The sequence below is a fragment of the Micromys minutus genome (genome assembly GCF_963924665.1).
Source record: "Micromys minutus genome assembly, chromosome: 25".
Taxonomy (NCBI): Eukaryota; Metazoa; Chordata; class Mammalia; order Rodentia; family Muridae; genus Micromys; species Micromys minutus.
The window spans coordinates 23402486-23546664 of record NC_137960.1 but is presented as its reverse complement, the minus strand read 5'-3'; the positions used below and the strand labels follow the sequence as shown (position 1 = coordinate 23546664).

General features: G+C 47.3%; 2 protein-coding genes across 4 annotated transcripts; one reads left to right on the top strand and one right to left on the bottom strand.

The window, feature by feature from the left end:
• Positions 1–72021: 72021 nt before the first annotated feature.
• Positions 72022–76611, top strand: PCBD1 (pterin-4 alpha-carbinolamine dehydratase 1). Of its 2 annotated transcripts, XM_080938247.1 has the most exons (4): positions 72022–72075; positions 74307–74438; positions 74743–74823; positions 76114–76611. In XM_080938247.1, the coding sequence occupies exons 1-4, from the start codon at positions 72073–72075 to the stop codon at positions 76210–76212; spliced, it is 315 nt and encodes a 104-aa protein (XP_080794373.1). In that variant the 5' UTR covers positions 72022–72072; the 3' UTR covers positions 76213–76611. The 2 variants fall into 2 exon arrangements, with proteins under 2 accessions (XP_080794373.1, XP_080794374.1); XM_080938248.1 differs by lacking the exon at positions 74307–74438 and having other exon boundaries at positions 72057–72075.
• A 2864-nt stretch (positions 76612–79475) lies between these two features.
• SGPL1 (sphingosine-1-phosphate lyase 1) lies at positions 79476–122162 on the bottom strand. 2 transcript variants are annotated; one of them, XM_080937521.1, is made up of 15 exons: positions 122044–122162; positions 121053–121114; positions 104303–104468; positions 98994–99061; positions 95769–95916; positions 93700–93776; positions 92272–92400; positions 88083–88171; positions 86714–86819; positions 86016–86114; positions 85110–85259; positions 83856–84094; positions 83277–83423; positions 82322–82442; positions 79476–81880 (listed from the first exon to the last, which is right to left on the bottom strand). In XM_080937521.1, the coding sequence occupies exons 2-15, from the start codon at positions 121077–121079 to the stop codon at positions 81740–81742; spliced, it is 1707 nt and encodes a 568-aa protein (XP_080793647.1). In that variant the 5' UTR covers positions 121080–121114; positions 122044–122162; the 3' UTR covers positions 79476–81739. The 2 variants fall into 2 exon arrangements, with proteins under 2 accessions (XP_080793647.1, XP_080793648.1); XM_080937522.1 differs by lacking the exon at positions 122044–122162 and having other exon boundaries at positions 121053–121128.
• Between the last annotated feature and the right edge of the window lie 22017 nt (positions 122163–144179).

The window sequence follows — 144179 nt, the reverse complement described above, 5'->3', positions numbered from 1 at the left end:
TGTGTGTGTGTGGGTGGGTGGGTGGGTGGGTGAGTGGGTGGGTGGGTGTGTGTGCGTGTGTAGAGGACAAAGCACAACGCAAAAGAGTCAGTTCCCTTCCTGTGCCATGTTAGGTTCTGGAGATACAGCTTAGGTCATAGAGCAAGCACCCTTAGGCACTGAGCCATCTCAAGAGTCCTGGTATTATTTTAGCTTTGCCACTGTGAAACTAACATCTGTAGTCACCACATGCTGTCTTGACTCTGAGAGAGATGTGTCACACTGTCAACTGCTACTTCTCACGGCATGCAGAATAGACGTCATAGTGACACTTGAACTAACGGGAAACTGAGGCACAGAGAAGCGAGCTAATTTGGGTAGAGCTCCAGAACCAGGAGACTGTAAGGCTGCCCCACTTCCGGCTCCAGGGAGAACCTGCTAGCAACCAACAACCTCATCCTATCTAGCTGTTCACAGGAACCTGGGAGAGACAGTGTCAGGTCACTGTGCCTTCTGACAGATGGGGACACTGAGGCACCATACCCAAAGTCCCTCAGCAAGCCCAGAACAGAATCACTGAAGCTTTCTGGATCCTTGGAGTGACTTCTGTGGCCAAACTCTGATGAATGGTAGAAGCTATGTTGTTTCCATGGAAACCTAACTGTAATGAAAAAGCAACCAGCACAGACAGCATCAGATGTGGCTTCCGGCGTCGCTCAAGTGGGACCCACCTCTCACAGGGAGCATGACACTCTGGAGCAGTGGTCCTCAACCTTCCTAGTGCTGTGACCCTTTAATACAGTTCCTCATGGTGTGGTGACCCCTGGCCATAAAATTATGTCCATTGCTACTACTTAACTATAATTTTGCTACTGTTATGAGTCATATAAAATCTGAAACGTGACCCCGTGGAAGGGTCATCCAACCTCCTGAAGATTGAGAACCACTGCTCTAGAGTTTGTACACTCTTTCTTGTAGGCTGGGCTTGCTCCAGGGACAAGCTGAGCAGGCATTACACTACCTGGTTTACAGACGAAGAACCTGACATTCCAAATGGTGACAAGTGCCCCACGGATCATGGAGCACCTCATGGATGCCCTAGGCAGAAATATAAGGTTACCCAAGTGGCCAGAGGTGACCACCGCAGGGGAAGGGAAGAGCGTGAGCTCAGCTGGGCCCTTGGAGCCAGGAGCTAGTGCTAAGGACCCAATGAGACAGGGGTTGATCTGGGCCAAAGGAGCCCCAGTGTCTTCCCAAATAGCAGTGGTATCTGAACCCAAAGAGAGGCCAGCAGCCTTTTTCTGACCTTCTCCGCTTTGACACTGAGCTCAGGGCAGGCCTGAGATGCACTTCCCTGGGAGACCTGGGATCTGAGCTCACTAAACATTTGCTGAGGCCGGCTCAGGTCAACAGCGTAGAACACAGACCCCTGTGGACTCCCTCTGAGCCCAGTGCTCTGAGGCCTCTTGTGGGGTTCACAAGCATCAAATGCACATCTGCCACACTGACCAGGCAGATCCAAATAACAGCTGGAAACACAACCAAGACCAGCTGGTGGGTGTGGCTGTCCCACCTGCACAGTCCACTCCCATCTGGTAGAAAGACTGAGAGTCTGAGACGCCATGACTGGCCCAGGTGCTCAGCTGGCCAGATGCGGTCCACCAACCCAGAGCAGAATGGACTTGCGTTTGCTCCTGGACCCCCTGCTTAGTGTCTCTCCATGATGAAATGCTTTCCCCAGACTTTTCCCCAGTGCTGAGAACTTTACATTTATATTCCTTAGGTTCCTAGAATCATCCGTGAAAACCGGACTATAGTAGAGAGATTAGAGGTGAGAAAAAGGCATAGAAAACCTAAGCGGCTTGCTGAAGGTCATACAAACAGAAAAGCTTGACAGTCCAGGGGGCAGAGGCCTGAAGTCAGACTCAGGCCAGCTGGGGAGAGTAGAAGCCATGAGACATGAATGGTTGAAACACTAATCCTGGAAGGCTTTCTGGAGGAAGCAGCCAGTGTGTAACACAGGGGCCACAGCACACTCTCTGCACTTGGTTTCCTCGACTCCATTACTCCCGGGCCTCTGGAAACTTAAAGGAGAATGCGTGTTTCTGGTTGAGCATACAAACGTGGCAGGTCAAGCTCCTGTGTTTCCATGGCAACCGTATCCTAACAGCATCCAATAAAGGACATTGTTTGGCTGCTGGTAAGCACACAGGATCTTTTGATTTTTTGCTGAAGGTATTGAGAGTCACCCTCCCTAAGCCCTCTACAGGAGCCTCTCTTTCTCCTTGGAAAAATAGATACTGCCCCACCAAAAAGCAGAGGACACAAGGGAGGAAAACGTTCACATAAAAGAGGGAGAAATAGGGGGTACCCATAGTAGCATGAACAGAGGGGCCCAGTCAGTGCTTAGATAACAGGAATATCTTCATGTCCCAGACCCCAAAAAAAAATTGCTCACTAATGGTGTAATTCAGAAATTAATTTATACCACCATCTCTAATATGCCATCATTAATCAGCTTGCTGTGGGTGGTGAGAGGTATCCACTGGGGTCTGCTGTGCTCAGAGTTTGACCTGTGTTTGATGGACAGCTCCATTCTGTGACCATGCCACTGAGAGTTGGGTGACTGTAAGTCACAGCTTGTCTGAGTGCTGACCGGGGCTTATCTTGCGCAGAGCTCTCCCAGCATGCCTTGTCCATCCTGTCTGTGCCCAATGCTGCTATGTGCAAGATCCTGCCTGCAGCAGGTGTGGCAGCCCCAAGCCACCCAGTTCTGCCCACTGTCCCCAGGTATGGCCTCTGGGGATCCACAGAGCACTTGGTTTTCCGAAGCACGGACTGGCCTTCGGAAAGAACTCCATGGTCCTGGCCCTGCTAAACACCAATCCAGACATTGTTTGGCTTCCACATGGAGTCTTAGGCCTGGACAGGGGGGACGTCAGAAGGTACACAAGGGAAGGGAACTGTATTGGCTGGTTTTGTGTCAACTTGTCACAAGCTGGAGCTATCACAGAGAAAGGAGCTTCAGTTGAGGAAATGCCTCCATGAGATCCAACTGTAAGGCATTTTCTCAGTTAGTGATCAAGGGGGGAGGGCCCAGCCCATTGTGGGTGGTGCCATCCCTGGGCTGCTAGACCTGGGTTCTATAAGAAAACAAGCTGAGCAAGCCAGGGGAAGCAAGCCAGTAAGCAACATCCCTCCGTGGCCTCTGCATCAACTTCTGCTTCCTGGCCTGCTTGAGTTCCAGTCCTGACTTCCTTTGGGGATGAGCAGCAGTGTAAAAGTGTAAGCTGAATAAACCCTTTCCTTCTCAACTTGCTTCTTGGTCATAATGATTTGGTGTTGGGCTACTAGAATTCAGAGGATCAACAATGTAGGAGGTTTCCCATGGTACCAGCCCCAGAGCCTGAATGGGTTTGACCTGTAGGGAACAGCAGGTAGAGGGGAAAGGGGCCAAAGGCCAGACGAGGGTCTGAGTGAAGACATACCCTAGGCCACCAGGTACGGTGCAAGAAAGCACAAGGGGTCACTTCAGTGGGGCCCATCCTGCTTTGTATGTCTCACATCCTGACTGTGCCGGCTGGTTTCGAGTGTCAACTTGACACAAGCTAGGGTCCTCAGAGAGAAAGGAGCCTCAGTTGAGGAAATGCTTCCATGAGATTCAACTGTAAGATATTTTCTCAAGTAGTGGTCAGTGGTGGGGGCAGGATAGCCTGGTGAAGGTGGAGCCATCCCTGGGTAGGTAGTCCCAGGTTCTATAAGAAAGAAGGCTGAGCAAGCCACGAGGAGCGAGCCAGTCAGCAACATCTTTCCGTTGGCTTTAGTGTTAGTTCCTGCCTCCAGGTTCCTGCCCTGCTTGAGTTCCTGTCCTGACTCCTGATGATGAACAGCAATGTGGAAGTGTAAGCTGAATAAACCCTTTCCTCTCCCACTTGCTTCTTGGTCATGCCATCTCTTCGTGGCAATAGAAACCCTAAGAGACTGACCATCTCAGAGACTCCTCCCCATAATCCATGACGTCAGCTAGAGTTGATACTAGTCACTTTCTTCTAGCTCTGACCAAATACCTGGGGGAAATTATTTAATGGGAAGATGAGAGGTTATCTAAGATTTGATTTGTGTATGTGTGTGTGTGTGCTTTGTGTGCGTGTGCATGCTTGCATATATGAGTACATACATGCCTACAAAAGCCAGAAGGGGATATCCAATCCCCTGGAGCTGGAGTTACAGGCAGCTGTGAGCTCAGTGTAGGTTCTACAAACCCAAATCAGGTTCTCTGCAAGAACTGTGAGCGTCCTTAACCACTGAGCCATTGCTCCAGCCCCAGGAGTTCTTTAGCTCATGGTTTCAGGGAAAAACATGGGAAGGTATGGGCAATGTGGAGCCCCCAAGGAAACACACTCCCAGTAACCCACTTTTCTCGGACAGAGTCCCATAGCCTCCCTCTCATGCCCTCCCAGTATCCCCTGACATCCTAACTCCAGAACCTCTAGAGGGCTGTCTCTGGGGATGTCTTCAAAGATACCCCAAGCGTGTGTTCCATGATCTAGGCATCTCTAGGTCCATTCAGGCTGCTGAAAATTAAATTTTTTTAAAAAAATCAACATCACACTATTGTTCCCATTTCACAGGTCAGAGTTGGCAAAGAAGAAGCCTGGCTACAAGAGCCAGCTGTGAACTCCAGCTGTGAACCAAGCTCCAACATGTCCACCCACCCTCCCCAGCATCCGGTGACCTGTGAGCGGCCTGCTCTTTCTCTACAGTGTGCTAATTCTGACCCCACGCCCAATCTAGTCCTGAGAGGCAAGTAGAGCCACCTGGCACTTCTTCACAGACCAGGCAGGAAGGTTGTGAGGCCCCTGGCTCAGCTCAGGCCTTTGTCGGGCAGTGGGTTGGCCCAGTGCTGGCAGGAAAGGAGACCCAAGGATTCCGGAGAGTATGACAACGTGGCCAGTCAGTAGTATTTCAAGAAAACTACTGGACACATGAGATCTGAGGGTGCCAGAGAGTAACTTGCCCATTTTACAGATGGGAACATGAGTCACCTGATGGGCACGGGGTAACTAATTTCACTCAGCCAAGGAAGCCACATTTCCTAGTGGGAAGCCCTTGGGCGAGCATGTCCAGCAAGATTTCATACCCTGTGGGCCAGTACCTGGCTGTATCTGGTGGGACAGGATGCCTCCTCCTCAGCCTCCCATGAGGTCTGAGGATACCCCAGCTCTGGAAGCAGAAACAGAGAGAGCCAGGAAATAGCAGGGCCTGAGATATGACTCGTGGGCCCAAGGAGAAGCCAAGAGAAAGGAACATGGCAGAAACAGTGCTTCCCAGCCAGAGCTCTCCCGGTACTAGAGAAGAGCAGCAGAGGAGAGATGGAGCATTCGGTATGGTTTCCCTGACAACGCCAACTGCCCACAGCCATCCACGCCCATGACAAATAATAATTATAATCCTTGATGCCAATGGACAGTCACAATGGTTCTCGATACCCAGGGCAGGGGGAGGTAGAGGGCAGGCAGAGTCATGCAGGTTTTCAAGCCTAGGAAGCCATGTCCACATTCCAGCTCTACCCTACCCCATCCCCTCAGCAGAAAAAAAGAAAAGTGAGTCAGGCTTCGTGGAAATATTCCTGCTAGAGGAAGCAGGTGACCGTGTCCATTGCTCCAGGCTGGCGACCCTCTTCGTTTTCCAGCCTCCACTGCTCCCAGAATTCCAGGTGTCTCCTACCACCCTGACCTCCAGTGAGCATGGAGTCTTGGCACAGGCCTACTAAATGACAGATTTATCACCTGCTCAGAGCCACAGATGAAGCCAGTTCAGAATGGCCACCTCGGGCTATAGCTGCCTTCCTCAGCAGCTGCTCTGGCTGTACCTACCACTATGTTCAGCATAGCCTCATGGACACAGCTACCTAACTCAAAGACATACCTACCTGTTCACAGAGGTATGGCTACCCACACCCATGAAAAAATCACCTGTTGGTGCTTCTCCTAATAAAGCTCAACTCTGGGGGAAGGGAGAACGTTGGTGAAAAGAAGTGGTGAATTTCATCTAGGCTGAACCTCAGCATCACCGGTCCAGGCACCCTTTCACACTCTGCAGCTCCTCTATCCTTCCGTCTTCCCCAGAGGTGCTCCTTCAACAATCAGATTTGGCAGGACAGGATGTTGGGCATCACAGGAACCCACAGCCACCAGGGTCAGGGCACACTAGCATTGAAGAGGAGTCGGCGAGTGTATTGGGATAGAGCTTACACACTGTAGTCTGGGAGATTTGGTTTCTCTAGTCTGGTGTGCTGGTCCTACTGAGAGTCCCATGTCTTCCTCATGAAGAAGCCACCACTACAGAACATGAAGCTCTCACCTCAGAGTCTGAGTTTTCTGCAGCAGGGGGATGACTCTGAGTAGTTGAGAAGCTTTTGGTCTCCATCAAGCACAAAGCTAAAGAAACTGCTCGCTTCCTCTGGGTCAAGGCCAGCTCCAACTTGGGGGGGAGGGGTGGGATGTGTCACCAACCCCTGTGCAATTGTGAGTGGTTGCCCTGGAGACACTGTCCTCCTCCGTGCCATGCGTGGAAGAGGAAGGAAGGACAGTAGGTGATCTTTGTGAGTCCTGCTTCAGAGCTCAACCACACTTGGTGACCACAGAACGAAGGAAGGATTGCCATATGCATTATCCTGCCTCTGAGGTCTGGAGCTATAATTTCACAGCAAGGCTGCTGATTTTCCTCCAACCATTGACGTCCCTCAGAAGCCAGCCTCATTCTGAAAACAAGTGGGAACCACTGGGGACCCAGAGCAATCTCAGGCATAGTCTCCCCCGACCCCCAACTCTGGAGGAGAATAAAACCTCCAAGAGACAGGAAGAGTGATGGTCGGTGTTGGGTTTGGTTTGACTTATTATTCAATTTGCATAAAGCATCCCTGCTGCTTCCTGGTAATGCTGGGAGTTTCTGAGCCTACAGGGCTGGAGGGAATTGATGAGGGAAGCCCTTTCTCTGTCCCCTGAAGCAGGTGAGGAGGTCCTGGGGTAGAGGTGAGAACAGGGAGCTGAGAGAACATCCCACAAGGTCATAAGAACTGTGATGACAGCAGTCCCAGGTAGGTCCCAAATTAGTCTCTCTTCTCTGGCCACACTGAGAGGGACATGTCAAGTCATGGACCACCTGAAACCTCCAAGGACCCTCAAAGACTCCTCTCAGAACACCATTCCTCTGGGTGTCCAGCATCCAGGGTATTGGTGATGAGAACAGAGAAATTCCTGAAACCCTGAGTGAGCGGAAATCCCCCTCCCTTTCTCTGCGACCCCTCTATCTCCCTTGCCCTGATCCAAGAAGGCTCAGAAGCAAGAAGGAAATAAATGCACAAGGCAAGCAAAGCAGACTGACCCTCCACCTGTGGGTCAGACCCACAATGCATCAGGAGTGGTAGGGAAAAATGACTTTAAAAGTGACCTTAAAAGTGAAGCCCAAGACTAAATTCAACAAACAGATCAGAAACTGATACAGCTGGTCCAGGGGGTCAAGAGACAGGGGGCCCGAGAGAATCACATTGGAAGACAATGGTGGAACCCTGTCCCATGGGCATCCCACCAGCTCCAAGCTCTCTTTATGTTAGAGAATTCCCCTGGGTGCTTGAGCAAACAGCACCAAGGAAGTCAGTGGTTTTATGCAGCTAAAGTTTACTTCTCAAGCCAACTAATGTAGTACATACCTGAAATAGGCTGGGGAGGGATGAGGCAGGAGGATTATGAGGTCAAGTCTCTCTTGGGTCCTAAGACAATACTCTGTCTCAACAAAACCAAACCAAAATGTATCTCCCCCTTGTGTAAGATCTGAGCACGCCAGGCAGTTTTCTGGGCTGGCTCTCCTCTAAGCAGTGACTTGGGCATCCAGGTTCCTTCCATGGATTTAAAACTTCAAGGTGATGCCAGCATCAGACAGGTTGTCAATCTGGGAAAACCTAACCAAGACTCACACACATACCTCCTGCTTGCATTCTTTTGGCTGGAAAGAGTCACAGGACCAAGTTATGACTTAAGTTTGGCTGGGAATGGTCTCAAGTACAGTGGCCTTACACTATCAAGCTTATTAGAGGCTGCCTGCGAGCTAGGGGCTGCACAGGCCCTGAGAAGACCACAAGAAATGGAGACCCAGGGCTTGCCCCTAGAGGAGCCATGTTTGCAAACAAGCCAAGATGGCAATGATGTCAGCAAGTGTAGAGAAGTGTGTGTGAGAGAGAGAGACAAACAAACAGACAGACAGACAGAGACAGAGACAGACTCCAGAGCTCTGGTGAGAGGAAAAAGAACCTTTCTCCTAGGCATGCAGGACAAACGAAACACTCAGGAGCCCTTGGCTCTTCTGGATGCTCTTTCTCCCAACCAACCCAGACAGGGCCTGCCCGTGGAAGTCCCCCTTCGATCCTCCCACTCTTCAGGCCCAGCAGGTTAAGAGAGATGACCTCTGCTCTCTATGACTTTGGACAAGCAAGTAAAAATCACCCTCCCCAGGCCTTGGCTTCCTACTGCTTGAATACAACAATCAAAAAGTTCTAGAAAGCACTGTAACTCAAGACCGTGGCTTTGATCAACCAGAAGATCCTCTTTGGGGAAAGGTAAAGCAAGGCAAGCTGGTTGAAGGAAAGGAATGGGAAGCTGGGCTGTGGCTTCTAGAGAAGGCAGGAACAGCTGGAGAGGCACTCTATACCCCATCTCTCAACTGAAGCTTGTCACTAATAAAGCCTGTTGTGGAGTAATTAGTCCCAATCATTGTTCACATTAGGCAGACACAGCCTCAGTACACTGGTGGCAGGCAGGTCCAGGGATGTGGGGCCCATGGCTTTGAACACTGCATTATGGCAGGAATACATCCTAATGTAGTTTAATTACCCCCAGACAGCCTCAGATGTAATTGAGCCTAAATGCACTGGCGGGAGGGGAGGTTGATGCCTGGGTAATGATGGTGCTTTTGCAAGACAAAGCTGGCTCTAGTGGGCAGTGGCAGGAGTGGGAAGCAGAAAGCTGAGGTACCATTCAGGCCAGAGCCCCTATCTTGACCCTAGGTTGACCAGATGTCCTCATGTATCTACCAGCATCAGCAGGAAATTGAGAGGCAATCCTTTGACTTGGACCTCTCATCTGTACAGAGAGCAGATGGTTCATGCCTGGTGTCTGGAGAGCAGAGAGGGTCCTTCTGTGTGCTTCTGTTTGGTTCTCTGAAAATGACAAAGAACAGGGGATGATGATCAGTGGGTAGAAAACTATGCATGGTCATCCTTCCAGAAATTCTAGCTCTTGGGTTGTGGAGACAAGAGAATCGAGAGTTCAAGGTCAGTATCAGATACATACAGAATTCAAAGCCAGCTTGGTCCACATGAGGTTATATCAGAAAAAAAGAAAAAATAAATCTGCTTTAACAGGGAATGATCTGCCGGTGGAAGCTGGAGAAGGGAAAACTGAAGAGTCAATAGTCATTCATTCAAAGGGTAGAGAGGTGAGCAGTCCTCAGGGATGCTTTTTGACAGAGGAGAAAGTACTGTCTGCTATGAATCTGAACCCTGAGCCTCAAGAATAGAAGTTCCAGGTGGCTGATGCTATACAGCACCCTCTGGAGCCAGAGAGTTTGCAATACAGCAAGCTGGGGCCCACGAAAGGTTCTTCAGAGAGGGAGCACATTGGCCTCATTTGGATGGTCCCAGCTCCTGGCATAGAGACTCATCAGATATTCTGAGGATGAATATATGACTGAATACCATTTACTCACCTGTCACTTCAATGTGTCGCCCTCTGGACCCGAGTGTCCTCCTAGGAACATGGAGTCTTTGAAGTGCAGCTCATCGTCCAGGGTAGAAATAGCAGTGGCAAGTGAGCCAAGGGCCAAAAGAGCCTTTGGAATGACTGAGAGCCCCAGTTAAAAGTGTGGGGAGCAACTGCATATGGGCCCTGTCATGGCTGAATATTGAATATTCTTGACCCAGAAGGTGGCACTATTTGAAGGTGTAGCCTTGTTGGAGTGGGTGTGTCACTGTGGTGTAGGCTGTAAAACCCTCACTCTAGCTCACTGGAAGTCAGTCTTTTAGCAGCCTTCAGATGAAGTTGTAGAACTCTCAGCTCCTCCTACACCATGTCTGCCTGGACACTGCCATGTTCCTGCCTTGGTGATAATGGACTGAACCTCTGAACCCATAAGCCAGTTCCAATTAAATGCTGTCCTTTATAAGACTTGCATTGATCATGGTGTCTTCTCACAGCAGTAAAACCATAACTAAGACAGGGCTTCTTGCCTCTTGAGTACAGACAGTCTCACAGACTACTGTGACCCAAGCTGACCACCAGGACCATGAGAAACATAGCTTTTCCTTCAACCATCTCAAGTAGAAACTTCTAGTTCTTTGGAAATTTATGTCAAATGATGTTTCACTGGACACACAGGTGAAAGGTTGTCTTGATAAAGCAAACACGTGAAAGACTGTTTTCCTGAAGCAGACACAGGTGAAAGGATGTTTGGATTCAGTGGACACGTGAAAGGAGGCTTGATGAAGGAGTATAAATATGACCTCAGACAGCGGGAGACGAGCACTGAGCGTTGGTTTGGTTTGCTCCGCCTCCCTACTGTTCACTAAAGATGCTCACATATTGGTTAGCCTTACATAGCATTGTTGAGCTCAATGTGTGGCAATGCTGCCATTGAGAGAAACTCGCCCAAGAATTGCTCGTGAGGTTCCTGGAGCAGCTTACCACTTCTGCAGCCTCGCCTCAAGCCAGTTGTGAAGCCCGGCAGTTTCTTCAGGGTTGAACTACAGCTGCTGGTTCGTGCCTGGTGTCTGTCTGCCTAGAGGCCTGGTCTGCAACTGCTTAGTTGTATTTGGTGCTTGCTGTGGGATTGAATTCCTGCCAAAGGAGATCCAGTTCACCCACAAAAAACAATTGCTGAACAACCCCCCCCATTCTAATAAGTTTTCTCTTCCGTTACCTCTGCTGGGTGGTAGACTAGAGAAGAAATTAAACCCTTATTAAAAGTAGGTTGCAAAGAATTTATGACTATACCTGTTCCCTTCTTAGACTTGCCATGGCTTCTATGTGAGCACTAATGTCTCTAGATACAGTGCTCTGATGTCAGGGATGGCCACTGTGGAAGGGCAAATTGTTTGAGGTGCCTGAACAGCCATGGGAGTGGGGATACCACTGTATATGGTGATGGGCAGTACACTACCAAGGACCTGGTCCACAATGAATCCAGAAGGCCAAGAAGTATGCACTACTGCAAAAGACCTTCATGGATTTGCAACCAACCTGTTAGCAAATGAGAAGGAGGGGCTTGGAGGACAAGCCATCTTCTCGGGGCATGTGCTCACAAATAGGAGAGATAGACAGAAGACAAGACAGAGCAGACGGGGCCACCTCTAATGGTAGTCCAGAAGTGGGAATGCTACCACCCCTTCTGCTATACCTAACCACAGCAATGTAGTGAGCATCCATGAGCACAGCTGTCCCTTCTTCCTGACTGCATAGGATCTTCCCAGAAACCTCTGCCCATGACTTGCTGCACAACTTTGATTGACTCACTAAACTCCCTTTTGACCTGTGTGTCCGCAATTGGACAAGTCAACTGAGCCAGGAGGTTATAATATAGGTCTAACTTGAACATCTGGTCTTCTTGTCCCACAAATGGGACAGTAGAAGATGCTTGCTGTCTTGGAGATCTTTGCTCCTCCACCCCGGAGCTCACACACTCCCTCCCTAAGGGCTCAGCAATGACTGGGATCCACGGTGACATTGAGGAACATGCAGCTCTCTCCTCCTGCCCAATGGGCCATGTGCCAAACCTGCCTCTTCTTTCCCAGAGCTATCTCTCACTGTCTCGGCATGTTGGTAGGGAGATGGCTTCATTAGCTCCCCCTGAGCCATCCATCCTCAGGCGCAGAGACAAATGAAGGAAGCCCTTGCACCTCTATTGATACAGTGAGTTCGGAATTCTCAGAGCTTGGGGCATCTCTGCTCTCTGTGCAATTCCCCCACCCAAGGTCACAGGCAGGAGGAATCCCTCACCCCTATCACCAAGCCCAAAGCACCCATTATGAGAGGGGCCACTGAGTTACTTCAGTCTTCAGGTAGCTATTAAATAAAATGTGCACAGCTCTGACAGGAGAAAGAATTGCAGAGGAGCTTGGGACCAGAAGACAAGGTGGTCCTGTGTCTGCCCTAAAAACTGGGTGACTACCCAACTTCATATTGGAGTCTTAGCTTCCACACTTTTAAAAGAATGAATTTATCTAGAATTTTAAAAAAGAAAAGAAAAAGGAAAACCTGATAAAGTCTGATCATGACTAGAAGCTTCTTTTTTTAAGACAAGGTTTTCCTGTGTGTCCCTAACTGGCTTGGAACAAGGATGGCTGGCTTTGAACGTCCAGAGATCTGCCTTCCTCTGCTTCCCCACTTCTGAGATTAAAGGTCTATATCACCATGCCTGGCCTCCTGGGGAGCTGTAGAAGACACAAGGCCAGATCTCAAGGTCCTAGCATAAGAAGCTAGAAGCACACTTACAGTGAAGCCTCTGTTGTCTGATGAGAAGCCCAGGTGGTCCGTTCAATCAGAGATCAGAAGTGGAGAATTACAGAAGGAAGAAGATGGTGAGGGGGACGGAGGAGCGCATCTGAGATCAGGAGGAAGGCTCTCTTGGCTGAAATGAGAGCAGCATAAGGGGCCGGGAGTGGCCAGAGAGAACAGCCGGAACCTGGTTACAGAATCCATACCTTGGTCTTCTAAGCAGAGAAAAACTGCTAAGAGCTTTGTGGAGCAGAGCAGACATGAGCCTGAGGGCCCCTGAGAGACTGGCCTAATCCCATCCTTCACATCACAGGTGGGAACCCGAGGCCCAGCAGGGGGACAGCACGGACTGTAAGAGCCATCGTCAGACATGGTGAGCTTAAGCCAGTATCAGAAGTAATTATGTTCTGAGGGGAGAAAGTGTGCCCAACTACTCCAGCCCGGGGACAGTCGATCCTTTAGTGAGCAGCTCTGCTTGGAGCTACAGAAGCAATGGGGAGGTTACGGGTGGGGAGGTCAGCACCGAAGCTAGTGGACAGCTCCAGGCCCGCAGCATGGCTTGGGGCAAGAATTTTACATCTTCCGCAGGTGCACATTAACTATGGACACCTACTTCCCTAGTTTGAGCCCTAGAAGAGGAGCAGCCAGGAGAGGGGTGGTGTGTTGAGGTCTGTCATCAGTGGGCCCAGATGTAAAATGAATGCCTGCGTTATGTATCCGTCACTAATAATAAGTGGCCTGATTTGTCAAGCAGGAGCAAAGAATGTCAATTAAGAAGAGATAAAAAAAATGAAAGAGCCCAGCTGTATTTCTGCTTTGCAGATGCTTGCTGGAGAAACGAGCTACAGAACTTGAGACTGCCACACCCTCACCCCTCCCATTACCTTCCTCCCCCTTACTACCCCTGCCCCCTCTTTTGTACCTCTCTCTCTCTCTCTCTCTCTCTCTCTCTCTCTTTCTCTCTCCCCCTCTCTCTCCCTCCTTCCCTCCCCCCTCCCTCCATGTCTGATCCCCGTATCTCATGATATTTTTTTGTCTCCTTTCTCTTTGTCTCATTCTCTCCTCTGTTTCTCTTCTCCCTCTCACCTACTCCCCTGAATTGCCTATGTGTCTCATTCCGGATGACCCCCCCCCAATTCCCTCTTCTCCCTCCTCTGGTTCTCCAATTCTCAATTGATGGCTGCTCTGGACATTGTCATTCCCGACCGGTCACTTCCCACAGCCTCAGGACATGAAGTACATATCCAGAGTTTTGCATGAACGTGAGCCATGGAAGGAAAACCCAGGAAACCACAAACTTGGGTGTTTGACTTAAGTCACAAGCCAAGCCAACCTCTGAGGGATTTCAGTTTGAAGACAATAAAATAATGGTCCTAGAAAATCCCCTGCACCTAATTCTAAGCAAGAGCCCCTCAGCTCAGTACTTTCTTTCCCTGGCTCCACACTCATCACGTCTGGGGCCTCGAGTGCTGGTCTCTTCCTCACAGCCGAAGGTTCTGAATAGCACAAAGGCTTCTTACTCTGCCTCTGGGGTTATTTCCACTGAGGAATCACAGAGAGAAAGACTCCTGGGATGGTAAACCCAGAAGCCATTGCACTGTGAGTGCTGTCCCAGAAGTGGGTAAGGGATAAAGGAGCACTACCCAAAGTGCTCCATCCACTATCATCCTGGGAAACTGTCAGCCTGTCCAAGAAAACATCCACCCCTAGACATCCCAAGAGTTCTGAGCATGCACTCTTTCCTATCTCTACCCCCACCAAAGCCATAATTTTCTCTCTCTGGTTAATAGTGAAAATGGCTCATGGGTTATGAGACTCAGGATCCAGGGCTACCAGTGAGTGTGTCAGCCCTGGGCCCACAATCTCACCAGCCAATCATGATTTCACTCTGTGTAACACTGACTGGCTGTAGACGTGCACATCCTGAGACGTTCCCACGTCAATAAGGAAGTGAATACATTGTTCCCACTGGTTTTTACAATAAGGACACCTATTCCCTGAAGCCTCCCCTTTCTCCATCTCCCCGTCCCTGGGACGCCCCTTGTTCATGTATAAACTTTAGAGCCTGCTCCCCATGTTACCCTTCCTTCTGATGCTCAGCCTGAGCTGTCCTTGGTGAGGCACAGTGCCACATGGCTTCTCCAGAGGACAGGCCACCTGGACCCTTGGAAGACTCTCAAGTATAGCAGACATTGTCTGACTCTAGTCCCAAGCCTGTCACTTGTGAAGACTTCAGGTGCTGAGCTACAATTCTCAACGTAATTCCCCATCAATTCTATGACCCTGGGAAGAGATGACCTAACACTGTTCTATCTCAAATTCCAAACAAGAAACATAGCTCCCTTTAGAGTCTGAAATGGAATCCAGACCTCATGTCTTGAAATCCTCTTGGTTCTTTGTTCTCAGAGCCTGTTTTGAGGATAACCTGGGAATCACTCGATGCTGAACAGGAGATGCCTGAAGTTTTTAAGTTTCTACACTACATCTGTGCTATCTGGGTGGGGGGGGGCTTTGGAAGGTCATAGAATACCTGAGGTCATTAAGAGTGGAACCCTACGTGTCAGCAGTAGTGTGTGGGGTGAGAAGAGCAGCCCTGGATGACGTCTGGGCTCTGTCTCGGCATTCAATGCCCTTGGCATATTATCGTGCATCGTGTCACCAGGGTTTTGTGACATGCTTTTTAGATCTCCTAACTTCCAGAACCATGACCCCAACAAACCTCTAGTCTAGGAATAATCCAGTCTGCTACAGCATCAGAAAATAGAGGAAACCAGAGGCAGGTGTCACAGAAAGAAATGGTTGTCACAGTCTACGCCACTGCCCACGGGTCTGTAAAGATACTCACCAGTCTCCGAGTCCAGAAATGCTGCAGGAATCTGTGAGTTAACACAGACGTGAGCTGTGGCGAATGGCTCTGGGCTGGTAATCTAGTGGCACTTTCTCCAAACCTGTATCTTGTTCCTTTTTACACTGAAAACTTCTCGTGAGTATGCATGTGCACCCATGTAGGCATGCCCGTGCCACGGGGTGTGCCTGTGGAAGCCAGGGGACAGTTGGCAAGAGTCGCCTTTGTTCCCCTACCAGGTGGGTTCTAGAGATTGAACCCAGGTCCCCAAGCCTGGCAGCAAGCCCCTCTACCTCAACCCCCTACAAGGAAGGTCGATCCCAGCCACTCCAGGAAACAGAACTCTCTTCCCTGGAAAAGCTCCCAGCTGATCTGAGCCAGCCTCTGTCAGTCTGTCCGTCAGTCTCTGAGATCCACCGGAGGGCTCCTCTCTCCGTCTGGCAGCTCCCTGTGACTGCTTCCCCTTTGGGTGTCTGAGGAGAGAGTATGTGCACATTGTGCACGTTGTGAGGGGGTTACACACGAGTAGATGTGAAGACCTGAAGTATTGTATGTGAGTCATCCACCATTTTTTTTTTTTTTTTGGTTTGGTTGGTTGGTTTTGGTTTTTCGTTTGTGTTTTTGAGACACAGTCTCTCACTGGGACCTGAGACTTGCCGGTTGGCCATTTGCTGTCTGACCACTGAGCTCTCCTGATCCAACCGACTCTGCTTCCCCAGTGCTGGGTTTCCATGTGCACGTGCCACACCTGGCCCTTTTATATCCAACTCAGCCACCTTGCCAGCCCAGGCTTTGTCTTTGAGTGGTCATAACAACTCCCTAAAAGCTGAACCTTGTCTTTGTCTAAGCTGAGGGCAGGCAGTGTGCACTGGAGGTGGCAGCTAGGGGCTCGCACAGCATGCTGGGCTCTGTTCTGGTCTGGGTATGTATCTCTATTTCCTGCTCCAGCTGCCGAGTCCATCAAGTTCAGTAGCTTTGTTCTTTCTTCTTTTCAGCCCAAACCAGAGTCTCCTGGGAACCCTCTTTGTCCCATGTGACTTAGCAGAGACACCAGCCTGGGTTTAAGCACAAATGGCTGTGGTCCCTTGAGGCCTTGGTAACATGGCCAGGGACAAGTGCGTGTCCGGCAAGACTTCCTCCAGGGCTCCACAGTCTGTGTACCAAAACTCGGAGAACCACAGGCCTGGCAGTGAACCCAGATCATCCCTGCTCCCTCCCCCCAGCCTCTCCCGCCCCTCCCCACCCCCCAGAAGGGTTCTATTAATAACTTGTGATACCATTAGCTTTTGCTGTCACCAGCACTGACAACTCAGAGCTGTCTGCAAAGACACAATGAATGAGAACTCTTAATTAACACCTCCCTTAACGAAATAAATTTAATTTTATGCAGTCATGATGTCAGCGATGTGACTTGCAAAGATGGCTGAGGCGACGTGGACCCACCTGGCAGGGCCACAGGGCGCATCTGGCTGGCTAGGCACCAGGCATGAGTGTGGCTGCTCAGGCCAGCCTGGTGACTTAGAAGTGACTTGGAGCCAAGGGGGTTTCTCCCAGCTCTGCCTCTGGCTCCTGAGCCACCATGAGCAGCTCTTTTCCGTGCCCCTGTATCCCCTCAGTAAGGCCATATTATCTCCTGCCGTATTATTTCTCCAAATTGTGAAGATTGAAAAGGAGTGAGATAGGAAGGGTTTAATACACTGTAGAGTGCTGTGCACAGGTGACATGCAGTTTAATACACTGTAGAGTGCTGTGCACAGGTGACATGCAGTTTAATACACTGTAGAGTGCTGTGCACAGGTGACATGCAGTTTAATACACTGTAGAGTGCTGTGCACAGGTGACATGCAGTTTAATACACTGTAGAGTGCTGTGCACGGGTGACATGCAGTATGAGACAGTCCCTGGAAGCCCTGGAATTTTCCAAGAACACCCTGAAGACAAAGGGGACATATCTGTGACCTTGGCCCTCAGAAAGGCTCTCCGCTGACAGGTGCTTACTACAGATGGAGTACTCTCAGAGATATCTTCCAAAACCCTCCCTTCGAAGGGTACATCTATCCTTGTCGCAGGCTGAATCGCGCTAAGCTGAAAGAGCCTCCGTGCAGCCCAGTCCTACCCAAGTTCAAGACCAATCCCACCCCCACCAACTTTACTCCTTAACCTCTACCCAGCAGAGGCTGGCCACCCCTTCTTTCCCAGGTCAGCCAATTGGCTAGGCTCACCCTAGGAAAGGTAGAGGCCCTGCTTCCCCAGGGCTTCATGCTAAACTGCTACAAAAGGGGGGTACCCTCCTTCTCAGTATCCTCTCAACACTTGGCTGTGACCAACCATCCTTCCCAATTAGCACCATTCCCAGGCATCTGTGCCCAGAGATTCAGCCATGCCCCCTGAGCCAGAGAGCATAGCTGTAACCAAGAAATGTCTGCGATAGCTAAGCAGGGACCCTCTGGTCACCCCTAGGGCTGGAAGGAGTACTGTCCTTGGGTCCTAACTTTCCTGGCCTAGGGGTGCATCTGTGACTAATTCATTCTCTCAGCCAGTCATCCTGACATTCACGCCTGCCAAGCACAGGGATCAGTGATGAACAAAGCAGGCATGCCGCCGGCTCTCCTGTGCACATAGGCTGGGCAGAGAGAGAAACTGTTTCCTGGTAACTGCAATAAACATTCCGCAGTAGCTGCCTCCATCCCCCCTGACATGCACACAAGCTCCAGGCTGGCAAAGTGAGGGCATGCCCTGGAAGGAGCTATAATGGGCCCAGCGGGAAGGAACGGGTTCACTCTGTCCGTCTGCACTGCTGCCAGCAAAGAGGCATCGTTGGTGGCCGTGGGAACACTAAGTGCTACATTAATAACCTAGTCCACATGGGCAGGGGAAAACAATAGTCGTCCCATCTCCAAGCCCACGGTGACCTCACCTAGAACCCAGTATCTCTGTAACCACAATGGAATGGCTAGAGACAAAAGCCAGATGGGGGCAGCCGCCCCTAGCCTTTCCCACTTATGAGCCAGAGCCCAGTGCCCAGAGCCTAGAGCTTGTGATGTCAGCAGATGCCAGAACCTTCCTTGGCCCCTTGGAATAATGGAACATGACCTCATCTTCCCTTTGCAAAGTACCTGCCGAGTTCAGCTTGCTGATCTCCCAGAGGCCTCCTCGAGCCCTCAAACTGAAGTCACCCAAAATTGTCAGACCCTTGTTGTTTTCTATTTCCACATGACCAAGTGCCTGCCCTCAGCAACTCACGGCACCATGTCACAGGGCTGTAGCACCCTTAGCCATTCCTGGAATGGGGACAGCGTGGCTCCTGCATTGGAAGTCCAAGGTACACAGTCACTTCTACAGTTTCCTTGCCCAAATCCCCCTACACACACACACACACACACACACACACACACACACACACACACACACACAGCTCTTTGCCTCCACTAAGGTGAAACACCTCTCCCCTCAATGCAGGTTGCACAGGCCAGTTCTGTGCCGTCTTGGAGCAGCTTCATTTCCTGAGGAACCTGCATCCTTCCTGGCCCTGCTGACCCCTACACCGTGGCCATCACCCAAGGCCTGTGCTAAGCATCACATTCTCTGGGCTTTGTTTTTTAAAGATTTATTTATTTATTATATATGAGTACACTGTAGCCATCTTCAGACACACCAGAAGAGGGCATCAGATCTCATTACAGATGGTTGTGAGCCACCATGTGGTTGCTGGGATTTGAACTCAGGACATTGGGAAGATCGCACAGTACTCTTAAACGCTGAGCCATCTCTCCAGCCCTTTCTAGGTTTTTAATTGGGGTGCCTAGGCAAAAGGAAACCTGAGGACCAGGTGGACACAAGGTGTTCCTTCCCTACCTTCTGCTGCCTTTCCACCCCTTCCCTTTTATATGAGCTCTCCAAACATCCGGGACCTCTGTGCTTCACTCACAAGATCTAAAAGACATCACAGCCCCAAGGAGCATTCTATCACCTGAGACCTCTGCAGTTTGAAAGCTGCAACTATTGACCTGGATTTCTCCAAAAAATGACTTCCTATGGTTAGAATTGCAGACATCAAGGTGTTTCAGAGACATCTTTTAGGCACGCGCGCACACACACGCGCACACACACACACACACACACACACACACCAGGGGGCCATACTACATTTGGAGTGAGAATGCTTTACTTACTTAGACAAAATATGGATGCTCTGGGGATCTCATTGCTCTTGGATGGGACACTGTGGCTTTAAGAAGCTCTGTGTTAAAGAGTGAGTTGGAGAGCATTGATGTGGGGGGCCCTTCAGGAGTTTGGGGTTCGGATCAATGTGGCAATTGCCTGGCAAGGTGAGACATGGCTGCTGAGCTACAAGCTCATCTGTACCCCAAGCTGCTCTTGACTTTCCTTGAAGATTTCTTGTGCTCTGCTGCCTTAGGGGACCCATCCTGTGCCCTGGGCCTCTTGTGACAGGCTGTTGAGAAGTCCAGGGCCTTGTCACCGAGGCAAAGCTGTGAACTAGGTTTAGTTTAGTGGCATATTAGGGCCAATTGTCTGGGCCCATGGAGCCAATGGGTTTTGAGGAGCCCAGAGGGAGCCCCTTGAGACTCTCAGTGGCAAAGTGAGATGCTGTTGGTCGTGGTCTGCTTCTGTCCACTGCCCATGCTGTTGCATTAGCCACTAGAACAGGTCAGCTCAGCACTCCTCAGCAGAGCCCCAAGCCTCCACACAGACTTAAGGAGGACAGTGACTCTTGAGCAATGTTTCTCAACCTGTGGGTGGCAACCCCTTTGGGAAGGGGGGTTTCAAATGACCCTTTGACAGAGGTCACATAGCAGTTATCCTGTATATCAGATAGTTACATTGCGATTCATAACAGTAGCAAAATTGCAGTTATAAAGTAGCAATGAAAATAACTTTATGGTTGTGGGGGGGGGGTTGTCGCCATCACATGAGAAACTGTATAAAAGGGTCGCAGCATCAGGAAAGTTGAGAACCACTATTCTAGAAGAACCTGGGGATATTGGGGTGTCTCCACAGAACCCTGGAACTGACTTGAAGAGGCTTCAGAGAGGCCTGTCTTGTCTTTTCTGTTCTCCTGTGCTGTGTGACATTGGATGAATCCTCTCCCCTCTCTGGACCTATAGGAGGCAAGCCTGGAGGATAAGAATCTCCAAGTAAGGTCAGGAAGGGTGACTTTCAGATCCTAGGCGTACTGGCTGGTTTTGTGTCAACTTAATACAAGCTGGAGTTATCACAGAGAAAGAAGCCTCCCTTGAGGAAATGCCTTCATGAGATCCAGCTGTAAGGCATTTTCTCAACTAGTGATCAAGGGGGGGAGGGCCCAGCCCATTGTGGGTGGTGCCATCTCTGGGCTGGTAGACCTGGGCTTTATAAGAAAGCAGGCTGAACAAGCCCCAAGGGGAGCAAGCCAGTAAGCAGCACCCCTCCATGGCCTCTGCATCATTTCCTGTTTCCAAGTTCCAGTCCTGACTTCATTTGGTGATGAACAGCAATGTGGGAGTGTAAGCCAAATAAACCCTTTCCTCCCCAACTTGCTTCTTGATCCTGATGTTTTGTTCAGGAATAGAAACCCTGACTAAGACACTAGGATGTGCTACCATATGGGCTTTTCCAAACACAATACCCTGCATTCCAGGAGACATAGGCCTAATGGCAGAGACGGGGTCATCTCCAGCCAAGTCCCCAGGAAGTAACAGCCCTCTGAAGCCTCAACCCCAAGCTCATTGGCTCGAACTCTGTCCCCTCACACCTGGACTTGGTTCTGCCCTTCATGCCTTTGAGCCCAGACCATAATGACTAAGGATTCCTCGACTTCCTAAGACTTTCACAGGCTGCTTCTGACACACAGCAGAAGGTGCGAGCCCGGTCTGAGGACATTGTTAGGGGTGAGCATTGCTGATGCTGTTAAGGATGCGAATTTAATAAGGCAAACACTGTACTACATCTGCAACACCAGCATTGGGAGGCAGAATAGGGTGACTGGGAATTTGTTGTTATTCTTGACTACACAGACATTTGAGGTCAGTCTAGGCTACAAGAGATACTGTTTCAGGGCAGTGATGGCCCACACCTTTAATCCCAGCACTTGGGAAGCAGAGGCAGATGGATCTTTGTGAGTTCAAGGACAGCCTGATCTGCATAATGATTTCCGGGACAGCCTGGGCTACACAGAGAAACCCTGTCTCACAAAGCAATAACACAGAGAGAGACAGAGAGGCACAGAGGGAGACTGTCTAAAACAAAACAAAACAAAAACAAAAACAAACAACAGAAACTTGTTAATTTACTGAGTATTTTTATATGTTCTTTTTTTCCTTGTCAAGATAGTATCTTTGGAGCTTTGTTTTGTTGTTGGATAGGGTCTCCCTATATAGCCTTGGCTCATCTAGACCTCATTAACTAGACCAGGCTGGCCTGTGACTCCCACGTGCTGGGATTAGAGGTGTGTGCCATCATGCATCCCTGACATAGTATTTTCTGCATCTCACACAGTCAGTGAACTCGCTGGAGAGCTTAAGATGACCTTGGTCCTGGTTCTCCTACCCCTTATTTCAAACACTGGAGTTATGGGGTGCATCCCCTTCTTTTTTCAGCACTACCAGTCAAACCAGCATTTTTCTGGGCAAGCACTCTATCAACAAAGCTACATCTCTGGGCTCCACTTTTAAAACTGCTTTTTTTTTCCCCTTTTTTCCTGAGATGTGTCTCATGTAGCCCAGGCTAGCTTCAAACTTGTCATATAGCCAAGGATAACATTGAAGTCCTAGATCCTCCAGCCTCTGCCTCCTGTTAGGATTAAAGATGAACTACAGTCCCAGGTGTTTTAAACAGGCAAAAGCTACCAGGAGTCAGCCAGCTGGCTCACTATAACATAACTCTCCATTTTCTCCCAGGCTCGTTGATCAGGAGTCTGTCAACCAGGCAGCTTCAACATTGTTAGTCAGCCTGTCACAGCAGGAATTCAGCTTCAGTGGTCACTCTATGCTCACCCAGAGGAGCCTCTGCTTCCTAATGACAAGAGCCCAGATACCGCTATATAAAGTCCCCACTAGAGTGAGTCATGACTGCTCCCTGTTCGCCCTGCTGCTGTGCTCACCGAGGGGAGGGGAGCCTTTTAGTGAGCCAACCAAAACTCTGTGCTTGGTGATCATGTGGGGCTCAGATCGGTGGCCCTCGAAGCCGGGGGTGCGCACACAAACAGGGCTCTGATTGGTGAGATCACACTCCATGGACAAGCATGAGACCTCCCTTCTTCATACATATATATGCCATTTTCCATAGCTATGGGGTTAACCTGGGAGGTTTCTGTCTTATATGGTCCTCCAGTTCCAATGTTGCAAACTCTAGGCCCAGGAAAGGGTTTTTGATGTTTGCTCCTAGTCTTAGTTAGGGTTCTACTGCTGTGAGCAGACACCATGACCAAGGCAACTCTTATAAAGGACAACATTGAATTGGGGCTGGCTTACAGGTTCAGAGGTTCAGTCCAGTATCGTCAAGGTGGGAGCATGGCAGCATCTAGGTAGGCATGGTGCAGGGGGATCTGAGAGTTCTACATCTTCATCTGAAGAAAGCCAAGAACAGACTGGGCATCCTCAGACAGCTAGGAGGAGGGTTTCCAAGCCCAGCCCCACAGTGACACACTTCCTCCAACAAGGCCACACCTACTAATAGTGCCACTCCCTGGACCAAGCACATGCAAACCATCATGCTGGTGTTTTTGATGTCTTGTGACCTTTGTCAAGGGTAGAACAGGCTGCGCTGGTTCAGAAAGAGAAGACAAAACCTAGACCTTCCTGATGCTGCAGTTCTTTAAGCCGTCATGGTGTGGTGACTCCTCCCCCCCCACCCCAACCATAAAATTATTTTTTTGTTGCTGCTTTGTAACTGAAAGTTTGCAACTGTTACGAACAACAGTGTAAATATCTGATATGTGACCCCTGTGAAAGGGTCGTTCCAGCCCACAATGGGTTCATGACCCACAGGTTGAGAACCTCTCATGCAGAGTGTTTTTAATCAACAGGAACAGCAGAACAAAAACAGCTGTGGAGTAAAAGAGTGGTCAGGGCCAGAAACTCCAGATGGTGGAGACTGAGGAACATTGAGTCGATGCAAAGTGCTAAGATGGAGTTCTGGCCCCCAAAGAGCTGTGAAGAGCCAAGCATCAAGGGACCCAATAGCCTAAGAGCTTAAGGGCTGAGGGCACAAGCTTCAAGTTCAGGCAATAAACCTCTGGCCTGAGCACAGAGAACACTAAGTCTCTGGGTAAAACCCAGAGCTGTGATTCCTAGTTGTGGTGATGTAGAGTGACAGATCGAGGGGTTTACATAAACAGTCCAAATGCCACTGGCAGTCCAACGCTGCAGCCGCTGAAAGGCTGGCCCCTGTGAGCTATCTCTACCTGAATAAAGCAAGAGGCCCTCAGTCAGCGATCGGTGACCCTCTCTCTGAGCAAACGTTGGTAAACAAGTACTTTAGCCACAATCAGATGAGCAGGACCCCAGAGTTCAAGGGCAGGTCCATCCATCCCTACCTCCTTGAATCCAAGATGGACCCATTGAGTTGCCTCCCAAGCACAAGATCTGGGGGAGTCTCTGGCACCAGCCAAGTGGTTTCTTCTTGAGTGGGAGAAAGAGGCAGGAAAAAGCCCTTCTGTGGCAGGGAACTGGAAGTGGTGGCTCCGTCTGAGCAGGAAGCACATACCTCTCCCTCCACTGCCCACATCCTCTTCCTCTCCATCCAATGAAGGATAGAACCAGGGCTGGGGTGAATGTCTCGGCTCCAGCTGTGATACAGTGACATGCAGGGAAGTGGCTTACAATGCAGATATCTATCCACCATGCATATACTCTAACTACAGCAACCTGTTCTCAACCTGTGGATCGTGACATTCTCTGGGGGGTCAAATGACCCTTTCACAGGGGGTCACCTATGACCACTGGAAAACACAGGTGTTTATATTACGATTCATAACGGTGGCAAATTTAGTTAGGATGTGGTAACAAAAAGTAATTTTATGGTGGGGGGGTCACAACATGAGGGGATTGTATTACAGGGTCACAGTATTAGGAAGGCTGAGAGCCACTGGGCTTCAGTATCAGACCATGGTCTGGGGCAGACCAGAAAAGAATACTAGAGAACCCCTGAGTCCACAGAGACCCAAACTATAGCAAGGACAATATGAACAGGGCTACCTGCCCTGGGACAAAGAAGGGTAGACAGGGCCCCAAGAACCTAAGGCCTCTGCTCTCCCTAAAGAGACAAGAATGGGTCCTACTAGTCACCCAGGAAGTAGTGCAGGCTGCCCTTTCTCTGCCATTCTAACATAAAGTGGCCAGGCAGAAGGACCCTTAAGTTCCTCTAGGACTCTCGAGAGCATGTGCCCATGGTAGGAGCCCAGTGGGTAACATGGCCACTGAATGCTCGGGGCAGGAACAGCCAGGCAAAGCCTGAGCCTGCCAGTGAAGACTTACAGAGAGACGAGGGCTCAGCTAAGACTTTGGTATGGAAACAGAGAGGGGGAAGCCAAGTGAAGAAACTAAGAAGCACAGGGGTAAAGCTGACAATAAGACAAGACAGGCCAGAGATGGAGAGATGGCTCAGTGGTTAAGAGCACTGACTGCTCTTCCAGAGGTCCTGAGTTCAATTCCCAGCAACCACATGGTGGCTCACAACCATCTATAATAGGATCAAATGTCCTCTTCTGGTGTGTCTTTATATATATATATATATATATATCTTTAAAAAAAATTTAAAAGACAAGATAGGCCATTATGCTTGGCAGGCAGAATAGCTAAGCCAGTGGCTCTCAACCTGTGAGTTGCAACCCTTTGGGTCTGAGTATTAGATATTTACATAATGATACATGACAGTAGCAACAGTGTCATCACCACACGAGGGACTGTACTGAAGGGCCACAGCCTTAGGAAGGTTGAGAGCCACCGGGCTAAACACAGGCTGGAGGATGGGCAGCCTTTGAGGTGTGGGCAGGAGTTTGCCCTAGTTATTGCCCCGTCCCGGGCATCATGTCCATCCAGATCTGTCTGCCCTGCCTGACAATCAGGGGTCACCCTAGACCCACTGATCTGTGTCCCCACCCTTATTCTACAGGAGGCTGGTTAGAGAGCTACTTTCCTGGCCTTCATTATCTCCGATGTTCACATTTCTTTCCCTCAATTTTTTCTTGCTAAGAGATAGTTTTAAAAAAAAAAAAAGGAGTCCCTGAGCTCAGCCCTTTCCAGCCTCGTTAATTTCGTGCCCTACCTCATTTGTTCCGAGGACCTACTTTCTCCTCCCAGCTGCCACCCTCCTCCCGCCAGCTATATTCGGGTTTCTTCTCCGTCCTTGGTAACCTTGTGCGTCACTTAGAGTACTGCGTGTGTTTTTCTCTGCCAAGGAACTCTGGATACAAAGGAACCGCAGAGGTCAGGCAACTGCTCACATCCAAACCCCCTTCCTCACACCTGAAATCAAGAGCCCTTTTCCTGTGTGCCAAACCCAAGGTGATCCAGTCTCAACTACAAGGGCAGGATGCTGGCTGCCCGCACAGCCTACATGGTAGCTTTCACTGTGCCCAGCTTCTTTCAGAAAGGCAGAGGCTGCAGGAGACTCACCGTGCTCCCTTGACATGGACTCCCTCAGAGCGCTCTCTGTCTGAACCTAGTCTGCAAGAAGACTCACATCTTCCTTGGGCCTCTTTTGAATCTGATGTTCTTGGGATGCGCAGGGCAGAGGACCAAGCATCATCCTTGACTTGCATTCCTACTGGTACCAAGATGCTCATCCCTAATCCTTCTGCAGCCACTGTGCTGGGGGACAGTAGAAATCTAGAAGCATCTTCCCTATTTGCGCTAGATACTGCTACTGAGTTCTCCTTGCTCCGAAGTCACGCAGCCTTCAGGAAGCATGGAGAAAAATAATAAGACAGATCTGCAGGACACTTGACACCTGATTCTGCACCCTGAGCACTCCCTCTCCAGAAGGCAGTTTGTCCCCTATCCAAGGGTGGTTGGGGGTAGGGGAGGCTGGTGGGTTGTGGTGAGAGAACTTAGGACAGCTGCTACATGCTTAGATGCAAAAGCAGCTTGGTGGCCAGGCTCTGGCTGGGAGTCACCAGCCGTCCTGCCCCAGCATGCATTTTTGTATAAACGTCTCTCGGGCTACTGTTTGAGTGACGGCTCTCAGGCCCCGAAGGTGAGTTTTACGTAGCTGAACATTGAGTCCTGTGTCTATATCTGCCCAGGTGTCTCCGCGGTGGAAAGTCTTTAGGAACCTATGGGGGTTTCTCTTGGGAGGGTTGCCCCTTATGGGCTAATGATGTTAAAATTCCTTCTTGGGAGAGAGAGATAAAGTGGCTGCCCCTTTCTCTAGAGTCCATTCAAATCAAGGCGCGATTTCATTACGGTTCACTCTGAAGAAGCAATGAGTATATTTGGCCTATATACAGAGCAGCTGGTGAGGGGTTACAGACGGGAACCCAGATGACCTTAAAGGACCCATACTGGACAGACTTCACCCATTGTAGCTGCCTCCACCCATGGCTGTGCAGATGGGAGGCTGCTCCCCTTCTCCCTCCGCACCTGTACACTCCAGCTAGCACGTCCCTGAGGCAGTGTGCAGTCTGGACAGAAGCTCACGGGACTGGTTGGAAGGAATGGCTGGGTGAAGACCCCTGACCCACCCTCCCCTCCTTCTATATAAAGGGATATCAACAGTCAGTGATGATATTTTTCAAGAGACCCAGAAGACCTGAAGATGGTGGCGACTTGGCTCAGAGAATAGTCCTGAACAACACTCAGACTCTTTTGCCCCCAGCTCTTGCCTTCTTTCTAACCTCCTCTCTGCAAGGGTCCGTGGTCCTTGGAGGGAGTGATAAAGATGTCTGACTGCTCTCCAACTCCAGCAAAGTATGGAACCCTGGAGCCCTCTCCACATCGGCAAGTCTCAGGATATTTCTTCCATTAAAAAAAGAGCAAAAAACAAAAACAAAACCACGAATATGGGAAACAGGAAAATATCCAAATACACTGACTTCGTTAATGACAATAGCATCTTAGTTAGCCACCACATCATTTAATACAGCTGTGGCACTTGCTTACCCATAGACTGGAGCCTATGACTTCCCCTTGTCACAGGGTTTTGTCTAAGGTCCCAGTGGCTCTCCCTCAATGGACCCTAAGTCCACTCAGAAAGTTTCTTCTATCTATAAAGTATAACACACACACACGCACACACGAACACACACACACACACACACACACACACACACACACACATCACCGTTACACAAGCTGGTGCATCTTTCCTGGTGCTTCCATCACGAAGCCTGGCAGATCCAGCAACCTTAGGAGCAACTTCTGACAGGCACCCCAGGAGCTATCTTGAAGGGGGTGGGGACACTTTTAGCCCAGCCTGAGCCTTATTTCTCCAACTTCTGCAAACCACACATGTGGTGTCTTCAGCAATAGTGCCTCAGCACCTGGTTCTGGAGAGGAAGTGACAACAGCCTGTATTGACCCTCCTCTAACAGTGGGATTCTCTGCAGACTTCTGGGATTGCTTATTTCCGTGCACACAAAACACCCTTGTTTATTCTTTAGCATTTACGGGGCCCAGCTGGTGCAGAATTCTTCCAGTTGGCACCTGTGTCTAACCCAACCACAAAATTCCCAGGACTACTGCAGCTCCCCCTGGCCTTGCACAGCCGTAAACTTATTCCCTATACTCGCTCCTTCACACGCACTCCTGTCTTTCAAATGGGCTCTCGGCGCTCAAAGGTTAGCATTAGGCCACTTATAACAAGCCCTCTTTCCAGAGGATGGGCAGGATAACTCGGTGTCCTGAGCCTGCCATCCCATAACAAACAGTGGGGGTTACAAAGATAACCTTGGGGAAAGCACTCTGAAAGCTTGTTGTCACGTTCTGTGCATGTGCCAAGTGATTATTGAAGTTCAAAATTAAGATGCTCCACTAAGGCCAAAGCTAAGGCTTAACACGGCACCAAAAGACTCATCCGTTTCTACCAACTGTTTCCTCAACCAATCGATGGTGGGGAGGGCGGCTCGGATGGGACGCACTAACCAGTGATGCCCTCTGAGCCTCTTCACTTCCAGGTTTCAGAGAACCCTAGGTTTCTCCACCAGAGGAACCCGGCAAGGCTTGCTCAGCAGCTTTAACCTACAAGGACCAGGTAATGAGGCTCCATTGCGCTGCTGGTTACCTGGGTCCCGAGAGGCCCTGGGCTGGCTGGCACTGGGGTTGTAGATGCAACTGTGGCCTTCCCACCCACCCCGCCTGCCTGCCAGGGAGACCCAAGCCTAGCACAACCTTCTGCAGGAGGTACATGTAGCCCGGTGTGGAGATGATAATTGCTCACCCCCAGGACAGGCTTAACCATTTTCTGCTGCATTCTTTTATCCTGGCTGCCTTCTGTGAACCGCTCCTCCAGCTTCAAAGCCTTCCAAAGCTCCTTAAAAACAATCTGGCTTTCTAATTTCTTTTTCCTTGGGAACTTGGGTTCAACGCAAATCCTGCCGTTTGCCTTGGACTAGCCACGGCAGACCCCTTTCTCTGCTCTGCCTCTCTTATCCCCAGACTGCTCCCATTTTACAATGTTCTCTCCACGGTGGGTCAAGCCACTTCAAGCCTCCAAAGCCTTCCCTGCTTGATTAAGATCTGGGCCCACAGAAGGACTCAGCAAAGCTGTTAAAGCCCCACGCCAACCTAGCAGTCCTTCCTGAGTCAGTTCCTCACACTGTGATGAACACACATTGGACTTTACACATTGTGCCCCTTATATCTAGCTCCCTTGGCGGTGCCTGTCCCTCTACTGTCCTACAGCCATTGCTGTTTATGGGGAAGTGTCTCTGATGGTTCCTGTGGGCCAGTCCATCGGGGACAGGTTCCTCTCGCCCTGCCTCGGGTTATGCAGTTCATGTGTCAAGGGCAGATGTGTGGTTATTCACTCTGTCGCCCTGCTTCTGAAGGACTCGGCTCCCATCTGCCCCCAGACCCCACAGCCTCACAAGCCGTGCTGTGAGCGATCCTTTATTGCTTGTTTGAAGCTTTTCCTTAATTCCAGCAATTTTCGAAATTTTAGAATATCTCCTGATTACCAGAGTGTCTCACATCGACTGTTGCTAAGATCCCTGTGCGGGGTCTCTCCCGCCGTTGCTAAGGCCCCTGTGTCTCCATGCCGGGTCATATTTTCTCCGAATCAAACCCTGAACTCCAGGGTTGTCTTCTGCATCTTTTTTACTTCTTCCTCTTTGATACCTGATTCAAGGTCTGGGGGTTCTAGGAAGAACTCATTAAGGCAGAGATGACTGGGGTTCTTTCCTCTTTGTCCTCCCAGCTATGAGAAGGGCCAAACTGGTACCTCCATCTTTTCCCTCTTTTATCCAACCGTCCCATAAATTAGAAGGCAACCCAGAGGATGCCAGTTGCTTACCTCTCTCATTGCAAGTCCCGTCCACCCCCCACCCCCACCCCTTCATCTCAGATTCATCATTACCCAAAGCCATGACCAGGCCACCTCTGCAGCTGCTTGCTGGTATTGTACCCGTTGCCACATGACTCCCAGGGCTAGCAATGTGTGGTCTAGACTTTCATCTGTTCTCAGAATATGGCTATACACCTGACATAGACCCCACCCACCAAGCAGGCATACTGTTCCATACCTAGAAGACGGACATCCAACGATTCTCCCAAGACAGCACCTACTTAGGTGGCCTCACCCTAGTGAAGTATCTTACCACCTTCTACTTTTACAGGACCGCTACTCCCCAAAAGCCACATTTGCCACCTGCCCCAGCGGGACAAGGAGCCATGGCAAATTTTCCTGAGCAAACACCCCACCTTTAGGCAGCATAGCCTCGGATCTTCCCAAATTCATCTTGATTTTGTTGCATCCCCCCTAACCCACCAGCTATTGAGATTCCTTCTTTGGGGGAGATGTGAAAAGCATGTACCCCTCCTCCAACCTTCCCAATGACAAGCCAAGGTTCGATTCTGCCAAAAGGTTCCCCAACGGTCACCTGGGAACCAATGAGTTTACTAGGCTTGCACACAGAGCAGTGGGAGAGGGATTATGGGCAGGAGTACAAGTGACCTTTAAAGCAACCACATTGGAAGGTTCGAACCCAACATGGATGATAAAACCCTCTCCGGGAATCCTTCAAAGTCTAAATCTTCTAGTCCCTTCCTGAGACCATGTGCAGTTAGGAAAGAATTACACATAACTAGTTAGAACAGCGAGGTACTCAGGTGAAGATCCTTCTATGAAGCAATATCATCGGTCAATAAACCCAGCTGTGATGATCTTTTATGAGAAGGCACAGATGATCTGATGAAGTTGCTGATGGTTTAGGTTAGAGATTAGTCTTGTAAGACCCAGTGACAATCCCAGGCATGGTCATCTGAGAGGAGCTGGATAAAGGCACTGACTGCTAAGTCTGAGTCTAATCCCCGAAACCCATGTGGTGTAAAGAGAGAACCAACTTCTTCAAGTTGTCTTCTGACTTCCAGCTGTGAGTGTGTATGAGCATGTGCACACACTAAATAAATGTAATAAAGTGGGGGCTGGAGAGATTGCTCAGTGGTTAAGAACACTGGCTGTTCTTCCAGAGGTCCTCAGTTCAATTCCCAGCACTTGCATGGTGGCTCACAACCATCTGTAATGGGATCTGATGCCCTCTTCTGGCCTGCAGGTGTACATGTAGATAGAGCACTCATACATAAAATAAATCTTTCAAAGAAGGAGAAGGCGAGGAAGAGGAGGAGGAGAAGAAGGAAAAGAAGAAGAAGAAGGAAAAGAAGAAGAAGGAGGAGGAGGAAGAGGAGGAGGAGGAGGAGGAGGAGGAGGAGGAGGAGGAGAAGAAGAAGAAGAAGAAGAAGAAGAAGAAGAAGAAGAAGAAGACAAAAAAGAAAGTGTTCTTCTGAAATCCTGCTGACAAATCAAAACATCATCCCCATACCCCACACTGTACCCTGCACTTACCCAGAAGCTGCATTCCAGAGAAGGAGAAAGCCCAAACAGGGACCATGAACCCCAGCACTACAGAGCAGTGAGCCGCAGCCTCCAAGCCTGACCCATCCATGTCCACCCTTAGACTCCCAGGCAGGTTCCAGAAGCCCAGAGGGAAGAGCTTGGACCATGAGCAACTTAAGAGTGCAGACAACCATGGAGGACCAAGGATGGAGGGTCCACTATTCCAGGCCCGGGAATCTCAAACCCAGAAATGAACATCAGATGTTGGGCAGAAGTTGACTCATGCTCCTTCTGGTGAAGACTCGGTGTGTGTCACCACTCCCAAACATGGGGTGTGTACAGCAGGTGGCCATGCCTAGTGACAGACCTGAGAAAGGGCAGGGGCCAGGAGTCCAACAAAAGGACTACCTCTTACCAGACTTCACATGTGAGCCCCGGGGGAGGGCCTACCCTACTGCTGCATGCCCCTTTGTGGGACATACCCCAGAACACTGGCAGCCTAACACCATCAGACAGAGAAGAGCCTGTGAGGGCCAGGCAGCATCAGGACCTTCCCAGGGTCACATTGGGGCTCCATCAGGACCTTGGCTGAGAATTCCTTTCTTCACACTCTGACACAGGAGTCCGGGCTAGTCGCGGCCCTACTGGAGCTGAATGTAAAGATGGAAATCTCTCAGGAGTGTGGGTCAGCAGAAAAACAGCTAAGAAGGGTTGTCTGGCTGGACTCCATCACTGAGAAAGAAGAAAACTGAGGCCCAGGGAGTGTGGCCAAAACTGAGGGTGGTTGGAGGTCAGGTAGGGTCAGCACACACCACTTCTGATGTCAGCTAATGTGTCCTGCAGCCTCTCTGGGGAGACTGGTTTCCTTCCTTGGTTTCCAGGTGACCTTGGGCCAGGCATCTTGATCCCTCTGGCATCTTCAAGAGGCCTGCCACTGAGTCGGGATGTAGGCTTGTGAGGGAAGAGCTGCCTAGAGCCAGATGATGGGGAGAGCGTGGAGCAAGCAGCTCTTGTATTCTGCTGGACCGGTCAGCAGGAAACCAGGACCCGATGCAGGACCAGAGCCTCCAGCTCAGAACTCCTCACTCGGACGGTAAGGGTACCACCTGTTCCCCTGACGACCCCATCCCCTGTAACCACCACCTTTGCTTGCCCTCTTTGGTAGTCCTAGGGATAAAGGTATATGTGTGTGCGTTCCCGTGAGCATGCATGTGCACACATGTGAACATGTGTGGGTGTATGCGTGCCATCCAAGCCCAACAGCATATGTGTGTGAGTATGTCAGTGGTCAGGGGGTATCCTGTATTTCTGATGTGGATATAAAGGTGGAGGGCGTCTGGTAGTAGGCATAGGTATTTAAAGCTATGTGTAGGTGTGTGTAAATACTTGTATGCATGTATGCATGTTTTATGCCTCAACTTACCCATTACTGAAAAGAGACAGAGTGGGGAGTCTGGGCAAACAGGGTGCATAGGGAGAGAGAGCCACAGTGTCTGACAGCAGGGGTGTGGCAGGGATAAAGAAGATTGATGCTGACCTATTACCACAGGGGTGAGGAGATTGGACTTGTGTCCCTGCATTTCCTATGCCTGGTGATCCAGGTGACTCTGCTCTCAGCAAATGGGACTCAGGCAGAGAGGTATGGGACACAACGACCTCCTGAGCCATTTTGCAGCTGGGGGTGTCCTGTCCCCACAGGAGTATTTCTGTGCCTATGCTGCCCACCTGAGTCAGAGAGGGACCCACAGAGGGACCACATCTCTGCCAACAGGGCTAGAACAAAGATCTTCAAGGCTCCCTGATTTATGAACTCTAATGTTCAGTACAGGTAAGAATTATTGGCCTAGAAATGGAGAAACTGAGTCCCAGATAAAGGAAACAGAACCCTGGGTCATACTGTCAGAGGAGCAGTCGAAATGCAGGACTACAGAATTGCTGGCCCTGACCTAGAAATGCCCTCTGAGGTCCTGGGAGGGGTGGAGCCTGGGGAGGGGCGGGGCCTTGAAAAAGGGGTGGAGCCCTGGGGAGGGGAGGGACCTTGAGGAAAAGGTAGTGCCCTGAGGAGAGGAGGGGCCTTGAGGAAGGGGTAGGGTCCTAGGGGAGGGGAGGGGCCTTGCGGAAGGGGTGGGGTCCTAGGGGAGGGGAGGGGCCTTGAGGAAGGGGTAGGGTCCTAGGGGAGGGGAGGGGCATTGAAGGGGTGGGGTCCTAGGGGATGGGAGGGACCTTGAGGAAGGGGTAGGGTCCTAGGGGAGGGGAGGGGCCTTGAGGAAGGGGTGAGGTTCTAGGAGATGGGAAGGGCCTTGAGGAAGGGGTGGGGTCCTAGGGGATGGTAGGGGCCTCGAGGGAGGGGTGGGGTCCTAGGGGATGGGAAGGGCCACCTCCTGTATGTATCCCTGCTTCTGTCTTCCTCTTGCCTGAACCCCAGACTGAGGCAGCAGCTCTCCCCCTCCCTGTGTCCCCAGGCTCCTCTGTGCAGTAAACCTGTCTTATAAAAACCCATGAAAGGCCTGGCTGTCAGCCACAAAAGCCTTCTTGGTCCTGTACTCTGGCCGCATGTGGCTCTTAGCAAAAGCAGGAGTCAGTGAGATGCAGGCACTCAGAGGCTCTGTAAATCTATCCAAGATATTGTTTATCACTTCCCAACATGCCTCTGTAAAAGCCACTCCGCTGAGTTTACAAATTATGGAATTCATTTGATGTTGGGGACCTGGCTTCTAGCCTGGGGGAATCCAGCAGGGTAAGGCGGGGGTTGGGGGGTGGAAACGACTCAACTCCTGTCTATCTGGGCAACCAAGTCACAATAAATATTTCTTCCTCTGCCTCTCCGTCTGTGGAATGGGGGTGCAGGCAGCTGGACTAATGAGGTCTTGGATGTGCAGGCCCACCTAGAGGCTTGGTAGAGATGAAATGCATAGTACTGGAAGGTGATGGGTAAGAGTCGGGATGGCTAACACGTATACAGCTAGAGGCCTGGGGCTCCTGGCTTCCTCTGGCAGAGTTCTGTGGCAGAGCCCCCTCTGGAGAAGAGAGTCTGGAATTAAGGCCAATCCCGTAAAGATTTCATGCAGAGCATCTCCCCGCTCTGTCCACAGACTGAGCAATAGATAACCTCTCCATGGGAGCACGGCTGCACCTTGCCTCTTCCAAACTATTTTAATGCTGAGAAAGTCAAGCCATCCATGAGCTGGTCCGTTAAGGCTTCCTGGCTCTCTTACGTCACAAAGGATTCCGAGGCTACTCCCAGGTGAGTCTGGCCTTAGAGAGTAAGGGGCCTCAAGTATGGTTCCCACACTCTGCCATCTTTGGGGAAGGGCACATGCCAGACTAAGAACTAACTCTACATTCCCTATGGACCATAGAGGCCAGTGGCAAAGCACACCAGATGCTGGGGCCTCTGTGGGTTCCGATTGTTTGAAGGGGGTTCTGAGATCCAGGGGCCATTGTACTGGATCCAGAGACTTGCACAGCAAAGAGCAACCCCTCGGAGGCCCGTTCATAATGGAAGTCAAGAGTACTCAGCTGAGCGATGGTGGCTCACGCCTTTAGTTCCAGCACTCAGGAGGCAGAGGCAGGCAGATCTCTGAGTTTGAGGCCAGCCTGGGCTAAAGAGCAAGTTCCTGGACACTCACGGGTGCACAGAGAAACCCTATCTCGAACACCACCACCCTCTTCCAAAAATGCTTGCATGCAGAACTGTCTGGCTACCACCTGCGAGGCAAGCAAAACACTTGTGGGTGGGGCTAGAGCCCCAGGGCCCTCCAACTGAGCAGTCCCAGGCCCACAGCCTCCAGCTACGGGGGTTGAGGGGTGTCCTAGGAAAACAAGCAGCCTATTAGCCTGCCCCAGTCTATAAAGGAAAAAATGATGAGGGGAGACATCTCACACCCCTCCCCTAATGCCTGGATAGGCACATGCTAGCTTAAGCCTCTCTTAAGTAGAACCCAGCAGTCCCCTTTTTTGGCTCGCATCTACAAAGAAGAGTAGCTCCCACATGCCCCCTCCTCCTCCCAGGCATCCTCTACACCATCTACTGTGTGCCCAAACCAAAAGGGGGAAGGGTTATTCTCGTGATGCCACCAACCTCCACCACCAGTCTCGCAAAGGTGGGAGCCCCTCAGCATAGACTGAAGCTCAGAGCAATTGTGGATTCAACACCAAGACTGTAAATTTAAAACCTGCTTTTGCAGTCTCCTGCCTCCAGGGGGAGCTCCCAGCCCCCTGTATCCAGCCAAGGACTCACACATGCTATGCCTAACTATTGACGTGGTAATGCCCTCCATCTCCTTCACGGAAGTGGAAGGGGCAATGGGAACACCTCTCTCCAAAGAGGCAGAGGGAAGTGGGATGGTGACCCAAGTTCCTGGGGTCACTGTTTGATCACCCTGCGCCCTGTTCGAGCTATGTCAACAGGATGCACGTTGCTGCAGTCTGAAGCGCTTCGACATACTGTATCCAAGGCAGGGGTGGAGGAGACTGGGCTGCCCTAGTGAGGATTCGAGGTTGAGGGTCCAAGGGAAGCAGAGAGAGGAAGAAAGGCTAAGGCTTTTGTTTTCACACAGGATTTTGAGTGAGCAGACCCAGTGAGGTGCTTGTCTAAGGTGCTAAGGCTAGATTCCAAAGGCCAGGCCCAAGGGAGGCTCTGCATCTGAGACCAGGTCCAGCTTGGCCACTCAGAACTCAGGTCACATCTCTTGAACAGATATCTCCTTGAATGTGTTTTTTATTATTTATTTATTTGTTTATTTATTTATTTATTTATCTATTTGAAAATAGGGTCCTGCTGAGTAGCTTGGGCTGGCCTTGATCTCACATTCACAATCCCCCTGCCTCGGTCTCTAATGCTGCGATCACAGGTGCATACCATTATATATGCCTTCCTTAGGTTTGGGGTTTTGGAGGAGACAGAGTTCCAAGATAAGGTTTCTCTATGTACCCCTGGCTGTCCTGGAACTCACTCTATTGACAAGGTTGGCTTCAGACTCAGAGAGCCTGCCTCTGCCTCCCAAGTGCTGGAATTAAAGGTGTGCACAACATCACCACCAGGTGCTAGGGTTCTTGATCTTGTTAGTCTCTGGGCGTCTAGCGAGTTTAAGGGGCTACATCTAAGCAGCAGTCCTGTGGGGAGAGGTGAGCCTGCAGCAGGCCAGGAGAGCTTCAGCCAAGCTCCCGGGCACAGGAGATTGACAGGGAAGAGGCTGAGGAAGGAAGGGCTGGGTGAGCGAGTGCTCGGATGCCCCGGCGTCTCATCCCCTCCTCTGTGGACTGGGACAGTGGCCACTAGAAGACAAGATTGTCATGAATAACACTGTCATCACCAAGCCCGCTGCGCACAGTGGGCACCGGAGCAGTAGTAAGTATTTCAGAGGCGAAAGCCTTTGCCCTTCGGGGATCGTGAGCTAATTGCCTCTCCATGGTCGGCTGTCACTCCGAACTCCTGCAGAAACCACAGACCACCCTCTAGTTTCTGAAGCTCAATCACTGTCTAATAACGTCCCAGGGCCTTGCGAGCATGAGCACATGCCCATGCACAAAGCACACACACACACACACACACACACACAGACACACACACACACATATTCAGAGCAGGTGGTATAGAAAGTCAGGCTGCCCCGGATTTGAAAGCTTCTGCAGATGTTTCTGGATTTCATCTTAGAAAACAAAGTTATTGATAACCGTCCACCGCTCCCCGGGCACTTTGGGGAGATCACAGCTTGTGTTCACTCAACCGCAGCCCCACCCTACCCCAGGAAGATGAGAGAACTCCCATGTCTCCTCTCGGCTAGGTTGACAGGTTGATTTCTTTCCAGCAACCTGACCTGTTACCACCAGTTTTGAGGGTCATGAACCCACAATGCCCAGGCCAAAGCAAGCCAGGGGATGAGTCTTGTTTCTAGGCTGTGAAATGCAGGGTCACCAGGGACTTAAACATCCCTCTTAGGACCTCCTTGTCTCCAATGTTCCTCTCAGAGCCCAGGCCCCTCCCCAGCCTAATTCCTTCAGTAAATTTTCACTGAAAGTCTGCTCTTTGCTTGGTGGAAAGAGGTCCAGTTGTCACCACCTTACCCCAGAGGAGCCTACCCCAGCCAGTCACCATGAAATGAGTTCTGTAGGGGACCTAGGGTGAGTGAGCCCAGCTAGAAGCCTGTGACCACAGAAGCCCAACTCTGATGAGCCAGGGTAGGATGACTGTACAAATGTGTGGTGTGGGGTCCAGGAAGGCGTAGGAACAGAATGTACAAAAACCTAGAGGTCAGAAAGGACAAGGAATGGAGTATTAGGTGCAGAGTCAGACACATCTCCTGAGCTCGGAACAAGGGGTTCACACTGTACCCAGTTCCTAGATCCCTCAACTCAGCTCTGTATACGCACACAGGACATCCCAGGGCTGTCTGTGACTCCTGTCAAGGTACATAGGGATCTGAATCATATCCCTGTTCATACTCACCTGGGACCTTTCTCTGAGATGTGCCCAAGCTCTGTCCAATACCCAACCTCCACATAAAGGCACATCATGGCCACTGGAAACACCTGCTACCAACCAAGACTGACAAAGGACACCTGCCAGGTGATTAGGAATTTGGCAAGGATCACAGGCCTCCTTTGGAATGAAAGGGTCTGATAAGGATCAAGCCCCTCCCCCACCTCCTTATTTCCCCCAGAGAGACAAGGCAGAACTTGAGGTCTGGTGCTAAGGATCCACTTTGCCCCGTTTCTGGAGCCAGACACAAGCTTCTCGGGCCTTGACCCAAGTTCTCATCATCACCTCTTCTGGGAAGTCTGCCTTCTCTCTCCATAACTTTGGCTTCCTTGGTCACCGTTAGAGCTCAAACTCAAGGCTTAATTCCTTGCCAAGGGTCCTGGGGTTCAAAGAGAAGAGTCACAATTGAAGGTGGGCTTGGGGCTGCTACCATCAGAAAGTAACCTTGCTTCTCTGACTTCAGACAAAGAAACAAGGAAGAAAAGGAGGTGATGTCCCCAGTCACCCGTCTTTGCTCCCAAAGGCATCTCATTTGTCTTGCTCTGCTAAGCCCAGAAGAGGGAAAGGCCAGAGAAAGGTGACATATGAGAGGTAAAGAAAGACAATTCATAAAGCAAGGGGTCTCTCTCTTATCCACTCCTACCCACACTAGCCAGCCCAGCACCCACGCTCTACCAATCCTCGGTGCAGCTGGAAGCCCCACCCCAGGACAGCAACCAGAGCCCAGGCCCTTGGGTGGCTTCGTGACACCCGTGGGCAGAGAAAACAAAGCGTCCATGAGGACATGCATGACTTATGGCTTTAATCTCCCTGATAGGCGGCCTTTAAAGATTATTTCGGGGATGAAAAATAATAATCCTGGGTAATGAATCAAGGCCTTAAGAAACTGATAAGCAGCCAGGAAGCCGGCGGGGGCCGAGTTCCTGATTTAATTAAAGTCTCTCAGATACTCCCTGAGACAAAAACCCATGGAGGCCATCGAGGTGATAAAAAGACTGTGGGTCCCTTTAAACCAACTCACCTGCCTCGTGAATCTTCTCTTGAGTAGAGAGGGTGGACAAGGCTACATCGCCAAGGACCCAGGGAGGGATCACTGCAGATGGCCTGGTTTGGGGCTTGCTAAGAGGACCTGGGGTGGGGGCGGGGAGAAGATACTACACAGAGCTCAGATTTGGAGCAGGATGCTGTGTGTCTGTGAATTGTTTGCTTTCCCTCTCTGGGACTCAGTCTCCACACCTGGTATCCGCCAATGAGAGAAGAGAATGGGTCTTCCAGGTCTGAAATCATGTGTACCTTAGTTGGGAAGGAGACGGATAGTGTCTCTGTGTAGGTGAGCCCCTCTCTTCCAGGGTAAGCTGGGGACATAAACTACAGCCAGCTCTGCCTAGGTTCTGCAAAGGCTCCGGAAAAGCTGGAAGGGCTGGGCCCGGCTCTGGCTCATCCTCATGGAGGATGAACAGACAGACAGGCATGAGAGGGCATCCAGAGCAGGTGACCACGCTATGACCTTGTCAGTCTTCGAGCCTTGGCAAGCTGGGCTGGGGCTCTGAACTGGGTACAGACATGTGAGTGACAGTTGCTCAAACCACTGCAACAGGGCGGCTGGGTGAGTTTTAATTTCAGGCTTATGAAGAACATTCTGGAGCGTGTTTGCGTCCCGAATGCTGTTCATTTGCTACCTCCGACAACACTGTGTGTGGGTCTCCTGTACCCCATGCCTGGCCGAGAGCTGCTTCAGAAAGGAGCCCCATGTAGCCAGCAGTGTCACCCCCTGGGGACATGGCCCTGGAGCCTCCAAGGAAATAGTGGAAGGGTAAAAGGAAGATTCCATATCAAAACTGTAGGCTGGCATGGGCCAGCCCTAAGCCCAGTCTCTGCTCTCCAAATCCTGGCCGGATCACAGGAGGTGCCAGGGCAGCTGGGCACTGGCTGACACCTAGTGGTTGTAATAGGAATGACAGGTTGTGGCACCCAGCGCCTCGGAAGTGTTTGTCCTATCGGGTGGGTACTTGTTAATATTTTCACCTCACTTGACAGAAAAAGAAACTAAAGTACAAGGCGAACCCCAAAACTTAATTTATCAGTACTCCGGCCCATATGAAGCCTAGTTCCCACCTCATTTCATAACTGAGCCTAACCGGCCATGTCTGTCAAACCATCCCTACCATCAACCGCTCCCTACTGCCCACAAGTGAAATGTTCCTTCTCTCTGGTGGTCTGCGGAGCCCCCCACCTCTGAGACAGCCCAACATGCACTCCTCTGACTCTTCATGCCTTCCTAAGACTCCATCTTCCCTCCTCTCCTTGGTGTTCCGAGGCACCTGGCACCATTTCCTCCCCCATCTGCCCTTCCATCTTCATGGCCGAGAAGCCCCTACTGCTCCACACTGAGCAGGCGCCGTGGGGCTTTTCAGAGCTCATCTGACTCTAAAACTTCTCATTCTCATGCCTGCCAGCACCTCTAAGTCATAGCCCACTGGCTCCGGAATACAGACGCACTTGTCCCGCCGTGCCCTTGGAGCTTAACCAGCACCTCAAACTTCCAACGGACTCCTATCCCCCGAACCCCTCCCTCCCCAGCTGTTCAAGCCAAAGATCTTGTGCTTAGAACCCCTGCCTCCAACACAAGATGCCACTCATCACTGCCACTAGCACCCGACCCCAGAGGACACCATCATATTCATCACGTAGAGCATGGACAGAGGCCACGTGCTCCCCACGCTCATGTCTGGACCAATCTCCAGGCTTCCTGGTGGCTTCCCTGTTGTCATGGAGCTCCACAGGGCAAACACAACCCTAGAAGGTAGGGTATATGTGTAGAGTGTGTGCTTGGGTGGGTGGGCGCACGCACGGGTGGGCGCACTCGTGGGTGGGTGAGAGAGACAGACTAGAGCAGGGACTGTATACCATGTTTTCTGAGAAGGGTCTCTCAGTGGCCTGGGCCTTGCCAAGTAGGCTAAGCTGCCCAGTCATGCAACCCCAGGGATCCACCTGCCTCTGCCTCCCCAGGGCTGGGGTTACAAACAAGCATCATCATGCCTGGCTTTGTCTAAGTGGATTCTGGAAATTTAACTCAGGTCTCCAAGCTTGTGTAGGTAACTGTTTCCCAGCTGAGCTATGTCCCCAACCCCCAGAAAGCAGATTTTTCTTCTTAAGATTTATATGTTTGTTTGTTTATCTATTTATTTATTTTATATGAGTGCACTGTAGCTGTCAGACCCACCAGAAAAAGACATCAGATCCCAGATGGTTGTGAGCCACCATGTGGTTGCTGGGAATTGAACTCGGGACCTCTGGAAGAACAGTCACTGCTCTTAACCACTGAGCCATCTCTCCAGCCCCCAGAAAGCAGATATTAAACAGTAGGTGCCACACTGATGTTGCTGTGTCCAGTTGGCTTCCTTGCCTGGGAAACAGAGAGGGACACAGAGAAGACAGGGGGAGGAACCACCACATTCTGAGTCCCCAGAGGGCCACCCTGCGGAAAGAGCTCTTCATCTGAGCCCTCCTGGATGAAGAATGGAGGTGGGGGGGGTCAGAAGGAAGGATTCTCCAGGAGGAAGAAGACACAAGGGGGCTCATCACTGGGCCCCCAAGAGCCAGGGATTATGGCGAGAGGGGGTAAGCTTGACCTCAGAGGACATGGCCACGATCTAGTTCATCAAAAAGGCCTCCAGGGCAGCAGGTAAAGGGGAGGAGAGCCCCAGACTCAGAAGGAGGAGGAGAGCCCCAGACTGGGAAGGGGGGGAGAGCCCCAGACTGGGAAGGGGGGATAGCCCCAGACTGGGAAGGGGGGAGAGCCCCAGACTGGGAAGGGGGGGAGAGCCCCAGACTGGGAAGGGGGGGAGAGCCCCAGATTGGGAAGGGGGGGAGAGCCCCAGACTGGGAAGGGGGGAGAGCCCCAGACTGGGAAGGGGGGAGAGCCCCAGACTCAGAAGGGGGAGGAGAGCCCCAGACTGGGAAGGGGGGAGAGCCCCAGACTGGGAAGGGGAGGAGAGCCCCAGACTGGGAAGGGGGGGGAGAGCCCCGGACCTGGAAGGGAGCAGGTGGATGGGACATTCTGGCTCCTTCAGAAACCAGGATAATAAACACAGCTCTGTTTCAACAGAACAAGGAAGACTCACCCGACCCACAACCATGGTATCTGCTAGTGCATCTACTGGAGCACTGAGACTGGTAGTGTCCCCAGGGTCCCCAGGGGAGGGAGAAACTCCAGCTGGTCCATTCAGTGCAGAGGGTTCTATGCTATGGTCACAATGCAAAGCTAGCAAACTCGGAAGCAAGGGTCTCGTGAAGGACCTCGACTGTCCTGCTGGTCCAGATGAGACCACTCTCACTAGGGGTTGGCCTCAAGAGCTCTCAGGCAGCAGTTTCTAGAGGAGATCACAAAGGGACTCACAGATTCCAGCAGGGAAACCAGGATACACTCACCCCACCTCTGAAAGACAGAGGGAGAGTCAGGTGGGCCCTGTTGGAGGATGGGGCCATGTTTGGCTGGCTTGTGTAGGACCCACCCTCAGACAGCCTCAAGAGGAAGGCACTGAGGGACACCAGGACGTGAGAGATTGAGGGTGGTGCCACCAATCAGGAAGGGGGCTTCTTAATGACTCTATGATTAATTATAGTCACGGGACACACACACGCTTGGATAAGAGTCTTCCCAGGAGGCCCCACAGAACTCAGGAAGCCAGAGAGCAGAGGTCATGGTGGCTTGGGAGGTGGCAGGACACAGAAAAGGACAGAGAGAGGTGACAGCACACAGAACATTCTGGAACCTGAGCTGGAGACACCTGGGGTTCTTCTCCACCTTCAGCTGCCCTTAATGAACCTCAGTTACCTCATCTGCTAACAGGGCACATGGTCCTCCATCTCTCCAGAAGACAGTTGGTGAGCTGCCAGGCCTGCCAGAGGGGATGAGGCAGGAGGCACAGAGCCAACCCTATAAGGGCATCACATCCTTCCAGGGGAGGAAGCAGAAAGGGAAGGCACTGTGGTCCCACTACATACCACTGTATACCACACATTGCCTTGTTTGCTGGCCGGGTAGGAGCTGAAGATGTCTCTCCCTTCCTCATCCACAAGCCCACCGAGGCTGCACCCAGTCTCCTGCACCCTAGCTGCTCATACCTCCAAGGAGTCCCACGGTCTTCTGTTATCTATTTGTTCCCATTTATCAGAAGGAAAACCAAGGCTTCTTTCTCACCGTCAAAGAACCAGAAGGTGCCATAGGGAACACACGGCTATAAATCCCAGCACTGGAGAGATGGAAGCAGAAGGACCAGGAACCCAAGGTTACCCTTGGTTAGATAGGAAGTTTGAGGCTAGCCTAGGCTATATGAGATCCTATCTCAAAAAATATAGAGACTAGAGTTATTAGGGTCTGAGCTCTGCCCCCTCTTTCTCAGTAACAGGGATGTCTCCCGGGCCCTGTTCAGAAGATCAAGGAAGTCTCTGGGAAAGCCCAGACCCAAAGACTGTCTCACAGATAGCCCACAAGTAGGTTAGCCAAGGTTAGCCTGAACTCACACTGTCCTACAAACACATATGCTATCTCAAAACCAAAGAAGCAACCCAAAATACACAAGTTAACCCAGGTGTACCCAGGCTTGATGGACAGTTGCAGATGTCTACACTGGCCTTCTAGGTGTTTTAAACCCTAGATTCCTCCTGTAAAGACTATCCCGGCCATCACCCAGGAGCAGAACGAAGAGGAACCGCCATGGTTTAATGGGGCCTGGGCGAGGTGTTTGGAAAAAAAATGTCTGCACCAAACCTTTGGGGAGAGCTTTGCACTGTGGTTTCTGTGGTGTCAGTCTGCAAGCCTGGTCTATCTCGGTCAGCACAGCTAGGAAGCCTGGTCTATCTCAGTCTGCACAGCTAGGAAGCCTGGTCTATCTCAGTCTGCACAGCTAGGAAGCCTGGTCTATCTCAGTCTGCACAGCTAGGAAGCCTGGTCTATCTCAGTCTGCACAGCTAGGAAGCCTGGCCTATCTGAGTCTGCACAGCTAGGAAGCCTGGTCTATCTCAGTCTGCACAGCTAGGAATAGCTGCAACTCTCCCCACCCCCACGAGTCCCAGGTGTAAGACCCAGTGGTCAGCCAGGGTGATGGACAGCCCCAGGCTTCTGACAGCCTAGCGTGAGCCAGAGAAATCCTTCTGTATCTTCACCCTGCTGGAGAGATGGAAACAATGCCAGAGAGCCCTGTGGACTGCAAGAATCCGGCAGGTAACCCTGACCAAATCCTAGTTGTCTTGGGATCTGCCTCCCCAGCTATGCAGGGAGATGCCTGACTGTGACTTCCGGAGCTCTCTCTCTAAGACCTCTGAGAACCCTGAGAGTTCTGCCAAGCTTGCCTTCTCTTCCATTGTCTCAGGCCTAGCCTTTAGGAGACAGAGCCCCAGGTGCTCTCCCTACTGTCCTAACTCAGCTGCTGCCCACCTGTCCTGAGACAGCTGTCATCCATCTGCAGGGCTCACCTGAGGCTGAGTGTCCTCCAGCCGAAGGGCCCTGTCCTAAGCTGGTGACGCTGGTGGCAGCATTCTGTCCAGTGCACAGAAGTCTCTCCTTAAGGCCACGGTGAGCTACTGGAAGTGTGCCTTGAGTTCCAGGAGCTCTGGGAGAGCCTCGTGGCTTATTTAAATTAACCTGAGATACAGAACCAAGAGTAAAATGTTCCCTTAGGCAGGTAAGAAGACCTGGAGGCTGAGTGTATAAAGGTGACTGTGGCTCCTAACTCCGGACAGAGGACTTGGAAACGGCTAAGAATCCTTCCTAAATATCCAGAGAGCCAGCTGTGGCTGCACGGGGAGTCTAGGAAAGGAGGGTTCAGAGATCAAGACCAGTCTGGATTATAGAGCAAGATTCTACCAAGAAGGGAGGGAGGGAAAGAGGGAAGGGAGAAGAAGGGAAGGTGGAAGGGAGGGAGGAAAAAGAGAGAAGGAGGGAGGGAAGAAGGGAAGAAAGGTGAGGGAGGGAGAGAGGAAGGGCAGGAAGGAGAAAGCATAGGAGAGAAGAAAGAAGGGAGGGAAGATTAAAAGGAGGGAGAGAAAATGGGAGGGAAAAGGGAGGGAGGAAGTGAAAGAGAGGAGGGAAGGAAGGAAAAAAGAAAGAGAGGGAAGGAGGAAAGAAGGGAGGAAGAGAGAAGAGAAAGGAAGAAGGGATGAAGGAGGGGGAGGGCAGGAGGAAAAGTAAAGAAGAGAGGGAAGGAGGGAGGGAAGATGATAGGAAGGGAGAGAAAAGAGGGAGGGAAGAAAGGGGAGGAAGGGACGGGAAGGAGAAAGGGAAGAAGTTAAAGAGAAGGGGGAGGGAAGAAAGAGGAGGGTGGGAGGGAGAGAAGACCAGGAAAGAGGCAGGCAGACTGTGTACAAGTAAGAATGTTAATTATAGCAAATGTCACCAGGTATACACACAGGAAAAGGGCACACCCCGCTCTGTAACGTCTTGAATTACTGTAACTGTCAAGTTCACTTCAAGGAACAAATAAACTGTGCTTGGCGATATTTTGGACATCTGAGGAAGGCCAACAAAGAATTTAAAACCACCTGCTGCATTATGCTGGTACTAACTCTGCCCAGGTTCCCTGTCTTCTAGTTTCCTTTTGTTTCTGTTTGCTTTTTGGTTGTTCGCTTACTTTTCTTTTATTTACTTGAGACAATGTCTCCCTTTGTAGTCATGGCTGGCCTCACAGAGATTCGCCTGACTCGACCTCCAAGTACTGGGAGTAAAGGTGTGCCGCATAGTGCTTAGCCTTGTTTTGTTTTTTTTATTATTTATTTGGATTTTAGTCATTATAATATAGTTACAACATTTCTCCCTTCCCTCCCATATGCCCCTCCTTGCTCATTCAATTCAAATATATATGTATGTGTGTGTATTTCTAAATAGATAAAACAACCTGCTCAGTCTGTAAAACGTTATTCATACATGTCTTTGGCATGTCTGTTGCTGTCCTTGTTCAGCTTGTTTGAGCAGTCACGTTGGTGAGAATTTAGGGGTGTAACTCTGACATTTCTAGGAGACACGATCTCAAAGCAAACTCCCTGATGTATTTATTCACTCTTACTATCTTCCCACCCCCTCTCCTTCAGTGATCCCTGAGCCTCACGCACCGGCTGTCTTGTTTCTGAGATAGGATTTCTATGTAGCCCATGTTGGCTTCAGTACATAGAGATCTGCCTTCTGCGTGCTGGGACAGACATAGCCCAGCCTTCATTTACTTTTATGACTGCCCAGTGAGATGAAGGGAAAGGAGGCTTTGTTCTCCTATTTCATAGAAGGGAAACTGAGGCACAGGGAGTGGGTTTTGCCTGAGAGCATGTTTCACACTGCAAATTGGTCAGGACTAAACCCAAGGTTGTCCCAGACTTGTATGTCATCTTCTTGGACTGTGCTTCTGCTCCAGAGTGCCTCACCTCACCTGGGCCTCCTAAAGGGTCTACCTGAGCAAAGACATTCCATATTCAGAGCCAGGAGCCTTGAGGCAAAGCTCGGAGCCTGAGAGAGGGAGATGAAGAATGAAAGAAAATCTTGGCTATGTCTAGCACTTAGGATGTTGAGGCAGGAGGATTCCCAAGGGGTTGGTGGCTGACCTCATCTCTACATGGCAAGTTCCAAGAACCAGGGCTTCATAAGAAGACCCTGTCTAAAGCACATGAGGTCCAGACAGACAGACAAGAAAAAAGAAACAATATTTGTTAGGCACGGAGCCAAAGATTCCTGTAAATGCCTCAAACCCAGAATACAGAGAAGCTGGAGCTAAGGATGCTCTCAGTTGGGAGAGCGCTTGTCTTGTATGCACAAAGCCCTGGGTTCCTAGGGCCATGAACTGGGCTTGGTGGCACTAGCCTGTCATTTCAGCACTTGGGAGATGAGGTCAAGGAGTCAGAAGTTGAAAGTCACCCTTTGATACACCACTAGTAGCAGTCTAGAGACACACAGGGACCCACAGAGAGAGAGAGAGACTGAGACAGACAAGAGAAGGAGAGACAGAGAGATCAAGAAAAGAGTCAGACTCTAGTAAGACCTGCAGGGGCTCTCTACACAAAACAGTCCAGCTCTCTAATAAGTAAAGTGCTTTTAACACTGTGGACAGTCAAGGAAACACAAATTTAAAAGGCTGTGAGGTGCCATTACACTCCCTACACCCTCAAAAAAGTGTGGACGCTAAGTCCTGGCAGGGGTGTGGAGTAACAGAAACTCAACTCCCCTCCACTGCTGCTGGGAAGCTAATCACCCCAGCCACCTTCGAAACCACCAGGCTATAGCACTCCATACTTAGGATGACTCTGTGTGTGTGTGTGTGTGTGTGTGTGTGGTCCAGCAAACCCAGTCATAGGAGTTTACCCAAGCGAATGACGAGACATGACCTAGGAAGGCTCAGAAACAGTCAACCAAGCGACCCTAATGCCCAGCTTCTGTATCCTGGGTAAATAAGCCATTGTACAGTCTTCTGGAGAATACCACATAGCCATGCAGAAGAACAGAGGATTATGCAGCTCTGGAGATGATTCTCAGGCAACGCTGGAAGGAGGGACTCGGGCAGGAATGAGGGAGGCTCAAGTAGGATGCTCACTGATAGGTGTAATTGATTCTGTGACTCCAGTCTAAATAGTGAAGAAGGGACTCTTGGCTGGGCTTGAGGAAATTTGCTAGGCTACTGGAGTTGAGCTACCACCTTGATCTAGCCAGCATCCCCACTGGTTCTATACCTGTGAAAACCAGCCAATGTCTCTATATCAGATCTGAGGACTTTATTACAAGAAAAGCCACCAATAAAGCAAGTTTCTAAAGCATCTCTTCGGGGGCTGGGGAGATGGTTCAGCAGTTAAACACACTCGCTGCTGTGGCAGAGAAACCGCTTGGGTTTGCTTGGCATCACCTATAGGGCAATTCACACCCGTCTGTAATTCCTTTTCATTCTGGGAGATCTGCTGCTCTCTTGTGGCCGCTGCAGGCACTGCACACACATGGTGCACAGACATACATGCAGGCACTCATACGCAAAAATGAAAAATAATTAATTTTTAAATCCTTTTGGGCACAGACAGAAACTAGGATATGCAAGACCAGAAGAACCAGATGACCACTCAATTGCTCAGCAGAAGGTGGGGATGTACGGTGAGTAGGAAGGCTTCCCACCATGTAGAAAGGGCTCAGCTGAAGTAGGTGGGGTCCTATGTCATTGGGACCTGTGAAGGAATCATCTGGAATGGATCCCCATCTGATCCCAAGCCTAAGCGGCTTGTTCAACAAGACCAATAGACCCCATTGTCCTGTGGGCTCTACACTGAGGGCTTACACAGAGCCCTTATTCTCCCATTTTACAGAGGAACACACTGAGGCCAGATCTAATATGTGACTAGCTGTATGAATATTCCCAGCACACCAGGGGGTAGGAAACCACACAGAAGGGAAAATGTATCAGGCAGAACAATAGGACCACTGGACAGGGGCAAACCTGGATCCTGACAGTCATAAAAAACCTTCAGTCACCTACACCACCAAGTACTGCCCCTGTTCCCATGGCAAAGATTATCAGAGAGGCCATGCAGAGAGACTGAGTCCAGCTCAATTATTCAGCATATAGATCCCCCTGCCCTGCGGGTCCTGGGGACCGAAAGGGGATCACTGGCAGGTGGGTGAACCTAGGTGACCAGGTCTGAAACCCAAAGAACAGAGATAGGAGAGAGGAAAAAGCAGGGACCCAACAGACTAAGTTGGGGACAGTCAGAGGATGGAGGAAGAAGGACCAGGCCATTGTCTCAGAAGATAGGACTGCTGGGGACCACCAGAAGGACATTCAAATGCTGAGCTGAGGCCATGAACGACAACATACCCTTCTGGGGCCCCTCCATGATTCAAGGATGGCCGCTCCCTACTCCAGGCCCTGCCCCTCCCTGCCCCTCCCTGCCCCAACAGAGGCTAAGCCAGCTGATGTTGCCTGTCTTGGTGGCAGTATGGCAGTAAGCAGGGCTCAGGTGGGAGTCCCCCGGGAGACTCATCCCAACCACGTCAATTTGCTCCCATCTGGCCATTGGACTTCTAGATCTTGTCAGCAATGCTAAGGCTCTGAGTTACCCAGGCATGCGTGTCTTCTGCTCACAAGAGGCCACTCTGAAGCCCTCCTCCTATGCCAAGCTTTCTACCTTCCTGTAGAAAAGTCGATTTGAGAAACTTAACATCTTTCTCACCAAAAGATCCAGCCAAGTACCGCCCACTTCATCTCCATCCCTCGGGCCCTCCCATCCCCCTGGCAACCTTTCCTTTGAGTTCTGGGAAGAGAGGCATCTGCAGATTCAGCAGAGGGGCGCCAGGGAAGATCCGTCATGAGCACCCCTCCTGGAACTGGCTGGGCTCAAACCAAGCTATGCCTAGCATGGTGACCAGAGGCACATAGCCCGTTCATCTCTAAGTAAACGTGGGAAGTGACACTCCACATTCTTGCAGAACCCTACAGACTGGGTGCCACATGGCGTGAACAGGTTTCCCAGCTCACTAGTGGCCTCAGAGTCTCCATGTGGAAAGGCAGACAACCTGGAGCCAGAAGACAAGGCATCCTAGGTGGGACTCTAATCCCTTGAACTCACATCCAGAAAGATGCCCTGCCTTAATCAGTGTTCTGCCACTATGAAGAGACACCATGACCATGGCAACTTTTTATAAAGGAAAACATTTCACTGGGGCTGGCTTACAGGTTAAGAGGTTTACTCTGTTATTGTCATGGTGTGAAGAATGGTAGCATGCAGGCAGATGTGGTGCTGGAGGGGCAGATGAGAGTTCTATGTCCAGATCCACAGGCATAAGGGGGAAGGAGAAAGGAGGAGGGAGGGGGAGAGAGAGAGAGAGAGAGAGAGAGAGAGAGAGAGAGAGAGAGAGAGACTGGGCCTGGCATGAGCTTCTGAAACCACAAAGCCCACCCCCAGTGACAAACTTCCTCTAACAAGGCCACACCTATTCCAACAAAGCCACAACTCCTAATCCTTCCAAACAGTGCCACACCCAAGCACTCAAATACATAAGCCTATGAGGGCCATTCTTATTCAAACTACCACATACCCTATCACAGTGAGGTTGGGGTCAGGGAGCCCCCGAGCCCAGACCAGGCTAACAGCCAACCTGTATCTCACAGGCCAGCACTCCTGGGCCAGAGGTGGGGTAGGAATTCAGAGGTCACCTAAAGTCACTCCTGCCTCTTTCGGGGTACCTAAGCTGCCAAAGTTAGGCACAGGCTAAGACAGCACAAGCCTCCAACAGAGTTCCACTGAGGGGGATAGAGGGATAGAGAAATGGCCCTGGCAGAGCTGGAGGGGGCACCTGTGGGGGGAAGGCAGCTAACCTAGGCTGGGGCAGGAGGGTAGCCTCTGTCTGTGTCACCAAAGCCCTCTTTCCCTGGCAGAGGTGCTGAGCTGTAATTGAACCATCACTGTCAGTTATGACAGAACCCCTGTAGAACAAGAGGGCCGGAGATGAAAGTCACTAGGATCAAAGGTCCCTAAACAGGCTGCTCCAGAGCCAGCAGAGCTCCCTGGGGTCTTAAATGCCAACCAGCTGCCCTGTGGATACTCAGCCCAGCCCCTCACACAGATGGGGGCCCTGCTTACAGCCCTGCTTAATGAAATCGATAAAACTCCATGCAAACCTGGCTGAGGGCCAGCGTTTTACAGCACACCATGCTGGGTAGAAGACCAAATTAGGAGCTGCATCAGAACAGGAGGGACAAGAAGGGGAAGGGGGGCTGAGGAGGTGGGGGAGATTAGTGAGGGACAATGCAGAGGCCCCTCACTCCACTTTCCTTTTCCCTCTTTTAGGTCTTCCTGGGCTCATCTGTGGCTGCAAGAATAGCTCAGTCACTGTAGTGAAACTTGTAACTAGACTGGAGAGGAAGAAGCTGCGGCTCTGAGAGGGTCGATGGCCACAAGTTATACTCAGCACCAAGGAAGCTGAGAGGGGCCTTGCCCCAGGCCTGAGTCATACCCTCCTTCCTGCCTCCTATGCTTCTAGTACGTCTCACAGGATGGGTGAGACTCCAGTGTGTCCCGTCTACTGGGAAAAAAAGGTTTGTCTTCCTCTCAGGCAGGTCCAGCAACTACCAGAGGCGTTGCCAGGTCTCGCTCTTCAGTGTTCATGGGCCTAGGCAAAGTGGAGGCCCCAAGAAGAAGCCTGTGCAGACAGATATGGAGAAAAATATTCACAGCTCTCCCTCCATGCTGAGGTCCTGGAACTGGGGGGACAGGGGGAGCAGCCACCAAGAAACCTGACCACTGAGGAAGGCTCTGGGTCACAAAGAACTCAGAATCCAGAACCAACTTTGGCTTTCTAGGTTGGTCACTCTTGGGAACCAGAAGAGGAACCTCCTTGAGGAGCCTTAAACAGTGAGGGCTGCTACAATTTACCACCAACTTGCAGGATAAGCCATGGACCAGTCACACCCACGAGCTCTCTGTGGTTCCCTGCCTGGGAAACGGGATTCAGGATTTGCTGCAGTGAATTTCCTTTCCAGCTGTAAACATGGAGTGTTAAGGAAGCTCTCAAAGAGAGGCCCAGGGAGCTGAGGGAAAGAAGGACAGCCTGCGGGCCACTTGCCACTGAGGCTGCAAGATACCTGGGGCCAGGGAAGCCACACGCCACCTGCAGAGCCTTCCCAGCATGCCCTCCTCAGGACCCAACTTAGTGAGCGAACGGACATGTCTAGAGGCTCTCAGGATATCTGGGAACATCCCATCCAAGTGTACTCAGGAAACATTCTAAGCTGGTCCCCAGGCCTCTCCTCTCAACAGTGAACAGGCACTTGGTCTGAACCTGGCTTGGGATTCACCTGGGTCGTGATGCTAAAAGACAAGATGGTATAGCCTCAGCCCTGCCCTGTAGACCAGTTCTCAGTCACACCCAGCCATGGGAAGGGATCAACCGGCAGGTCAGGGGTTGAGGGTGCCCGTTCAGGAGCATGCACTGCATAAACTAGAGGCCACTGCTGCAAGCTCAGAAAGTTGTCCTGGGTGAGGTCAGTTTCTGAATGACTGCAGCAACCAAGTCAGCTGGATGTCATGACTGGTAGGTCAAAAAGAGCAAGCCAGGATGACTCCCAGGCCCGTGGCTTGAGCAGTGTGCATCTGACTCTCTGTGTACTAACTCAAGTTACTTAAGCCTGTGCCTGGCTCCTTGTCTCTGCATTGATTTGTTTGAGTGTGAGATAATAGGTAGAGATTAAGTAGAACGTTAATTAGAGCCAACTAGGTGCTCAGTAAACACAGGCTGTTTGTTGTTAATGTCACTGTTGTTATGAGGAAGACACGGGTGGATGGATGGATGGATGGATGGATGGATGGATGGATGGATGGATGGATTGATAAATAGGCAGATAAATGGAAAGATGGATTGATGAATGCAATGAGGAGGACAATAACCATGCATCAGAAGACAAACAATAGAAGGATGTGTTGTGTTTGTGTGTGTGTGTGTGTGTGTGTGTGTGTGTGTGTGTATGGTGGCTGTGTATGTTTGTGCTGTGTGTGTATATATGGTATGTGTGTTTATGGTGTGTGTGTATGTGTGTGTGTGTGTGTGTGGTGTGTGTGTGCTTGTATATGCTGTGTGTGATTGTAGAGTATGTGTATGATGTATGTGTGTGGGGAGTGGGTGTTTGTGGTATGTGTATGTGATGTGTGTTGGTGGTGTATGTGTATGGTATGTGTGTATGATATGTGTATGGTGTGTATATGTGTGTGGTGTGTGTATGATGTGTGTGTTTGGGGTGTATGTGTATGTGTGACATATGTGTATGGTATGTGTGTATGGCATGTGTGTTTGTGTACAGTATGTTTGTAGTGTGCATATATGATGTATGTGTGTGTGGTGTGCATTTGTGGTGTATGTGTTATGTTTCTGGTGTATGTGTATGGTGTGTGTGTCTTTGTGGCTTGTGTGTGTGTGATGTGTGTGTTGTAGTGTATGTATAGGATATGTGTGGTGTGTATGTATGTGGTAAGCCAGCACTGCATGTCATTCTATACATGAGTTTTTGAGGTAGGGTTTTGACTAAATTTAGAGCCTGCCAACTCATCTAAGCTGGTCAGACAGAAAAGCCCACCCTAGCTCTGGATTGCAGGCCCACACCAGAGACTCCAGGCATCTTTTCTAAAATGTGGGGTTTAGGAATCAAACTCAGGTCCTGGTAAACCCTTTGTGGACAAAGTCATCTCTCCAGCACCTTACAGTGTACACTGAGGACCTCCTCAGGTATTGCACCACAGTATCTGGAATAGCTGGAACCACAGGTCTGAAGTCCTGAGCTCAGGGAACAAACACAGAGGAGGGTGGGTGGACAGAAGCCAGAATGAGCCCAAGGTACCTGTCAAAAAGCAGACAATTTAAGGTGATTGGGGGAAAAAATAAGGGGCTGGAGAAATGGCTCAGCAGTTAAGAGCACTGACTGCTCTTGCAGAGATCCTAGGTTCAATTCCCAGTACCCACATGGCAGCTCACAACTGCCCATAAGTCTAATTCCAAGGGATCAAATACCTTCTTCTGGCTTCTACAGGTATCAGGCATTCACATGGTACACATGCATACATGGAGACAATCATTCACACACATAAAATAAAAATAAGTACTTTTTGAAGTGATGATCGAAAACTACATGGGCTGGAGAGATGGCCCAATGGTTAAGAGCACTGACTGCTCTTCCAGAGGTCCTGAGTTTAATTCCCAGCAACCACATGGTGGCTCACAACCATCTGTAATGGGATCTGGTGCCCTCTTCTGGTGTGTCTGAAGACAGCAAGAGTATACTCACATAAAGTAAATAAAATATTTAAAAAAGAAAAGAAAACTTCAGTTGACTTCAGAGGAAGGCATTGGGTTGATGACTTCTGGGGACAGGGGCCCAAGGTGGTCCTTGGCTCTGTATTGTCCCTTGCTGACCTGGTCCTCAACCTGGTGCTCTGTGCCATGGCCAAAATACCAGGCAAAGGGCAGTGCTTGGTGCTATCCAGAGAGGACAGACTCATTACTGTACAAAAGGAGCCGAGGCTGGGCTCAGCCCAAGCCCTAGATACACACATTCCTCTGACATCATTGCTGGTCAGACCCATAGAAAGACAGGGCTGGTGACTCGTGGAGAGCAGGAAAATCTCCGTGGTAGCAAACAGACATTCCACTGGCACTTCCAATCCACCAGCTGACGCCAACAGTTAGTGGAAAGGATAGAAGAGGCCTGAAGAACTCAGAGGCATGGGCACCAGAGAAGGTCGAGTTGCCGGTGGTTGCCGGTGGTTGCCGGTGGTTGCCGGTGGTTGCCGGTGGTTGCTACAGTCAGTGAAATAGTCACTAGTGGTGGAAGAATGCGGGCCGGGAGGGGCAGTGTCGTGATAGGAATGGGGCACATGAACAGCTGCTGCCAGCTATGCGATGGGAGGGATATTGCACTGTGATATCCCAGGAGGACACCTTCGAAGAGCAGCAGGGTAGGAAGAGCCAGAGAGGCCAGAGAGCCAGAGACAAGAAGGAGAGGATGAATGAAGGGAAAGAGCCTGGGGAAGCCTGGGGAAGGTGGGACATTGGCAGAGCGTAAGGACACTAGTGGGACTGAAGAAGAAAGAGGACAGACGGGGAGAGAGAGAATTCGCCCACCCATCGCCCACCCATTGTCCTCCCTCCCCTCCCCCACGGATGAAAGTTAAAAATAGGGCTTGTGGTAAAGGGAAGACAGAACGAGAACATTTGTCTACAGAGGAGGCAATGGGGGGCGGGGGAAGCCGGGATGGGGAGAGTCCCCACGAACCTCAGCAAGGGTGGAAAGTGACAGCCGCAGGCCCCATCCACAGGACAGGGCAGCTATTCCGAGGCTACTCCAGCCTACCTGTGCAGCTGAGGACTGTCTTAGAACCCAATAGGGCCTACAGGGAGACAGTGGGATAATATCACAACTCCATGCTGTGTCTAAGCAGCTCCCTGCAGCTAGGGACAGCCCTGGGTCAGCTGCCAAGCCGCGGCACAAGTGAGAAACAGACTCCGAGTTACATGCGTGCCCATGACAGTCGCTGGCCCCACAAGACCTGGCCGTAGACAAGACGCACAGACCCGAGGAACAAGCAGTGTCCTTCCTGTGACAGAGGACGAAGTAGCAATCTAAGTCACACTGCCCACTGTGCCACGACACAGAAAGGGAACTGACGACCAGAAAAGGAAATCCAGCTGCCCCAGTGAGGACAGAGGCAGACACGGACCCTGAGAACTAGGGGAGTGTTCTGTTCCCACCCCCACCCCCACCCCCACCAAGCTTTGCTCTCACCTGCCCTCCTGCCCACCTCCGGGGCGGGGCTTACTGTCGCGGAGCTAATTAGAGGCTGGTAATGCCAGTAAACAGCAGGAGCCTGGAGGAAGCCCAAACTATGTGGCTTCCCCACCCAACTTCAAGGCAGCATCACTGTGTGGTTAGTGGGTGCAGTTAATAACGCTTTCGTTTATGGATGGCCTCTCTCTGAGCCGCGTAGAGAGCATCTGCATTTCGTTTCCCCTTGTTACTGGGGGTTGACAACAAAGCACAGAGCATCATTTATCTCCATGGTTTTATAAGGCCCAGAGACATTAGGCTACACAGCAAATCAGCAATGAGCAGGAGGTGATATTTATACTGGGGCCAGGGAAACAGCTTAGGGGGAAGATGTAAATATAAGGACCTAGAGTTCAGATCCCCAGACCCAGGTAAAAATCTGGGCACCCTATTGCCCTGCTCTGACCTCTGAGAGTATGTGTGGGTCGGCATGGCACACACAGGCACATACACACACATGCACATACACATAAACACACATGCACATACAAATGCATATATACACACTCACATACACACACACACACACACACACATACACACACACAAGCTTACAGTCTTCTGGAGCCCTGCTTTCTAAATACTTGGTGCTACCTAGAGAGCCTCCTACCCTTCCATGTATACAAAGTTTCCTTCTAATATGGCTCTGTCTGGTCAAGGTAAAGTTAGTCTAAACTCAGAGAAATAAAGGGACCTGCTAAAGGTCACACATTCCGAAATATATAATGTATATATGACTGCTGTATGTATATGTGTGTGTGTAAGTATGTAAACATATGTACTTCTCAGCCCATACAGCATGTATGTGTATGTGGTCAGAGATGACCATTTGGTACGGGATAACCAACAGCTGTGCTCTTCCCTGGGGAAGATGATTTCTCCTGCCCCCAGCTTTCCTTGGTGCCTGTAGTTCTTATCGGGTTGAAACCCTGTGAGTTTCCCCTTCTATATAAATGTGTGTGTTGATATCAGTCTATAATGTCTCTGTCATTTCCAGGAGACACTGTCTCACATCAATCTTCCTGTTTCTCTGGCTCTTGCACTATTCCACCCCCTCGTCCCCACTCATCCCCCAGCCTTACATTCTTAGCCTGGAAGCGATGGTGTTCACCTTTAATCCCAGCACTCAGGAGGCAGAGGCAGGCAGATCTCTGAGTTCAAGGCCAGCCTGGTCTACAGATCAAGTTCCAGGACTACACAGAGAAACCCTGTCTCAAAATGTCTCAAAACCAGAGTCATGTTGCAGATGTACCACTTGGGCCTGGGCACACAGACTGGGTCCACCTCCTCAGGCCTGCTTTGCCATGTCCCTCCCCTGTGACTGGCAATCTAGTGACCTTTATGGACAGCTTAAGAAATGCCTCATGTGTGCAGCTGACTTGTTAGTGTCTGGAAAACACTGCTTGCTTGAAGTCATCCTATCCCTGGCTCTTGGAATGTGTTTGCCCTCCACCATGATACCTGAGTCTTGAGAGGAGGTTATATGGTATAGATACCCAGGGAGAGCTCGGTACTTTACAATCCCTTCGTCCCTCGCACTGACCAGACTGACTGTGGATCTCTGTGTTAGCTGCCATTTACTGCAAAAAGAAGCTTCCCGGATGAGGGGTGAAGGATGCCCTAATCTGTGAGTATAGTGATGTCATAAGCAGTCAGTATTATAATACTATGTCATTTAACACAATGATTTCAACCTGTGCATTGGGAACCCTTTAAGGGTCAAATGAGCCGTTCACAGGAACTCACCTGAGACCATCAGGAAGCATGGACATTTATATTACGATTCATAACAGTAGCAAAATTGCAGTTATGAAGTAGCAACAGAAGTAATTCTACGGTTGGAGGTCAGCACAACGTGAGGGGTTCCTATGCAAGGAACTAGGAAAGGGCTTCAGCATTAGGAAGGTTAAAAACCATTGATTTAACCAAATAATCGTGATATTTTCTCCTCTGAAGCCTATGACCTCTCTAGCCACAGATCCTTGGCCCTAATAATGGTGCCAGGCATGGGTTCTGTCTTGTGGACTTGGCTCTTTTAGAACTCAAAGAGGCTGTGACTATACACACAAGACCTGCTAAGATAGAGCCAATCAAAATCCCAGTGTGGAGGAGGAAGGTGGTCACTAAGTCCCACCCCTACCTGGGGAGCTCTTGCCAACCAATGGCTGCAACGGGGAGGGAGAGTTGGTTTTCTAAATTTAATGGCATGGCCCCCTGAGAGGCTGCCTGTGCTTCAGTAAATGATCTTACCTCCAGGCATCTGCTAGCAGCACTGAGCAGAGTCAATGAATTACACACACACACACACACACACACACACACTCACTCACTCTCACTCTAACATACACACACACACACACACTCACACACACACTCACTCACACGCACACTCACATGCACATTCACATGTACACTCACACACACTCACACACACACTCACATGCACACTCATGCACATACTCACACACTCACACACACACACACATACTCACGTACACACACACTCACATGCACACTCACACACATATTCACACACACATACTCATATACACACACACACTCACTCACTCACACACACACTCACACAATAGGGAGGAATAATGGGTAGGTAAAAGAGATCTTAAGGGAGGAAATGGGGGCAGACTTGATGAAAACACATTAGATGCATGAGATTCTCAAACAAGGAAAAGAAAAGAAAACCACAGATACACCAACCAGCAGTGGGAAAGTAATAGGTGGTTAACGGTGCTGAAATTACAGAACGGAGTTCCATTCTTACTAATAACAGTATGTCTTTACCACTTGAGAAAAAGAAAGACACTCCCCTCCACACACCGCCCCTGCTTGGAAACACTTCTTGAGCCTTCCTGTAGATAAGAGTCTTCACTGCCCGTGTGGAGTCCTCACATGCTTGGGGACACATCCTTCGAAGGAGGGGAGCTCTTCTGGTAGCTCACCTAGATCTCAGCATAGGACCTGAAGCTTAGAAAACGTCCAGTGAGCATTAAAAGTTCCCACTCAGCGCTCCACCTCGATTGCAGTGGTGAACAGAACCTGGATCGTTTCCTGAGGGTGCCCTGCCCCCTGTTGGCAGAAGGCGGCATTTCAGGGGCGTCTGATGACACAGCCTGACTCTCCAGTCCCTAATCATCCTCCTGACCCCTCCCACCCCTGGCCCAGGTCTCAGGGGGAGAATAGCAGTGATTCTGAACCTTCCTAATGCTGCGACCCTTTAATACAGTTCCTCGTACTGTGGTGACCCCCAACCATAAAAGTATTTCATTGTTCTTCGTAACTGAAATTTTGCTACTGATATGGATCATAATGTAAATATCTGACATGCAGCCGCCGTGAAAGGGTTGTTTGACCCCAAGGGGTCACAAATTAGTATAAACATGGACACCTTCCTCATCCTCTCCTTCTAACCCTTCCATCCCCATACAGACTCTCTTTATAGCACCTCCACCCCCATAGTCCTGGTGGCCTTCAGGTTGCCTTCTCTCCCAGGGCCTCCATAAACACTCCCCACCCCACCTCAGTCTGGCTGCCTCCTAAGAGCTCTCAAGCATGTGCCACCCATGATTCTCTGTCCCCCTGTGGCAAGTCCCCTTGTCTCCGCTCTAGCCTGACACCTGCCTGCCCTCTGTCACAGCACACGGGGAGGTCTCTTTCCCTCAAGAGGACCCTAACAGTCTCAGCATGGCTGGGACACATAACTGAACACGCATGCCTAGTAGTTCCTCAACTAGCAGGAAAACTCTCTCTGTCCCCCCCCCCCCCCCCGGAAGGCAGGAGGCTTCTTGGAAAGAAGGTGGGCTTTTCGCCTTTCCCAAGGAGCTCTCTAGTTTTTCTTCTCTTTCTTGTGTTTTGTTCCGTCTTGTTACTGTTGTCCGTGCTTGTCTTTTGACCCAGGAACTCACTATGTAGCCTTGGCTGAGCGGGGACTTGCTGTGCAGGTCAGGATGGTCTCTTGAACTGGCATACATACCTCTGCCTACAGGTCTGTTTCTCACTGCCAGACCTGCGTTGTCCGTCTGGTAGCTTCGGCCACTTGTAGCCAGTATCACTGAGCTAAGTATCACCCGTGACGTTCTGACCTTTGCCCTGCCTCCTCTGGGTACCCCTGGCAGAGAGGCAGACTGTAGTAGGATAAAGAGGTAGGCGCTAGAAGACAAAAAGTTCAGAGTCACCCCCTGCTATACAGTGAATTTGAGGCCAGTCAGGACTACATGAGACCCGTCTCAAAGGGGGGAAAAAAAGGTAAAAGTAATTTCATGTTTTCTTTGCTTTTTTTAAAAGAAACTACTTGGGAACTGGAATTCACGTAGAGCCCACACTCTAAACTCCTATCACATTCAGACTGAGCAGCACTGTGGGAGACAGAGGTTTGCCAGCCTTAGCAGCTGGTGTCTGGAAGTACCCGAATACTAGACAGCATCTTTAGTGGTTAGCCGCTGAAGACTACCACCTCCATCCCTCGGATATGACTGTTGAAAATGTCAGTCAACATCACCAGCTGTGCCCTTAAGCAAGCAAGAGCCGCCACTCCTCACTCCTACCCCACCCCACCCCACCCCACCCCACCCTACCCCCAGTGAAAGCCATCTCCCTGGACCCTCTGCTCCTCATATCCCTTGACGGGCATTGGTACTGGCATTGAAGGGAAAGTGTACAAGGTTTGTGGCCTAGGAAAGGGACCAGAGGTGGCCGGTTCAGAACCTGCAGTCCTTGCCTACTGGCTCCGTGGAGAAGTCCAGAGAGCTTCCCAGGGAGCAGTCTCCATTGCTGGGGTCCGAGGCTTGCTTTGGAGCCTTCTTCCAGGGGAGTGTTCACAGAGCTGCCATTTCTGTGCCTGAGCAGCCAACAGGGGAGGGCCAACAACATCATATACAGTGAAAGCAAAGCAGTCGCCCCCCTTTCAGTACTGTACAAAGACCTGGTTGTCAGCTTGACTCTATCTGGAGTGCACTACAATCCAGAATTGGAGGGCTCGCCCGTGATCCAGATCTTGAGGCTGGAAGACACAAGTTTCTGACCTGGATCTTGGCAGTAAGATCTTGAAGCATAGTGGCCAGAAAAGCTTGGGCCCAGGCAAAGTAGTGCATGCCTTTAATCCCTGGAGACTGAGGCAAGGAGATCTCTGAGTTCAAGGTCAACCTGAGATGAAACAAGTCCCAGATCCAGGCATGGCGGTACACACCTTTAATCTGGGCCACACTGGTGAAGACCTGCATGAGGACCTTGGAAGACAGAAGATTTGTTTCGCCGCTTGCCTTGCATTTACTTACCAGCACATCTGTTGGAATCTACTTTTTTTCTTTTTAATTTTTTATTGGATATTTTATTTATTGGATATTTATTCCTGGTCTCCCCTCCATTTCCCCTCCAAAAACCGCCTCTTCCATCCCCTCTCCCCTGCTTCTATGAGGGTGCTCCCCCCACCCATCCACCTACTTCCACCTCACCACCCTGGCATCGAGCCTTCACAGGACCAAGGGCCTCTCCTATTGATGCCAAGGCCGTCATCCTCTGCTACATAAGCGGCTGGAGCCATGGGTCCCTCCATGTGCACTCTGATTGGTGGTTTAGTCCATGGGAGCTCTCGGGGGTCTGGTTGGTTGATATTGTTCTTCCTATGAAATCTTCTACAGAAGAGAAGCTGAAACACCCAGCCTCATGGGACTGAGCAACTACTGGATCCTTGGACTTTCCATTCACCGCTGCTGCTGACTATCGTTGGGGAGTCGGACTACAGACTGTAAGTCATCGTAACAAATTCTTTTACTATACAGAGACTGCCATAACCCTAAGACACCTGGGTTCTGACAGGTTCTTTTTTCACTGGTGAAATGAGCCCATTCAGGCCAGATTAGTCCATATTAAAAGATGCTCTTGGGCGAGATCACTAATCTTAAGAACTACTGAGGCCAGGAAAGTGACCAGGGGGAGAGAGAGAGAGAGAGAGAGAAAGGGGAGAGATCAAAAGTCTTGAGTATATAGGGAAGAGCCTCTGGGGAAGGGCACCCCAGCCCCTGGTTGAAAAGTTAAGGGTTGGGGGCAGCTGATGCCAGGTAGGGACAGAGGGATTCTGGGAGAACCTGGAGGCCAGGTCTGCTTTGATGTGTAAATTATGCACCTCAGTCCCCTGTCCCAGTCCTAAACCAAAGGGTTCCACCTTGGGAAGGAGGTAGTGCAGAGGTGAGGAAGCCTTGGGTACAAGTGACAATCCCAGATGCATGGTGTTGTGACTCCAATATCCCCAGTGTGGAAAGCCTTTGTGACTTGGGGTATCTTGGCAACTGCCTTCCCAGCACTTATGCCAAGGAGACTGGAAGCCAGAGAAAGGACTGGACTGAGAGGAAGCTCAGAGAGCTGACACAAGGCCCAGAAACACGATGTGGAAGTTCAAAGGCTCTGCTCCATCCGGCAGCTCCCACCCCCCATCCCCCACCCCTGCAAGCAGCTTTAACTACCATCCAGTGGGGAACAGGGCTCGGTGACCTTCAGAGAGGTCACACTCTTTCTCACCCACACCAAACAAAACAAGGAATAAAAGTTCATCAATAGGACTAGAAGTGATTTAACAGCTCTTGGGCACCCCAAGGCCAATTAGAAGAATTAAGGAAAAACATCCCATATGCTATGGCCAATCCAGAATCCTAGGGGGCAAAAAAAAAAAAAGCAAAAGCAAATACACAAGGAATGTCCACATCTTCATATGGGGACACAGTAAATGCTCACTGAAGGACACAAAGGTCTGAATTATGTGGAGTGATATATCATACTTGGGGACAGGGAGACGCAGTAATAGGAAGATGTCAATTTTTCCCAAATTAAATCTATAAATTCAATGTGTATCCAATCAGATTCCTAAGGGGATTTTTATAGAACTTGACAAGCTGACTTGAGAGCTCATCTGAGAGTAAACAAGCCAGATCAAGCGAGAACATTTGGAAGAAGAAAAAGAAATGGGACGGGACATGACCTACCAGATATCAAAACGAACTGTAAAGGTACAGAATTTAAACGTGTTAAAGTTGGCAGATCAAAGGGATGGGACAGAAAATGCAGAGGCCGGTGCCAGGAAGATGGAGGATGCGGCTTTCAAAGAAAGGTGACTGTGTCTTTGTCACTACTTTCCTCATTGCTATGACAAAGCACCAAAGTCACCCAAGGTGGGGAGAGCAGATTGTGACTCACAGTTTGAGGGGATACATCCCACAGTAGTGGAAGCACATAGTGGCCGGAGCAGGACACATGGTGTCTACAGTTAGGAAGGAGAGAGATGAATGTGGTGTTTGCCTCACTTTTTCTGGTTTCCCCATTTTTGTCTAGTCAGTGACACCCGTACTCTGAAATGATTCTTCCCTCCTGTGACGGTTTGTAGGTGCTTAGCACAGGGAGTGGCACTAACTAGGAGGTGTGGTCTTGTTGGAGTAGGTGTGACCTTAGTGAAGGAAGTGTATCACTGTGGGTGTGGGCTTTAATACCCTCACCCTAGCTGCCTGGAAGCCAGTCTTCTCCCAGCAGCCTTCAGATGAAGGTGTAGAACTTTCAGCTCCTCCAGCACCATGTCTGCCTGGATGCTGCCATGTTCCTACCTTGGTGATAATGGACTGAACATCTGAACCTGTAAGACAGCCTCAATTAAATGTTGTCCTTGTAAGAGTTGCCTTGGTCATGGTGTCTGTTCATAGCAGTAAAACCCTAACGTAGACATCTCCCTAGGTTAAAGTCCTCTGAAAAGACCTTCAGTGAACAGCTCAGAAATATGCCTCCTAGGTGACTCCAAATCCAGTCAGTGACAATGAGAATTAACTACCCAGCAGGGTTCAGGGGAAAGATGGACCAGTCAATGATGGGGGCAATTGTTTATCTATTTGGCTAGTGAGTGATAAGCTGTGGGGATGCTTTTGCTTCTGTGGGTGTTGTTTTCATATCTTACTTGATGCCCCAAGTAAATACCAGAGAGATGGAGTTGCTAAAACTCCCTCCCCGTGATAGGTTATTTCTCCACTGGTGAAATGAGCCAATTCAATCCAGATTAGAATAAGCAGGTTTATTGGAAAGCTGCTGTCAGGCAAGTTCACTGCCCCCAAGGACAGAGGCCAGGGCATGAGGCCAGAGCATAGAGAGAAAAGAGGGAGTGAGAGCAAGAAATCAAAATAGGTTCTATAGGGAAGAACACCCTGGGAGAAAGGCAGCCCAGCCTCCAGGCTGGAAAATTCAGTGTTGGGGGCAGGGGATGCCAGGTAGGGACTAAGGGATGCTGGGCTCTCCTGTTACCAAGATAGACACTGGAGTGAACTCCAAGGCTGGATTTAAAGCACTTTAGGGGAAATCCCAGAGTAGGTGGCCTTATCTTGCTCTATCTCTAAGGATATTCTATTACAGGGTGTGGGGGCTGGCTGGAAACCACTGACCTGGCTTCAGGTGGTGGGGCAGTTTCTGACTAACAGCTACCTGAAGCCTGGGATTTTAGGCTTAATCTTCTGGACTGCTAATTTGAAGCCTGTCATGGAGTCAGCCTGTCTATCAGAAGGAAGGAGCCGCTTACAGCAGGGGAGACAGAGGGAGGTTCCAGCTGTTTTTACAGACAATTCTGCTAGACTCTTCCCAGAGACCTAGCAACAGTTGTCCTGTCTTCCCCCACCCCGCCTCTCCTCCCCTCCCCTCTTCTCTCTGTTCCCATGTGATCCTGACCAACTTCTCTTTCTCTCCTTCTCTGACCCCCCTCCCCCATTCTCTGCCTCTACCATTTCTCCAAGTCCTTACTCTCTTCCCCCACAATAAACTTCTCTTATATTAAGTCTGTTTCATGGCATGATCTCAGGGGGACACCTTGGCATGGGTCCTCCAGGTACCCCCTTACTGCACCACCCCCCTGTTACCCCAGTGCCCCTAAGCAGGGGGGTCACTGGCTCCTGCTGGGGACCCGAGACCTGTGTGCAGTGTACCAGACTCTTCCTCACTCACTGTCTCCCCAGGGATGGGAAGGCCATGCTTGTCCTCAAACCTGTCCACTTTTGCTTGAGAGGGAACCTTAACTCCCTGTACCTTGAAGTCTGTAGGGGTCAAGTAGAGACTGTCCCCCGATGGAGGAAGCAGACAGTCAGGACTGGGAAGCTGACCTTCAGGTTGGGGCAGTTAGGACACTATTGTCCCTTTCTCTCAGGTGCCCCATAAGGGAGAGGAGTGGGCCTCGGGGCTATGCTGTCTTTAAAGATGAGGACATGTTTGTGTGGGACCATGGCAGGCTCGGGGCTGGTATGGGAAGGCAGCCTAAATCTATTGTATATATTTATATACCTAAATATATTGTCACCAGCCTGCTTTAGATGGAGCCTGGCTGGCCTTGAACTCTGGACCCTCCTGTTTCAGCTTGAGTTCTGGGACTACAGATCTGTACCGGTTCTGTTTTGTGGCTGTGGCTTGTTTTATTTGGTTTTGGTTGTTTTCTCCCGTTTCTCTTTTATTTATTTCCCCCACTATCATGAACACGTGTTCTTTCTATGATTATAAAGGGGGGGGGGTGTTTAAAACTCCTCTGGGTTGTTAGTCCAGGACCTGTCCTATCTCCCCAAAATAGTTAGTGGCCTATAAATGACAGAATGAAATAGAACTTAATAGAGCTTGCTGGTCTGAGACACGCGCGCGCATGTGCACACACACACACAGGAAATTTGGGAAGATTTGTTAAAAGGGTTTAAGTACAGGGTAGCACGCCAGACACCATGGGAAAACGAGAGCTCTAGCATCCAAGACCTGTCGGGCAAGGAAGCAAAGAGTGAGCTGAGAAAAGATGCTAAACCAAGAGTGGGCATAGTGTGGTTTTGAAATGAAGGCCTCAGAGAAGGGGGGGAGGTGAGAAGGGAGAGAAACGGGCAGGGAAGGAGCAAAGAGAAACGGGAGGAAAAGGTTAGCTCTCAAACTCAGGACAATGGCTGACTGACGTGCCTATTAACCTATCAAAGGAGACACTGGGAGTCAGTCTCTGCTTATCAGCCACTACAAAGTCCTGGCTCCTCCCAGCATTTTTCATTCCTCCCCCCACCTCCTCCAGCCCTAGAGCTCCCCACCTCGCCCCCCTCCCCCGCGCAGCTCTTCCAGGTTTAATCCAGCCGTCCTGGCTTTACGGACTAGCCATCCTTCCTGGCGCTCTTGGTCTCCTGACTCCTCCCTCTTCCTCTCTCACCTAGCCTCCTCCTGCCTAATTCAGCCTGGACCCTTCCCTGTGCCTCTGGCTGCAGTCTCCCTCTGATCTGTAATACAACTCTTCCTCTGCCATAGCTAGGAGTATGAGTCATGTCCTTCCTGATTGATCGATTGTTGATCGATTGATTGATTCTAAAAGAGCAGCAGAAGGAAGGTGGACGATGAGAGCCATCAGAAGAGTTGGGAAGACAGTAAGAACCCTTCCTCAAGCCACACATCCAAGGACCAGTTTGTTTCTTGTTTGTTTGTTTTTTTTTGTTTTCTGCAAGCCCAATGGCTTCTTCCACTTCCCCTTTCTCCATGCTATTCGGTGTTGATGTTGGAACACCTATCTGAGGTCCAAAGTGCACATCTATGTGACACTAAATCATTGTCATATCTGTGTGAGTCACCACTAGATGTCCTGGTTGTGGGAGTATTCCCACTTATAAGAGGCCCCAGCCTCTGGCAGGAAAGGAACAACTCAGAACAGCGCCAGCATCCCTAGGAAGACCTCCACACAACCGGTGTGCAAAGGCTTTCCATCCGTCTGTAAGCTTCTGAGACAAGGTTTCACTATGTGGCCCAGGCTGACTTTGAATTTACAATCCTCCTGCCCCAATCTCTAGAGGGCTGAAATAACATGTGTGTGCCAGGGCAGATGTGTGTTAACCATACCTGGCTCATTTTCTCTTTTATTTTTATTTATATTTGTACTTTGTTTTGTTTTTTTAATTTATATTTGCACGTCTGGGGAAAGAACCAAAACCACACACATCAGGTGGAAATTGCTATTCACTCTGAATTATGAGTTGCACGAATCTGTGTGTGTATACTCCGCACGCACACACTCACAGGTACACACTTGTGTGCACATGTGTACACAAGTTTTGTATTTGTGAGGACCTGTATGTGCCCCTGCATGTGAAGGTCAGAGTTGGATGCTGGGCATCTTACATATTACTCTTCACCAACAGTTCAGCTAGGCTGGCTGGCTGACTGGGCAAGCCCCCAGCATGCTCTTGGCTACTTCGCCTTCCCTGCAAGGGTCACTGGCTCATGCTGCCAGGTCTGTCTTCTTTACACACACGTGCTGGGTGCTGGGGATTTGAACTGAGGCCCTTCTGTTGCACAGCAAGCATTTTACCCACTGAGCTACCCCTCCCTCCCCCCAGCTTCTGAATTAAGGTTTCTGGCTAGCCTTTGATTTACACCGATGAAGCAGGGAGCTATGGTCAATTAAACTGGTACAAGTAAAGCCCTGGTTCTATTCCCCTCCACATACACACACACAGAGAACCTTTTGTCATGTGCAAACACACTGTGTGGGAAGTCACAGTTGGATTCAAAGTGGCAAACACCTGTCATCTCAGCACTTGAAAAGCAAAAGGAAGAGAATCCGAAGGTCATAAAATGAGTTTGAATTAGGCCAGGACTACAAGATGCAACCAAAAAAAAAAAAAAAAAAAAAAAAAAAAAAAAAAAAAAAACTTTAAGTGACAAAACTGAAAAACAAAACAGTCATCACAACCACAGTGTCCCTCTGCTGATCTGGACCACTTTGTAGCTAGCTCCTCTGTAGAAAATGCTAATGCAGGGCTCATACCTGTAATCCCTCCACTTGGGATTAGTGAGCTAGAGGCTCACTAGTTGGATTACCACTGTCTCCTAGGACAAAACCAAGCATGCTAAAAGGAAAACCCCTCATTAAGATGTCACATGTATGTGAAAGTGAGCCACTACTAAAGGAAGAGCAGAGGAGAATGACCCACCACCACAGGAGGATGGCCTACTATCACAGGAGGATGGCCCACCACCACAGGAGGATGGCCCACCACCACAGGAGGATGGCTCACCACAGGAGGATGAAGCGCCACAGGAAGATGAACCACCATGTTCCTATGGGCTAGCAAGATAGCTCCAGGTGTTTGCCTCCAAACCGGACAATCCGAGTTCAATCCCTGGGTTCCCCAGGATCAAAGGAAGAGGGTCAACTCCAGAAAGTTGTGCTTTCCTTCCTTCTCCTTCTCAGGCAGCACAGGTAACCTAAAAGAAAGCGTGGCTGAAGTTAGTGTAGGGATGGCTGAGAGGCAGAAGCTGTCTCCATGATCTGAAGCTGATAAGGCATGGTATCTGCGCAAAGGGCTCACAAAGAGTCAACTAAAATAAGAGAGAAATATAAATTCTAAAAGACTGGCCAAGGGATATTAAAAAGCAACTCACCTCGGCCGCTGATAAGCCTGCCAAGTCCTCACCATCCTCGGTAACCATAATAAACCACAGGGAAAAAAAAAAAAAAAACCTCCAGGCTCAGTCTGCACCTGTCAGCTTAACAACAACAAAAACAAACAACACTCCCTTCACACATGCACGTGCGCACACACACAGAGTCAGACTCTGTGGAGGATGAAATGTGTGAGGAAATAGGAACCCTCACAAGGCACAGGTGAGAACAGCTGCTGCTGTCCCTGCTCTGGAAACATCTGGATGGTTCTGGAACATACACCTATGCGGGGGAAGTGCTGGCTTTGCAGGTTGTGTTTGTAGGGATCTTCCCAGGGGCCTGGGAGCTGCTGAATATGCAAGTGCAGCTCTGTCCAGGATTTTTTTGGGGGGCGGAGGTATCGGATCACTTGCTTGGGGTTAGTTGTGCTGTGGCAAGGAGCTGGATGAAAATGGTGCCCTCCCACCGTTCACTGAGGCCTGTTTCCCAATATTTCCCAGGCTCTGCGTGCTGCTTAGAATGACAACAAAGCCCCCAGCAGCAGGTCTGGCTTCAGCTGCAGCCCGGCTTCCTTGCAGTGGTCTTACAACCAGAGTAGTGGAGTTCTCTCAGAGTGACCAGGAAGTAGTCAAAGCAGCTGCTCTGCTGACAGTTGAGCCAAATTGCCAAGGAAACACGACTGATTGATTGACAGTTCCCCACCCAGCCTAAGGCAGCTAGGCACAAAGGAAGGGCCTGCAGCTGTCAACCAGGAGGAGTGGCTAGTTCCTAAATGCTTAGTTTGTTTAAAGGCAGTAAAGGAAAAAAAAAAAAAAAAAAAAAAAAAACCCAAAAAACCTCATCACAGCTAACTCCACTGAAGGATACCCATAAGAAAGACCTACATCAAGGAATTGACATTTTCAACAGCACTTAACAGTCTGTAACCACTAGCCTCATATTCTTAGGGAGAACCGGGCCTTAAGGGACTAGAGAAATGGCTCAGCAGTTAAGAGCAGTTAGTGCTCTTCCAGAGACACAGAGACTTAATTCCCAGAACTCGCACTGGGTGGTGAGCAACCCTCTGTAATTCCAGTTCTAGGAGAGCTGGCCCCTGGGGGTTACTTGCACTCAACATGCACACACACACACATACACACACACACATAATTAAAATAAGAACTATTTTTAAACTGTTGGGGCTTTAAGAAGAGTCATTTACACCCTTCAGATTTGTCCCATCACTCGGAGTTTGTTTGTTTTTGTTGTGTTTTAAGACAGTCTTTATAGTTTTGTACTAGGCTGGCCCAGAACTCACTACGTAGACCAAGCTGGCCTTGAACTCACAGTTGTCTTCCAAGTGCTGGGACTAAAAACCCTGTGCTACTCTGCCCAGCTCCCTAGGACTTTATAAACATGTGTTTGTCATACAACCCATATTTTTCCACACCTACATATTGACTCCTTGTAAAATGAAAGCATGTGTTCACACACACACACACATACACACACACACACACACACAGCTTGCATACTGAAAAGGATAGAGTGTATTCTGGTTCCAAATATGATTAACAGAGGTGCAGGAACACTCACTTAAATTACCCCAAATTCCAGCATGATGTTTTTCTTTCATTTTTTTTAAAGATTTATTTATGGGGCTGGAGAGATGGCTCAGTGGTTAAGAGCACTGGCTGCTCTTCCAGAGGTCCTGAGTTCAATTCCCAGCAACCACATGGTGGCTCACAACCATCTGTAATGGGATCTGATGCCCTCTTCTGGTGTGTCTGAAGACAGCAACAGTGTACCCACATATATACAATAAATAGATCTTTAGAATAAAATGATTTATTTATTTAATGTGGATTAGTACTCTCTTTTCAAGAACACTAGAAGAGGACAACAGATCTCATTACAGATGGTTGTGAGCCATCATGTGGTTGCTGGGAATTGAACTCAGAACCTCTGGAAGAGCAGTCAGTGCTCTAACCACTGAGCCATCTCTCTAGCTGCATGTTTTTCTAATAACAGAACAAAAAAAATTTTTTTTTAATCAAGACTTTTTCAAACATGTTGGTAGAAACATCAGGTAGATGAGTCCCAGAAGGGTAGGCAACCTCGGCTGGTGGCCCCTTTACAACCATGGGGTTGATGGAAGCTAGTGCTCTGTCTATATACTCCAAAGAACTTACCTACCCGTCACCAACATGCTAAGTCGCATACAGAGGAGAGAAAGGGCTGGTTTTAAGGAAGCCACAGATGATCCAGAATGAGCAGGTTCTGGACCTGCACCGTTCCAAACTCTCTAAAACCAATGAGCCTCCCAGTGGTTCTCAATCTGGGGGGGGTCACCCCAGATGTCCTGCATATCAGATATTTTCTTTAGAATTTATAACAGCAACAAAATTACGGTTGGGGTCACCACATGAGGAACTGACTCTATGAAAGGTTCACAGTCTTAGGAAGGTTGGTGTTGGCATTGGGATAGCCCCTCCCCCAGCAATGGCTCCACCCACAGCTGACAGGAACCTGGCACATCAATTACCATGGAAACAGCCAAAGCATTCCCAGAAGACATCAGTTCAGAATCCCATCTCCACCTGGGAGCAGGTGACGTCACTACCCGTACAAAAGACCAAAACTCCTCCTCTCTCCTTCTTCCTTTTCTCTTGACCTTGACTCCTGCTCCGTCCTGTTCTATTAAACCTCTCCACGTGGAACCGTGTTTGCTTGGTGTGGTCTGTCTGGGTATGGTTTGAGAAATCTAATTAACAGCATTGGTGACCCGCATGGGGACCCTAGATTTCCTCGAGACCAGTCCTGGCCAGCCATTCCAACCCACCCCAGCCCATTGCTTTGGTTAATCGCTTTCCAGAAGGCTCGGTGGACGGTGTAGTCCTTTTCAGGAACTTTCATTCACAGTCCAAACAGTGAGTTCAGAGGGCTGTCACTCTGAGACCTGGGAGGTTCTAGAAGATAATAGAAAAGGAAGCCCCACTCCAAATAACTAACCTATACACAAAACCCTTTCCAAAGCTAAGAAAATAATAATATACTTAGCCATGAAAACAAGGACTTCTTGAAACATGGAACATGGATGAAATGAAGGAAGTAGGGCTGGAGAGATGGCTCAGCGGTTAAGAGCACTGACTGCTCTTCCAGAGATCCTGAGTTCAGTTCCCAGCAACCACATGGTGGCTCACAACCATTTGTGATGGGATCTGATGCCCTCTTCTGGTGTGCAGGTGTACATACAGATAGAGCACTCATGCACATAAATAAATCTTTTTAAAAAAGAAAGAAAAGAAACCATGGACACATGGAACATGGATGGACTTCAAAACAAACCAGGTAAGTATAAACTAAAGGGTTTCAATGCGTGGGGATGTGTAGAAAATGCAATTGAAGAGTGTCAGCTTAGGAGGAGCCCTGGAAGACAGAGGACACTGGATGGCACAGGGTCAGAGCTGATGTTCCTAATCGGTGCCGATGGATTCCTAAGAGAAGCACATCCCACCATGTTACTGAGGTTATTAGGGCCAGAGCCTGGGTCCTAGCAGCCTGGACAAGCTCTCTATATGCCAACTGGAGAGACAAGTCACAGCAGAGGGGCTGGGGACAGGGCTCAGAGGTTTAGAGCACTCACTGCTCTTGCTGAGAACCTGAATTTGTCTCCAGCACCCATATCAGGCAGCTCTCCACAGCATGTAACTCTAGTTCCAGGGGATCCAATGTTCCCTTTTGGCCTCCAAGGCAGCTACGTGCACACAGTGCACATAAACACGTACATTCACATAAACATGCGAGTGGACACACACACACACATAAATCTTTTTTAAAAATTAAAACAGCAGAATCCATGCAAGGCGATTTACTCAATACAGCCTTACTGGGAAGAGAAACGAAGAGATCCAGGATCCTCTGTCTTTTGGGACCTGATATATGGCTCAGGGTTAAACGGGGTAGGAGGAATGCCTTACTAAACAAGGTGGTCTGGCAAGTTGTGAGAATGGGATGAAATCTTTCCAGTAAAGTTTCTCTTCTGGCTGGCACCAGACCTCAGCCTTTTCTGACCCTTAACATGCCTTTCCTAGGGAAACTAATTTCTTAGGGTCCATTTGTTTCAATAACCTGATGGCCCAAAAGGGACACATGGACTCCCTTTAGAATATCTTCTCTCCTGTTAAGATGATTACAACTGTGCACTTTATGTCTCTATGCAGTCCAGTGTATGTGACATTTATCTGGGTGGCTTTTGTTGTCGTTGTTAATATAAAAATAAGTCAGGCAATCTGGTGCCTCAGTCCTCTAGCAGACCGGGCAAAGCCTTTGCCCTGGAGCCAATCACGCAGCCATGCATAAAAAGCGCTGTAAGGGCGTGGAGCAAGGAGGACCCATGTTAATTATTACCCGCGGCCGCCCGGATCTCTGCCCCGCCCCCGAGGTGGCCTGCTGCCTGCCCTCCGCTTGCTGCCTCGCTGCCGCCACCTGCTTCTCCCGCACTGGACATGGTAAGCTCAGGAAGTCTGGTGAACCCTGAGAGGGGTTCCGGGAAGCTGGGACTAGGACTCCGATGCTGGGGGTGCGGGTCACGCTGAGCCTCCCGCAGCGCCATCGAGCCGGGCTAGGGTCGCCTAGTCTCCTTTAGAGGCTCTGGGGTGCAGATACCGGAGGTGGCGGTGGGCCTGGAAGACTGGAGCCTAGCCTGTCCTGACTCCCAGGGCCGGTCTGCTGGCGGGTTCTGATGGGGTGTGGCAGCGAGGCAGGTCTCCGTGGCGCTTTTTGGCCTTAGAGGCAAGCTGGTATCTTGGGGTGCCAGATTGGGGGAGGGGGACTCAGTTCTCTCTCCACCCCAGTGCTGGCCCCGCCCTAACACCTAGTTAGGGTGCTGTGTCCCACCTTGGCATGGTGGTGGGGTCAGGAAAGGGGCCCCTATACCTTCCTGCAACCGCTACTAAAAAGAACACTCAAAGCGTGGCTCTGGTATTCTGTACTCCATTAAGGATGGGAGGGTGTTTTGGCAGCTGAGGCCTGGGAAGAGTCATTGGGGACCAAAGACACCACAGGCTTGGATAATCAGTAATCCTTCAACCCACACTAACAGAGGCTGACAGAGCTTCGCTAAGGACTAAGCAAACAAGGCCCTTACCCCTCCGACCTGAGTTCAGAGCGCTGTCCGCCAGAGACTTGGTTCTGGAAAATTCTAAAGAGAAGTACCACTGCACACACACACACACACACACACACACACACACACACACACACACACACACACAGAGAGTTCTGGTTTCAAGGGTCTAGCTTATCAGCCACTGAAAGGCCAACACTGGTAATGGTTGTGTAAGCCCCATTGCTGCCCCGGGTCTCCTTCTTGCCCTAGAAAGTGCTTTTTAAACGAAGCTGACTTTCACTTTATAATCTTGCAATTTGCTGAACTATTCCCACTGGCATCTCTTGGTCTAAGGAGTGGGTCTCAGCCCTTTACTCATGAAGCCAAGGTATCTGGCCCACCCACCCCAGGGGATTGAAATGATGGGTGACTTACAGGGCACAGTTCATCTTCCCCCGGCTCCCCAAGCCAAATCTGAGTCATTGTCAGTTTAACACTAGTCCCGGGTGATTGTTTCACAAGCTTAGCTGGTTAGGTTCATGGCCCCCACGTTCCTCTAGAGGACGGAACTGACGATAATTTCTATTTTCTGGAGGGTTCACTCAGGACCTGACCTGGGGTGTGCTGAGGGTCACACCGTGGGCACTTTGCACAACAGGCTAATGAGCATGCCAGATGCCCTTGACAGACTATTTTCATTTTGGCACTGGGTCCTGTGGTCCTTGGTCCTGACAGCTACGGACTACATAGGGTCATGAAGGAGGCCAGTATTCGAAGCCACTAGAAGGTGGCAGAGACTCATCTGGGAATGGGTTTGAATGGGTTTCTGCATCCAGCCCCGGAGCTATAGCTCTAAGAGACCACACCTTGAGTCAGTGACATCAAAAAGCAGAAGACCACTCACACGCCCTTTATTTAGGCCCGTGCCTTCTCTAGAACACCTAAATGTTACAGAACCGGTATGGGGATGGAGTACAGAGGGAGCACCACCTTGGGAGTACGGGGGCTCACTTACCTGAGAAGATGAAGGCAGGCCTCTATGAGGCTTTGGGAGCAAGAGTTGGGGGAGCACTTGACTACAGCACAATCTCCTTGGCGTTCTCTATGAAAGCAGGTCCAAAACCCAAGATCTGGGCTGCGGACTCAGCTTTAGTTTGTAAAGAGCTTTCAAGTATGAAGCCCAGAGTTCTGACTCCCAGAAGCCACACTTAAAACACTGGCATGATAGTTCATGCTTGCAATCCCAACCCTGGGGAAGCAGAGACAGATGCTCTATGACCAGCCAAGCCACAGGTAGTGCACAGACTCTCGGGAAGACAAAAAAATAAAATAAAAATAAAAAAATAAAAAAATAAAAAAAATAAAAATTAAATAAAAAATAAAGGTAAATGATATCCAAACAATAACATCCGAGGTTGTCCTTTGGCCGTCACATGCATATATGACCTTACTTGAACCCACCCACACAAACACATACTCAGACCCCACCTCCTGGCAGGGCACTTCCCTGGAAACGTAAAGCCCTGTTGCTTACTATCCACAGCAGCCAGCACTGGCTGAATTTCTCCCAAAGGTCTGAGGTCCACTGTTGACCTGTAAATGGAATGCCCTGGGGCCCCTCTGCTCTTCTAGGCTGGCAAGGCACACAGGCTGACTGCTGAGGAGCGGGACCAGCTGCTGCCAAACCTGAGGGCTGTGGGGTGGAATGAACTGGAAGGCCGCGATGCCATCTTCAAACAGTTCCATTTTAAAGACTTCAACAGGGTATGTGGAGCAGGCGTGGGCGGGCTACACCCTGGATGTTCGCATGGTAGCCAAGGGAAACATTTCCAAGTGAGCTGCAAAGAGAAGGGTCTTGGGCCCTCCCTTCTGGAACTCGAGGACAAACACCCGCCCTTTTGAATTGGCAACTGCTGTTGTCCTGAGCTGTCACTGGGATGTCACCATCCCACACTGAGGATGTTACAGGAGAACATTAGAGCTCTGGGACTCCCTGGGAGCTAGGCTATCCTCCTGCACTGAGGCCTTACTGGCCATGACCCCATTGGCTCTTCCTTCATTTTATCAGGCTTTTGGCTTCATGACAAGAGTCGCCCTGCAGGCTGAAAAGCTGGACCACCATCCCGAGTGGTTTAACGTGTACAACAAGGTGAGTGAAGTTGTCCCTTCTGCTGTGCCCTGTCCCGTACACCTCTTAGAACCCAGAGTCTCTCCAAAGGTTCACCCTCGGACCTGACTATAGTCCACCTTCTTTATTTCCTTCCTAGAGCCAACAGAGACTCTTCACAAAACAGCCTGTCTCGATGAAGATAATAAATGCAAATTAAAATGCTTTAAAATGCTGTGGTCAGATATGAAGAAGGCAAGACTCAGGAAGGGAAAGGAAGGGCACTAATGGTTTTATTCTAGGCAGAAGAATGAGGGAGCAATTAAACCAAACTGAGATACCCGTGGGTAGCTGTCGGATCAGACTGGGATGAGCACGCGGACTGCTGGGCTGGTTAGGATGTATTTGGAGCCCACCTTACGTTCTGACTTTAATTTTGGCTTAAAATATTTTTGTTAAAGAACTATTTATTTTATGTATACTGTAGCTGTCTTCAGACACACCAGAAGAGGGCATCCAATCCCATTACAGATGGTTGTGAGCCACCATGTGGTTTCTGGGAATTGAACTCAGAACTTCTGGAAGAGCAGTCGGTGCTCTTTAACCGCTGTCTCTCCAGCCCACTAATTTTTTTTACATATATTTATATGTAAATATGGGCACACATATGCTGTGCATGTGGGAGTCTGTTCTCTCCTTCTACCCTGTATTTCCTGGAGGTTGAACCCATGATGTCAGGTCTGTTGGTAAGAAGCCTTTTCTCACTGGGCCATCTTTTCTTTAAATGCTTATTTTATGTATGTGAGTACACTGTCACTGTCTTCAGACAGACTTACCAAAAGAGGACATCAGATCCCATTACGGATGGTGGTGAGCCACCATGTGGTTGCTGGGAATTGAACTCAGGACCTCTGGAAGAGCAGTCAGTGCTCTTAACTGCTGAGCCATCTCTCCAGCCCTCACTGAACCATCTTGCTGTCCGCTGGCTTTAAGTTTTTTATTGTTGTTGGTCTTTTGCTTTGTTTTCTCTTGATTTCTGGATTTGACTTTTTTTTTTTTTATTCTATTACTGAAACCATCATTATTTTTAGAAACCATCAAGGGAAAAGATGTGGAGGCAGCTTTGCACCTATCTTGGAGCAGTTGGAAGAGCAGTGACCAGCTACTGTCTTCAGGCATTACTAGTGTCCGGTTTCCGTTACCAGAAGGAGTTATAGTGACTGGCTGCTATCCTGCAGTCCCTGGTAGAGCTGCACCCATGGCTGGTGTCTCTCTGGCTTTTCCTAGGAGGGCACTTGCCTGCCACTGAACTTCCGGTTTTCTTTTATTCAGGTCCACATCACCTTGAGCACCCATGAATGTGCCGGTCTTTCAGAACGGGATATAAACCTGGCCAGCTTCATCGAACAAGTTGCCGTGTCTATGACATAGATCTACCCTGTCTCATATTTCCTTAGGGGAAGGAGTGACTGGAGGAGGAACTTAGGGAGGGAAACAAGGAGGCTGGCCCTTGCTCCCCGACTCGACCTCCATCTGGGAGGGGTATGAGTCCCTCCCTGTGCAGAATGATGTCAATGTCAACAGCAGGGCCTGAGATCTTTCCCGGTGACACTCTCCTCACTGGGGCTCTGCCATGTTACACTAATTTGAATAAGCTCTCCTTTTTTTCTCTGTTGAGTTCCCAGCCTCAGGAGTGTCTCAGGCTGCCTCATGCTCCTTTTCTACCTGTTCTAGTCCATTTTCCAAGTAGCCGTGATAAAGCATGACATAAAGTCCAATTCAGACCCTACTACTAAAACAAGCCCCCAATATATTATGGAAACATATACTTCTATGCCTCCAATAAAACTATGCTATTGATGGGCTCAGCTTCTAGAACCTTCTTTTCTGCAGGTCATGCAGAACTGGAATCTATCACGTCTGATTTTGAAGGTCCCGTTGTTTTTGTGGTTCTGGGGATTAGACCCACGGCTTTCTTTGCACATGCTTGGCCATCTAAGGCACTGAACCTGTCCTCAGCCAAAATGCAACTGAGTGGAAACACTGTGGGTGGGAAGCCAGGTAGGGTCACTATATTGAGAGAAAGGGAGAGAGCAGAGCGCTGGACCTTCAGGTTTATGATCATGTGGGGTATTCAGACAGAAGACCATGAACTACTAGACAAGATGAGACGTAAGCTAAGGGGACACAAGAAGTGACTAGGGTGACAAAGGAGGATGCCAGCTATACCTCAGAGAACCTGAACTACTGCTGGGGCATCAACAGGAGGGCAATGTGCACATAGCAGGTGAACCCATATCTAAAAAGGCAGCGCGTCACCATTATTTCCTTCCTTCAAGGATTCTGGATATGTTGGGACAAAGGGGTCCTGGGTGAGGTTAAGCTTTGAATTGGTCACAAGTAATGCATATCGCTCTAATATAGGTGACCTTCATTCAATCAACTGAAGGCTGCCAATCCTCCTTCAAATAGAACTCTGGACTCCTGTCTGAGCTGGGTTGTCAGTTCTTTCCTGACTTCACAGGGCCTGAGCTCTAGGCTGGGACTACTCCAGCTCTCCAGCATGACTTCCATTATTACCGGACCCAGTTCTTCGCCCAGTCCCCTTCTGTGCGTTCTGATCGTCTCCAATACACCAAGATCAAACACATCGTAAGGCCCCTGGTTCTGACAGCTGCAATTCTCAGTCTTAGTAAAGGACTTAGGGCTTGCCTGCTGTTACTCTACAGGAAGACACAAGGTAGTATAGGGATTGATTCACTATTTGCTACTGGAACAGTTAAGGGCCAGTTTATACAGGTCAGGTTCTTGGTTAGGAATTCTCAAGGGTAGAAACTGCACACACACACACACACACACACACACAGACAAAATGGGAAGATTGGGAGCCAAGTCCAATCTCATCTTCACCCATGGGCCACCAAACACCCAGAGCAGGAAAGAGCACCCCTCCCCACTGTAGTCCTCATCGATGACCCCTGGCCTGGAGCCCAGGCAGCCTGGCTAAGTTGATCCTCCTAGGGACCAGAATAGGCAGAGGCTGGCTCTGCATTGGCAATCTGTCCACAGAGCTTAAGAGCAAACCCACCCAGACTTAAGACAGTGGCATCATCTGTTCCAATTCAGACAATGTTCCCAAGTGTGCTCGGATCTAACACCTGAGTGCGTAGAACAAAGACAGAAAACTTGGCGGATGTGCCTCTGCTGTTAAAGGTCTTCCTGTCGTAATTATGGATCTGGATTTGAAAACGCCAACCCAGGTGGCTCCACATCTGTATGAGGCACATCTATCTACAAGTGACAGGCAACAGCTTTTAGAAGCCATTTTTTATTTTTTCTCTCTCTCCAGGTAACTGGAGTTCTAAACAGATGAGGTAAAATGACAAATGAAATGAAATCACAAGTGGAAGGAAGGCCTGGATAACCATAGCAAGAAAAGGCTGTCAAACTGGGTCTGGTGACAGAGGCCCGAAAGCCACCTACTTGGGAGGCAGGAGAATCACAAGTTCAATCCCAGCCTGGGCAACTGAGTAAGAATCCACCTCAAAATTTAAAATACCAAATAAAATAGGGCTGGAAATAGAGTCAGTCATAGGACATTTACCCACTATGCACATGGCTCTGGGTTCAATACCCAGCATCACACGGGGAAAAACAAGGTCGTCAAAGCCTGACTTTTATCTACCCAAGCTGTAATCGGTGGCTGTCAGGGTCGGCCTGACATGGCTTTTGTCACCACTGGGTATGGCTGAGGCAACTCAGTACTATCAAGGACCACACAGAAGACAAAGTCATGTAACCATCAGCCAGGCCTGCCCAGGGGACACTGGTGATTGTCTTAGGCTATATACTATTGATCATCTCCAAGTGTCCTGATGAGGATTTTAGGGTTTTTGGTGATCAGGGATCTAGGCCATTTGTCAGAAATTTTAGAAAAGATAACAAAGCTGAAATGCCCGGAAGCTGTGTTAAAGTTGGGCTGCCTGAGCCATTGGAAGCCTTCTTTTTCTTACATGACAGAATGTGACACCCAGCGCTTGTTCATTATCCAGGAGTGCTTATAGCCCGATCCAAATGACGGGCTTTTGACTGGTCAGGCGGAGCCTTGTTGTTCAGTTGGTAAGTGACCACCCAAGACAGCTAATCCATCAGTGTGAGAAAACTCTACTACCATGACTGGATAGCGTGGACTGGAACCCCCTACCTCACCCTGACCCATTCCCAACTCCCAGCTGAATGTCAGCAGTGCCTGGGTACACGGGAGCCTGGGAACCACAGCAACCGTCCCAGACTCCTGTTTCTCACCCAGGAAAACATGGACTGAGGATCCCATTATGGACTGTGTTCTGCCTTCTATGAGCAGCATGCCCAAAGCGCTCCAAGCACCCCAGTGGTGAGGCAGACGAGCAGGCCAGCATATCAGTACATTCCAGTAGAACGGACAGAGAGGAGTTCAGGGCCGAGGTCCCAGGGAACTAAGGACCAAGATTATAGACCTCTCCAGACAGACATAACGACAGCTCCTGGAGACAATTAAGCTCCCTGCTTAAAAGGACACTGCGGTAGGTATATCACCATTTAAATGCTTGTGGGGGAGGGGAGGCGGACTGGCAGTGGGGAAATGCTCACCAGTTTCCCATTCAGCAACTGCTGTATTTGTGATCTGTATAAAAAACAGTGCAACCATCCAGTGATTACAGTTTGAGGCATTTATTATTGTTGCTTTTAAAGAGTTATTGCTGCAGTTAGGAAAGGACGTGAGATGATGGGGACATGGGGGAGACAAAAAACAGATTTCAAAGGGGCAAGTACCATTTTCCAAGTATAAAACTGGCAACATTAAAGGGGATGCGGCAGCATGTTCATGTGACTACCTACATCTAATACAGAAACAAGACAGTACAATGTTTGCAGAAGCTACTGTGGCACCTACAAGCCACATGATACTATGATACTAGACAACCACTCCTGTCACCGGCTGGGCATGGCATGCACATATAAACACATGACAGAAGTCTTACGTCGCACCAAGGTTCCTAATCATGAAACAAAATGGCTGCAGCAGGTCCCTCTGAAAAACACCAGCACCCTATGCCAGCCAGTGCTACCATAAAGGAAGGGAGCGGCTTGGTCCCCGGCTCTGCTGTGACTATGAAGGACACGCCTTCATTTCAGCCACCTGCTGGGTGGTCCCTGGACCTCTCCAGCATGATGCACTGTAGGCCCAGAGATGAGTCGTGCATAGCTCTAACCATTGGAAGTGTGTGAGCTCAGGAACTCAGCCTCTCTCTGACACAGGTCACACCAGCGATCCCTGAGCCTCGTCATGCACAGTAGAGCACACAGGAGGGAAGAGGACATACGCACCTGCCCTGCAGTGAGCCAGCTGGTAACAGCTATGGGGTCAGAACAGTGCTGAAGACCACTTCCCAAGGCGGGTGAGGAATAGTCTGGTAATTTGGCTCTCCCAGCCAGCAATACACAGGCAAATACTCAGGAATCCCTGAGAAGGGGAAGGAACAGAGCACGGCTTCTGGTGATTTGTCCCAAGTTCTCTCCTACAAACAGACACTCCTCAAAGAGTGGTCCATTTCTTCCAGGGCCTGGGTGAGGACTAAGGTTATTACTTGCTGGTAGGTAAAAAGGCACATGGTATGGTCATCAGAGTAGGACAGGGGCTCAGCCTATCTCAGAGCCCCTGAGCCCTAAAAGAAAAAAGCAAGTGGGAAATTAGCCATGTGTTGGTCATGTCCCTGTATAATCCTGGGCAATCAGTCTTATTAAGGAATCCCAGGCCCCAAGTGTAAGGGCCATAGCCATCCCTTTCTACTCCAAAATGCCTCTTGTCCTATGCTGCTTCCTTTTAGCGGGGACTGAGGAACGTCCAGTACCTGAAGCTAAAATGCCGTCGTACCTTTGGAAGCTGAATAAAGGGGGGGAAGGGCAGGAAGAACACACTGATGGAGCAGGTGTTCTGCACATCTTCACACCCACTGAGGGAAGTCAAGGACACTTGTGGAGTGTTTTCTTCAGTAAAACCAGATTCTCATTACACGAAGGCTTAAGGCAATGTTGAAGGGGAGACCACCACCCACATGTCCACGACATAGGTGCTTACCTAGGCTGCTGTTCAAGAAAATATGGGAAAGGGTCTGGCTTTGGCTCTTCTGGCCCAGGAGAGGGCTCAGGACTGATTTACCCCTACTCCACACTTGAGGCAGTGCCAATAGCCAGAAAGCCCTAGATTCTCTGAAAAACACGTTCATTTCCTACCCTACAGCAATAAGAACAAACACGTCTGAGTATCACTGCCAACAGGCGTCTCCAAAGATGGCAGCAGCCACGGTCATGCACAAGACAAAGGAGTACTTCAAACCCTGCCAAGGGAACATACTCCAGTTATTTAAAAAGAGGCCAGTAGCCTGGCCAGCCTGTGCTTGGGAAAGTAAAGCAAGTTGTAAGGATGTGGTCCTGAGAGACAAGCAGCATCTTCTGAAGCAGAGGCTGAAATCTCCCCCTGCGTGGGCCAGACTAACACCCACCTGGGGAACACAGTACATGAATGCCTCCTGCCTGACAGCCAGAACATCCCGCTGAGGTAGCAGAGGCATCCTCTTGCTACCTCACACTTTCCCTGGGAAATCAGGGGAGGTCAGAGCCACCACATAATGACCAAGTGAAGGCAATGCTAAAGGTGTTAGAGGAAAATTCGGTTAAACAAGGTCTAGGGTGACATTAATAACCAGGGCAGACTCATTATGCACTGGGATCCTTCGGGGTCTTCAAACTAAAAGCCCCAAAAGGAGACAAAGGAGTCCTGAGGCTGAAGCTATCTTATGGTTTATCCTATTGTGCTCTATGGAGCCAGTCCAGAGATGTCAGGTTGTGTGTGGTGTGTTCCGAATGCCAAGAACCTTCCGAAGACCTGAAGCTCCATGGATCTAACGAGGGCCAAAATTCAGCGGGGCTTTGGAGAACCGTTCATCTGGCTGCCCTGAGTCACCGGGTCCGTATAATAAAGGCTGTCCAAGAAGACGGAGGATATTTCTGCAACTATCTTCCTGTCAATGGTTGCCTGGGCCATGCCATAGATGGCACCCTGCAAATCCAACCAAGGATATATTATTAGCGAGGTAAGCATGGCTGCCACCCTTATGCACCCAGCCCCCATTCCTAGCCCAGGCACCCTTCCATCAGACAAGCAGCTGCCACGGATGCTTGTCACAGGCACCTTCAGCTGACCTTACCAAGTAAATGAACTACTCTGGGACTTACTGTCTTTAAAAATAAACAACAACAACAAACCCAGAGTGCTCATCACCTTTTCTGTGTCAGAAGTTTTTTTTAAAACTCAGTATGAGAGCAACCTGGCTTCTGTTCAGCAGCTTCCGCTCTCATTCTACCTCACTTGAGATACCGAACGGCATTAACTGCTGAGGAGTCTGCACACTGAGCTGTGGCAGACACAGACTCTGAACACTGGGATAGTCTCCAGCACTTCTCCTCCTATTTCTAAGCGCCAATGCCCTGGTACTCTTACCATTCCTGTGGTCTTAGCTTTAGGATTCTTCATGATCTGTGTGACCGATTCCCGGATATCCTTTAGGAACTGGATTGCCACTCGCTTCCGAGTATGCACTAATGTAATGCAGAAATGAATGCTATGGGAGGAAAAAGAGAAACAGACCTTGAAAAAGAAAGAAACCCTCAAATAAAGCCACTCCAGTGGAGGGATGCATCGGTTGACTCTCCAAACTGCTATTTCCAGACCTGGGAGACAGGCTCGCAAATCTGTGGATTTTTTACTCCAGTAGCTCAGGACTTTGTTTTTTGGCATGACCAAGAACCACCTTAACCAAAGGAACACAACCGGCTGTCCTGTCTCCACCCCACAAACTGTCAGCGGTGGCTACTTCCATTATGTGTGAGCAATAAAGGCTAAGGGGTTTTTAACTTAAAGAGTAAGCCCCGGTAGGGAGAAAACCATGGAACTGGAGTCCTGAGGGACCTCAGTGCTCTTAGGAAACCCTAATTTACTCTGGGGAGAAGCGGGATTGGCAAGGGCAATAACGTGTGGAAGGAAGGCAGGCTGTAGATATGAGTACAGAGCCACCTAGCTGGAGTGGAATATAAAGTCAGGAAAGCATACTGAAGGGTCCATCAGGTCTGCACGACCAGAAACCTGTGAGAGGGCTTTGAGGGAATGTTACACATGTAATGGTATCTTAGAGGAGCAACTTGATCGCTATAGACAAGATAGATCACAGAATACAGAGGCCACAGAAAGAACAGAGGAAAACCTTACAAGTGACACCCTGTCTTGGAGGCTGGCAGCCAGCTCTCCCTGAGCTGAAAGCAAACCACCTTGCTGCTTATAACTATGAACTTCAGTTGCTACCAATGTGCTGGGCTCTAGAAGCTAAGATCAGGTGACCTGGCTACCTCGGCTCTTCAGGTGCTGAAATGAAGGGAGGGGTGGAGGCTTTTAGGCATACCTTCTTGGGAACTGCAAGTAGTTAAAATTCCACCCTTTAGCAGACATCATATTAGATAGTCGGTAGATGTCAAAATCATTGGAACCCAGAGCAATAACTGACAATTGAGGATTCCCCAAAATGAAGATGTTTTTGATGTTTTCCAATCTAAAAGAAAAGAAAAGAAAAGAAAAAGCAAATGCAGAAATTAAGCACATCTATTCTGTTAAGATCTGATAAGATGCACCTTATCTCAGTTGATCACAACCTACTCTCCAGGGACTTGACTGTCTCTTACAGCAAAGAGGCTAGGCCGGGATGGGTGGGTTTTTTGGAGATCAGACTCCCAGACAGAACATCAGGAATTTTACAAGTCCCAAACTCCGTCCAGAACCACTAGCTTTTCCCAGTCTACCCATTCCAATCACAGCAGAGAATGCAAGTTTCTCTTCTCCCAGCACCATCTGGTAAGGGACTGGTCTAAATCCCAGGTTATCAGGAGACAGTAAGTGGTCAAAGGGTGTGACACCAGGCAGAGATTCCTTGGGCTAACTAGGAGAGAGCAAGAGACAAAGCAGAACCCCATTTTCCCCCACATACTCGGACTTGAGGAAGCGAGTAGTTTTGATGATCTGTTTGGTAGCTTCAACATAGCCGTTCTCACCAAAGTGCATCAAGGCGGCCCAACAGGCTGCAATGATGCCACCAGGCCGTGAGCCAGCTATGCTTGGAGATGCGTAGATGCCACCTTGCCAATCTGCACCAACAAAGAACTGGTACTTCCTGTACTTCTCATCAGAGTACATCACCACAGACGAACCTTTGGGAGCATAGCCGTACTGAGGGGAAAAGCAAAGATGTCAGAGTGTGGCTGTACCTGGCAGCTCTGCCCACAGAACCACACAAGGTAATGCTGCTTTCTCACAGGAGCTCTGTGAGGCGTCCTATTCAGGTACAGTTCATACTTCACAGTGTTAACAGACAGAAGGAATTTGAGGGCATAGATACCACATTCTTGATGTAAGGGGTGAGCCATCTGAGATCCAGAGAAAATTAAGACTAGGCTTCCTCCTTTCTCTCCCGTTATTTGAAATCTTTCGGAAGCTGAGCACAGTGGCCTACACCTATAGTCCTAGCACGTGGGAGGTGGAGGAAGCAGGATCAGGAATTCTAGGCAGGCACAGACACATCAAACAATAGACGCCAGCTGCTCCTTTCACAAAAGGACTCTGCCAAAAGCGTAAGCATATTGTCACCACAGGCTCAGGGACTCTGGTAATGAATCCTTAGCACCGCCGATAACCTCAAGACTTCAGAGGCTTTTGCCACAAAGGCACTAGTTAGACATTTGTTTGACAAGAAATCCTCCCAGCCCAGCATAAGGAAAAGCAGGAGCTCATTCTGACAGATGAGAGTCAGACTTTATTGTGTATGCTGGTCTGTGTGGTGGTTTAGATGAGATTGGCCCACAGGGAAAGACAATACTGGCAGGCGTGTCCTTATTGGAATAGGTGTGGTGGTGTTGGAGGAAGTGTGTCACTGCGGGAGGGCTTAGAGGTCTCAGATGCTCAAGCCAGGTTTAGTGTGACACTCTCTTCCAGATGCCTGGGGATCCAGATGTAGAACCCTTAGCTACTTCTCCAGTACCATGTTTGCCTGCATGCCACCGTGCTTCCTGCCACAGCAATAATAGACTACATTTCCGAACCGTAAGCCAGCCCTAACTAAATGGTTTCTCCTATGAGAGTCATCACGGTTGTAGTGTCTCTTCACAGCACTAGAAACCCTAAGACAATGAGTGTGGAAAACAGTGAAACCACCAGCTGTCAGGTCTTGGCTACCCCCTTAGCTCACCTTATGAGTGTCTGCTGAAATGCTGGTCACGCCTTTCACCCGGAAATCAAATGGCTTCTCCAGTGGGTACCCTGCTTTCTCCATGAAGACAATAAGGAAGCCCCCCAGACAAGCATCCACATGGAATGGGATTTTATATTTGACAGCCAGCTAGTTAAAAAGAAGATAAGGAAATGTGAATAAGCCCTAAGCAGAGTGGGAGTGGAAACATGGGCTACTCTATGCTACCTCACAGGTGTTAAGGGGGCTATTAATAACGTCTGTCTGAACACATGATCCCTGGAACTGGCAACGCAGCCCATGGAAGACCTTGAAATTTTCTGATCCTCCTGCCTCAGATGACCAGTATATTCAACAATGCCCAGTTTTATGGGGTGCTGAGGATCAAATAAAGGGACTCTACCAACTAACCTGCAGTCTCAAAGAGTCATTTTTGATATTTTTAAATGAAGTTTATTTTTCATGTATATTTCACCTTCAAAAGTGTCCACCTGAAATATATTTCATGTAATTTGTATTTAAATATGTCTGACCTCAGGCTCCCCCAACCATCACGGGAGAAACAGCAGAGCTCTGATTCAAAAGCCTCTAGAGGGGCAGGTCCTCCTGTAGTCATTATATGGAAGGCACGTTCCTAATGGCGCACTACTTCCTGGTAGAAGTAAGAGTCAGTACTATTTCAAAATACCCTGTTTAAAGGCAGCCTGGGTCCTCTATTACCCTTCTCCCAGTGAAGATGGCTAGTGACCTACTGAGGCTCCCAAAAGAGGTGCAGGGCCTTGCCTTGGGGTCGATAAGCACTACCAATCTCTGCTATGTTCAAACCTAAAACCAAAACCTTTCTCCTTACAAAGCCCTGCATCACCTATTTTAAAGTATTAATCTGCATAGCCAAAAATCTCTCACCTTGGCCACTTCGGGGATAGGATCTATCACACCGTGAGGAAACTGTGGGGCAGAACAGACCAGCATAGCTGTGTTCCTGGAGATGGCTCGTTTCATTGCCTAGGGATTTAAAGTTTAAAAGAAGTAAGAATCTTAGTCATAGCTGCTCATGCCTTTTGCTGTGAGGACGATGTGAGGACGATGTGGCTTAGAGTCCCTACACCCTGGGAGAAGACTGCTTTCTGTTACGAAGGGCACACACACACACTCACATGAAGTGCAGCTGAGAGCAACGGTATGCAAACACTATGGAAATAAAAACCACACTGAGCTAGGAGACCAAGGAGCGAGCCGTGAGTCCCAGCCCACAACCTACCAGAGATGACTGAGCAAAAACTTTCCTTAACCTACAGCTTCGATAAAACAAAAAAATTTCACTACACTTATGTGAGACATAAAATCACATTCAGGTCCAAGAAAGGGAGTGGTGGGGCAAGCTCATCCATACTCATTTTACAAATAAAGGAAAGAAAGTAAAGGAGTTCAAAATAAAATCCAGCTGAACACCCTCAGGGACCAGACCGTCCACCTTTCAGAACTCAGAAACTGCCAGTCCGGTGTCTGCTCTAGCTGCTCTAGTCTGAGCGGGGGAGTCCATCTGTGTGCAGACGGAGAGGTGGTCAACGTGACATCCCGCTCCTCGAACCTTCAGGACTCACCCGCACATCCACCTCCATGTTCTTTTTCTGTGCAACGCGTACAATCTTCATTCCGAAGTAATGAGCTGCTTTGTCGAATGCGGCGTGGGCGCTCTCAGGAGCCACACTAGGTGATGGAGAAGGGGGCTAATGAAAGGTGGAGCACAACAGGACCCAGGAGAACTTGGCAGCACTTTAAGTCACCAGTTACTGGTAAGTCTGATTACTTTTCCTCACACTATTATGTTAATATTTTCTGGGTCTAAACAAAAAGAAGCATATTGATTTTTCTGTAGACAACTTCTCTCCACGATTTAGGAAATCATTTTGGCAGCAGGAAGGAAAACTCAGAACGCAAAAGGACACAGACCATAAATTGGGCCAGAGAGGAAAAAGCCAACAGACAGAGGGTTCAGATGAGGGTGTGTGTATGAGGCAGAACTTGCTAAGGAGGGCTGATCATCCAGAAGCCCTCTGTGAGAAGTAAAATGCTGTTCTAGCACATAGTAAGGCTGCTCAGCACAGAGACAGAAGCAGAAGTCTTAGTCAACCTCAGGCCAAAGTGACCTGCCAGCCCTGAACAATCACCAACCTATAAAGAACTAAATAAAATCTGTCTCTCCTACATGGTTACAAATAGTTTTCAAATAAAGTTCAAAGAGAAAACAGAGTTACAGATATCCCCATTACTCCTCTCTCACCACTACTATGTCCTTTAAGAGAGAAAAGTCTCTACAATCTAATAAAACTAAATACCGGGCACCAAAGGTTTACATGTGAACAAAGTAACAGCAGCTCGGTTTGTTCTCCTAGGCAAAGCCTATACTTGGAGAAAAGAAAAAACATTAGTCCAAGAGGTATAATATTAATACATCATATAGGAGGTGGTCTAGAGAAAACTCAGCCAGGAACCAAGATTGTAATCATACAAATAGTAATTTAACTAAATCTCAAAAACAAAAGAAAACAAAACCTTGTTTTTAAATTCTCTCTTCTAGAACTAACTACTGTCAGATGCAAATGCTCCTGGGGAGCACTGGAGGTAGTCTAAAATACTTCAGAAATGTTCACTCAACTACATTACAGTCTCTACAGACATTCCTCCTTAGGCTCTGGATAAATGAACAAGACAGCATTCAGGGATGTAGTTCTAGCTGTTACCTCTGGAAAAAGGATACCATTCTTGCTTTAAAAAAAAAAAAAAATGTATACTATGTTTAAGCTCGAATGACCAGCTACTGGATGTGACGGGACAAGGTAAAGGAGGTGCTGGGGCAGGAGCAAGAAGACTGGAATTGTAGGAGGAAGGGAGGCAGCAGAGAAACAGGTTGGGCTCGTTTTACACTGTGCTGCCCCAGACAGACACTATCACAGACACACACATACATACATTTCTGGAGTTCTGATCCCCTTCTCAAAGGCCAAGTCCCGGTAAGCTTTGCAGGCCATCAGGATGCTTTCTGTTCCCCCAGAAGTCACCTACGTGAAGAAAAGAAGCCAGAGTAAGTTAAGGGTGGATATTAGGAGGTACAGCCTGCTTTGACTTAAAAATGTTTGACACAGACAGTGTGGCTCAGGAATTACAGGATATGCCACAGGGTCAGCAACGAACAGTCCTGAAACCCAGCCTGACATTCAGTAAACACATCCTATTGCCTCACTGTCTTTAGTAACTGATCTTGAATAATTTCCCCCAAAAGCCAATATCATCCTAGAGTTAGCATCTGTAAAGGTTCATACAATCTTAGGTTTTTCTTTTCTTTTTCTCTTTTTAAAAACATTTATTAATTTATTTTATGTAAATGAATACACTGTAGCTGTCTTCAGACACACCAGAAGAGGCATCAGATCCCATTACAGATGGTTGTGAGCCACCATATGGTTGCTGGGAATTGAACTCAGGACCTCTGGAAGATCAAATGGTGTTCCTTACTGCTGAGCCATTTCTTGAGCCCTCGGTTTTCTTTTTTAAAAAGGAAGCTAGAGTCCCTAAGCAAACATTCAGTGTTACCCATTACATTTGTTAATAAGTAAAACCTTCTGAATTTTAGATTATGTATCAACTTGAGATGGAATGAAAAATGTTTATTAAATTTTCCCAACATCAACATACAGAAAAAAAGTACCACTGGGTATAGTTATGAGGATTAACTGAGAAGATTGAGTGATTAACTGACTCAGGAAACCTTTCAGGAAACATGTGACCGCCCGCCTTAAAACAGCTCACAGAACGTAGATGGGGAACCCTTGTTTGTAGATATCTATGCTGGAGAAGACAACTAATATTTGAGATTAGCCCTGCAAATCAGCAACAACACCCTAGCCCAAAACCTCAGAGTTGTCACATGAGGTACCAAGACAGCTGTGTAAAAAGTTGGGGAATTACCAGGCCTTATGTGCTTACCAAGGCCTGACAATGACCTAGACAGAAAAATTTCCAAATTCCTAGTCATCTACATCATGTGTCCTGTCTTCAGAACAGAAATTTAGTTGTGAAATCAGAAACAGAGGCTTCGAGTCCCTCGTGTCTATCAGCTTCTTTGAACATATATGAAACCTCTCACTATGAGTTATATGTTTCAGAACACGAAACATTTCCTTTTCAGGTATGATTGAACCTGGTTGCATTTGCGGAAGCCAGTCAACATTCTCCTGTGATCTAGGTTTTTAGTACATGAATTTGCACCTTTAGTCTTCTGTGAATGAGGCAAATGGAGTTAACATAGGGGGAAAAAATTGAAGCAGAAAGGCCTGAGAAGTACTGAAGACCCTCAGTTAGCTTCAGTCTGAATATTTTTCTTTAGTTTGATCTAGCCTCCTTGCTTCTCTCAACAGTGAAATCCCCCCAAATTCACCAAAACCAGCTCATCAAGAGAGCACACAGAGAGAAGCAGAAACAGAAAAGAATAAAGAATAAGGAGAGAGAGAAACAGAGCAAGCTCTTTATAGAAGTTGGAATGGTTGGAATATGCTTGGCCCAGGCAGTGGCACTATCTGGAGGTGTGGCCTTGTTGGAGGAAGTGTGTCACTGTGGGAGTGGGCTTTGAGAGCCTCCTCCTAGCCACTTGAAAGACAGTCTTCTCCTGTTTGCCTTCAGAACAAGATGTAGAAAGCTCTGCCTGCACCATGCTTGCTGGATGCTGCCATGCTTCCACCTTGATGATAACGGACTGAACCTCTGAACCTGTAAGCCAGTCCCTATTAAATATTGTCCTTTAAGAGTTGCCTTTGGTCATGGTATCTACTCATAGTGATGCAAACCCTAATTAAGACAGAAGTCAAACACAAGAAGAGACTGGGAATCAGACATCATCCTTCTCCTAGTTCCTGCCATAATACTAAAAAGAGAAGAACTAGAGAGACAAGGTTTAACTACAGCAGTATGAATGTCCTTAGGGTTATACTGATATGGAAGACTCGTTACCTGAAAGGAAAAAAAAATAAACACAAAACACCAACAATAGTTCTGTAATAACCACCAGATAAGGAAAGAGAAATCTGTAACAAATTTCAAGCACTGGCAAAGAAACAGTCTGGTGGTTTAAAAGAAAACAGCTCACAGAGAGTGGCACTACTGGAGATGTGGAGTTGCTGGAGTAGTTGTGGTTTTGTTGGAGGAAGCCAGGCACAGTGTCACTCTTTCTTTCTGCTTCCTTCAGATTCAGATGCAGAACTCTCAGCCCTTTCTCCAGCACCATGTCTGCCTGCACACTGCCATGCTTCCTGCCATGATGATGGACTAAACCTCTCAACTGTAAGCCACCTCCAATGAAATGTTTTCCTTTGTAGGACTTGCTATGGTCATGGTGCCTCTTCATGGCAATATGACCCTTAACTAAGACAAACAGTAACACGTAACAGACACAACAATACAACCAGATACAGTGCCTAGACAACTCTGGAAATCAGGGCGGTCAGGAAAGCCTTAAGAAGTATCACAATCACACCCATTCCACTACAGAGACTCTCTTATCCTCTGCCTTTCTGTACGTGGTGGACATGAATGATGGGGAGAAAGGAGCAACACAGAAATACAGAACAGCGGATCTGACCCCTTTTAAGAGTAAAGATCACAGGTATTTGGGATAAATTAAAGCTCAAAGTGTATTAACCTCTTATAACTCTGCAGAGAGAACGTTTAACAGAATCTCTGAAGACAGACCCTGAAATTCTAAGAGAGCAGGAACACCCTGCCCTGCAGACAAGTCTACCTTGAGTCGGCCCAAACAGATCATCAGGATAGACCATTCAGAACCATGATGAGCAAAAGGTGATGACTACAAACATGGGGTTGGGGCATAAAAACACTATTTCTGACAGTCTTAGGAAACCCTAACCCTAAATTTATTTTTGTTGCTACTTCATAACTATAACTCCGCTATTGATTGGCATCTCAGTTCCCAAGACCATTAGAGATAAGTGTTTTCTGATGGCCAAGATCCACAGGTTGAGAAGTGCTGCTCCAGCACAAGATCATAAGTTTACAGCTGAACACAGCAGGAGATCATCAAAGCCAGACAGGAAAACAACAAAACAAGAGAAAAGATTAACAGAGAAGGAGCAGGTATGTCAAGAACATTAAAAAAAAATTAAGACAAAAACAGAAAGACCAATGCCATTCTATTCAGGAGAGTTGTGTGGTATGGTCAATGCCTGGACAGCTGGAAATCCAAGGAATTATGCAAATCCCTGAATAATCTAAAAAAAGATGTGAGGGCAAAAAGATTCAGAGGGAAAGGGGCTTTCAATTGATATAGGCCTATCATGTAAGGAAAAAAAATGACTAGAGTTTCTATTTCCAACAACATACAGTAATACCCTAAATAACGTTCTAATAAAATAACGAAAAAGCTTAACAAAGCATTTAAAAAATTATATCTATTATTGAACTAACATTAAGAACTATTTAAGCCCTAAAGCAAAACATAACCAAATGTTCTACAAGACAGTCTACCAAAGTCCCTCTAATAGTCTGTAGTCCAGGGGTTTGCCCAAAGTCACAGTGCGACAGGAAGACTGCAGAAAACCACTTTAAAAGAAGAAAATGCGTAGAGAGCCAGGCCTGTGGTACCACACACCTACACTCAAAGCAATCGGGAGGAGAGAGAAGTATCAGGAGGTCAAGATTATCCTCAGCTACAAAGCAGGTTTGAGGCCAACCTGGACTGTGAGACTCTATCTCAAAATACCAAAAAGAAATGGGAGATGTGTGTGTGTGTGTGTGTGTGTGTGTGTGTGTGTGTGTGTGTGTGTGTGTGTGTGTAGAAAAACAGCGATCAATAGGTATATGGATGAGAAGTTAGGTGAGAAAGGAGAGGATAAGCCAAATATAAAGATGTGGCAAAATATCTGGTGAACACAGCGTTCTTTCAACTCTCCTAGAAACTTTATATAGGCTGAATATTTTTTGAAAATATGAAGTTGAAAAGTACCTAGGATATATACTAAAATGTTGACACTCGGTATTTTAAAAGCACAAGTAACATTTTAAAACTGCACTTCATCTAGATCATTCTACGGGAGCAGTTCAATAACTGTGTAACGGCCTGTCTTAAAACGTTCTGTTCCATGATACTTACACAGCCACAGGAATCTGGTCCCCCATTGAAGAGGGAACAAGTCATCCTTACAATTTCTGCCTCTAACTTCCGTAGTCCAGGGAAGATATCTGGATGCAGGGGATTGCTCCACGTGAATTCTCCATAAGCCTGCAAAGAAACGCAAGGGGGTATAAGACAGGCTGTTATCCTAAACAAGACAAAGAATCACGTCCTGAGTAAGGTTTTCAGGTACTGGAAAAGGGGTATGATATATTCCCCAGCATAAAGGTCAGAGTATAATGTAAGAGATGAGACATGTAAATAAATGATTTTACAACCTGACGAGGGAACTATAAACACAGGAGTATTAACTGTGACACCAATATACTGCCATCGCTTTGAAGCTGTACCTTTGCCTGTCATTTTAGCCGTACAGGACAAATACTCCCTGTGAGGTTCATTTTCTTCACATGCTAGGGGAACAACAGCATCTACTTCATAGGGTCCTAGCAATAATTAAGCATGGAAACAATAGTTTGCCCGACACAAAGCAGCCAAGGCCGTGAGGTCATCTGTCTGCATGTGCTACAAGACCCGGTGGGGAAATTGCTAGCATCCTAAGGTGTTTGATGAGATGAACCTGAAGGGATGAATGGAAACTCATCCTATGCAACAGCAGGGAAAGAAACGGAAAAGAGCAAGATCCATGTCGACATGGATGTTTCATGGGGATGGTTAAAGTGACAGGTGGGAATTGGGACGTAAGAGACACATCATTCCCACTGCATGAGGCTTCATCATAAAAAGTTTAAACATAGAGTTAGGACCGTTATGCCAAGAAATAACTAAGTAAGACCTCTAACACCAAGGTGTATGGGGTTTCACAGTCATAACACAAGGCCCAAGAGATCACAACTTTAACTATAATTTCATAGGAGAAATGGGCTTCAAAGCTAAGGTTGATTAGGAATGGAAATTAGCTACACCAGGCTCATCTTGCAGAGTATGCTGGAGTCAGCCTGGCCCTGACTCCCACATCGGCTCTAGCACTGAAAAATCTCAAATGAAGCCTGCACAGTGGAACAGACTTTCAGTCCCAGCACCTGGGAGGTAGAGGCAGGAAGATCTCTGTGCGTTTGAAACAGCTGGTCTACAGAAGCAGTTCAAGGATAGCCAGGGGCAAGTAAAGGCCCTGCCTCAAAAAAACAAACAGTATCCTAAGGGGCAGGCTCCTTCACTAGAAATACAGCTTCTTCAGAGGACCTAGCAAAGTCTAGGGATATGAATGACATTTCACAGTCTGAAGATGCATTTGCCATTATTATGTACATTTACCTATTAAAGTGAAAGGAAACTTTTAAATCTCTATGGTTTTATTTCAGTAGTAAATTTCCCTTAAGTGATTATTATTAATACAAGCATGAGATTAAATAGTTAAATGAACTAGGAATGGCACCCAGGCTTCACCTGCACCAGCAGTTCTGTGAGCTTTGGCTCCCCACTGTACACAGCTCCCGAGGCTTTTCCTTCTTGCCAGGAGACATCTGCAGAGAAAGTTAAGGCCATTCAGTCAGTGAGCAGGCATCACTGGGAACATTGGAATTAATACAGACAGGACAGATGAAAAGCTCAGGGAGTATGCGTAAAAAAATTCAGGAACCAGACATGTGGCTCAGCAGTTAAGAACACGTACTCTCTTGCAGAGAATTAGAGTTCGGCTCCTAGTGACCATAGCAGGCAGCTTACAACTTCCTGTATTTCCAGCTCTAGGGGACCCAATGCCTACTTATGGCTTCTGAAGGCACCCACACATATAATTAAAAACAAATATTGTTTAAAAAGAGTAAAAGTTGAGTAGTTACTCAATCCCATTCTTCTATTAGGAACAAAGGAATTTCAGTAATGCCTTACCACAGCAAGAGAGATGAAAGGTCATTCATTAGTGCCAACAATTGTGGGAAAAAAAGAAGTGCATCAAGGTTCAATGAAGACAGACAGTAATGCTTCCCTCACCCTCAGCTACCTTCTCTCAGCATAAAAGCAGCCCTTTGCTTCCAGGCTGTTCCTGTTCTCAGTATGACCCTTTTCTGTAGTCGCTCCCCTCATATCCCTATCTAGTCACAGCAAGTCACAGAAAGTGCTCTAAGCAGAGATGACAGAAAAGGCTACTCGACCTCCGGAGCTGTGGCCAGAGCAAAGCCATTCATTTCATTTCATTTCAGAGCTGGAAAGACACAGTGCAGTAGCCACTTCCTGTGCTATAACTAACGTTCAAGAGCAGCCACAGAAGTGGCCATGAAACAAGGCTGACAAGGGTTCCCCGCCGGAGTCCCACTCGCTGTCACAGAAACATTCTGTTATAGTAACAAATTTGAGGCGGATCCTTCAAGTCCTTGCTTTCACAAGGCTGCACCCCATTGAAAGTGGTCTGTGAGAGGGTGTCTCGGAAACGTACTAACTGAAGTACACGGAACCACCTGCTCTCCAAGCAGAGTTCACAAGATCAGGAGGCTGGGCAGCAAATGAACAGGCAAAGCCCTTCTACCCACAGCTACTGTGGTTCCAGTCTGACTTTTATTCTTTGCGCACCTCCAATGTCTTAGGCCTTCGGTAACTATGGTTAAGGACAAACTAGTACAGGTTTCGTATCCTGCTTTTTGACTCTTTCAAAGAATACAGCATAGGTTGCAACATTAAAAAAAAAAAAAAAAAAAAAAAAAAAAAAAAAAACAGGGCTGGAGAGATGGCTCAGTGGTTAAGAGGTCTGACTGCTCTTCCAGAGGTCCTGTGTTCAAATCCCAGCAACCACATGGCGGCTCACAACCATCTGTAATGGGATCTGATGCCCTCTTCTGGTGTGTCTGAAGACAGCGACAGTGTACTCACATATAAAATAAATAATATAAAAACAAACGAAGGAAAGGATGACGGCCTGCATGCATGTCTGTGCACACACGTGCATGCCTCATGTCAAGGAGACCAGAAGAGGGAACTAGAACTCCATAACTAGAATTACAGATGGTTGTAAGCCACCAGGTGGGTGCTGGGAATTGAATCCCAGGCCTCTGGAAGAATGGCCAGTGTATTTAAGTACTAAGCCATCTTCCAGGCCCTGTCTACTGACCTCTATCATCTTAGATTTTTTTTTTTTTTAATTTGCTTGTTTTTTTGAAACAGCCATCTACACAAGCCCTAGCTGGCCTGATATTGCCGTGACCTAGGTTGTCCGTGGGCTTGCAGCAATCTTCTTATCCCAGACTCCCAAGTCCTGGCATTGCAGGCAGGCACTGTCACTCCCAGCTCTGTGCTCATCTCTGGATGATGGAGCTACAGTCAACGTTTTTTGTCTTCTGTGCCTCGAAACAGACATCTTAATTTTGACATAAATCTGGACTTCATCGACAATATTAAATTTGGCCTTTGAAGTAGAGAGTGGATCCTCCTGTACATGTAGTAAGCGCCAAGTGATCCTTGACCTGTGCCAACATTAGCCAATAAGGACAGAGGAAGAATAGCACCCCTGGGCCAAAGCTTACCCATAGAGCTGTACTCCTTCAATCTCTCCAGAACCTCAGCTGTGCTCAGACCCTGGGAAGGCAGGGTTTTCACATAATCTTTGTCCACCTTCAGGAACGGCATGTGCTTGACAAGATCCTTCTTGGCTTTGTTCAACTGTTTCTCGATCTCCAAGGATAAAGAGGAAAAAAAGTTAACTAGAAGGTAAAAGAGTGAAATACAGAAGTAGCGTGGCCATCTCAGAGACCAAGTCAATGGCAACACCAGGCACAACATAGGGGCTAAGTTAGAAGAATTTTTCTTTTCTTTTAAGGAAAATGAAATTTTATCTGTTTAGTCAGCCAGCATGTGAATTGCCTCTTAGAATTTAGAAAGCCAGCTTTCCTTCTGAAAGTCAAAGATGCGTTATATTTCCCCTTTTCTGGGCTGTAGTGATGTCACCAAAACCGTGCTGCTCTGAAGTCAGCCTAGCCTGAGTGCAACCTTAGGTCCGCTATGTTGGCAACAGCAATACTGTGATTGACAAAGACAGTCATGAAACAGGCCAAGCTACAGTAAAAGGGGACCCTGGCTGTTGTGCAAATGATGAGTAACTTCAATAGATATTTTAAAAGAACCACGAGTACAGAGATTCCTTCAAGGTTGCCAGGATGGCTATACTGCATCTCCTTAAGGAACTCCGGGCAGCTTGACCCATCGGGCCCACAAATGCTAGAGAAAACTATGGTACTTTCTGCCATGTAATTTATCAACTATGATTTTTCCCCCATTCTCATAGGTACACTTTCTGAGCCATTTCTTTTATTCCTTTACTTACTCACTTGCTCAACAAATACTTGCTGAATTATTATTACAGGCTACGGATACAGCCATTAAGAAACAAAACCAAACAATTGAAAGAAAGAGCCCTGTGGTAGGTACACGGTTTTTGTTTCGTTTTGTTTTAAAGCCCTCATCTCAGAAAGCTTATTTTTAGCAGGAAAGACAGGAGAGTCTACTGATGGTGCTCAGGAGAGAAACAACAGAGCAAACTACGGTCACAAAATGGTAGGAGCTGTTACTTCTGAGACTCTTGGGTGACAAATGTAGATAGAAAGGCTATCAGTACAGTGCTGTGGCTTCCACAATACAGCCAGTAAACTCCTGGAGATCTCACACCCGCCATTCACATTTTTCTCAATCCTGGCCATAGGTGATCAGAATACAAGAGAATCTTCTTCTACGGAGCTCTCGGTGCAGCCCCGGGACAGTGGCTCCGTTAAAGCGCATCAGGACTGAAAGCAGCAGTGTCCACAGTCCTGGACAATGTTGAGGCATGCTATGTACTCAGAGGTGTTTTTAAAAGTCATAGAGAGAAGGCCATGATGCATGTACAGTGTCCATGCGACAGGAACAAACTATGGAAGCCAAGTGCTCACGCACAGATTATATTGTTTTAAGGGGGTTAAAAAAAGAAATAAAGAAAAAGACAAAAAAAAAAAAAAAAAATCCCACCAGGAAGTACACTGAAAATAGCAGCAGGTGCTGGTACTTCTAGTCCGATTCTTGCCTTCCTTACATTGTAACATTCATTTCAAAATGCACGTTTTATGTTTGTTTGCTTTCTGTCTTTTCTACTAAAATGGAAATTCTGTAAGAGGAAGAACACTGTGTCCCTAGCAAACAGTAAAGAGACCTAAGACTGAGAAAGTGCTCAGCAAATGTGCTGAGTAAATGATGGGGCACAAATGCACATGTGTCTGCCACAATGACTTCCTGTCCCCAAGCCCCAGAACTGCTTCTGGAAAATAACGGTTTGCTTTGATTACATGGCCTCTAAACACCTTCAATTCTACAATCTCAAAAATTTAAGAATGGGTTCTGGCATCCTAGCATTTATTTGTCTCCACATTTTGAAGGGGCTAGGAGTGCAGCTCAGCAGTGGATGCCTGCCTAGCGTGTCCGAGGTCCCATGTTTGATGATTATCACCATCGCCGCCACCACCACGACATCAAAGCCACTACCATTATCACCAGCAAACCTCAACAAAAGGAACGTGTTACAGCCACTAGCAGTCAAGTGCCTGCCTAGCGTTGGTGAGGTCCCAGATTCGATCCCTAATACCACCACTACCACCACCAAAGAATGAACGCTTCCTTGGGAATGGGGCTCAGTGGGAGAGAGGTACCTGATTTGATTCCCAACTCTGCAAAAATCAATCAACCAATATAATCAAATCAAATCAGTCTTAGAACTGAATGAGAAAGGTGGAGATATTAAAAGATCAGGGAATACTAAAGAAATGTCTGCTCTCCTTTGTGGCACAGCCTGCCTTTTACAGTTGTCTCCCCCCACTAACCCTATCCATACCCCACCCCCAACCTCCCACCCCTGATTCCAGCAGACACAAACGTTTAGAAAAACCTCAAAGTAAGTAAAGCTGGGAAAAGCCAGAGACAAGGTGAGAGGCAGGTCAGAGCAGGGCACTGGGGCTCTGAAAACACTCAGGATTCATAGGCCTTTCTTACACTTTGCAAGGAGCCTTTCCTGCTTATCTCCCCCTTGATAAAGAACCCAGCCCTGAGGAGGAATATCTTATCCCAGTATGATAGCCAAGAGGACACAGTGAAGAGCATGGCTCTGCTGTAAAGAGGAGCAAAGAGCAAGAAAACAGCTGTTATCTCTTTACTTTCCAGCCCTGGAATCGGGAAACTATCCCCAGAGGCCTACCTGCTTTTGCGAATATAGTTTCCCTAGAACTGGCAGGTTCATTCCTTACCTAGGCTCCTCCTGCGTGGACCCAGAGTAGACAAAAATGTTTCTTAACTGGCTCTTCACAGAAAGTCTGCCAACCTATGATTTAATCCCCAGATGGGTATCTAAATTTACAACCAAATATTGCTGTAAAGCACAGCAAGACTTCAGTTTGGTTTTCTAATTTCGAGTCACTCCTTAGATTTCTCATCTCTCCTTTGGCCAAATATGTTGGAGAGAGTGCCAACTAAGCTGTAGCCTTTCCAACCTTTTAAGTCATGTCTACTGGAGGGCAGTCCATACAATGCACTAGAAGTGTTTCACAGCAGCCCAGACTCTACCCACAGAGTCCAGGAGCCTGCCATCAGAGTTGTCACAACCCAGCCAGTTTCCAAACACTGTCAAATCCCCAAGCTTGTCAGACAAAAATCATTCCTCTCCTTTAAGATACTCATCTAGCAACAGGAAGAAGAGGTATACACATAAAAATGGAAAGACAGATTGCACCTACCTTAGGTCCAATAAATGGCATCTTCCTGATAAGCTTAAACAATTTATTTTTAAACCGAGACCATAAGCCTACAAGAAACAAATAGTTCTGTAAGTCACATGAAATTCCATGAATATAACCCTCCAGTTAACAAACAGCAATCACTTGGGTGTATTACAACTTCACTTCCTCCAGAGGGAGAGTTTCTTTCAATTTTTATAAAAAATCTTTTAATTTTTGAGTAATATATTTATGTGGCCCCGCTTTTCAGGAAACAGACACGCGTGGTAATGTTTCTTCACTCTCACTTCCTTCCACCCAGATCTCATCCTGTCCTTACCTAAGGTTTGTTTCCAGCACACACTTCCAGAGTTTAATGCCTTTAACCAGTAACAGCAAAGAAAGCTCTCATTTACTTCTCGCTTTTACTGGAGAGGTAGTATAGAGTAGCTCTGTACCAGACCATGGCTTTCCAGTTAGAAATAGTAAAGATTAGTATTTCCTCATTCATTCCTGTCTGTGTGTATAAGGGAAGAGCAGATGTACAGCCGTGTCCAGTATATGTATATGCCAGTGTGCATGCACATGTGCATTCCATTAAAGAAGTTTCACAATCTGTTTAACCCTTTCCGCACTGAAGAAACATAGGCTCATCTTAATTTGTGCTGTTACAAACCATGCTAAAAATAACATTTTAATACATGCTATAGTGTATCCAAGTAATAAATTCCCAGAAGCAGAATGGCCACACACGTATTCCAGAGTTCTTGACCTTCCCAAGGTTTCCAAATGTCCAGATGTCTTTCTATCCCCAAAACACGGGTCTGTCAAACAACACTGACCCAGACAACATTTTGTAGACCTGACAGGAGTTCTGAAAATAATGCACATCAGAGCCCACTGTTGGGTAGTTACAAAGGACAAGGAATTCCGGTCCTGTCAACTACAGTAATCATAAATCAACAAGTTTGGAAGGACACTTGTGCACTCATACTGAATACACCTCCACTGACCTCCAGCAGCATTGTTTAAGGCTGGGCTAGAAGGCTTTATAGGCTATCGATGACAGGCATAAAAAGCAGCCAAGGGTCTGAGAATTAGAACTTGTTCAAAGCACAGTTCAGAGCAGAGAGTAGTCTAGGACTCTTGAGACTCTACACTGCTCCAGATGCACAGGAATTATTGTGTTATCCAGGTCAGCCTAGGAGACCCCAGACCAACTGCTCTGCTTGGAGGGGGGACCCAGGCTGAGCCTCTGAGTGGGAGAACTAACTGGTCAGTAAACCCAAGCATGGTGGGAAGCTCTTTCTCTAGCACCATGTCTGCCTACAAGCTGCCATTTTTCCTGCCATGACAATAATGAACTAAACCTCTGAAACTGTGAGCCAGCCTCAATTAAAAGTGTTTTCTTAAATATTTATTCATTTATTTTTATACATAAGTACATTGTAGCTGTCTTCAGACACACCCATGACAGATGGCTGTGAGCCACCATGTTGTTATTGGGATTTGAACTCACGACCTTTGGAAGAGCAGTCAGTGCTCTTAACTGCTGAGCCAGCTCTCCAGTCCCCATTTTTTTCTTTATCAGAGCTACTCTGCAATGTCTCTTCACAGCAACAGAAACCCTAACTAAGATATCTAGTGACAGGACCACTGAGACCCTGACAATGATGAAAGAATAGGAAAAGAGACTGAAGCCACTCATCTGCAGGCACTATTTTGTTTTCAGAACATTTTCTTCTAGGCACTGTAATATAAATCTTTTTACATGAACTAACAATACCCTTTTTTCTGTATTGAAAATTCTTTTGGGCCAGCAAGATGGTCAGACTTGCTGTCTGACTACTTGAGTTCAATTTCAGGAACCCAGATAAAGGTAGAAAGTGGGAACTGACATCCAAGTTGTCCTCTGACTATCTATATGTGTGCTATGGCACACGCATGCACGCACACGCGCGCGCGCACACACATACACACACACACACACACACACACACACACACCTCCATAATAAATAAAATGAAGAATTTAAAATTTCCTTGAGTGTGATAGCACATGGTTTTAATCCTAGTGCTTAGGGGGAAGCATAGGCAGGCAAACTCTGTGAGGTCAAGGCTAATCTGGTCCACAGAGTGTGAGTTCCAGGCCAGCCAGGGCTATCTACATGAGACACTTCTTCTATATAAATAAATAACATTTTCTTTGAACAATTTGGAGGAGGGGTGCACATGTCACTTGTAGAAGTCAGAGAATAAGCCTTTTGTCAGAAGAACCTCTCCAGAGTGGGCCATACCTTCAGTGTCTAGGGAAAGACAGACCTGCTCCTTTTGCCAATCCTTCTCAGCCACTGGAACCAAGAGACTCTGGCCTTCCACGGTGGACTAAGGTCAGTGGCTCTCATGAACCCTCTAGGCAGGCAGTGAGTACAAGACTGGGACCCAGCTCAAGACTAAAGAGCTACTAGAGTCTCAGCTTCCCAATGCAAAGACAGTCATTACTAGATCTACTCCCTGCCTATCACACTAGCTGACCTAATGAATCTTTCATAATGTGAGCACACAAGCTGACCTAATGAATCTTTCATAATATGTATTCATTTTATTGGTCCAGTTCCTGTAGGAACTCTGACTAATATAATTAACTGGTATACTCTAGTAACAAGACACCTTTTCAATAAAAATATATATTGAAAACTAAAATGACTTTGAGTTTAACTGACAAACACCTAAATAGAATACCTTACAAATACAACGGTTTGGGGTAGTTTTCAGATGGACTGTCCAGGGTCAGCAGGTAAGCAAGCACCAGCACCCAAGATGGTTGTGCTTCTGTTGCAAGTTCAGGAAACTACATGGCACAAACAGCCGACAACTATCTAACTATGAAAACGCAGAGGTAATAAACGTTAGATAGCTCAGCTTGACCATCATGCAATACACACTTCAAAACAACATGTTCTAAATGATATTTACAGTTAGATAAAAAACAAATTTAAAGAAGTAAATACCTAAAGTTAATACTAATTATAACAAATAAGTAAGAATGTCAACAGCTCTCACTTTTGTCTGGTTTTATAAACATATAAGCTTTAAATGGAAAATACCCAGAATAGTGATTTCAGAGCTTAGGAAAAATAATAAATGGAGATGTTGATGTTTTCTGGGTTTTAAGACAGCATCAAGATAGTCCAGGCTAGCCTCAAACTTACAATCCTCCTGCCTTAGCTTTCCAAGGGCTAGGAGTTCAAAGTTGCACCACCATGCCTGGCTCAGGAATTGTTTATCTATTCAAAGTTCAATCTGAACTAAAGAGAAAATTCTGAAGAGAGAGACAATATAACAATGTGAACATTAATTAATGTGAATGAACTAAAGAGAAAATTCCAAAGATAGAGACTCTATAATGTGAACATTAATGTGAATGCCACTCAACTGAATACTTCAGAATGAGTACAATGAGATGCTGAAGTATAGCTCAGTGACGAGTACTTCCCTGGCTTAAAAGGGTGACATAAGGCATGAATGTGCGTGAGTTTGTGTGTGTGTGTGTGTGTGTGTGTGTGTGTGTGTGTGTGTGTTTATGTATAGGTAAAACACCCTTACACATAAAATATAAAATACATTTTAAAATGCAACACACATACACACACAATCATAGTAAAAAAAAAAAAAAGCCAGATATGGTAATACACATCTACACATCTTAGCATACAAGAGGAACAGACAGGAAGATCACTGCAAGCTATAAGCAAAGCCTGGTCTACGTAGTGAGACTCTACCTCAAGTTCAAACAAAAGAAGACAAGGCCAATGAGATGGGGAAGGGGAGGCTGGGGGGTTGGAAGAGGAGGGAGAGACAGAGACTATAAATGAATAAACAGATATGTTGGGCTCCTTGCTCACTGAATCAAACATGTCCTGGGTAAGGAGTACACCTGGACAGGTAACTAAGGCTGTAGCCACATAGAAACCACGAGCTGAAGTGAAAGGCCAGTCTCGTCAACAGTGAGAAAATCAGGTGAGAATGAGGAACAAAAACTGAAGACCATGTTTAAAAGCTGAGGTGAACTATAATTTGAGACAGGATAGTCAGGTCTCATTTCCACTTTAATTAAAAAGCTCTAGAGCAGCAGAACTTGCCTCTTGGCTGTCATGTTTTGCAGTGTTTACTTTGCTGTAACTGTGATGCTACTCAAACAGCTCAATGGCTGCACGATAAAAAGAAAAAGCACCGGGTGGGGGCGCACATCTTTAATCCCAGCACTTGGCAGGCAGAGGCAGGTGGATCTGAGTACGAGACCAGCCTAGTCTACAGAGCTAGCAAGCTCCAGGATGGCCAAGGCTACATAGAGAAACCCTGTCTCACCGCCCCGCACCCCCACCCCCCAAGATAAAAACCATCTAGTTCATGGGAAAATAGAGAGTAGAGCAGAAAAACAGTGAAAGTGCTCTCCCCCCTTAAGAGATGATGCCACTAAGGAAGTGAAGCAATGGAGAAACAGCAAACAAAAAATGGTTAGATTTTCTTTGGTTATTTATTTCTTCTCCCAAGGAAGCTATTTACTCAAGATATCAGCAGTGTGGGGAAAGGCCAGGGAGCATCGCAGAGTAGCCACTGCTAACATCTACTGTTTAGATACGAGTATAATCAAACAGCTTCCCAAGCACTGCCTTTGGGGAAAAAATAACCTAGTGCCATGGTCAGTCACCTGGAAGTGTAGGTGGGGAAGAGATATGTGTGCAGGAGCTGTTTGCACCTTAGGAAGTATGTAAGCCTCTCACTGACCAGTATCTCCTCCTCAGCAGCCCCTGAGAAACAGTGTCCTTCCCAAGTCCATCTGACAGGCCAGAGTTCAACTCCAAAGGAAGGAGGGCCATGCGTTACTTACACAGACATCCTAGAGGCCACTTGATGGTCAAGTGGTGGCTTTATGAGTGATGCTCCTACTCTTTAATGAAAAGGAAGGCCACAAAGGAAAGCAATACATTTCTACTCTGGAAATCTCAAATAACACAATTATGCTTGCTCTGGGAAGAAACTAGTACCAGGAAAATATGTAAGCTACATTCTGAGGCATCTGTGAATCTTTATAGTAACTAATACCTAAGGAGTTTTTACCCAAACTACAAAGAAAAAAAAATAATCCACAAAACCATAAATAGTAACAGTTACCCAAAAGTCCTAACAGAATTTCACAGTCCATAAATTAGGGTCCGTTTCTCATCTAAATAGATTTTAAAAGGCAGAACCAAACCAACAGAGATGCTTTCAACCCACCAGCCATGAATAAGACTCCAGTCTGCCTTTATAGAGGGGTAATATACTTACTCTCTGGCTGGAAGATAAGCTCATACACCCAGACTATCAGCAAAGTACACAGGACACTCCACGCAATGAGCTGCCAGGGCTCGTATTTGGTGCAGTACCCATTCACATAATTCTTGGCCTTTGTGGAATATGCTTCCAAAATCTCCAAATAAGGCTCGAAGTCCTTCTAGAAATATAAGAAGAAAAACAAACATTACATTCAGAGAAAAGAAGCCTGCTCTTGGTTTGTTCAATTCTCATTTTTCAAGGGCAAAGATGTTATTCACGATGAGACTCCACCTCGGCAATAATCTTATCATCCTCTACAGCCCTCAAAGTTTATACACCAGTCCTCCCGTCTGACAGTGCTCTGTGGACTTCGATACAATGCTGATCTGCTTATTTTGTAAAATAAGAGGACTAATCTAGAACAAGTCCACATGAGCCATCACCTTTATCTCTCTGTAACTAATTCTCAATGTGAGTGCTGCTTTTTCTCCACTCTCTCTGAATTTCCCTCTTCTCTATTCTAGCCATAAGCAGAACAGTTCTGTGTGTGGATCCAGACTGTGACAACTTTAGGTGCTGTGGCACAGTGTACAGCGTGCTAAGGTTCCTACACAGTTTAACTATAGGCACACTGATATCTGACTTTCATATGATTGCTATATCACAAAATAATCTTTTTAGCCAATAATCTGAAAATGTAAAAAATCAAGTTCATGCAAATAATCCCAGCACTCAGAGGCTGGAACAATACCACAGTTCAGAGGCTAGCCTAGACAACAGAATGAGACTCATCCCCCCACCCAAAAAAATATAAAACTCATTCTTGGTTCATAGAGCCAGATCCAACTATGAGGCTAATCCTGCTCTAAAAATTCACTTACCTACTAGGAGTCTGTCAGAGTATTTTACTATTACTGTATCCCATACAGTATCCGAGATAAACAACAACAAAAATCTCATCTGTAAACTTACCAAAATCAGTCAAAATCTCTCTGAGATTGACCCTACAACCTCCTTTATGAATGTCAGGTCCAGGTAAATATTCTACCACTGAGCTTCATCCCAAACCCTTCTTTACTTTTAATTTTGAGATGGCATGACTAAGTTGCCAGGCTAGTCTTGAACTCACTTTATGGGCAAAGCAGCTCTCCAACTTAAATCTTCTTGCCTAAACTTACCAAATATTGATTGGGTTTACAGAATGGAGCTATTAGGTTTGGCCAGGAGATCTCACTCTTGAAAATTCATCTCTCCCTTTAAGTTTCTGTCAAGAATTAATTTGTGATAGGCTTATCACAACCTGACTTGCAGTCTGTTCATCTATTTATCTGCTTGACTACAAAGTTAAGTAGGGCCTTTAAGACTGTTCTTTTTTATATTGTTTTTTTAAAGATCTGTTCTTATCCCTATTTACTAAGCCAGAGTATCTTGAAAATTTTAGTTCATTAGATAGTTTGTTATTCACTCAACATTTTGACGGCACCAAAGTGGTATAAATTTGGGTAAATGCATAGTTTCTTATTCTCAGTCAAATTATAACCTAAAGGGGAATGTAAATACATTTTAAATTATTTTCTATGCTTTGCCTGCATGTGTATCAGTATAGCTCAAGAGGAAGTCTTGGTGCAAGAGGAAGTCAGAAGAGAACATGGGATGCCCTGTAATTGGAGTTAGAGATAAATTACTATGTCGGTACCACAGTCCCCTGCAAGAACAAAAAGTACTCTTAATTAAGCCATTTCTCCAGCCCCTATACTTTTGTGTATATATATATCTTATGCATTCATATATAAATGACAAAGGTCTTCAGAGGAAAATGAATAGGAAAGGGCTAATATATGCATTGGGCCAGCTAAACTTGGGTCTGTGAGTAAACCAGCAAACAGTACTTCCCCATGGCTTCTGTTTTAGGCCCTAACTTCCATTATCAACAGACTGTGACCTGGAAGTGTAAGCCAAATAAGTCCTTTCCTTTCCTAAGATGCTCTGGGTCCATGTTTCATCATAGCAACAGGAAGAAAACAAGAACAGTAACTTTTCGGCTATGAGAATTTATGGAATGAGAATAATTCAAATGATTCCAAACTTTCAATTCAAATCTGAGAGATCAGTTAAGCGGTATACCATTAACTATGGTAAGACTAGAAGTAAAAAAAAAAGTAAAAAAAAAAAGAAGAAGAAGAAAAAGAAGAAGAGGATGTTTTGAAAATGAAAAAAAAGATGAAAAAGATGGTACTGATTTGAGATCTGTTCCTCTGGGGTATTTATTATTAAGAACACAAAACCTCACAAATAGAACAGGTAATTAACAAGTCCTTCTTGAAGCAACTATGGACTAAATGCTTATGTTTCCCCAAAAAATTTCTGCTGAGATCAAACTCTTGAGGCAGTGTTATCAGGAGGTAAGAACTCTCAGGGGTTATGAAGTCACAGAGGAGCCTCCTTGAGTACAATTGGTCCCTTACAAAAGACAGACTTTAGAGAAGTGAGGTCTCAGCAAATAGACTCCTTGTATACACTCTTTTGAGTGGGACCTTCTACAAGTGGGCCCTCAATTTATGTTGCCTTGATCTCTGACTTCTGAGCCTCCAGCAGTGTCAGAGGGATGAGGTTTTGTTGTTTATAAGCCACTCTGTTTAAGGCATTATGTTACAGCATTCCAAATGGACTAAAACAATACCTTTAATAATTGGATTAATAATAGGCAATTAACATCAGGCAAGTTTTAGGTTCCCTGAGGGCTATGCATGGAAACTGCTTATCTACAACAGGTGGCCATTCCCCAGAGTCCACTGTTGCTATCAACAACTCCAATCCAACAAAGCAATGGCAATTCCAGCATAAAATTGGGGAAAAGCAGGAGTCTATCATCATCAAAGGGATGCTCTGATTTCTACCAAAGACTCAGGTCAAAGCCATGAGCAAAGCACATAGTTAAACCATGTACTATCAGTGGTGGTATTAATTCCTAATTCACATAGAAATTACATTTTAGTGATTCAAAGATGACATCAGAGGCCAATTCTTCAAGGCAATGAATGAAAAATAACAGAACTTTAGAGACAAAGCAAAGAATCAGGAAATAAAAAACAAATGCTCAATAGCCTTAATATGGTATGAAGATTCATTAACTCAATTATAAAATTAAAATTAAATATTCAGCAAGAACACATTTTCTTGGTGACTGTGCCAATTCTTTTTAAAATTATTTTTAATTTGCATGTGCACACATGTCAATGTAAGGGCCTGAAGAAGTCAGAGACATCACATTCCTCCAATTACATGTGGTTGTAAACTACCCAATGTAAGTGCTGGGAACTGAACAAGGGTCCTTTAGAAGTGCTCTTAGCCCTTTGTTATCTCTCTAGGCCCAACAGTGTTGGTTCTTAGGAAGACAATGGGAATCCTGGAGTTCTGTAAATTCTCTTTCTTTCTCCAAGACAGAATAATAACAAAAAAAAAAAAAAAAAAAAAAAAAAAAAACAGGTCATGACAAGTTTTTTGTGTAGTCAAATAAGTGACCATGAGAATTACTTTTGGCTTCATCCTAATGTCCTGTTTGAGTTACTACAGACAACAGGCTCATTCCCCTATGAAAAAGAACCTTACCACATGGACAGTCCATTGAACTGTGGAGTAGCCTAGTATTATCTCCTTGGGAAAAAAAGGCAGCTCCTTTGGGTCTTGAAAACAGAACAAGCCCCAAGTTGGGTCCTGATGCAACACTCCAACATAGAATCTAGGAGCTAAAGGGAACCTTAGTGATCAAGTACAACATAAACATTCTGACTTTATAAGTGGAAGCCCCATGGGTTTGAAATGATGTGCTTATGCTCCTACAGACAGGGTTGGAACAGAATCAAAGGCCAGAAGCCTAGGTTTCCTAACTCAATATTCAACCCCCTTCCTTCTCTGTTGCTATTACAGTTCTGGGAACTGAACCAAGGCCCATCCCAGGCATAGACTCTACCACTGAGCTACAACCCTAACTAACCTTTCCAGTCTCCTTTCAATGCTTAGGGTCCCTGGGCAAAATGCATAACAAATTACATTCAATGGTACCTTGAGAGCTTTCTGTTTATAATTTATGTTCAGGGAAGACTCTATTTTAGCTATACAGTATCATTCAGATCTAACTAAAGTTGTATATGGTTGTATAAAGACATAACTACCTACCAATATCCACTGGCACAAGAATCTAATAAGGACTAATAATCTAAAACCAGAGTTGAGAAACTCTGCAAGGGAAAGTTGACAACTGATAACACCTTCTTCAAGATGTTAGGATCCACTCATTATAAGAAGTCAACATACCAATTTCCATTGTTGATTATAACCTTGAGACTGCAGGTGATTGGCTCTGTAGGTGGAATCTTCCACCCCCAAAATTCCCTTTTCTGCCCTAAAAAGCTCCAAGCCCCAGCACCTGGGCATAGTCTCCATTCCCTGGCTTTCACATCACCTCAATTCCCAGCTTAACACTTAATCCCTACTACTGTCTCCCACAAATGGAACAGAAACTAAGGTTGCATGGTCAATATTAAAGTACACATAAGCTAGCTACCTCTCAAATTGCCTATCTGGCGCACATCCGGCCATAGCTGAGACCTCAGGAGGCGAGGAAATCGATCACTAACCCAGGAAGACAGTCAAATGGTAATGATTTTCTTGATCTCTATAGATCACTATAAAATTAGTTTTAGGAAAACTACTTTCCAACAGAAGGTAGACCCTTACACCACAGCAAATGGTCTTCTTTGAAATTCTAATGTGCTAAATACCTAGCATGCCTTGGCTGGTTATTTCTTATGAGCCAGTCACAGCCAAACTGCATTAGCCTAGGGGCATTGTGATTTAGTCTGACCTGAAGCAAAGCATTAAACCCAGCGAGGGAGAACAGGTCAAAGATTTTAATCCACTCTTCCAGTGGTAATAAGAATACAAATGAGTTGGGTATTAACCTCCTGTCTGCTAGAGTGCCTGGAAGCAGCTCTATCATGTTAGGAGTTCTACATTTATTCAACTAAAGTGAAGTAATTATAATGCTTATATCCTTTAGAACATGTGCTCTGCAAGAGCCTAGAATTTTTTTTTATCTTTACCACTAAAGCTGTGCAGGGCACAATGGCTTCAGACTGAATATGAAAAAGAAAGGCCAACCATTTGAACTCTATACTCGACTGACAAGTCACAAGGTACCATATCACAGGCCATCAGAGCAGATCACGTCCTTGACTCGAAACGATACTGAGATCCAAAGATCATACTGCAAAGGGGGGGGGACACAAGCCTGTTCCGTTTCTATTTTCTATCGCCAGTTCTTCAGAATCCATCCACCAGCGGTGCAAACCAGAAGATCCACGGGTTCAACGGTTGCAGCTCTCATAGCCTCTTCCATCTCACTTATCCTAATGGCCAAAGCAAGGACCCACAGCTTCACTGCCAACACTGCCAAGCAACCAGAATGGTTTCTACACAAGCCAACTGCAAACTTACACACCTGCCACCTGCTTCTAAAAGAAATGAAAAATAATTCAGAAAGTACTCTGGGGGTGGGGGCTAGAAAAGTAGCTTAGCAGTTAGGAAAGCTGGTGGCTCTGGCAGAGGAACCAGGTTCAATTCCCAGCATCCACACATGGTTGCTGCTCACAGCCATCTGTATGAGTCTCCAGTTTCAGAAGATATGGTTCTCTCTCTTCTGGCCTCCAAGGGTACACATCCAGTGCACAAATATACATGACAGGTAAACATTATCCAGATAAAAATTTTCGATTTTTTTTAAATTATTGACTCCAAAGTCATAAAAAGTTACCATTTAAAATAATTTCAAAGCCCATCTACTCTAATCTTCATTTCAATAATGAAGAAGCTAAGGCTCAAAAACTAATCTTGAAATGTGTTTCCCCTCAGCTCAAACCCACATAAGAGTTTAGTTTCTTGGTCACCACTCTCTACCAAACCAATAAAGTACATCAATAGTACCTAAGGACCATGGTACATACAGAATACCCTGCTAGAAGTTAACTTAGTGCAGAAGGGCCAGAAACGTTGATTTTTCAAACAGGAGCACAAGTTCAAGACCAGCTCAACTTAATGAGCTCTGTCTCAAAATAAATTAATAAAAACAGAAAGGTGAGAGAGCTGAGGAGGTAGTTAAGTGGTGGGACACTTACACTTAACTAGTCCTGGTCCAAGTCCTGTACAAGGGGTAAGGAAGACCAGAGGACTCTTTCCCCATCTCTTTCTTTTTAGGGAAATAGCAAACAGTCCACTTATATTACTGAGACCCAATCACCCAGCTCCTGGGAAGGAAGGAAAATAAATTCAACAGGCTTTCTCAGGAAGGGCTAAATCAGCCACATCAATTCACCAGGTCAACTAGATCAACTGTTCCTAATATCTACTCCTTGAACAGATACCAGAGAAAGTCTGAATCTTCTACTTTGAAATCCTGCAAAGAAAAGCAAAGAAATGACAGAGCCCTGGCCTTAGCATATATAAAGCCCTAAGCATAACCACCAGTAACAAAAACCACTATTCCCTTGGCAAGAAACAAATCATTACTACCCATTTTTAATACAACGTATACTTAAGTGCTCATCTCATGAAAAAAAAGGTAGAGATAAGCTGAGGTGTCAGGCCCCTTTCTCCCCTCTGGCAGCTTCCTCAGAACTCAAGAGTTCTTTCCTGACTGTCTACAGTCAGAGAAGACAGGGCTTAGAAAATTAGATGAGGCTTTGCATCCTAAAGGATGGGAAACTTAGAGAGCAGCCTATGCTAGAATAATGTGAAGACTATAACTCTCTGTAATACCAGCCTCTGGGAAAAAGAAGGCAAAATTTTCCCACAGTGGGGGAACCTTAAAAACAGCCACTGGACAGTGGTGCAGAGGCAGGTGGATCTCTGAGTTCAAGGCCTGTTCGGTATACAGATTCCAGAACAGCCAGAGCTGCACAGAGAAATCCTGCCCCCCCCCAAAAAAAAAACAAATCACACCACCCACTTTTACCTTTCTCTATACTGGCATCCTTTCCTGCAGAATTATTATTCTTAAAAACCATTTCTCACACACACCTTTAAGCCCAGCACTCAGGAGGCAGAGGCAGACAGATCTTTGTGAGTTCCAGGCCACCCTGGTCTACAGCTTCAGGATGGCCAGAGCTACACAGAGAAACCCTGTCTAGAAAATCCAAAACCAAAATTTAACCAAACAAACATACAAAACAAAAACTGCTTCACTCTGAGTTTGCATTCCAGGACAGAGTTATAGAGTGAAATCTCAAAAAATAAGCAAACAAAAACAAACAAAAAACCCAAACTGTTGTTTCAATCAGCACTGAGAATTTGCTATTACAAAGTGTCCTGTTTCTCACATACTCCATGGGGGGTGGGTAACTTTTGGTAGAAAAAGGATTCATTTCCTCTTCCCATTCAGCTCCATTTGTTCTGTACCTCTCCCCTGCCACCGAAAAGAAAAAAACAAAACACTAAAGCTTCAGAACTTTAGAGCAGAAATTAACTACCAAGAAAAAGAAAAACCTGTTTTACCCAGATCACCTACTGAGAGTTCTATAATTAAGACCCAGAATCTGATTCTCTTACATATCATTTTCTATAAAACTTCAAAGCACAAAGTAAATAGGTAAAAGGAAAAAAAAAAGCTTCAGGAGCCTCAAAAGGCAGCAGAGTTAATCAGCAAAAGCAGATCATAAGCCCAAAGGAAAAACTCTCTGGGGTCATTAAAGAAGTGAGAATTGAGCAACAAACCAAACAGCCATCGCAACCAACTAGCTGTGATATAGAGGAGGCAGGCTCCATCAAGAGCAAACTGCACACTTCCCCTAAACTTCTACTGCAGGAGTCAAGATGACTAGTATCTGAGAGTCATTTCAGAAAGCATACAGGTCCACAGGTACGTTAGACTGTATGCTCAGTATTAATCTTTAATTTAATATTTAGTTTAATTATTCTATTGCAGCCCTGAGGCACAGAGACTGACAAGATAGTTTGGCAGTTAAGAACTGCTCTTGCAGAGGGCCCACATTGACTCCCAGCCTGTAACTCCAGCTCTAGGGGGATCCCAAGCCTCTGGCTTCCACAGGCACTGGACTCATTCATTTGTACATACCCACACATACACATATAATTTTATAAAATAATAAAAATAAATCTTTAAAGTGTACTATAGGGTGCATTTCTAAATAGATTAGAAGGGAAATCACAAAACTAAATGCAATTAGCAAAACAGGTACTTAGAAATGTATTATGTATTGGGGCTTACAGTTCATAGAGTCAGTCTAGGAGGATCATGGTGGGAAATATGGCAGTAAGGGGAACATAGCAGTAGGCGAGCAGGCGTGGCATTGGAGCAATAACTGAGAGCTTATATCTGATCCACAAGTGAGAGAGGCAGAGAGGCAGAAGAGTATTTTGAAGCCAGGTATAGAGACACACTCAGGCTGAGGCAGCCTAGGCTATACAATAGGAGGTGTGGCCTTGTTGGAGGAGGCATGTAAGTATGTCTGAGGTTTCAAAAGCCCACACCATTTCCACTTAGCTCTCTCTGCCTCTCATTTTGTGGATCATATACAAGTCTCACATACTGCTCCAATGCCATGTCTGCCTACTTTCTGCTGTGAGGTCAGACTTATCCTCCAAACCATAAGCCCTCAATAAACTCTTTCTCCTCAAAGTTGCATTGGTCATGTCTTAGCCCAGTGGTAGAAAAGTAAAACATCTTTAAATACTAGAAGTATTAATTTACTGAATAAGAGCCATTAAAATAATATTCTTCTTAAGTTTTAACTTCTTTGATTATATCCTGACTGAGGAAGAAGATCATAAATTAGATAAATATAATTACCATATTAGATTTATTGAACTAAGAAGCCCAGACCAAATTATTTTTATGTTTACTTATGTGAACATGTGTATGTCTGTGTGGAATTATTCACATGTGTGCAAGTGCCTGCAGAGGCTAGAAGCATCAAATCTAACTAGAGCTAGATACAGGTAGTTGTGAGCCACTAGTTGTGGGTGCTGGGAACCCAACTTAGGTCCCCTAAAAAGAGAGCATATGCTTTTAACTACTGAGACATTTCTCTAGCCCTGACTTTCCAAATTTCTAACCATGTGTGAAAGTCTTTCCCCTACAATAAGAATGCTAGTGTTAGAACAAGAAATCTTAATATGCACAACCTAACAAAGTCACTCACCAAGTCACTGAGGACTTTAGATCCTGTTCATAAGAGCAAAACAGGAACTTAATCTTGCTCTCTGACCTACAACCTATACAAACACCCTTTGTTAAGTCTACCATCCAATCTTAAAACAGAAATAAGCAGTGAAGAAAGTCAATCTAAAAGTAACATCTCACAGAGTTTCAGGTATTTTAATAATCTGTGAAAAGCAAACAGGGAAATTCTTGCATCCAATGCAAAGCCACCTTTGCATTGTGTATCTAGGCCACCTTCTGGGTTACAGCTTCTGACCCTAAGGTAACATTACAGTTCTCTAACCTGTAGATAATTGGTGGACAGGCAAACAAATCTTCATATGTAAACAACAAAGTGTGTCAAGGCTCAGTGAAAGTTCCAGCTTCCATTCCCACCACTTGCAGAAACTAGTCTCACCTCCACTTGCACATTCTCTTTTCTTAGTTATTTTTTTTCCTTTGTTTTGAGACAGAGACTTACTACTACGTGGCTCCTGATTGACCTGTTACTTAATATGAAGTCCAGGCTGGTCTCAAACTCACAGAAATCCTGTTTCATCAACCTCCCAACTGCTAGGATTACAGGTGTGTGCCACCATACTGGGTTCATTTTCAAATCAACCAAATCAATCAGAGAGATGCAGGTGCCTTTTAACCTATCAACAAAACAGAAGTAAATCAGCTACCTACTATGCTTGCAGATCATAAACCTGTATGATTCTCACAGCCAAATAGATTCTTGGAAAATATGTGAAAACCTTTTTAAAAAGAGTGAGCAAAACAATCACAGGCTTTCTTCTACTTCTACAAAAAAAAACAAAAACAAAGTACTAGACAAAAACAAAATACTAAACAAAAAACAGGTCTGCCATGGCTTCTTTGCCCTAGATTTGTCCATTAGAAATTTTTTGCTTCTAATGTTTTTAAATCTAGGAGCCATTAAGACTGAAACTCAGAGCTGGAGAGATGACCCAGTGGTTAAGAACACTGACTGCTCTTTCAGAGGTCCTGAGTTCAATTCCCACCAACGACATGGTGGCTCACAACCATCTGTAATGGAATCTGATGCCCTCTTCTAGTGTGTCTAAAGACAGCTACAGTGTACTTACATATATAAAATAAATATTTTTTCTAAAAAGACTGAAACTCAATAAACAACTGATCTATTCTACTTAGACCTATCTGTCAAATGCAGTTCAAAATAATGACTTTACACGTTTTAGAAAAAAATATACAGTGAATAGTCACTCCAGTTGCAAATATAATTCAAGGACAGCTTAAGATTCACAGTGATACTCTGCCTTATAGTGAAATTAAGAGAAAGAAATTGAAAGCTGAGGATGTAGCTCAGCTGGTAGAAGGGCTGGCTACCTAGGATGCATAAAGCTTTGGGTTCAACTCTCAGCACCACTTAAACAAGGTGTGGTTGGGGCAGGCCTGCAATCTCAGTCCTCTGAGGTGGGAGCAGAAAGAATGCAAGGAAGTCAAGGCCATCCTCAGCTACAGAGTTGACAACAACTCAGAAAACAAAACTCAGTCAACAGGCAGGGAGACACAGGTGCTACCCCAGCGCTCATGTTTAAGGCTGTCTAGTGCTACAGTGTAAGGAAGGCTCTGTCTCAAAACTACAGAAAAAGTTAGGGGGGAGTAACACCTGCCTGTAATCCCAGCACCTGTGAGAAAGAAAAAAGATATGGAGTTCAAAGCCAGCCCTAACTATGAATGCCTTTGAGGCTAGCCTTGACTTCATGAAACCTGTCTCAAAATAGGTTACTGTACAAATCTGACACTACACATTTTGACAAAGTTTGTTTGATGTTTACAAAATGTAAGTTCAAGAACGTAACAATGTTATGCATACCACCCAAACACAAGAGACATAAATGTTTATCAACTATAAACTGAATAGACTGCAATATATTTATACAGTGTAATACTACACAGTGACAAGAAAAACATAGATACAAAACACTGAACAAAATGGCTGCTCACAAAACAATATGTTTCCACTTAAAATTCTGAAAATCAACACTGTAAATCTTAAGTTAGAGAAATAACTGCCTTTAATGAAAGCCAAGGCAGTGGAGGGACATGAGAAACCTGCTGGAGTACTAGGAATTCTGTTTTGTTTTGATCTAGGTAGTAAGAATAAAGTATTTATTCATTCATTCATTCATTCATTCATTCATTCATTTTACATATAATATTTATTGACCTGTACAATTTTGATTTGCAGCCTTTGAGACTGGGAAGATAGTTGAACTATCTTGAGTTTGGGGTTGGGGGGGTGGGATGCCTACTCTTGATTGTCAACCTGACTATATCTGGAATTAATTAAAAATCCAAGCACCTGGGCACACCTGTGAAGCATTTTTCTTAACCAAAGCATTTTAAATTGGAAGACCCACCCTAAATCTGGACCTCACCTTTTCTTATGGCAGCCTATATAAAGGACAAGCTTATATAAGAAAGAAGCTGTTGCTTTTCACCTGCTTGCCTTTATTCTCCTTGGCAAGCTCATATATCCTGCTGCTGAGTCATTGCTTCACTGGTGCTAGAACCTAGTTCTTTGGGACCCCAATGTACACTGAAGACCAGCTGAGACATTTAGCCGAATGAACTGAACAACTACTTGACTCTTGAACCTTCTGTCAGGAGATAACCACTGTTGAACTAGCTGAACCACACCGGTAAGGAACTCTTATTATATCCCCTCTTTAGATAGATAGGTAAGTAGGTAAGTATACATACATATACATACACAAACACACACACACACACACACACAGACACACACACACACACACACACACGCACACACACACACTCCTCACCCCTCCCCTGTTCTACTCCTCTAGAGAAGCATCTAATACGTACCCATCAACCTGACTAGTATGGCTCCACATTGGTTTTAAGTCTGCCCTGCCTTGGTGAAAAGCCCCTGAAACACTCACAACACACATTCTGAATGTGCCAGATGACTGATAAAGCCATACCGATTTGGCCTTCACTATTTCACTTACTACATGGGCTTTTCTCTCAGTAATTAGACTCTGTGTATTTATACATGGAGTCACTACAAATCAATTCCCCATGGAAAATTCTTAACCCCAGGCTGATTCTAAATTCTGCCACTTATGTGTACAAACTGTATGGAACAGTTATGTTTATTAAGAAAGTAATGTTACTAAAAATTACTGGCACACAGAAACAAAGCTAAGCCAAATTTGGGGTTGTAGCTTATCTATTTATAATGCCCCCCTTTTTTAGACAAAAGGCTTAAGAAATTATTAAGAATTCTGCATAAAGGCTGCATAAATTATTAAAAGTAAGACTGGAACAATATACAATACCCTACCTACTCTACAATTTTCTCCAGGGTGTCCACATAATTTTAAGTGTTGCATCAAATAAAATTTCCCTTTCTTCCAATTAATTCTACAATCAAAAAACCCAGTTCAAAAGTTATTTTTATATAATAAATAAAAAAAAATAACTTTTTGTGTCAATCTCAGTTTATTCTTAAATTCCATTTGGGATTCAAAAAGAAAGTACTCCCCCCACCCCCAGAGAGAAAGAGATAGACACAGACAGACAGACAGACAGACAGACAGACAGAGAAAGGGTAGAGCTAGAGAGAGGCCTCAGTGGTTCAAAGCAATGGTTGCTTGTCCAGGAGACCTGGGTTAATTACCAGCACCCACTTGGTTGCTCACAACCATCTATAACTCCAGTTACAGAGGACATAATGCCTTCTGGCCTCTGCATCACTGCATGGAGCAAAACATCCATATACATAAAATAAAAATGCAAAATAATAAAAATAATTTTTAAAAGTCAAAGGTCATGAATCAAGTTAAAAGACCTGGAAATCTTTATTTTTTTTTGTTTTGCTTTTAAATCTGATGTGTATTTTGCCTGCTTATATGTCTGTGCACCACTTACATGCCTGCTGCGGAAGAGTTCAGAAGACACTGAATCTGCTGGAAATGAAAGCGTAGCTGTTAGCTACCAAGCGGAAATCAAACCTGGGTATTCTGGAGCAGCAGCCAGAGCTCTTAACCACTGAGGCATCTCTCCAGCCCCAAGATTTTATTTTATTTTTAAAAACTGATGGCAGGCAGCAGAAATGCTGAACAGGAAAGCATTAATTTCTTCAGGATTCTGTTTCTCTTGCAGATGACCATACTATAGATTCATCCAGATATATCCCAAGATAGCAAGGCTTGAGTCACGAGCAAAATAACACTGTAAGAGGCTTGCTCATTCCTGTACACAAAGGAGAATAAAGCCTGCAGATAAGCAATTAGCTACATTAGAGACCTGCAATGGGGGTTTTCAACCTGGGGACTGCAGACATTCTATGATACACTCCTTAGTTGGGAGCTGATCATTACTGGATACTTTATTTTATTTCTGGCTTTAACCAATGCCAGTAGCCAAGGTCATTAAATGTTCCTCAGAAGCAAAACTGACCAGGTTAAGAACTTACCTAAATAAGCAATTACCACCAAAATAAGGTAAGCTTGTCTTCCCTGGAACACCTACGAACTTATTCCTCAAAAGACACCTATAAAATATACGGGCTTTATAAAGTAAATTTTTCTTTAAAATTATAACTATCTGACAACTGGCAAAGTGATTATCATTAGGTGAAACTGAGGAGAATATGGATGAAATGTTGCCAGAGTTAAGAAAGCCTGCTACAAAGTTGCCTAACTTGAATTCCCTCTTGAGATAGCCTCTGTAGAGAGGAACATGCTCATTTATTTTCCCTGAGACATAGATGGAAAGAGTTGCAGTCCCATGACATGTCATGTGACCAAATGGAAAAAAGGCAAGTAAACCACATTAACCAGACAGATAAAACTGAGAGCAAGAACACACGGAGATCAAGCTCCTTGATTATGTGCAGACTCTGGGTGAGCATCACACTTTCTCTCCAACATACTGTTCACACAGTGGTTTTCAGCTCTGTCACTCAATGATCCCTTAACATGTAAGGCTGGTCAATGTTTTGGCATTATATTTATTAGTACAAAGTATAAAAATTTAGTGTTTTAACTGCAATATAAAGGAACACAATATTTTATAATACATCAGGGACTTTTAAGGCAAGATGATACTAGAAGATGAGAATCTTTCCCCACATGCATTTCCAAAGTGCACCCCCCAAATAATTACAATTTCTGTTCTTCCTAAGCCCTCCACTGTCAGCCACAATGATCAAATAACCTCTACCTCTCAGAAATCTGTTCCAAAGGCAGTATTACAAAGATGAAAGAGAGGGATCTTTTCAAATCATTCCACTTAAGAACAAACTACTTTGCTACTTAACTGCTGTGGAACTCAGCAGTGTCTGTTTTTTTTTTTTTTTTTTTTTTTTTTTTTTTTCCATTTATTAAAGGAGAATGTCAGCGTTCTCAGGATTCTTGGTAAAAATTTAGCATGTTGATTATCTCTTTCTGTATCTAATACATTCTTGATATCAGTTGTAAGAACTCATATACTATTGTTCCAGAATCCACCTCATACTGATTTCCTACCTACTGTTTATCTTATTCTGCTAATATAAGGGATGAGTATCTAGATTCATGTACAATATTAAGCCCACCATATGACTTTTAAGATTTTTTTTTTAATCAGGGCCTGGTGAGCAAGAAGAGGCTAGTTCAAAGCCTACCTAAGACATTAAGACCCTGTCTCAAAATAAAATATTAAAAGAAGTGATGAGGGCTGAAGAGATGGCTCAGTGGTTAAGAGCACTGACTGCTCTTCTAGAGGTTCTGAGTTCAAATCCCAGCCACCACATGGTGGCTCACAACCATCCGTAATGGGATCCGATGCCCTCCTCTGGTGTGTCTGAAGACAGCTACAGTGTTCTTATATATAATTAATAAATAAATCTTAAAAAAAAAAAAAAAGTGACAAGGATTTAAGTATAGCACTTGCCTAGCAGGTAAGACCCTGAAAACACACACACACATACTTTTTAACATTTTCCTGTACTGAGGTTGTTTTATTCACTTTCTTAGGTCCCCTTTTCCAGTTGGCACAACAGTTTTATGTGTCATAAAAAGCAGAAAGAAAACCTTGAACTCAGACCATAATAAAAATGTATTACGAAAACCTAGGACTGGTCTTTTTTAAAAACTTCTTAATCCCAGGCAATAACACACTATAGTTAAGAAAGATGATCGCCTTTTTAGTGAAAGCACGTTTATGCAATCTGTTATCTTTAGAAAAATGACTTGTCATGGATCATTCATATCCGTGTCAATTCCTTACTGCAATAAGTTGGAACAAAAATCTCCATCCTACAGTACCAAGAAGTCATCAATGGGTATGATGACAGCAAGAAAAATTACTCAGAACAAGAAGGATTCCAAATATACAAGTGAATGTAAGTCCTAAGGAGACTTAAACGTTTATTAACCCTCCCCTGCAAATAAACACAAGTCCTTACAGGAAGAATAGTCTACTTCTGTATGCATATTCAGCATTTACATACACGTCCAGACACATGAGAGGAAAGCCACCAACTTCTCATTGTAAGAACTGCTCTCAATTAGCCATCCAATACGCCAACAGCAATTGTCTCTTGGTAACAGATTGTTGCAATGAAGAGGTGAAGGGCGATAGAGAGATTCTTTTTATTTAGTTTCCAACATGTCTAAACATATTTTTCTTATAATAAAAATTTGAAGTTAATAGGGCTATTTATTACCTACTGAAAATTCATAAAAATTGGGACAAGAATCTATTTTCAGTGGACTTTTTATTAGGCTCTGAAGACTAAGCAAATAGTAGTCTCTCATCTGCACTATACAGAGTTCAAGGTCAGCTCCAGCTTTCCAAGGTGTTCATAGACATCCTGTATACTGAGTGAAATGTCTCAAAAAGCCCAGCAGGATGTTGCACTTAGGTGGTTGTGGCTGAAGGAAGATTGCTAGTTCAAGGTCATCCTAGGCTACACTGAGACCTTCTGTCTCAAAAACAAAACAAGCTTATGGTTGGTTACTCCTTTGTTTAATCCCAGCACTCAGGAGGCTCAGGCAAGTAAATCTCTTAGAATTCCAGGTCAGCCTGATCTACATAGTACAGGCTAGCCTGGACTACATAATGTGCTCGTCTCCAAAAACCGACCATAAAACCAAAACAAACAAAAAGCTCAGCACTTGAAGGTAAAGGGAGGAAAATTATTAAAAGTTCAAAGCCAAGTGTATCTGCTGAGTTCCAGGCCACCCTGAGTTCCATAGGCAGCCATTGTTTCAGAAACAAAACAAAAGCAATGGGCTCTAGTGGTAGGAGCAGGAAGAGCGAAGAGCCATCGGTAATGGCTGTAAAAAGATTCTCCAGGAACTTGTAAGTTCCACATATACCGTATTCATCCATTTATTCACCCTGATCATTAACTCCAGTTTTCAAAAAAGTGTCAGAGAATGTTCAGCTTTGAGCAAAAGCAAGCATCAGAGGGGAAATGGCCACAGGACTCTGAGCCTTCTGACTAAGACTGAAGGGATGAGTCCCTTCCTTGCTCGGACTTACCAACTTGAGAAGGTCGGTACTAGGCATCTTCCTCTGCAGATGGCTCCTCCGGGCTTCTGCGTCTGAAAAGGGGAAACTCGTCTGTTTACTCTAAGGTTTGCAGATGTCGCCTCTCAGCGGGGATCTGCTGCCTGGCTGGCCCCTTGGAAGGTTCTGGACTTCCCTGCCTGGTTTGTCCCCACTCTGGCTGAACCCGAACACCAGAGTCCCTAAGACAAGAACCCAGCCGAGTCCACGCGAGGGACACGCCCCTTCCCCGGCCCACGGCTCCACCTCGGTAAAGCCAGACTTTGGGCTACTCCAGCCTGACCTGCCTCCCCCGCTCAGCCGCTGACTGATCTCAGGCGCCCCGAACCTCAGGCGCTGAGCCTCTGAACCCTGGCGCCACTTACTCAGCCCTGGCTACAAACTCCCGCCTGCGTCTCCCCTACGCCACAGCTGGGAATCCACACCCCTCAGCCTGGCTCCCCGTGAGCAGGGACCCACCCCCCTCAGACCAGGTCCTACTCCCCTCAGCCCAGCTCCCCCTCAGCTCACTTCCTCTCAACCCGGGCCCTGCTCCCCTCAGCCCGGCTCTCCCACAGCCCAGCTCTCCCTCAGTCCGGCTCTCCCAGCCCAGGTCCCCCTCAGCCCCGACGCTGCTCCCCTCAGCCCGGCTCTCCCACAGCCCCGACCCTGCTCCCCCAAGCCCAGATCCCCTCAGCCTCGACCCCGCTCCCCTCAGCCCAGCTCCCTCTCTGCCTGGGCCCCACTCCCCTCAGCCCAGGCCCGGCTCCCCTCGGCTCAGGCCCTGCTCCCCTCAGCCCAGCTCTCCCTGAACCACAGATCGGCTCCCCTCAGCTCAGCTCCCGCTCAGCCGGGATCCCTCTCGGGCCCCCCAACCCTCAGCTCGGCCTCCCTCCTTTCCCCTGAGCCCCCGGCCCTGATCCCGTCAGCTCCTCTTGGCTCCCCACTGCTCCAGCCCTGTCCCGCCCGCCGCAGCCGCTCCAACCTCCTCTAGCCGAAGCCCGGCGCCTTCTTCCTCGTAGAGGCTCAACTGGCCGCCGCCCACCTCACGCGCCTCGGTTCTGCGAGCGACTCACTCGCCGCTCGCTGGACCCGGGTTCCCCCTTCCGCCGCCGCCGCCGAGATTGGAGGTGCGCCGCCCCGGCCCCGCCCCTCCCGGAAATGGCCTTGGGGTACCCGCCCGCCTCCAGGGGCCTCGGGCGTGCGCGCCCTCGCGGCTGTAGGGTGCGCGCACGTCCGACTCTGCGCTGGGCTCGCTCTGCAATCCTCCGCCCACCGACTGTTGACTGGGTCCTGTCGGATGGGGAGCCGGGTTGCAGGGTATGGATGGGTTCCCAGCTGTGGTGTGGGGGGGACACAGGCGGAGTTTGTGGCGCCAGGATTCAGAGGTTCCGCGCTGAGGTTCGGGGCGCCGAGAGCCGTGCAGGCGTGCGCGCCGCCTGCTGGCGGGGTAGGGGCTGTGTCTAAGCCGGATAGGGTGTCTGGGGGTCTCAGTGCCAGTGACTGGCCCTGTTGGTTTACAACTTATTTGAGCTACTCTTTTTATTTGTCTTTTGTTGTTATTGTTGTTTGTTGTTATTTTATGATGCAGACTCTTATACTAAGTTGCCTAGACTGGCTTTGAACTCTTTCTGGAGGGCAGGCAAGGCTTTGATCTAGGTATTCTCCCAGCTCACCATTAGCCTTCCAGAAAGCTAGGACGACCTCTAACAATTTTTGGTTTTGTTTTGAGCCATGTTCTGACATAAGCTATCCTGGCTTCAAACTGGTCGTGTATCTTAGGATAACTTTGAACTCACAAATGTTGAGATTGTAGAAGTGTACCAGCCACTACGCTCAGCAATTTGGGGGATGGTTAGTATTTATTCATTTGAGACAAGGTCTCGCTCTGTCGTGTGAGATACAAACTGGCCTTGAATCCCGGCATTCAGGAGGCTGAGGATGGAACATAGCTCCAATTTTGAGGCCAACCAGGGCTTCAAAACAAGACTCTACTACCCAGCCTCCACTCTTTGCATTCTGGACACAGTTGGTCACTTCCAGCCAGTGTGGGTCTTGCAAACAAGACTGATTTAAGCAACCACCTGACCTGGATCATTAAAGCGCTTCGAGATTTTATCGAGTGTTTTAGGCTTTCTATTGCTATGATGAAACACCATGACCAAAGAAACCTGGGAAAGAAAGGGTTTATTTGGCTTACATTTTCAGAGCACTGTTCATCAAAGGAGGTCAGGACAGAAACTCAAACAGGGCAAAAATCTGGAGGCAGGAGCTGATGCAGAGGCCATGAAGGAGTGCTGCTTACTGTCTTGCTCCCCATGGCTGGCTCAGCCTGCTCTCTTACAGAACCCAGGACCACTAGCCAGGGGTGGCCTTACTCACAAAGGGCTGGGCCCTCCTCCAAATCAGTCCCTAATTAAGAAGTGCTCTACAGGCTTCCCTGTATCCTGGATCTCATAGAGGCATTTTCTTTATTGATAGTCCCTCCTCCCAGATGACTTCAGCTTGTGTTGAATTCACCGAGTGAGCAAGGGATTGGCCCTTGGTCTCTTCTATGTTAGAAACTTGACTTCCCCCATCAAAGTTAAAGATGTCTGATGAAAAACACCATGTCAACTTGGTTAATGGAAATAATACCACCCCAGCCTTCACTCCCCCAAAGTAAATAAACAGAGGACAAATGGTATAAATACTGGGCAGAAATGGTATTTTCAGAAGCAAAGCTGGGAATCACTACAATTCAAGAGGAAGGGCCCACCAGGGTCACAAAGGTCATCCTTCACACCAAGTTGGGAAAAACAAAAAAGCAAAACAAAACTGACTTTCAAATAGGTATGACTACACGTATGTGCTGGAGCAGGTGACAGCGCAATTAAAGCAGTGACAAGCATGGTTAGCAATGCCACCTTTATCTCCACCTGGTGTGTCCAGGGCATTTTGCCTCCTCTGCATCCCATGGCAACACCTACTCTCTCTCTCCCTCACACAGCAGGTAAGACCATGAAGGAATCTGGCAGGTTGCTGGGGCCTTCCTCACCCTTCTATAGCCAAAAGCCCCAAGGCACCCCTCTCAGACATCCAGATCCCCTGAGATAGCCCCTGGTGGACACACACCCCTTCCAGTGCCTGTTCTTCAAGAGTTACATAAGACCCACCCTGGATACTTTCTGTCCCTCTTTTAAGACTTTTTCCAATCAGAGGTACTGTCTCCAGCCCTCTCCTTAGCTGCCAGGTACATGCAGAATTATTTAAAACTTAAGAATATCTTCCCTCTTCCCTCGTGTGTGTGTGTGTGTGTGTGTGTGTGTGTGTGTGTGTACATGTGTGTGGTTGTGCATCCCATGCACCAGTGCAGATGATGTGTGGATAATCAGAACCCAGTGATCCACCTGTATGAGCCCCCCACCCTCACCCCAACACTAGTGAGCATGGCTTTGCATGGCGCTGGGGATTCCAACTGAAGTCCTCTTACTTGCACCTACTAAGCAATCTCCCTAGTCCCTCACTCTTGAATATAGAATTCATGTACCCAGGTGGCTGGAGGGCAATGTCTGATCCCCCACATGCATCTGATCCTTCCCAGAAAGACAAACTAAGTGCATGCTTACTTTATGTCCTGGCTTGCCCAGGTCCCTTGACTCTCAATCCCTCCTCTGCAACTGACAAGGCCACAGAGACCAGAGAAGATGGCATCTTCCATCTTCCAAAGACACATAAGTAGAGCTTAGCTGAAAAGCCAAGGCTTCAGACTTTAAAGGAACCTAGGGGAGACTTGGTTCCTGACGACAAAGAGCAAGGGGCCTTTAGCTATTTGTCTGATGGATTCTATAGAGCATACACAACAAAACTTTGGCTGGAGAAAGCTGTAGCACCTGGCACTTCTCAGCAGAGTGGAGACTACAAAACAGGTCTAGGCTTGCAGGCTTGAACTCGCAGTTCCTGTCAGTCTCTGACTCTGCCTGGTGCTTTTGCATGTTCTCTCTCTCTCTCTCTCTCTCTCTCTCTCTCTCTCTCTCCCTCTCTCTCTCTCTCTCTCTCTCTCTCTCTCTCTCTCTCCCTCTCTCTCTCTCTCTCTCTCTCTCTCTCTCTCCCTCTCTCTCTCTCCCTCTCTCTCTCTCCCTCTCTCCCTCTCTCTCTCTCTCTCTCTCTCCCTCTGTGTGTGTGTGTGTGTGTAAGAAGCTGACAGAGAAAGGGTAGGATGAGGGTGGAAGAAAAGAGTGACAGAAACCTAAAGCTTTGGAGCCTCCTCCGAAGCTCAGCTGGCTGGTGAGAGACTGATAGCGTTAGAGACTGATAGCGTTGCCTAAACCACCTTGAGCAAAACTGTCATTTCCCAAGAACAGCTCCCAGGTGTTGGTCTTTACATAACACAATCTGAGAAAACACACACACACACACACACACACACACACACACATACACACCGTTTGCAGAGAATGCTAGTGTTCTTATTACGATGCATTTGCTTGCAATTGTTTATGGAGTTTAATGAACATGCATGGGTCATGTGTGTTAAAAGGAGAACTTATGTCTCCAAGCTGTCCCTTTGATACCCTTTCTTGGTACCTCCTAAGATAACAAGAGATTTCGAGGAACTAAATGTGGCTGGGAACCAGTGAGGAGCTGGACAGCTCCCTCATGCAGAGTTTGAGGGAAGGAAAGAAGGCACTCTGGGACACACACACATCACCACCACCACCACCACCACCACCACCACCACCACGTGGTGTGTTCAGTTTATGCTGAGAAGATTTCACTGCGGTGTCTTTACCTACCAACTGAGGAAAGTATTCACACCAGCACATCTGGTTCTGCTTAAAATGATAGCCACCCACTGCCTAGTGAGAGATATCTCCTCTGAGTACAGGCACAGTCTCCCACCCTACCCCCCTTTTTTTTCTAGATAGAGTGTAGTGAGACTTTTGTTTTCTTTAAAAAAAAAAAAAAACACTTACGGGCTAGAGAGATGGCTCGGCGATTAAGAGCACTGACTACACTTCCAGAGGTCCTGAGTTCAATTCCCAGCAACCACATGGTGGCTCACAACCATCTGTAATGGGATCTGGTGTGTCTGAAAGACAGCTATAGTGAAATATACATAATACATAATATAAATAAATGAATCTTTAAAAAACCAGTTATATTATTGAATATGTTTTTGTTTTAATCCCAGGTGTGGAGTAAGAGTCTGCCTCACAACAGGTGATTGTAATTTGCCTTGTGCTCTAGGAGGGCATGACCATGACCTTTGCCAGCAGCAGATAGTTTAATTCTGGGGACACTGGAGATGGTATAAAAAGGAGAGCCCTGAGAAGACCTGAGGTGGCTGTTGCTGCTACTGCTTCCTGCTCTTGCAGCTTATCAAATGATTAGGACCAAAGAAATGAGAAGAAGAAATTGGCTATCCTGACAGTGAAAATGGAACCCAACTTCTTAATCAGCAGGAAGCAGTCTAAAGAGGTCTATATCCCCTTTATCCTCTAACCTCCTTTCTTTCCTACCTAACATTGGGGGTAAATAGACCAAAGTAAAGTAAAAGTTGGAAGGGTGGTGGATATCAGAAGTCAGAAAAGGGCTGGAGAGATGGCTCAGTGGTTAAAAGCACTGACTGCTCTTTCAGAGGTCCTGAGTTCAAATCCCAGCAACCACATGGTAGCTCACAACCATCTGGAATGAGATCTGATGTCCTCTTCTGGTGTGTCTGAAGACAGCTACAGTGTACTTATATATAATGAATAAATAAATCTTTTTTAGAAAAAAAAAAGTCAGAAAAGTATCACAAAAATTCGCCAATAGTAGAATCTCACTGTGTAGTCCTGACTGGTCTAGAACTTGCTTTGTAGTAGCCAAGCTGGCCTTGAATTTACCTCCCAAGTGCTAGGATCAAAGGCAAACATCACCACAGTGGGCTCTGACTCCTGAGTTCCTGACAGTCCTTGTTCATATTCTGTCTGTCTGTCTGTCTGTCTGTCTGTCTCTCTCTCTCTCTCTCTCTCTCTCTCTCTCTCTTTCTCTCTCTTTCTCTCTCTGTGTATGTATGTGTGTGTGTGTGTGTGTGTGTGTGTGTGTGTGTGTGTGTGTGTATCCAAGGCTAAGGGGAGATCTGAGATTTGTGGCTTCTGAGACCCCGCTAGAAAGGAATCTGAAAAAGTCAAGATAAGCTCACATTAGGCAGATGAACAGGAAAGAAACCACATGATTATGGGATTCCAAAAAGGACCCCCACAAATATGAGCCTTGAAGAAATCAGGAAAGTAACTTGCAGAATCCAACAAAGAGTTCATAAGCAGTTAGTACATGCCTTTAATAGCAGCATTGGGGAAGCAGAGGTAAACAGAGCTCTGAGTCCAAGGCCAGCCTCCACAGCGCATAGTGAGTTCCAAGACAGCCAGAGAAATACATAGAGAAATCATCGCAAAAACAAAAAGGTTTCATAAGGCCAGTGGACCCAAAAAGAAGCCAGAAATGAACATACAGTTCCAGGAGCAGGCTGGGTTCAACCTTACTGGCCACCTACTAGATTACCCAAAGGCTTGGCAGATGGACACAGTGGGGAGAGGGGAGGGGTAAAAGGGAGGTGCCTCAGAACAAAGTAAATGCCTAGTCATTGCCATATGACAAGCAGAGAGGAACAGTGAGTCACTGCACACACACACACAACACACACACACACACACACACACACACACCATGGCTTAAGTGGCCCCTTGTTCTGTCTAGGGGCATGTCTTAGGTATTCAATCCCAAAGACACTGTGACCAAGCCTTCACAAAACTAATTTCCCAAGGAAGTCCTACCCTTCCCAAATATGCCTTCTGTGGACGAAACAAAACAAAACAAAACATCAAAAGCATTAACTTTATCAAAAGGTAAAACAAATAGAAACTTCCTTTGGCAGAAGGAAGCCAGTTAGGAGCCACAACAAAACAACTTTGAAGAGAGGTGACCTGTCATCAGACATACATCATGAGGTCCTCAGCTAGCCCCACCCCACCCCATAGAGGGTTTGTTCTGTTTTTTGTTTCTTTAACTTTCCAATGGTTAAATGTGAACAACAATAAAAGACACTCAGGCTAAACTGCATGACTCGGCTTTCCACACAGCTTAGATAACTTCCATCTTACTCTGGAAGACTGGCTTCTTACCCAGCATCCTCCTTTGATAACATACAAGTTCTCCTCAGTGCCAGCCAGGTGGATGTGAGGGGTGGATACAGTGTTGCCAATGTATTCACTAGTCTTTGAGGACAGCACCAGCCTTTAAACTCTGTCCAAGGTCTCTGCATATGCTACAAAGTTATATAAGTGAGATTGGGTGAGCCGGCTCAGAAAGTAAAGGACCGTGCTGTCTGGAGTTCAATCTCTGGAGTTCACATGGTGGAAAGTGAGAACTGACGTCACAAGATGGTCTCTGAACAAGCACACACACAAATGCAATTTAAAAGTGAGAAACACTGAAGTTACACAGCGATGAGAAGCAAGAAGGGCTGCGTTTGTAGAATGCATAGGGTGGGCCTCCTTCAACTACAGGGCTTACTACATCTATTTTCATTGTTTTTTTGAGACAGGGTCTTTATCCCAAGCTGGCTTCAAACTCAGTCAACCTTGAACTGGTGGTCTCTTCCTGTTTTGACCTCCCAAGTGCTGGGATTATGGGTGTGTGGCTTTATGGGTGCTCAGTTTATGAAGTGCTGAAGATTGACCCTGGGGCTGGAGGGATGGCTCATTGGTTAAGAGCACTGACTGCTCTTCCAGAGGTCCTGGGTTCACCACATGGTGGCTCACAACCATCTGTAATGGGATCTGATGCCTTCTTCTGGTGTGTCAAGGACAGTGTAGTCATTTATATAAGATAAATAAATAAATCTTTAAAATAAAGAAAAGATAAAAAAAGATTGACCCCCAAGACTTTCACACATGCTAAACAAGCATTCTGCCAACTAAGCTATACACACAAGCTATTTTATTTGTGTGTGTGTGTGAGTGTGTGTGTGTGTGTACGTGCACATGTGTCTTTGTCTTTGTTTTACTTCCATAGATAGCATGTTGTCCAGGCTGGTCTTAAATTCTATATGTATCTGAGGATGGCTTTAAACTCCTAATCCTCCTGCCTCCAGAGTGGAGGGTCACACATCCCAGTGCCGTCATGTCTGACTCTGTTGTTCTTTGGAAAACATTGAGTTTTTCTCTCGTTTCTGTCTCATCAGAGCTCTCTCAGCCATGCAGAGTTTGTCAGATATGTCAGAAGGAATAGGATTGTTGTTCTCTCTGAGCTGGGCTTCCAGGACTCTCAAGGAAAAGTTTATTTATTTATTTATTTTTATGTGTTTGGTTTGGCTTTTTCTTTTCTTTTTTTTTTTAAGATTTATTTATTATATATAATAAGTACACTGTAGTTGTCTTTAGACACACCAGAAGAGGGCACCAGATCCCATTACAGATGGTTGTGAGCCACCATGTGGTTGCTGGGATTTGAACTCAGGACCTCTGGGAGAACACTCAGTGCTCTTAATTGCTGAGCCATCTCTCTGGCATCAAGGAAAAGTTTATAATGTCACACTGAGGCCTATTGCAACTGTTGGGATTCTGTAAACCCCACCCCTCAGTTACCTAGCAACAGCCAGGTATACCCCACCCCTCAATTACCCAGCAGTTGTCAGGTATGCTCCGCCCCAGTGACCTGACACTATAAAAGGAGATGCTTGACCCCTCCTCTCTCTCTTGCTCTTGCCTCTCTAGGCCTGTTAGCCTCTTGCAACCTTTCTCTCCCACCCTTCCCCCTCCTCTTCCCCTTCCCTTCCCCCCCTCCCTCCACGTGCTCATGGCCAGCCTCTATTCCTCTCTCTCTCTCTCTCTCTCTCTCTCTCTCTCTCTCTCTCTCTCTCTCTCCCCCCCCCCTACCTCTACTACCCTCTTAATTCTGTACTATACCGTTGTGTGGCTGGTCCCTCAGGGGGAAGGGATTCCCAACATGGGTCCCTCAGAGGCATCCCCCTTGCCCTCAGGCCTCGCAGCACCTCTATGGGCCATATGCCCCCCCCCCCCCCCCCGTTCTCTTCATCCTTCCCCTAACATTGGTCCCGATACCCGGGATGTCATCTTTTCACAACATTGGTGTCCCATGACTTTTCCTTTCATTGGTGCCCCATCATCTTTTCCTTTCAGCAGCAGCGTTACCCAATGCCCACCCTGGGCCCATCACTCCCATTGACATTTACAAACATTATTCCACCATAGCCAGATCCCTCTCAGAGTTCTGATATGAACTATGCACAGTTGAGGACTATATCTAAGCAAGTTGCTCCGTCCCCCCACCGGCCTCTCTCTAAGCCCCTACAAAGCTCCTGTAGGTTGCCGGGCTACTGGGAGCCATTAGATATTGCTTTTTGGAGATCAGTAAGTCCTCAAACCTATCAAATACATTACTCTATTATTATAACTCCCTTTGACTATCCCAAGATCAAATTCATTTTAAAAAATGTTTTATGCTTATTGATATAATTTTGCAAGGGAAGCTGCGTGCTATGGTGTTAGTGCAGAGTGTGTGCACGTGGAGGTGCAGAGACAACAAATGACAAGAAGTTCTCCCCTTCCCCTCCTTCTCTCACTCTTTTCTCTCCCCTCCTCCCCTCCTGTCTCACTAACCTTCTGCAGGTTCGATGATTTATCTATGAAGTAAGTTGATGGTAGGCAGGTGAATAGGAGAGAAACCATATAATCATGTCATAGGATTCCAAGCAGGAGCCCCACAAATATAATCCTTGAAGAAATCTGGATGATTGACATTTATCTAAGGTCCTGAGAGGTTACCCAAGGACTTTGTGACAAGGGGACACACAGTCAATGAAGGTTGCCTTGCTAAGTACATAAAAGGTTTCTCAGGTAAGGTAAGTTGCCTGGGGGCAGCCATTAGAACAGGCGACTGAGCCTGTAACACTGAGTCTCTTTCTGCTCTGGGTGATGACACTGCTGGGGAGGGAGAAGCAGGTGACAATTGAGTCTTTCTTTAGATCTCTGGGGAGATAAGGAAACCTCAGAAGATAAAGCCCCTCCTTAGGCTTTGAGGAGGAGGAGGGCAGGGGATAGGAGGTCAGAAGCACCTTGTTCTTCAGTTCAAACTCAGTGTGATGTCAAAGCCATAAAGATTCTAGGAGGGTTGTCACAGAGCTGATGACATGCTATTATCACAAAGACGAGCTACACATACAGGCCAGACAGAGATTGGTGTCTCAATTACTATGTGAGTAGTCTTGTCATCAGGCATGGAATTTCCCCAAACTACAAAACGGACAATTTCTCAGGCTAGAGAGAGGCTCAGTGGCTAGGAATACTTGCTGCTCTTTCGAAGAAAGTGAGTTGGAGTCCAAGCATCCCTGTCAGGTAATTCACAACTGTTAACTCCAACCCCAAAAGATCAGATACCTTCTTCTGGTCTCTGCAGACACCCACATTCATATTTGTACACACACACACACCACATGCATACACACTAACACACACACAAAGTAAATCTTTAAAATTTTCAAACACAACATACCAGTAGCTTGCAACACTGTAATTGTATTTCTTATTGGAATAATGAAACCAGCAACTTCTCCACTCCAACAAAACAAAACATAAAATGCCACAGCTGAGTACGTCCCAGCACTTAGGAAGTTGAGGCAGGAGGATCACAAGTTTGAGGCCAGTCTTGGCTGCAAGCCAGCCTGGACTATACATCAGACTCTTTTAAAACAAACAAACAAACAAGACAAAAACAAAAGCAACAAAAAAAGAAACAGAACCTTGATTTTTATATGTGAAGTGAAGCTAAAAGTTTGGCTCTTTTGGCCAAAATGAAAGATGCACCTTTCTCATGAGGTTCTGCATTCTGTCGCCAAATTCCAAGGGAAGTATTTCTGTAATTGTAACCACGTTTCTCATTTCCAGGATGCTCTAAAGGGAGCCTGTATGTATATCTGTTCGACATGGATGTGCAGGGCCTACAGAAGACAGCATCGGATCCTCTGGAACAGGAGTTATGGATAATCATGAGTCACCATGTGGTTTGCTGGGAACTGAACCCAGGACCTCTGGAAGAGCAGTCAGTGCTCTTAACCACTGAGCCATCTCTCCAACCCCAGCCCATGTTTTTAACAGTCTCAGCCTCTGCCTTGCATTTATTTCCAGGGAGCAGGCAGGGGACAGGGTCTCCCACAACCCAAGCTGGCCTCAAACTCACTATGTAGCCGAAGTCGGTCTGCCGTCCGACCTAAAGTACTGGGATAACAGGAAGGGACCACCGTGCCCAGCCTCCAAAGAGCTTTTCAATCAATTACATCATGATTGGGTAGAAAGGGAAAACTACTCCCCACATCTTTAGTCTAGATTTCTCTATGGCTACTTGGGTTTCGCTTCCCAGAGGTCTCTGCTTGATGACTCCAGGTTCCTAGGAAGGGCTGTCTGCCTTGCAATCATTTGTTGGAGAAGCATTTGTCCCGGTTCTGTTGGGAGGATGAACGATATGGGCAGATGTCCTCAGAGTCCGGGCTGGCTCCCTGCCTTACTCAAACAAACAGAGCCTAATTGAAGAAGCAAGGGTAATCTAAGTCCTGGGTAAACAGAGACCAATAAAATTATTGCAAACCGGGTGTGGAGGTTATAATATGCCTGACCAATAGGCAGTGGTACTGATAGGAAGTGTGGCCTTGTTGGAGGAAGTGTGTCACTGTAGGGGTGGGCTTGGAGACCCTCCTCTTAGCCATATGGGAGACAATCTTCTCCTATTTGCCTTCAGAACAAGATGTAGAACTCTTAGCTCATCCAGCGCCGAGCCTGCCTAGACTCTGTCATGCTCCTGCTTTGAGGATAATGAACTGAACCTCTAAACCTGTAAACCAGCTCCAATTAAATGTTGCTCTTTATAAAACTTGCATTGGTCATGATTATCTGTTCACCTTATCTAAAATCCCTGGGTAAAGTTTCTCCTGGTATGTTCCAGTAGTACCAGTTTCCAGGGTGACTCAGAGGGACTGGACTCACAGAAAGCAAGACAGCACAGTTCTCCAGGTCAGAGGTCAGAGTTCTCCAGATCAGAGGTCAAGAGAGTCAGCAGCCATCTATCTTTACAAGATCATCTTTTTAAAGACTGAGAGTAAGAGCTGAGTGTGCTTAGGGAGCGGTTCGAAGACTGACACAAGTTCAAGGCAAGTCTGGTCTGTGTAACAAGTTCTGGGTTACACAGTGACACCCCGTCTTTAAAAAAAATAAAACATGCCTAGGAAGATGATCAGTCAGTAAAGTACCTGTCACCAGAGCACCTAAGAGGACACCGGACCCGGGCTAGAGGGATGACTTGAGGCTGAGAGCTTCAGCTGCTGCTGCAGAGGACCCAGGTTTGATCTCCGCACCCACGTGGCAGCTCGCAGTCATTCATACTTCCCGCTTCCATGCACAGCAAGCACTCATGTAGCATACAAACACATGTGAAGCCAAAAAACAAAAAACAAAAAACAAAAAAAAAAAAAACAAAAAAACAAAAAAACCCTTCTTTTTAAAAAGATTTATTTATTTATTTATTTATTATTTAAAGTACACTATAGCTGCCTTCAGACATGCTAGAAGAAGGCATCAGATCTCATTACAGATGGTTGTGAGACACCATGTGGTTGCTGGGAACTGAACTCCGGACCTCTGGAAGTCGGTGCTCTTAACCATTGAGGCATCTCTCCCGCCCCATAAAATAACTTCTTCATAAATTAAAAACTTTTTAAGAAGATGGAAATAGTAGTGCATACATGTAATCCTCTACTGGGTGGGACAAAGGGTTCCTGGAGCTAGGTAGCCAGCTAGTCTAGGGCAATCAGTGAGCTCCAGGCTCAGTAATAGACCGTCTCATAGAGGTAAGAACAATTGAAGAGGGCATTCAAGGTTGGACACACACACACACACACACCACAAAATTAAATTTGAAATTTTTTTCTCAGAACTTTTGTTTCTTAAAGTCTAAAATAAGTCCCTCTCCTTGCTGAGTGGCGTTGACCTAAACAGGGACCCCGAACAGTCCCAGCTGAACACATAAGACTGCTAAGGACTAGCCAAGCAGAGACAGGCGGGAGAGGCTCTGGCTGAGCAAAGCTGGTGTGACCGAAGACCAAAGGAGGGCCTGGCATGCAGGTCAGCAGCCAGAGAGGTGTAGGGCCATATGTGACCAATGCACTTGCCTTCAGGAGCCCTGGGTAGGTCAAATGACCTGCAATCTGGGAATGTAGGCCGCAGACTCAGTTGTCCATTCATTCAACAATTAAAACTGCTAGGTGTCAACATCTTGGGTGTGGAGTGTGTCGTTGAGCAAGACAGATCTCTGATCCTGCCCTGGTGTGGGGGAAGAGGTAAGCACAATGAATAATGCTTGTTGATTCTGTATGATGGGTTAGAAGGTGCTGGGGCTGTTGGAAAGAAAGCAGGAAAGTGTGCAAGTAGAGGCTGGGGGCTTAGTGGGGGCCACAGGCACAGCAGCTTTAAACAGACGGGGCAGAGCACAACGGTGCACACCTTTAATCCCAGCACTTGGGAGGCAGAGGCAGGGGGCGCTCTGTGAGTTCAGGGCTAGCCTGGTCCACAGAGTGCGTCCAGGGCAGCCAGGACTACACAGGGAAACCCTGTCTCGAAAAACCAAAAATGAGAGGGGGGGGGAGGGAGGGAGGGAGGGAGGGAGGGAGGGAGAGAGAGAGAGGAGGGTTCAGCATGTCTATTTTCCAGGGCAAGATAGAAACCCTACATACCTTTTCTCCATTTTATTTACTAATCTATATTATTTATCGGTTTATTGTTTTAAGACAGAATCTTGTTTTATTTTATTCTTTGGCAATGCTGGCAATCCTGTCCGAAGACTCACGCACGGCAGGCATATGCTGTACCAGTCAGAGCCTGCACAGCAAGCACTTACCAGCTGAGCTCACTCCCCATCCCTAATGGGCTCTGCCTATAACTGACTGGGGCAGAACGGGGGCCTTTCCCTCAACCACAGAATTTCTGGTTTTTATGGTTTCCCATAAGTCAGAATCAGTACAACAGTAACCAACAGGGTGGTGTCTGGTGCTGATGCTGAGATAAATTATGCCCATGACGATGCCTGTGTTGAACTCCTAACCCTCAGGTTCCCAGACTAACTACTAGAAAATGAAATCACTGTAGTAATCCTGTAGCCACTGGACAGGCTAGGTGCCTTGCCCCAGATGACTGATACCATCCTTGGGGGGTTAAGTGGTGGTCAGCCAGACGGCTCAGCAGGTAGAGACACTTGTTATTTAAGCCTGACAGATAGAGATTGATACCTCAGAGCCCAGGTACAGGTAGAAGAGAACAACTCTATGAAGTTGCCTTCTGACTACATGTACCCCATCCCACACAGACACACATATACACACATACACCCATGTATGTGCACACACAATAATCCTCTATTTAAGCTAAAGTTTATTTCATTTTTTTGAGACTGGGTCTATTATATAACTCTACTGTCCTAGAACTCACTATTTAGACCAGGCTGGCCTTGAACTCACAGACATACACCTGCCTCTGCTTTCCAAAGCTGGGATTAAAGGCATGCACCACCACACAGAGGAGCTGGTTGTTTTTTGTTTTTTTTTTTTTTTTAAATCTTTTAAAGATTTATTTATTATATATGAGTACACTGTAGCTGTCTTCAGACACACCAGAAGAGGGCATCAGATCTCATTCCAGATGATTGTGAGCCACCATGTGGTTGCTGGGAATTGAACTCAGGACCTCTGAAAGAGCCGTTAGTACTCTTAACCACTGAGCCATCTCTCCAGCCCCCTAAGCTAAATTTTAAAAAGGTGAAATTTGAACAGACGTGAAAAGAGCTGATGGGTTTTATTTTGCTTTTTTTTTTTTTCCTGGAACTGAGGACCAAATCCAGGGCCTTGTGCTTGCTAGGTATGCGCTTTACCACTGAGCTAAATCCCCAACCCCTCTGATGGGTTTTAGAAGGCTAGACCAAGGGCAAATCACCAGAAGCTAAGAGATGGGAAACAACCTTCTCCCCCGCCTTCAGAAGCACCTACACTTTCCCAGTACCTTGACCTTTACCATCAGGAGCTGTGAGACAACAAGGTTCTGTTTATTCACTGCTGTTTTATCTCAGCATCCTACTCAGAAAACAAAGAGACCTAGATTTTCAGGCTGCACAGCTGACCTTGCCCCACATCTTCGCTTGTTATAAGTTTCCAATGATCACGTGTTATAAATGTCTGCAAAATGTAAGGGTGTAGGGGGTGGGGATCTTTAAGAAGCAATTAGGGCGTCGGACCTCTGCCCTTGTGAGTTAATACTTAATGTTGACATCATCATCTGCTTTAGCCTCCTCTTCCTCTCTGCCTTTCTCTGCCCTTCTGCTGGGGTATGACAGAGTCACAAGGCCCTCAGTAGATGCTGGCCCCTCCATCTTGGACTTCCAGCCTCCAGCATCCTGTGCCAATACATTGCTGATTGTTATACATTTCCCAGCCTGTTGTCTACTGTCCAAGCAGCACACAGGGGCATCAAGAAGAACCCCAAGCCTTGATAAGCTCGCAGAGGAGACAGGAAGAGTGCCAGGGCCGTTCTCAACACAAAACAGCTCCTTGTTCCCTCTGAATATCAGTGCAGAGACTGGGTGTCCAGAGCCCTGTCGTGGCCACTGCCTACCTGCTTCCTGATGGACAAGTAGCTTGAAGCCTGCTTTTGTGGACCAGCTTGAAGGGACTGCTGTTCTCCTCAGTTACCTAGTAGAAACCGGAAGCAGTGTCGCAAGGGGGCTACTTGAACCTGCTGAGAGGCAACTACTTGCTCAAACCGGTGGCAAAGGTTCATTCAAACTGTCAACCGGGCATCTGAGCATTTCAAATGTTTCCGTCGCATCCACAGGCTGCCTATTCAGACATCTAACATTCGTCCATATTGTACCACCATTGAAGATTCAGTTTAAACTGGTTTGTTTTGCGAAGCCATACCAGTCTGTCCCTTCCACACAAATCAAGCAAACTGTTTATAGCAACAAGGCTTGCCCGAGGACTCCAGGGAAGCCTCACAGAGTTTCTGGTTGGGAACAGAAAGCCCTACAGGGATTGCCCAACAACTCTGCAACATCACAACCACGAAAACAAACTAAAGCCAAGGCCTGTTGGCAGAGAATCAGTCACAGGACATGCATCAGTGAGGGTCAACGGAGGTAGCTTGGGCCTTCCCCCAAGCGACTCAGAAAGCTCTTGGCTGCTAAGGTAGGAAGTCCATGGTAATCAGAAATAGGCATCTGCCATATCAAAGTATGGTCGCAGTCTGCCAGTGAAGCCCAACATACCTGAAGAAGATACCAAGGAGAAAGGTACCATGCGGAGCTTGGTTAACTAAAACTATCCTTGGCCTTGGTACTTAAGACCCCCTAAAGATCAGCCTATGCCTCGATTTACCTTCTCCCCTTATATCCGCCTCACCTTTGGACTATGTTTCTGCATGCTTGTGTATGCACCACCATGTGCAGAGAGCTTGTGGAGGCCAGGAGAAGGCATCGGGTCCCCTAGAAGCGGAGAGATAGACTTGGAAGCTGACGGAAGAACTCAACCTGGGGCACTCTGAGAGTGGCCAGTACTCTTAAGCACCGAGCTGTTTCTCCACCCCATCGGTCCCTCCACTGTTTTCTTTAGCTCCATTTCCTGATAGAGCTCGTAAATGAGTCTGGGACTAACCTGGAGAGGAGGGAGGCGTGAGAACCATTTCCAGATAGCTGAAAGGTAACCATGATGACAACATCGAAAAGTGTTAGACACCATGTGACTAGATCAAGATAACCTGGAAGTCTCTAGAAAACAATTATTTCATGTAGTAGTAAGAATTTGCCAGTCGGGCTGGAGAGATGGCTCAGTGGTTAGTGCACTCACTGCTCTTCCAGAGGTCCCGAGTTCAATTCCAGGCAACCACATGGTGGCTCACAACTATCGGTAATGGGATCCGACGCCCTCTTCTGGTGTGTCTGAAACAGCAACAGCGTACTCATACAAATTTAAAAAAAAATAATAAACAAAAAAATTAATTAATTAAAAAGAACTTGCCAGTCAACAGAACTACAGTATAAACTACGAGGCAAGCTTGGGCCAGTGCAGAGTTACTTAAGACAAGACAGGCTTAGCACAAATGAGTCAAGGGTCCACCAGTGTAGTAGATAATTGAACTTGATAAATACCTGAAACCAGTTAATTGATTGGCTCATTCATTTGATGATACTGAGCACCACATGCTATAGCAGGCGCTTGACAGGCGAGCACAAAGCAAGCAGACTCGAGGCACTACCGCCCAGATCAAGGGCCACCACGCTTGGTGACGAATGAGAAAGGAAGCCTCTCTCTTGTTGGACCTTGTATGCTTGCAGAAGAGACGCATAATTATGGGGACCGCTGGGCACTAAGAAAAATGTAAGCAGAGAAGTAGGGTGAAGGCCGGAGAAAAGATGCTTTGGTTGCTCGTTGGTACCTGACCGTGGACTTTCCAGAGAGCTCGGCTCCTTTCTGTGCCTGCATTTCCAGCTCATTGACTTTTCCCCTGCATCGGCTTAGACTAGCCCACACATGTCAGCCCCAGAGCTGAGAGTCCTGCTCAAATGACAGGTGACCAGGCTCGGTCACCTGGAGGAGTCAGGTGGGCTCTGCAGCCACACCCACCTCTCTCACAGACCTCAGGATAACAAGGCACCAGCAGTGCCAGGGCAGGTGGCAAGAGTCTGGCACAGACACAAACCTCATTGTAGCCAGGCCTCATCTGAGCAACTGGGTGGCACTGCCCAGAATCCAGACAAAGTGGAGAATGTATCGCTTGTGAGAAAAGGGCACGTGGGCACAGGAGTTCTTTCCACACACTCAGAGAGAAAACATCAAACTAGAGCGGCCATTCTCAAAACCACCTGCTTCATTTTTTATGAATGAAGGCCTTGGGCTGGCTGACCATATCTTACATAACCATCAGACAGCCTCGTGGGATTAGTGGAATCCTTGTCCCTGTTTTGTAAATAAGGGAACAGAGGCCTAGAAGCTGCCGGTGTTCCTCCACAGTCACATAGGTTCATAATGATGACCCTGTGTCTCTGGAGCTGGGGTTTCCCGTCGGCTCTGTGGCCCGTCTTGCAGAGTTTACATGAGAGCCCACTAACGCATGGTGTTCTCCAAGGTCTGGAAGCAGGTAAGCTCCCACCAACCTACAGCGTAGCCAGAAAAAAATCTTTAAAAAACGGGTTTGGAGCAGGAACAGATACACAAAGTAGGAAAAAATAAAAGAGCTGTTTCATATCTCAGGGAGGTGGTTGCTTTGGTAGCTAAATCTATAAACCTGTGCTGGAAAGATACGGCAAAGGCCACAAAATGGCAGCACTCAGCCATAGGAAAATATACTTAGTTCTATTCATTGGATAAGAAAAAGTAAAACTATGGTCAGGTAGCATTTGTTCCCAATAAGTTGGACAGGTTCATGGGAAGAAGCTACAGTGGTTCTAAAGAGCTGAAACACTTAAAAATCAACTATCGATAACTTCATTATTAATACCATGGTCTCCTCAACTGTGAATCTAAGTAAGAGCTCAGGATGATGTTAGGAATTAAGACAGCCATCAGCTCAGTGGGCTGCCACACCTCTGTTTTACTCCCACTCAGGAATCTGATGCAGGAGGATCATAAGTTTGTGGCTTCCAGGCAGTGGTGGCACATACTTTAATCCTAGCACTTGGGAGGCAGAGGCAGGCAGACCTGTGAATTTGTGACCAGCCTGCTCTACAGGGTGAGTTCCAGAACAGCCAGGGCTACACAGAGAAACCCTGTCTCAAAACAACAACAACAACAAAGTTGTGGTCAATCTGGACTACACAGTGAGAAGCCTATTTTAAGAAACACATACAAATCAAAAGGGGGCCAAAATAAATAAATAAATAAATAAATAAATAAAAGACAAAGAAAGAGGAAGGTAAGAGGAATAAGCAGGTACATAGAAAATAAAATCCATATGAAAGCAAGGAACACTAAAAGCTCAGGTTAGAAGCACGTGTGCTATGTGAGAAAACGGAACACAGGGGCCCATGTCCCTTCGGGAAAGCCCCGACATTGTCAGCACAGTGGCTTGTGCTGTTCTCCTGTTCTGCTACCAAGATGATTCACAGGCTGTCCACAGGCCCTCAGCCCACCATGGCTGAGATGTAGGGGGTGCCTATCAAGGGAAGTTCAGCTTGAAGAGAAACCAGGAAGGTTTTGGGTTTTGGTTTTTGGGGGGCTTTTTTTTTTTTTTAAGATATGTATTAGTTTATTATGTACACAGCATTCTGCCTGCATATGTGCCTCCGGACTAGAAGAGAGCACCAGATCTGGTTACAGATGATTGTGAGCCACCATGTGGTTGCTGGGAATTGAACTCAGGACCTCTGGAAGAGCAGCCAGTGCTCTTAACCGCTGAGCCATCTCTCCAGCCCAACCAGGAAATTCTTTAAGGTGGAATCCTTCAAGAGCCAGGTGGTGTCTTTCACAAACTCCTTCTCCAAGTTCACTTGTAATAATAGGTGCCCGTGTCTGTAGGTAAGTCTCCCTCGGGAAAACAAACCTTGTTTACCGGCCAAACGCAGTGAACTATTTCTAACCCTTCAGTCTCTGTGCTGTATACTTAAGAATGATCAGTTGTTAAGATTCAGTTTTTATGTGTCCAGAGGATCGGCGTGTGCATGTGAGCGCAGATTCTCTCAATGGCCTGCAGCACCAGGTCCCCTGCGGCTGGAACTGCAGGCAGGTAGGTGTGAGCTGCCTAAGGCCGGTGCTGAGAATCACACTTGGGTCCACCAAACCATCTCCTAGCCCCAGACAATTATTTTAAGCCATTCATCTGTGAGTATCTGGAAACATGAGGTAAATTTCATCTCTCTGTTGTGCCTTTCCACTTAGAAAGGGAAGATGGAGCTCAGTCCCCAGTGTTCACCACTCTCTGCTTCCCAGAAGGTGGGTATTTGTGAGTGGAGGGCAGTCTGGGCTGTAGAGGAAGGTCCAGGTCGTCCAGGTCAGCCAGAGCTACACAAGGAGAGTCTGTCTAAACACACACACACACACACACACACACACACACACACACACACATCACACAAACACACACACACACACATCACACAGACACAAACACACATAGATACACAGACACAAACACACACACACATCATACAAACACACACAGACACATAGACACAAACACACACAGATACACAGACACAAACACACATATCACACAAACACACACACAGACACAAACACACACAGATACACAGACACAAACACACACACATCATACAAACACACACACAGACACACATTAATACACAAATACACACACATATACATACCACATACATACACACAGACACCCACAAGCACACACAAACATATACACAGACACATACACATAAACACATGCATACACACACATACAGATACACACATACAGGTACACACAAACTCAAAAACAAACATTCAACACCAACCAACAAAAGGGTGGAGAGGCAATGGTGTCTTCTCAAATGGAAAGGCTCAACACACTGGAGATTGTAATTCTCCAAGACCTGGGATTGATTCCGGTTAAACCTCAGAAAGCTTTTGTGGACACCAGTAAGAGTTCTCTAAAACTTACACAGAAAAGGCAAAGGAATGACAATAGCCAAGGAAATCTTGAAACCAGCCCTGGGGTTGCTAGAAAGATGGCTCAGTGGTTAAGAGCTCTTGTTGCCTTTTCAGGGAATCTGGGTCCAATTCCCAGGCTGTAGATGGCTTACAATCTTCTGAAACTCCAGTTCCAGGAGATCCAGTGTCCTCTTCTGACCTCTGTGGGCACCAGGCTCACATGTGGCAAACAGACACCCACACTTGCAAAACACCCTTATACTACAAACAAACAAACAAACAAATCTTTAAAACAAACAAAGCCCTTCCAAGCAAGCAGTCTGAGACTAGTGTGTATCAAGATGGACTTAAACTGGGTTTGGACTGCATGCCTATAATCCCTGCCCGAGGCAGGAAAGTTCAAGGCCAGTCTGTGCACACTAACATGACCTTGTTTTAAAACATAAAGTAGAGCAAGGGTTTCAACTGTAGGCTAGTGAGACAGCCCTTGACTAGCACCAAGAAAAGAAATGGAAGAAAAGAAAGAGCAAGGGGAGGAGGGGGAGGGACGAAAGAATGGGGGAAGGAAGGAGGGAGGGAGGGAGGAGGGAAACGGGGATAGACAAATTGAAAACATCAGTAGTTAAGATACTGCAGGCTTAGTGTAACAATTCCACAGACACTCAGAGACAAGTTCATAAGTATGGAAGCTGTGTTGTTGTTGCCTTTTTTAAAATTATATATTTATTTATTTATTATATATGAGTGCACTGTAACTGTCTTCAGACACACCAGAAGAAGGCATCAGATCTCATTACAGATGGTTGTGAGCCACCATGTGGTTGCTGGGATTTGAACTCAGGACCTCTGTAAGAGCAGTCAGTGCTCTTAACCACTGAGCCATCTCTCCAGCCCTATTGTTGCTTTAAAAATCTTTTTTGTGTGTGTGAGTGATGTGTGTACGTGAGAGTGTATATATATATGTGTGTATGTGTGAGAGTGAGTGTGCATGTGTGTATATAATGAAAAAGTGATGTGTGTGTATGTTGAGTGTGATCTATAAGTGTGAGAGAGTGAGTGTGTTTGTGTGTGTCTGTCAGAGTATGTATGCGTGAGAGTAATGTGTATGTGTGAGGATGAGTGTGTATGTGTGTGTAAGGGAGTATGTGTATGTGTGTGTTTGTGTGTGTGTTTGTGCCTGTATGTCTAGATAATTTGTAGGAGTCAGTTCTCTCTTTGACCCTGTAAACCCTGGAAATTGAACTCAGGTCATCAGGTTTGTTTGGTGGCAAGCAACTCACCCTCTCACCCATGGAGCCATCTTGCCAGCTGTTTGTTCTTGGAAGAAGTCTCACTCTGTACCTAGGCTAGCCTTGAGCTCAGCGGAGCCCTAGTGCAGCCTCTCCTAAAGGCTACAGTTACGGGCTTGACGCACCACACCCAGCTCAAATAAATAGGGATCTGGGAAGATCTCTTTACTCCCGTCCTACGCCATTTGCAAAACCTGTCTCCAGTTGACCAAAGATAAGCCAGACAAGGTTCAAAAAACTAATAGGAGTAAAATCTTCATAGCCTCAGGTAGACAAACTATTAAGAGTAAGATTGATTGAAATCAAATTTATCTTTCTCAGAAGATTATGTTAGAGCTGGCCTGGCGGTGCAGGCCTGTAATCAGAGAAGGGCTGGGGAGAGAGTTCAGGGCCACGGGTTCAATCCCCAGCAGGAGGTGGGGAGAGCAGAAAACCAGTACACTGGAGAGAGAGGAACGAACAAGCCACAGATGGGAGAAACATTTACAACACGCAGGTCACCCTGGTCTCCAATTTCCTCCGCTCCAGGGTTAAATGAGGTAAAACATCTGGAAGGGATGTCACAGTGCTTGGCACACAGGAAGCCTGTTGGAGATTTTCATGATGGGGAGCTTACTGTGAAATTGTCAGGAAGACACGCTACTTATAGGCAGAAGCAATGACAAGCCTTTAAACTGTTGGAAGGCACTAAACCCTGTGCCTTGTTTCCATATGAATTCATAATTATCTGACCTGGGGGGGGGGCTGTTGGCCTCTTGAAATGTCACTTTCTGTTCTGCCTTTTCTGTAAAGTCTAATATTAGTTCTCTCTTACTGAGACAATGAGGCAGAGGGCCCCACATCCAACCACTCCTAGGCAGAACTCCCTTCCTTCCTCCCTGTTCCCCCATCCCTGCATCTTCTGTTTGCCTGTCTGTCTGTCTGCCCATCTGCCCGCCTGTCTTTCTTTCTTTCTCTGTCCCCCCCTCTCCTGTCTTTTCCCAGTCCTTGTTATTTATGCTAGACAGGATTTCTCTGTTTAGCCCAGGCTGGCCTTGAGCTAGAGATAACCTTCCTATCTCAGTCTCCCCATTCAGCCCAGCTTACTCCTCTTTCTGACAGTACTCAGGTCTCCAGTTTCTCTGCAAACCAGTACTTAAGGCATTTCTCTCTCTTATTTTCCCT

Coding starts and splice junctions, on each gene's coding strand:
- PCBD1 (XM_080938247.1), top strand. Junction 74,439..74,742: donor ATTTTAAAGACTTCAACAGG/GTATGTGGAGCA, acceptor TCATTTTATCAG/GCTTTTGGCTTCATGACAAG. Junction 74,824..76,113: donor GGTTTAACGTGTACAACAAG/GTGAGTGAAGTT, acceptor TCTTTTATTCAG/GTCCACATCACCTTGAGCAC.
- SGPL1 (XM_080937521.1), bottom strand. CDS start 121,079: ATGCCTAGTACCGACCTTCTCAAGTTG. Junction 86,115..86,713: donor ACATGGAGGTGGATGTGCGG/GTGAGTCCTGAA, acceptor TTAAATCCCTAG/GCAATGAAACGAGCCATCTC. Junction 82,443..83,276: donor TACTTGCAGTTCCCAAGAAG/GTATGCCTAAAA, acceptor TTCCTCCCATAG/CATTCATTTCTGCATTACAT.